At 37.1% G+C, this 130,584-nt stretch overlaps 7 protein-coding genes across 10 annotated transcripts; 2 read left to right on the forward strand and 5 right to left on the reverse strand.

Moving 5' to 3' along the window:
• Nucleotides 1-2,101: 2,101 nt before the first annotated feature.
• LOC133519826 (catalase-like) lies at nucleotides 2,102-17,145 on the reverse strand. 4 transcript variants are annotated; one of them, XM_061853944.1, is made up of 5 exons: nucleotides 17,056-17,137; nucleotides 15,383-15,455; nucleotides 8,805-8,992; nucleotides 4,063-4,248; nucleotides 2,102-3,609 (listed from the first exon to the last, which is right to left on the reverse strand). In XM_061853944.1, exons 3-5 carry the CDS (start codon nucleotides 8,928-8,930, stop codon nucleotides 2,374-2,376), a joined length of 1,548 nt encoding a protein of 515 aa, XP_061709928.1. In that variant the 5' UTR covers nucleotides 8,931-8,992; nucleotides 15,383-15,455; nucleotides 17,056-17,137; the 3' UTR covers nucleotides 2,102-2,373. The 4 variants fall into 4 exon arrangements, with proteins under 4 accessions (XP_061709928.1, XP_061709925.1, XP_061709929.1 ...); XM_061853941.1 differs by having other exon boundaries at nucleotides 8,805-8,997; XM_061853945.1 differs by lacking the exon at nucleotides 15,383-15,455 and having other exon boundaries at nucleotides 17,056-17,145.
• Nucleotides 10,570-30,542, forward strand: LOC133519815 (dnaJ homolog dnj-5). The gene is made up of 9 exons (XM_061853927.1): nucleotides 10,570-12,345; nucleotides 15,198-15,364; nucleotides 17,089-17,203; nucleotides 23,241-23,394; nucleotides 23,614-23,738; nucleotides 24,014-24,116; nucleotides 25,212-25,313; nucleotides 26,506-26,615; nucleotides 27,465-30,542. The coding sequence occupies exons 1-9, from the start codon at nucleotides 10,766-10,768 to the stop codon at nucleotides 27,598-27,600; spliced, it is 2,592 nt and encodes an 863-aa protein (XP_061709911.1). The 5' UTR covers nucleotides 10,570-10,765; the 3' UTR covers nucleotides 27,601-30,542.
• Nucleotides 30,543-31,253: 711 nt separating this feature from the next.
• Nucleotides 31,254-44,375, reverse strand: LOC133519816 (pre-rRNA-processing protein TSR1 homolog). Its single transcript, XM_061853928.1, has 13 exons — nucleotides 43,972-44,375; nucleotides 43,519-43,789; nucleotides 42,106-42,672; nucleotides 41,821-41,989; nucleotides 40,058-40,177; nucleotides 39,594-39,712; nucleotides 39,045-39,200; nucleotides 38,524-38,647; nucleotides 36,916-37,182; nucleotides 35,941-36,030; nucleotides 34,535-34,642; nucleotides 33,903-34,023; nucleotides 31,254-31,439 (listed from the first exon to the last, which is right to left on the reverse strand). The coding sequence occupies exons 1-13, from the start codon at nucleotides 44,066-44,068 to the stop codon at nucleotides 31,285-31,287; spliced, it is 2,364 nt and encodes a 787-aa protein (XP_061709912.1). The 5' UTR covers nucleotides 44,069-44,375; the 3' UTR covers nucleotides 31,254-31,284.
• A 799-nt stretch (nucleotides 44,376-45,174) lies between these two features.
• Nucleotides 45,175-58,431, forward strand: LOC133519843 (protein transport protein Sec61 subunit alpha). The gene is made up of 10 exons (XM_061853974.1): nucleotides 45,175-45,334; nucleotides 45,482-45,549; nucleotides 45,778-45,843; nucleotides 46,411-46,621; nucleotides 47,544-47,705; nucleotides 48,494-48,589; nucleotides 49,102-49,268; nucleotides 53,317-53,457; nucleotides 55,031-55,279; nucleotides 57,781-58,431. Exons 1-10 carry the CDS (start codon nucleotides 45,328-45,330, stop codon nucleotides 58,042-58,044), a joined length of 1,431 nt encoding a protein of 476 aa, XP_061709958.1. The 5' UTR covers nucleotides 45,175-45,327; the 3' UTR covers nucleotides 58,045-58,431.
• A 60-nt stretch (nucleotides 58,432-58,491) lies between these two features.
• LOC133519818 (midnolin homolog) lies at nucleotides 58,492-65,092 on the reverse strand. The gene is made up of 5 exons (XM_061853933.1): nucleotides 64,721-65,092; nucleotides 64,511-64,598; nucleotides 62,939-64,398; nucleotides 62,555-62,642; nucleotides 58,492-60,905 (listed from the first exon to the last, which is right to left on the reverse strand). Exons 1-5 carry the CDS (start codon nucleotides 64,918-64,920, stop codon nucleotides 60,591-60,593), a joined length of 2,151 nt encoding a protein of 716 aa, XP_061709917.1. The 5' UTR covers nucleotides 64,921-65,092; the 3' UTR covers nucleotides 58,492-60,590.
• Nucleotides 65,093-65,965: 873 nt separating this feature from the next.
• On the reverse strand, nucleotides 65,966-101,374 carry LOC133519819 (ATP-binding cassette sub-family D member 3). Its single transcript, XM_061853934.1, has 16 exons — nucleotides 101,150-101,374; nucleotides 100,782-101,036; nucleotides 97,008-97,077; nucleotides 96,796-96,893; nucleotides 85,468-85,648; nucleotides 84,400-84,469; nucleotides 84,183-84,277; nucleotides 82,531-82,648; nucleotides 81,690-81,787; nucleotides 77,186-77,378; nucleotides 76,474-76,603; nucleotides 75,169-75,343; nucleotides 74,961-75,025; nucleotides 74,391-74,499; nucleotides 69,281-69,385; nucleotides 65,966-67,748 (listed from the first exon to the last, which is right to left on the reverse strand). Exons 1-16 carry the CDS (start codon nucleotides 101,254-101,256, stop codon nucleotides 67,614-67,616), a joined length of 2,004 nt encoding a protein of 667 aa, XP_061709918.1. The 5' UTR covers nucleotides 101,257-101,374; the 3' UTR covers nucleotides 65,966-67,613.
• A 2,820-nt stretch (nucleotides 101,375-104,194) lies between these two features.
• Nucleotides 104,195-110,069, reverse strand: LOC133519827 (catalase-like). Its single transcript, XM_061853946.1, has 2 exons — nucleotides 107,330-110,069; nucleotides 104,195-105,660 (listed from the first exon to the last, which is right to left on the reverse strand). The coding sequence occupies exons 1-2, from the start codon at nucleotides 107,429-107,431 to the stop codon at nucleotides 104,215-104,217; spliced, it is 1,548 nt and encodes a 515-aa protein (XP_061709930.1). The 5' UTR covers nucleotides 107,432-110,069; the 3' UTR covers nucleotides 104,195-104,214.
• Between the last annotated feature and the right edge of the window lie 20,515 nt (nucleotides 110,070-130,584).

Genomic DNA, 130,584 nt, shown 5'->3' on the forward strand with positions numbered 1-130,584 from the left:
TGGCTAATATTATATTCCAAAAAATGTTTGCTTAAATTGTCACTTCGCACACTCAACTCATAGCATAAGTTTGTCAAATGATTATTTATTATTACTGATATTAAAGTAACAGGAAATCCAAGTATAAAACAAACAATTTGTAGAAATATGTTTGTATAAACTAGTGGTCTATGAGCTGTGGACTGTGGACCTCGCGATAACCTTAAATACGTTTTTGGCAAATATTTCATTTTTGGTACATGATTCATCGCTGACTGTGTACTTTTCTTTCCACAGGCAACTAATACTCATCGAGACAATTCTAACGACCCCAAACACAATTAGTTTGCGTTGTTTTATCACAGAGTTCCCATGCATGGCCAACAGCTGTCTCCATCATCAGATCAGCTCCATGTCATTATAATATTGCAATATCATCCTAATTAGCTAATTATGTACCTATGCAAAATTTCAGCTCAATCGGAAATCGCAAAAATGGTCAAAGTTAGCAGCACACTAACTAAACAGGCCAAGTTAAATAAAAGCTTGTATTAATTAAAATAATGTATGTTCTCCAATCATGGACATTAGACAGTACCTATGGCGCCATTTCTTTTAAAATAGACAGTAATTAATGAAATTTTGCCTGTATTTAAAAACCGGCCAAGTGCGAGTCGGACTCGTGCACGTAGGGTCCCGGATCATTATTTATTTATTTATCTAACCTTTATTGCACAAAAGAAAACCAAACAGCGGACTTAATGCCATGAGGCATTCTCTACCAGACAACCAACGCAGAGAGATTGTTTATAAAACGGCGAAAAAATCACGTTTGTTGTATGGGAGTCCCCTTAAATACTTATTTTATTCTGTTTTTCAGTATTTGTTGTTATAGCGGCAACAGAAATACATCTGTGAAAATTTCAACTGTCCAACTATCACGTTTCATGAGATACAACTTAGTGACAGACGGACCGACAGACAGACGGACGGACAGCGGAGTCTTAGTAATTGATATTGATATTTATTTAAATACAATTTTACGACATTACAGCTATGGGGCGCCAATGCGCTGTAAAAATAAGTAGTAATAAAATTATAAGATAAATACAAGAATAATTAATAAGTTGATGTTGATTCACAATAATGTAAAAAATATTTTAAAAGTTTATGATTTTTGCCCGCAAACAAGTCGCAGTCAGGTGCAAAAAAATAAAAAAAAATATTGAGGAGTGAAGCGGATGATTGGAGAATACTGGTATGCTAACGTGTGAAAGGTTCCATTCGCTAGGTGGCGATGGCTGCGACCACGTACTTAAGTAGTTGTCAGGAACAAAAAAGGTAGTCGTCTTCGCCATCAAGTCCAAGCAGTCACACTCCCCTCTTAATATTCGAGATGTAGCGTCTATGTCCATAAGTTCCCGTTTTACCCTTTGGGTACAGAACCCTAAAAACTGATGTTAAACAGGTACTTATTTTACAGGATTCCGGGTCCACGTTTCATTATTGGCGCCACGTCCATTATAGCTAGAGGTGTGTTTACCATGACATATTTTACAGTACATATCGTGCTACTTTACCGCACAAGTGCGATAATTAGCACATTACGAAACTTGGCGAATATGTCTTTAAATATTCGCCCTTTGGCCATATGTACTGTAAAATGTTGTACGATACATATGCAAATAGGTTATTCGCAACACTTGTCGATTTATCGCTACTCGTTTTTAATTTCCTATTTTTCTCACTTGTATCGTAATGTACTATTACAGTGGCGTAACTGTGGGGTGGAAAAGCGGGCATAATGCTACGAACCTCGCTCTGGCCAGCCTGGCCTGAGGCGGGTCTCATATAGACCGAAAGGCCGTGGGCACAGGTTCTCTTTGCCCCCATTCAATGAATTTACCGCATATTACCTCAGCTGGTTTAAATACGCCACTGACATTTTAATTTTAATATCACGATATATAACTAAATATACAGTGTGTAAATTCAATACGGACGAATAAGTATTTAAACGGTGGTTAGCATAGGACCTATGAAGTATATTGAGACATATATGTATTTAGCTTAGAAATGCATTGCAATGAAAATATTAACCATACAAAATAATTCGGCCCGCAATGTAAAGCAACCAATGATATACTAGCTTGTTAAAGTAACTGTCAACGCTTGTTGGCAGTATATAAAGCTCGCATCTCGTAAAGTCATATCATGTTATGTCTCGTATGTTTAAAGTAGATTGCTGTTCGGTAAATTTTCAAATATTAATTACGGAGTCATAATTAAATGTAACTTTAAAAACTTCTTGACGAATGATTACACGGATAAAATCTAAATCTGGTTTAATTTATCGTCCGTATTGGTTTTACACACTGTAAATAGTTACAATTTTTAATTATTATTTTTAATATTCTCCTTCGCTAAACCTCGCTCCACTCGACTCCCAAAATCTGTATTTATGATCTTAAACCACTTGATAGCTCGATCTTGAATCCTAGGTTCAGCAGGTGCAAGGCTATAAACAATGTTACTGACCAAACGTTTCCTTGCGTCTTCAGTCATCTCGTATTGGTAAAGGTGTGACGCCTGGTCGAAATTTAAGGACGTATCTTGCACTATTTGAGCAACTTCAGGTGTTTTGGGATCCACGTAAGGTACAGGACCATTGTATGTGTTGGGCCAGTAAGTTGGTCTATCAGTTATTTTCTGTGGCGCACGACCATCATTGTTGTAAGTAAAAGGTTGTCTCAAAGGACAATTAACGGCTATGTTCTGGAAATTCGCTCCCAGCCTATAATATTGAGCATCGCGATATGACAACCGACGCGCTTCAAATAATTTATCCGGAGCGCCAAGAATACCTGGGACTAGATGATTGGGACACATAGCTATTTGTTCGAATTCCGCAAAGAAATTTACAGGGTTTTTGTCAAGTACCAGACGGCCCAAGGGTTGCAGCGGATATTTGTCTAAAGGCAGCGCCTTTGTCACGTCAAAGACGTCAAAATCAGCATGTGTAACCTGCTCTAAACTCAACACCTGAACTAGAACTTGCCAGCTAGGATAGTCTCCATTTCCAATAGCATTATACAAGTCTTTTATAAAGGCGTCTGGATCAATTCCGCTTATCTTCATACCTTCTTTAGAAGTCAAGAAACGCTCTCCTTGATCAGGTAATATATGGAATCTAAGGAAATGGGATTCACCTTGTTTGTTGATTACTTGGTACGTATGGATGCTAAACCCTGGCATATGTCTGTAACCGTTTGGTATGCCACTGTCTCCAAATTTGTACATGAAGAAGTGTATTGATTCTGGTCGTAAAGTTATGTAATCCCACAGCATGTTCGCGTCGAACAAATTTGTAGAAGGATTCTTGCCTTGAGCGTTTGCGAATGTTGGGAAGAAGAGAGGGTCTTTGTAGGGAAATACAGGGATGCTCAGGCCCACCAGATCGAAGTTGCCGTCTTCCGTGTAGAACTTGACAGCGAAGCCACGCCCGTCTCTGAACGTATCCGGAGCCCCCAAGTTGGGAACTACTAAAGAAAATCTAACGGCAACCGGGGTTATTTTACCGATTTTATTTAGGAATTTCGCCTTGCAGATATTTGTTATGTCGTGGGTGACCTGAAAAGTGATAAAATAATTTGTCAGATAGTGAATAAGTATTGCTCTTCATTTCATTTACGTATTTAATTTAAGTTTGAACTTATACGATAACTATAGTACAAGCTCAAATCATAGTAGAGTTAGGTACCATCACCAGCATACTTTATCAATTTTGCGCGTCGATTCTAATGAGCACAAACTCAGTGAGGATACGCTGGTTGTGATGCTCTGATGTTTTATTATTAGTACAAAGTCATTATTGTCATCACGTTGCAATGTCACTAAAATTACTTACATAAATATGTTACGCTTTTTAGCTTTATCTTATCACTTTATAACTTGCACAACTTAACATATAAGTACCGAACTAAACATTGAGGTATAGGTAATCTTCAATACAATTTTGTACTTATCAATTTTTTATTTTATTTTATCTAACAAAAATAAATAAACAAATACCAACATACTAACCTCAAAAGTTCCAAAAGCACCAGCACCCTTGGCGTGCACTGTACGCTCCACAATTTTCCGACGGTTGAGATGCGTTATAGTCTCTATCAAGTACTCGTTGAAAATGACTCTACGATTGAGTGATACGTTGGCGTCCTTAAATTCTACGGGAGCTCCATTTGCCGTGGTCAGAATCCCTATTGGCTCCTGAAAGTATACGATAAAATAATGGACTAGTGGAAAAAAAGGAAATTTAACTGAAAAGTGGATAATAAATGCTAAATTCGCGCCATTAGCGAACAGATTTCGAATTGTTATATTCGTTGGGTATTTACAACAGAGCTCTGGGGTGTAAGTATAACTTCGAAATCATCCGGTTAGATTTAGGTAGACGTTAAACGTTCATTATCACCTTATATAATTTTAAAGATTATTTTCTATTCTTTCCACAATCTCATTCCACCGGAGCTCGTTGTGAGAAGCTTTTTAAGCACGGAAAGCACCATTGATAATTTTCATGCTCCCTATTCATTGTAATCCGTTTGCATCTTTTTTTTCCAAAGCATAAAGAGGATTAATAAGTAGTGATGTACCGACCGAATATGGATTTAACCAACACTAGCCGACTAATCAGTGCTCGGATGACCTATTTATTAGTCGCTTCTTTGATCTTGACCCGATCAGCATTATTCCATGTTGGAGACCTCCCCAGGGGCTTATTTACCATACGTACGAGTAGTGGCCAGTCAAGTATCTGGTGACCATGAGGTCTACGAGTTCCACCATTACACATAACAATATGAATAATTCCTCTGCGAATTATCTCATTCTTAGCTTACCTACTACGTTCTCGCAGGGAAACTCCAAGCACATAATTCTCCATTGCAATTTTCGCAACAAAGGCTTTTCTTAAGCGACCCATGTTTTGTGACGCTAACATGTTAATAGTATGTTCTAGTCTTTAATCGAAATAGAAACCGTAAAACCACCCAACTATAGTTCAAAGCTCCCAACTATGGTCCACAAACAAACTCAATTTTTCTCGTTCAGGTGTGTATTTTACTATATTTTTGTAGTTCTAAGGCAAAGTATGTTTATAAATGGAAGGTAAAACTAGGAGTAAACCAAAAGAAACATTGGTATAGATACTTAATTTCCTTTTGAACTTGTGGACCATAGTTGCAGTATTGGACTAGAGTTGGGTAGTTTTACGGAACAGAAATAATATTACGATTGTCATTGTAACCAAGTACGAAATTTTATAAGAATGAATGAAATTAATTAATTTAATCCAGAAAAATATTTCCATATACATTATACATTTACACATCATACAATTACAAGGACTGCGACGACCTACGTAACTGCCTATCACACAAGAATTTAATATGAAATTCAATAAAAATAAAATGTCGAAATATGTAACTTTAATACGCGATACCCTAACAAACTGATATGTCCGAGAACACACACGAGTCTTTATAGGAAAAGTTGTTATCCCATGAGCATACGTTTGTTTAACAAGCTGCCAGATACTATTAAATGCCTTACATTACAATTATTTAAGAGACGTTTATTTAAATGGCTTAATGAACAGACCTTCTATTCAATAAATGAATATCTGGATAAGTAAACTGCTACAGCTCAATTTATTTTGTATTATACGATATAATTAGTCTTTAATATTTGTTATTTTGTATGTAAATATTGCTATGTAAATACACATGAATTAATTTTGGACATTATTTAGGTGCATGTTTAGTATTAGGTAAAAACTTTAAAATTTGCATGTCACTGGGTGACAAGGTAGTTTGGCTCAGTTAACTATAAACTGCAACATCCTATGTATACCCTATCTTTCGCAAATAAATAACTTATGACTTATGAATAGGAATACATATTTTAGTATTTGTTTAAAAATAGGTATTGGAAAAAAATGGGTATATTGTTAACGACGCCAATCATGGTGCATATAAGAGAAAATTTGGAGTAGTTTTGATATTTCACCGACATCTGTAAAATTTCTACCGCTTTGAAAGTAAAATGTCCAATTCTTCCTTTATGTTTTCTATGGTATAGCTTAGGTATAGCTTTTATTCAAAGCTACTGCAATTGGTTTCAATATTATTAGCCAATTAAAGCGATGGTTTTTTGCTCCAGTCATGGGATGTATGGCGCCATTAATTTTGAAACTAACAAATATCAATGAAAAATTAATTTTAAGCAGCTCTTTGGCTCTTGTTTATGGTAAAATGTTGCCAGCGATTACTGACGGTAAATACTTATTTTACAGGATTTGTCCATAAAATCCCATTTACTGGTGCCTGTTCCATTATAGGGGTGTTTACCAACGACTAACAAATGTAGTCGGATAGGCTTTCCGGGCTAGCCTAGTCGATACATCCTTGGTTACAAGTTTCACCGCTATCTGTATGCGTATGTGTCTGCGTGACATCGTAACTCTTTGACGGATGAACCGATTTGGATGCGTTTTATTTTTGTTTTAACGCAAGTTTTTAAGAGGATACGTTAGTGGTTATTCTCCATACAAACGTTCCCGACATTTTCCATCTCTGTATTTTGGCCCTATATTAGTAATGTTTTATATGAGTTCAATATTACCAGTATCTGTGTCTGCAGGTTTCGCTTTTTTGATACTTTTGTTTTGATAAGAACTAGTTTACTTCAATCAGCGCTAAAACGGCAACATAAATGCGCCGTAAACAGACGTCTACATACAAAATTGGCAACAACTCAACGCAAAAATCAAAACGGTCACAGATAATTTATTTCTCATTTTCTCCCCAAAAATTCGTTACGATTGGTTAAGTTTTACAGGAGGAAAATGTCGAGAACGAAACCTCGATTTCTGAGATTTTTACGCAGGATTTTTCGCCTGAGCTGCAGTTGTTCTTATCGCACTAGGAGCCGTGCCCGGCAGCGCGACGGAGATATTTACCTAAAATTCTCAAATCTGAGAAAGGGCTCAACTGATATATCCTCTTAAGGCCCCGTGAGTTCGTGTTCTTCCCTCACTCTCTCTCTGAGCGTAAGTTAATCTGTAGAAATTTCAACTGGCTAACTATCAAGGTTCATGAGATACAGCCTGGTGACAGACGGACGGACGGACGGACAGCGGAGTCTCAGTAATAGGGTCCCGTTTGACCCTTTGGGTACGGAACCCTAAAAAGGAAAAGTAATCGCTGAGTTCACTCAAAAACAAAATGGCACATTTACTGTTTGCGAATTTTTAAAGTGGGTTTTAGACCTATGTTCGTCATTTTTTTTCCATTTAGCGAAAATAAAAAAAATCAGGATTTGCACTAGAGAAAATCCTCAAGATTGCTTATTAAATTCTTGGTAACTGTATTGTAATCTAAAAAAGCGGCCAAGTGCGAGTCGGACTCGCGCATGAAGGGTTCCGTACAATTTAAGACGTATTAAAAAAAATTTTCTTACTAGATCTTGTTCAACATTTTACCACTTTGGAAGTGTCTCTCGCGCAAACTATTCAGTTTAGAAAAAAATGATATTAGGAACCTAACTATCATTTTTGAAGACCTATCCATAGATACCTTACACGTATATGTTTAATGAAAAATTTTTTTTTTTAATTTTATGACGTATTAAAAAAAAACTACTCACTAGATCTCGTTCAAAACAATTTTCGGTGGAAGTTTGCATGGTAATGTATATCATATATTTTTTTTAGATTTTTCATTCTGTTATTTTAGAAGTTACAGGGGGGGGGACACACTTTTTTTCACTTTGGAAGGTTCTCTCGCGCAAACTATTCAGTTTAGAAAAAAATGATATTAGAAACATTAATATCATTTTTGAAGACCTATCCATAGATACCCCACACGTATGGGTATGATGAAAAAAATTTTTTTTTTTAATTTCATGTTGTATAAAAAAAAACTACTTACTAGATCTCGTTCAAACCAATTTTCGGTGGAAGTTTACATGGCAATGTATATCATATATTTTTTTTAGATTTTTCATTCTGTTATTTTAGAAGTTACAGGGGGGGGACACACTTTTTTTCACTTTGGAAGGTTCTCTCGCGCAAACTATTCAGTTTAGAAAAAAATGATATTAGAAACATTAATATCATTTTTGAAGACCTATCCATAGATACCCCACACGTATGGGTATGATGAAAAAAATTTTTTTTTTTAATTTCATGACGTATAAAAAAAAAACTACTTACTAGATCTCGTTCAAACCAATTTTCAGTGGAAGTTTACATGGCAATGTATATCATATATTTTTTTTAGATTTTTCATTCTGTTATTTTAGAAGTTACGGGGGGGGGGACACACATTTTACCACTTTGGAAGTGTCTCTCGCGCAAACTATTCATTTTAGAAAAAAATGATATAAGAAACCTCAATATCATTTTTGAAGACCTATCCATAGATACCCCACACGTATGGGTTTGATGAAAAAAGATTTTTTGAGTTTCAGTTCTAAGTATGGGGAACCCCCAAAATTTATTGTTTTTTTTCTATTTTTGTGTAAACATCCTAATGCGGTTCATAGAATACATCTACTTACCAAGTTTGAACAGTACAGCTCTTATAGTTTCGGAAAAAAGTGGCTGTGACAGAATCGGACAGACAGACGGACATGACGAATCTATAAGGGTTCCGTTTTTTGCCATTTGGCTACGGAACCCTAAAAAGCGGTATTTCAAAAACTCCGCTGTCTGAACCCACGGCACGGAACTTAAGAATTGTGCTTAATAATCTTAGTCTTACCCCAGTCCTCTCAGCAAACAAAACCGTCTGTTGAGAAGCAAAGTCTTCAAAATGTACAGCATTAGTAACGAGTATTACGTCCAAAAGTATCAGTCGTAAAAAGCAAAAATTTGCTCCCTTGTACATTTTTAATCTTTACAATATAGACATCAATAAAGATGAAGATTAATCAGCAACACACTTAACACCTATTCTGCAACAAAAGATATTTTTGTTAGATCCCTACTAATATTATTATTTTTATAAATACAAAAGTAGCTCTGACTGTCTGTCTGCCTGTTAAGCCGTATTCACTATTAACATTTTTGTTTAGAAACCAGGTTTATAAACAATATTTCGCTATGAGTACCATATATTTAATGAGAAACTTTGTTTAACACAGTTTATAAACAAAATTGTTTATAGTGAATAGGTACATACCAGGGGGCCTACCGCGAAAATCGAAGTTCGTCAAGTGCGGGAATTTTTCTTTGTCACTCTAATTTGGTCCTAGTGAGAGTAAAAGAGAAAGATCCCCGCAATTTGGTTTTCGCGGTAGGCCCCCAGGGTATGTACAGTCAGCGTCAAATACTTTGTAGCAACCAAAGTGGCCAAATAGTTCGGTACACCATATATTTAGTATGGTGTACCGAACTATTTGGCCACTTTGACTGCTACAAAGTATTTGACGCTGACTGTACCAGAGGGCCTACTGCGAACCACGTTCGTCGTGTTGCCTCCCTGTCACACTTACTTACATACGAATTTGTAAGTGTGACAGAGAGGCAACTCGTCGAACGTAGTTCGCGGTAGGCACTCAGGTCAGGGGGCCTACCGCGAAAATAGAAGTCCGTCAATTGCGGCCATTTTTTTCTGTCACTCTAATTACGTCTTAGTGAGAGTAAAAGAGAAAGATCCCGCAATTGGCAAATTATGATTTTCGCGGTAGATCCCCAGGGGGCCTCTGGACTTATTCACGTCCGAACCAATAGTTTGAGGTCCGGAGAAGGACATAGCATAATATAATTTTAATTCCGAAAATCATCCCTCAAGGGAGTGAAAGGAAGGTAGAATTTACTATTGAAATACTAATTCTACGCAGACCAAGTCGTGGACAGACTCTAGTAGTAAATGAGACCGCGGCCGGCAAAACATTCCACTTGTCGCTTGCCATAAAGACGAGATTTTCTTGTATCTTTATAAGAATAACCTGACAAGGCGTCCTTATAGCAAGTGACACAGGGGACGTTTTGCAGGCCGCGGTCACAATTATTTAATTAATTTACATTTAAATACTATGCTTATCAGCACAAGATTTGTATGATGGATGAAGGAATTTCATGTGTTCCTCAAGACATGAATACAACTCATAACATCAATGACGTCTGAGGATTAGGACTTAAGTACCGGAAAGTAACGCCTTTTACAAGCGTATGGCTTTTAATAATATATCATAATATAGGTACGGTACGGACGGAACCCTTCATTATGCGTGGTCAGAGACATACTGTGCTACTCAGTGCTACTCTTTGTCAGAGACGCACGACGCACTTGGTCGGTTTTGTGTTCGTCCGCCACGCTGCGTGTAACGGAACGGAACTTTATTTCGTATCGAAACTGCGATCGTAGATATAATAAAAAACGAATATAAAGTAATAAAAATATCCTTTCAAGTATTATAAAAATACGCTTATATATATTTGCCTTGTAATTAATTGTAATCTTAAAACATATAAATATTTTTTATTAAAATGTCATTTGACGGTCGAGAATCAGAACGCATCTTACAATCATTCAATGTGTCAAAATAAAAAAAAATGAAGAGCGTCAAATCGTCAATAAATATTCCACGTTATAACTAAATAATTTCTAATTCAGCTTACAGAACACTTAAAAATGCTAAATCCACCAGTATAGTGTGACAGTTTTACATTGACTCTATAAGTTTTTATAGCGCGTGTGCCAGTGAGATATAACCAAAAATGACAAGGTCGCCGAAGGATGATCCGCGATACAATGACATGCAGCACAACGCTTGGAATTACCGTACAGAAACAACTGAAAACTGTCCACCTGGTATGTTAAATGAAAGAAAACAAGTGCCGCTTTCCGCCAACACGCCTACAATGAATGATAACAGTATGTACGCTAACGGCGATTTCACGAACGATGTTTATTTGAACAAGCATCCTTACAACGTGCAGACGGGTGACACCGGGGCCAGCCAAGATGAAAACATTTTGCTTAACAACATGCCTAATGCCAACCGCGTTAACAATCAGAATTATGGAACCGCCATGATTAAATTAGCCAATGGGCAATATGTCAGGTTATTTTATGACGAAAATACTCAACAACTATACTTCCCCATGTCAGGACAGTACGAGTTATTCAACCACAATCAGGGGCTGCGTGAAATGCCTCTGCAGGCTCCTCAGCAGCCCCCAATATTTACTCCAAACCAGGAATACTCCATCAACAATAATAATGTTCAGATGCAAATACCAACCACTACCACTCACAATAATTACATACAAGAAAACGCCAACAATCAAGCTTCTACCATACCTACCTCCAACTTCTTGAAGGAAGTTTTAGGAAACTGGGAGCCTAATTCATCTGGTACATACTCTCCCTTTGGACAAAACTATCCATTGAACCATCCTGATGTGCCACCTAATGTTCTTCCAAAAAAGCCAATGGAATCTCCAATTAGTCAAATAAAGCCTGAGAATTCTCCAAAAAGAAATGAAAACAGTCCTTTAGCAGACACAAGTAACAAAAAACGCATTGTGGCTGAAGTGAAACCAATGCGTCCAACATATTCTGATGTGTTAGCTAAAAACATGAATAACACCCAACAAGACACTACTAAGGCTAAACCACAAAATAATATAGAAATTAAGACTTCCAACAACAAAAGCAGCTCCAAGCCTGATAAACCATCAAACCCAAAACATACTGATGAGAGTAAGCAAAAAGAGAAAAAACAGCAATCAAACACTATATCTTCTGGCAGCGAGTCTGGAGATATAAATAATGAAGACCTTGAAAAGCGTCAAAAACCCAGTAAAAAATCCAAGAATAAGCGTAATAATATATCTCGTAAATGGTCATCTCTTGAGGACATCACTAACGAAGAAGATATCAACTATGCTGAAGGCAGTGAAAGTCAATTTGTTTTTATTGAAAACCAAGAAAAACCCAAGAAAGACAGGAAAGTTAATGATAGGGCTAAAAATTCTGATAAGAATGCCACAGCAGAAGGTGATTTTAGAGCTGATGATGAAGAAAAGTCTCAATTTGTCTTTCAAGACAACCAGACTGACAGCGCCAAGGCTCGGAAGAAAAAAGAAGCTCGTATTAACCATAAAATGGCAAAACCGGTACAGGATAAAAAGAAAACCACCCAGGCAAAGTTTAAGAGGAACAAGCCTGGGTATTTAGGCCTGGCTCAGAACTACCTGGAGCATTGGGGAGAGGCTACCTGGAAGGCAATTGTATGGTTCTTCTACCTGCTGTCAGATATATGTAGAATGAGCACCCACTTGTTGTTTGATCTGTAAGTATTGATTTATTAAATTTTTTGCGCTTTTTATCTTACTTAGGGCATCAAACAGTAATGTGCAAGTTTTGTTTAATATCTAAAGACATGGACCATTTTTTGTCAGGGAATACAAAACACAATTGCATATTAACTATTCATATTTAACATGAAGGTTTGCATATTTTTGGTTCAAAATTCTTATTGTTGTCTTGTTTTTTTGTCCCCAAAAAATGTGAGAGTGTAGCTTTTTGTATGAGATAAAAATTAGTTGTTGATTGTTCTCATGGTAAATGTAATTTACAGCTAAAAAGACATGCAACAGCACTCAACTTTTTTTATTTATTTGATAAAATACAGAAATACAAGTGTGACAGTCCAAAACAAGGCAATGGGAAGAATTTCAACCCATTTGCTAAATATTATTTAATTTGTTTTTTTCTGTTTTATTTTATTAATCATGTTAATTTGTTAGTAGGAAACCACACTCTTTCTTAAAACACAACACAAGGTACAAATTTTAACAAGTATTCTCATGTTTTCTGCCTAAGTAAGTAAATGGCATATTAGGATGAATTTACTCCCCAGGTTTAAACTACCTATGACAGAAGAGGTGGAATCTTGAGGTGATATGTTATGGGAAGATCGCCGGAATTTATGTGATATCTTCACAAAATATCTTATGAATTTACCATTATGTAAAATTAGCATTTTACTAACCATTCATCCAGTTTCTGTACAAATTTTGAACTACGAAAATGACAGATCAGTTGGACGATTTGGAGTAAATAAACTGCCATTTCAGTATCTGAGAAATAAAAACATGGCTTAGGGCCAGTTGCACCAACCAAAATTAGCATCAGTTTAAACTCAACAGTGAACTATGAGACTTCACATACAATCAAATTTAGCTAACACTAATGGTTTGGTGCAACCAACCATTAGTCTTGTAAAACACAAGTTTCAGCCCGTGACTGTCTGCTTGGAATAATAATGATGATTGATAAAAACTATCCTATTCTCCTAAGGCCCAGCAATACAAATGAAAAATTCAAAATTTTCTCATAAAATTTTAACCTATAGTGTAGGAAATAGAGTTGATTTTGGTCTATTTGAAAATGGAATGTACAAAACAAATGCAACTCTGTTCCAATGGTAAATGATTTTAATTTCATTAAACTAAATAAGTAGGAGGCTATATCCAATTGTCCATATCATATTTCATCTAAATTGATTTAATGGTAACAGATAGACTGAGTTACTTTCGCATTTATAATATTATAAAAGGGATTAACACAAACCTCATCTATATTTCATCTGCTAACTTAAAATACGAAATATTAAAGTTTTTACTTGAATGCTTATTCTTTTGCATTATAACTAAAGTCAATGGAGAACTTCCTCTTTTTTGGAGGAACTTTAAAAAAAATCTTTTAAAATACTTAAATAAATAAATTTGAGGTGTCAATCCTCGTAAGGGCATTTATTTGTATAATGAACACGGATATTTGTTCCTGAGTCATGGGTGTTTTCTATGTTTAAACATATGTGTATACTATACCCATAATAAAAGCTTTGCGTAGTTTAGGGTCATGTCAATCTGTGTAAGATTGTCCCCAAATATGCATAAATTTATTTATAATGTGTATACTAAGTATACAAGAAGTAAGTTCTTACACAAAACGGAAAGTGAAGTTAAGCAACTGTTATTTGTTATTAGGTTACTAGATTGTTTCTTCACTCTTTGCAATGCTCAAGCAATAACCATTAATAATGTAATTAATCAATTTAGATGCAGCTGTGTTAATATAGATTCATAGCCCAATTCGATTTAGCTCTCAATTACACTAAATAACATTAGTCCCTACTCATAGTGTTGTGTTCCTGTCGGTGAGTAAGGTTGCCAGAGATCAACGGGGGAGGGTTTAGGGTCGGCAACGCGCATGTAACTCCTCTAAAGTCGCAGGCGTACATAGGCTACGGAGACTGCTTACCATCAGGCGGGCCGTATGCCGTGGCCCGTGCGTGCGTGGGCCGTGTGTATGAGATCGCTCTTTAGCGATAAGACCGCCTGTTGTCTGCCTCTATCACTAATCAATTGTTTTTCTTTAAGCTGTATCTATTACTGAGGTGTGCCAATAAAGAGTATTCTATCTATCTATCTATCTTGTTTGCCACCGACGAAGTATTAAAAAAAACATAAATGAAATCATAAAAGCAACATACCTACGAGTATGTTGATTTAGAACCAAATTATTTTGTAGCAGTGCATAAACTCCGAAGTTCTTAGCTATAGTACTTATTCAGTTTATTTTTATTTTCTGTATTTTTTTTATTAAAAACTGATCGACGATCAGCCATAGCCATATCTGATGGAAAGTGAAGACAGGGCTCTATTCACTCTTGCTTTAACGAGACCTAGGTCATATGTATTTATCAGGGAATACAGATGGTGGGAGCGCATTCCATTCTTTAGCTGTTCGTACCATAAAAGAGGAGGCAAATCGTTTCGTGCGAACAAATAGAACGCTTACCACGAATGGGTGCATTCACTCCCCACGCCTGGACGTCTGATGATGGAAAGGTTCCCCTTTCCATCCCCCTTCCATCCACCTTCCATCAACCTTCCGGTTGGGATCATGAACAACAAGACATTCAACATTTTTTTAAATTAAATACTTACGCAACTGCCCAGAAAAGGATTTTATTGTTTTTTTTTTTCAAGCTTATTCGCGCGTGATGCGTCGTTGTGAGAAATTCTTGGTTTGCGAATTCAACAACTAATTTACCGAAATTTACCACTATCGAAAAATAATCTAGATATTGTGACAATGCTTAATGATTATGTTGTTTACTTTTCATTTTCACAGTTGTACCTCGATATTCACGCAAACGTACGTGAGTTCCCAAGCGGTGTGGCGAAGCAGCAAAGAGTGGCTTTACAAGATCGCCGGCAACAAGTACCTGGTCTACATAGATAGGAAATTTGGACACACCAGATTCGGCTTTTGGAGGAAAATGAAATGGTTCAAGAAAGGTAATTGGCGTCCTGTACCTAGAACTTAGAAGATCGGGAGCATTCTACGAGTTTTCTAGTACAAACGGGTACTGCTGCTACCACCAAGTGACTGGAAAAATAACCCAATCGTTAACCATCAACCTAACTAATGGGAATTATTTTCCCAGTTGCTACCACTGGCTATAGGTGGGATGTTGTATACGTTATTATATACTCTATTTTGATTTTATATACTCTATTATAATTTAAAGCAGTTTACTGAAACATTAATCAATGTAAAATTATTTATTAAATCACTTTATATTCATACCATACTATTTATACTCTTTTTATTAGCATTGAACTCTATTTTGGTGGTAGTGGTGGTGGTGGTGGTCTGAGCGGTGACAGCTGGAAATAACCGGTATAAACGCATTTTTTTTTGTTTATGGAATCTTTTTCTGTGTTAGATGTTAAATATTTACTTGGGAATTTGGTCACAGAAAAATATACTTTTATACAATGAAACCTGGTAAATTGGGACCTGGACAAATGGGAAACCTCAATAATTGCAATCAACAATTGAAATTGTAGAATCTCTCATGTCTGCACGACCTCTATAATTGAAACAGTGCTATAAATCCGTTGTTTCAGTTTTTTATACTTTACTATTTAAAAGAGTTGTATTTATTTACTTTTGCAATTTACGTGTATGCGAAATAGCGTAGCGAGCAGGAAAATATTTTTATATTAATAACTTCCACTGTTATTAATTTCTTATGTATCTATCACGGCATTTAGGTGAAAGTGTTTTGTTGTAAGAAATGATTTGAAAATAAACTGGCTACTATGTTAATTCGTATAAAAGTGCAAGTTAAATAATCTATAGACCAGAAACCTATATAAATCTATAGACAATAAATGATTAATTAGACAGGCCTAGGCTGTTTAGATTTAGATTATGCCAAAAATTATAAAAAAAAAAAACGGAATATACTGAAATTGGTATTTAATGAATTGAGATCTCCTAAATATAAATTTGTAAAATAAACCTTAAGGGGCTCCCTGGTGCCAATGACCTTTGATCTGAATCCCTTAGTTTTCTAATGGTTTTTGTAGCATATCATATTACTAGTAACATCAACGGCTTTAAGCAATATAGTATCCCATATTTACTTCAAAGTTCATTATAGTCGAGATATTTGTTATCAAATAAAAAAAATTAGGTCAGAAAACTGGATTTGTGTCAATTAGTTTAAAATTAAAATCTCTGACCAGTTTTTAGAGGCGTCAAAGACGAACCCAAATACTTCACAGCAATCGAGTTATGAAAATATTTTTTTTAGACAATATTAAAAAAAATAAGTGTGCATTTCTAGAATTGGAAATAAAAGATTGAAGAACCCATATCCGTTTGTCTTATAATTCTATCTGTAGTCGAAATGTAAGAGTAACGGGTCAAAACTTGTCAAAATCGATGAAAAGCGCGGGGAGAGCCTTAATGTCGTCTCAATACCATATCTTGTTAATCGTCATAAAATATTAAATTTTGATAAAAATCCTAATTCTTGTTCCTTCGTCTGCGTATTCGTTAAAAATCTTTCCACTACATTTTCACCCCTTAGCGTTGTCTATATTACTGAACTGTTTTACATATTTAGAAAAAAAAACTGTTATTAACACATGCCAATCCACAATAACAATGCAATTCTGAATACTGCCTTACATACCTCTCAATATTCACACGCACCAATTTTTTGCAGACGCCGAGGTAGATAGCAACGACTCGAGCAAGCTGAACTCCAATATACCACTACCGGCGACGGGCGAGGAGGCAATGAAACGGTTGCTGGCTTGCAAGGGGAAAGATCCGTACAGGTGAGCCTTGCGATTTGGCAATGTCTTGCTACACTAGATCTCAATCGTGGTTTTGTTCTCGGAAAATTATATTTTATAGCTATACTAGAGTGTATATCGGATCAAGCAAGCTGCTCATAAATGTTATGTGGGATCGGACTGCCAGTATACATAAGTGTGCAATATACAGTTTGTACTAAAGTTAGATGAGTAAATAATTTATATAAATAGGTTATAGACAGTCATGGTTTGTCGTGGACGGCACTATCACCAGAGCCTCAAACAAGCATACAAACCAAGTAGTTGGCTTAAAAACAATATACCTAGAACTTTTGCTAGCAAAAACGAGGAATTGACAAAATGAAATATCGACATAACTGTTATCCTAGATGCCTAGATCCCAGAGGCAAAAAAATGTTTTTGCTCTCCCTTAGAAAACATCGACATACCAAATGTATGGAATACCCAATTAGGTACTTTTTTCATGATTTTGAGGTAGGTCCCATATTTTTTCACAAAATATACCTACTGTATAGTCATTTTATCCTCGCACAAAATATAGAAAAAAGAAGAGGTATTTTTAAAGTTGTCTCTGTTGTAAACTACTGTTATCAAACAGCACTTTACAACAGAGAGAGAGACAGCGCGGTGAGATCCATCCTTGCTTTCAAATATACGAAGGGTGATAGAAAAACGGCTACTTGTGATTTTTGAACATGTTTTGATACCCATAAAAACATAAATAAATTTAAAATATACTTTTTGTAAATGTGTTTTCTTTTCTCAAAAAGGTTGCAGATTTAACAAATGACATAGGTAACAAAAACTATAGTTGGTATAGGCCCTAGTGGACACAATGATATTATTTTTTTAGTGTATGATCATGTTGATCATTTTATTTATAAAATAATCCAAAACGCAATGTATCACTATTATTATTCAACTAAAGAGGACTGAATCGAGTTTAAAAAGTCGTGATCGTGAATCGCGAGTTGCTTAATGTGTAAAAATCGTGAAAGTTAATATTTACACAAATACAAATAAAGTATTTGTTCGAAACATCGATATTCTATTGATTTTCGTTTCGTTGTCTTGGGACTTAGTCAATTCGTGTAAGAATGTCCCTATAGTATTTATTTATTTATACAATGACTAGCTTGAAACGCTAGTGGCCTAGCGGTAGGAGCGTGCGACTTGCAATCCGGAGGTTGCGGGTTCAAACCCTGGCTCGTACCAATGAGTTTTTCCGGACTTATGTACGAAATATCATTTGATATTCACTAGTCGCTTTTCGGTGAAGGAAAACATCGTGCGGAAAAAAGACTAATCCCTATAAGGCCTAGTTTACCCTCTGGTTTGGAAGGTCAAATGGCACTCTCTTTCGTAAAAACTAGTGCCTACGCCAATTCTAGGGATTAGTTGCCAAGCGGACCCCAGGCTCCAATGAGCCGTGGCGTGGCAAAATGCCGGGACAACGCGAGGAAGAAGAGGACAATAACTAGCTTGCAACTTCGTCTGCGTTGAATGAATTTCGTGCCAAAAAACTATCCTATGTCCTTCGCCGGGACTCAAACTATCCATACCTAATGTCAATTCAGCAGTCCGCGAGAAGAAGCAACAGACAGACGGAGTTATTTTCGTATTAATAATATTAGTAGGGATAGAGGATGCGTGATCTAAGACGATAAATAATAAACATGCTATCAAAACCGATTTACTCGCCGATAATTTATATATTTTCATACGCACGTTAATTATTAACTGACTTAAAAAGGGGGTGGTTCTCAATTTGTCGGTGGTATCTTTTTATGTACAGTCGGCAATAGTTATTATTATTATAGCACCTTTACATACAAACTTTTATGCAATTGGGGTCACTTTCCTCTGCAGCTGACTGTACATATCGTCAGGTGACAAGCAGAACTCACTAATTACCACCACAAGTTCATACCCATAATAAACCATATCATTACTATGAGGTTGATTTTTGTAATTAGTGAACTTGCTTGTCACCTGACGATATGTTCATCGATTACTCGGAAACTATTCTACCAATTTATTTTCGAAAAACAATGGTTGAAAGAGCATGCTGTGTAAGTAGGTCCTGCGGTATCATCAACACAGGATCTGTCTGATGACGAGATCCTGGAGAAATCGAGGGTACCTACTCCTCAAATTACAGCAGCAAATACATTTGCTCATGAAAAGTACCATTTCTCGAAGTAGACTTGCTGATTAAAATTATAAAATGATTACATTTTACACTACGTAGTGTTGTTGGTCCTTTTTTAGTCACCCATTTTGTATGAACAGGTGACTTGTGTTATTTTATTGACATTAGCAATAGCAAAATAGATATAGCTTGTTGACACTTGTTCAGCATTGACATTGTGACCTTGTTGTTGTTGCAGTGCACTGAAAAAATACCTCGTACAGGTAACCAGAACCCCTAGTGTAAATTTAATCGATAGTGTGACGTGACGTACGCGTTTGCGTTAAGTGTCATTTTGTATGGGATTTAGAAACAGCGCGCCAAGCGGGACGTTTTGGAAACTCAAAATCCCATTCAAAATGAGACTTAACGCAAACGCGTACGGCACGTTTTAGGTTTAAGATTCTTTATTTCTCACTAAGAATTTGACAATTCACTTACATGAGAACTTAAAGCTATACAAATACATTTATTTTGCATGGAATTAGCGAAAGAACTAAAAATATAGAGGGTATTTAAACATACAGTAAAATAAAATCTGCCGATACACTTAAACAAAACAAGGTGATTAGTGGTGCATGGATGGTAAATGGTAAACACTCCGTCTGTTCAGATATACACAAAACATTTTGTAATTATTAGTAAGCTAAGGCCAGCGCAACTTGTTTCCGAAATTCGTAATATCTAAGCGTCGGCGGGGATCATCCCTGTACTGGTCAATATACCGCGTACGTTTCGCTATCGAATAAATTTACACTAGGGGAATACACAGCTATTTTGTATTGTTTTGTTGTATATGGAACGACAAAACCTTTTGTAAACATAATAAATGTAATGAAATGCAAGGCTCGGAAACCGGTTAAATTTCCAAACCGTTATCATGTACTTGGCGCAAAACCTATATAATACAGTAAAAGTGAAAATATGACCTTGGACGTGATACAATATTCAATCAAAATATTTCATAAATAAGGGAAGTAAATTTGGTATAATATTTTCGTTCATATTAAGTACACTAATGACAAAACTTTTAGTCGCAGGCGTCACATCCAAAAAAGGCAGGTCATATTCTTGCCGGTCCATATTGGGATACCCTCCTCCAATTGAGGGAGGACTTAAATCTTCTCGGGTCAGAGGTGTAGGGTTAGAGCCGGTGTAGCTTTATTTGCGTTCATAAGCGCATTGTAATATGCCTACTTGAATAATAAACTATCTTTATCTTTCCAATTATTCCGATAAAATAAGTTTCTAAAAAACTTATTTTCTTATTATTAACAATATCAACAGTTTACTCGTCTTATGTTCAAGTTCAACATGTCGCATGTTCATTGCATTTTATTGACGTCAGCAACAGGTATAGCTTGGTGATACTTGTACAGGTGTATACGTTTTATTTTTACAGTAACGTTTAAATACCAGTTTTCAGTTTCTTTATGTGTCAAACGGGTTGATCGACCGGCATATTGATGCATATAATTAGTAGATAATGCCTTTAGTACCTATTGCAGGTTGAAGTCAAATATTGTTTGTTGCCATGTATTGAAATGAAAAAGTGTGTATAGGTAATTCATTACATTATCTTGGAGGTTTTAACAACTGGAGTCGCCTTTAAGAGCTTAACCCTCTATCGATTTTAATTTTGTGTCACTTATTAATTTTACTATCTCTATTTTTGTCATTTTCTTATAATATTTTTTTGTTTTCTTTAAATGCATAGCTGAAATTCATTTGATTCTGTGTATCCACTACTGCTTGGATTTTTCGTTATGAGCCATAAAGATATTGAGTATAAAAACTATGTATTGTATGGGCCGACGTTTATCTCACATGGCCAGTGATCGGAACGCCCCGCTGAAACGCTTCCGACTGGGCATAAGCAGCCGTGGCCGACCTGGAAAGCCTTAAACGGATTGCGTTCCCAGGTCGGTCGCAGCAAGGAGAACATGCTGAAGTGGGGCGCCCTAGGCGGCTCAGACACCCAATTCCCATGTGGGACGACTCCCCAAACAATGAAACACATGCTGTCCTGCCCAGCGTGCCCGCATGCCTGCTCTGAGCAGGACCTCCGTGATGCGACGGAAAGGACGATAAATGTCGTAAACCTTGTGGTCCCGTACAGTTTGAAAGTCCGAAACCATCGACACGAGAAGAAGAAGAAGTGATCGGAACTATGGGAGTAAAACTAACAAAACTTATCAAGCGGACGTAAAAAGAGTGCTTATAGCCTTAAAAATATTCGAATATCAATGAAAGTAAAATTTTTTATGGCTGTAAGTACTATACTATTCCTATCCCTATGGACATGAATATTTTTAGGGCTGTAGGCACTATTTTATGTCCGCTTAACAAGTTTTGTTAAAGTTTTACTCCCATAGTTCCGATCACTGCACATGGCTAAATAGTCACGTAACGTACAAATGTACGTTACGACCAAATAACAATTCATTTGATGTGACGTGCCCCTCCCCCGCAAAAATCGGCAGACTGTTTTGTACAGAAAATTACAGACAAGGCGCCTCCCGTTGTTAAATCCTATCAATGTAGTTATCTACCACGTTTTATTTTTAGGCTCTGTTCATTAAACTCATTAAGAGGGCGCCCCCTCTGGCCTAAAGCGATACAATAAGAAGGGAACAAAAGATATGGCGCGCCGCGCGAACCTTGCGACGGAAGATGTGGCCACCACGCGGGTTTTTATCTTTTATCATAATTACTCTCAAAATATATATTTCTTTAAATTTTCTCGTCAGAACTCTCGCTAGCATAGCTATTTTATACTAAAAAAACTGCTAAGGTTGTAGTATGCAGGGTAGAACGATAATAAAAATTAAATGAATATCAGTTATTGCTTCTATCGAGCTAAATTCAACCTATTAAGAGTCTGCCCCTACAAATATAATCTAATTTCCTCGTATTTTATTACTAAATATATGTAATAAAGAAATTATGTACCGATTTATAATAGATTTGCATTTTTGAAATTTCTCAGTAATTTACAGCAAGTAGAAGTTACATCTATTAATTATTTATAAATAACTGACTTATCGATAACAGATTTATCGACGTTTCATTTTGTCAAACGCCGTTTTGTGTCACAAAAACTTCTATGCCTGATATTAAACATTTTATACACTGAATCAGAGCGTTTATCTGTAATCTACGTCTATATGAATATACTGCCTTCCGAGGTTGAAACTAACGCTATCAACAAACACCAAAGCATGAACATTCACCGATTTGCACTTTCTAGTTTTATTCCTGCACACATCAGCTACTCTGTTTAATATTTCGAAAGCCATCGGCTATCTAGTTATAGGTATAAATTCAATTTTAATTTTAAACCTCAAGGTCCGTTTTGAAAAGGCACCCATATAAGAAAGAAATAAATAAATATGATAGACCACTCTTACACAGATCGATTAAGTCCCACAGTAAGCTCAAGGTGGCTTGTGTTGTGGGTTCTATATATAATAAATGAATACGTAGAAAACGCCCATGACTCAGGAACTGTCAGGAATTTGTACTCATCATACAAATAAATTTCCTTACCGGGATTCGAACCCAGGACCATTGGCTGCATAGGCAGGGTCGTTACCCACTAGGCCAGATCGGTCGTCGAATCATATGTTATATGGGTCTCTAGATGAAAATCACTTAACCTACATAGCCACAATGTTACTTAACTCTTTATTAAGCCATGTAAGCTAGAAACAATATAACTTTTTACACTCTCTTAGTATTTTTGTCCTGGCCAGGTATCATTACGACAATTAAGCGCCAAGGTAGCTTGAACTCACCTTGGCTATTTATTGCGCTTTAAAGGTTTAATGATTTTTTTTTTTTCAGTATATTGGGCGTGAGCGTAACATGCACGGACGAGGAGATCAAGCGGTACTACCGGCGGCAGGCGTTCCTCGTGCACCCGGACAAGAACCAGCAGCCGGGCGCCGAGGAGGCCTTCAAGATACTCCAACACGCGTTCGACCTTATAGGAGAACCGGTTAGTATTATCATTATCGTAACATGCACGGACGAGGAGATTAAGCGGCACTACCGGTGGCAGGCGTTCCTTGTGCACCGTGCCTTAGAGAATAGTTCGGTCTAGCACAGTGGAGGGAATTCCGTCTTTTGGCACTTTAGTACATGTACTACACAAGCCTAGCCTAGCCCAGAATGAAGTGCCTTTATGATGTATGTTAAAATGATCATGTTGTTACAGGAACGTCGCGAAGCGTACGAAAGACGAGCGCTAGAATCGCGCCACGTAGAGGCGGCGTGGAGCGAGCTTAGTCAGTTATTAGCGCAATTGCAGGACAAGATGGAGTTTGCACACAACACCATCAGGTAAGATTGAGTTTGCACGCAAGACCATCAGGTAAGATGGAGTTTGCACACAACATCATCAGTTAATGTATGCGAGAGGCGTTAGAGTGGTCACATGGAAGCGTGGAGTGACCTCCATCAGCTGTTGGCGCAGAGCTGCAAGGACCTTCATCTTGTCTTTGCACAAGATCATCAGAACATCCGGACATACGAAAGTATTTTTACCCAAGCTGAAACGGGGATGTTCACTTCGCTTGGTCCAATGAACGCGCGTTTGAGTGAATGTTTGTCGGTAGATGCACGAACTGCGGGCGGCGGCACAAGCGCGTGCTGACGGAGCGGCCGTGCTACGCGGCGCGCTACTGCGTGCAGTGCAAGATACGCCACTCCGCTAAAGAGGTACCAGCCTAGATAGGTTATCATATACTCATAGATAGAATATAATAATAATAATTCAGCCTATATACGTCCCACTGCTTGGCACAGGCCTCCTCTCATGCGCGAGAGGGCTCGGGTTATAGTCCCCACGCTAGCCCAATGCGGATTGGGGACTTCACATACACCTTTGAATTTCTTCGCAGATGTATGCAGGTTTCCGCACGATGTTTTCCTTCACCGAAAAGCTAGTGGTAAATATCAAATGATATTTCATACATAAGTTCCAAATACGAATTGAAATTCGGACGTCATTTCCACTCGGCCACCACCGCTTCCTTCCATAGATACAGACCATAAAAATACTTCCATATTTATTTCATAACCTACTAATGAATCTGTTTTGTTGATTAATTTTCGGATACCATGCAACTTTGTTACACTTGTTGAACATAAGCTAGTATCTTTCTCTTTCGGCGTGCGGGAGCTCTTTAGCACGTTCGCAGCTACAGCTTGCCTAGACGCGGCTAAAGAGCAACTGTATAATTTAAGCGCTTCTATTTTGGAACGCCGTTTAGCTATCTGGAGTTAAAATGCCATTGCTTATACCAGCAACACTATTAAGACGATAGTGGACGACCGCTTCTCCATACACACGTAGCCCCATTTTTTCTCCCTGGATGTTAACTTTATGGAAAATATTTTAACACAATTAATTGTACATTTTTAGCTATTCATAGCTATGCCTCTTCGTTTTGACTTTTTTTAGGATGTTTTTATTATTATAGGAGTTAGCCAAATCCCATAGCCTCCTAATATGGCCAAGCCATACAAGAGTAAAATCCAAAATTTGCAACTGAAATTTGAACCTTGCACTACAGGTTCAAATTTTGGAAAACAGTTGATTTTATTTTGTTTGAAAATTGAACGAAACAAAAATGCAACTCTGTTCCAATTGAATATGATTTAAACTTGATCAAACTGAATAAGTCCTATAGGTCTTGGGCCTTGCGAGGATAGAACAAAACTAGAAATAGGGGTGACCTATACTGGCGCTATCTATGAAAAGTTGAAAACGATTGACAGTTGCGTTCCCCATTGACCGTGTACTCTGTGCAGGGCGACATCTGGGCGGAGTCGAGCATGATGGGGCTGCTCGTGATGTACTACGCGTGCATGGACGGCGCCGTCTACCAGATCACGCAGTGGGCCAGTTGCCAGGTATAACCCGTTTATTTACCCGACATCACAGTTCCTTAATGTAAAGGCCGTAGTGTATTTACTATATTGTTTTGCCAACATGACAGTTTCAAGTCACAAAGTGTAGTAAACTGAGAACAATGGATAAATTAATTATGTGTAGCTTTATTTGACGTTCATAAGCGCATTGTAATATGCCTTGAATAATAAACTATCTTTACGGTAGTTTATTTAACCATACGAAATAGTAAAATTAAAATGCAGCAATTTGTAAACATGTTAATAGATGAATTTATAAAGAGTACACATTCTCCACATTCATGATTTTCATGAACTTGCATTGAATTAAAACAATACAATATATACTTTTTTCCTTGATTCCCATTCTTTAATTGCTAGTTACTGTTTCTTTTAAGTAACAATTTTGGGATAGTCTGTTTTTGGTCGCAAATTTGGATTCTAATTTCTCGAAAGTGTTCTGTTCTTCCTCGCGTTATTCCGGCCTTTTTGCCACGGCTCATGGGAGCCTGAGGTCCGCTTGACAACTAATCCTAAGTATTGACGTAGACACTTTTACGAAAGTTTTTAAGAAAGCGACTGCCATCTGACCTTCCAACCCAGAGGGCAAACTAGGCCTTATTGAGTTAAGTCCGGTTTCCTCACGATGTTTTCCCTCACCGAAATGCGACTGGTAAATATCAAATTATATTTCGTACATAAGTTACGCTAGGCCACCAGCGCTTCTCGGAAAGGAATTTTTGGAAGTGTATTAACCGCAATATTATGTGAGTCAGTTAAGTTAATAAAGTGTAGATGACTTTTAAAGTACGTTAGTGGCGATTAATGAGTTTTATGACATAAATATTAAGGTAAAAATAGTTTTTATCTGTCCATAATATAAATATTATCCATAAATTAGACTCCAGTAATCTTAACGTTAGGGTCCTTGGAAATCAAAGACAGCCTGTGACTACAGATACGCAAGTTGCGGAAAGTTTCAAAAAAGTTAGAAAATTAAAAAAAAAAGTACAAGAGAAATAATTAAAAAAAAAACAGTCGCATGGAAAAATTATAAATATTAACGTGACCATACCACTCGTCAACGCAACGTCTTTTGCAAAATTTCTGATGATGAAACTTTCCGATAACACATCAGTACCTGTGTCCCTTTTATATCTATAATTTAATTTTTTATGGTACCCCTTTGTTGCAGAAAAAGAACTTAAAGCAGTTAAGGCCCGACTGCCACGTGGTGCAGTACCGGATCGTGCTGGGGAACAAGGCCGCCGCCGCCTCCGATCTCAACCAGAGACCTTCCACTGGGTAACCAATAATTTTTTTTAGGACGACATTGTCCTAAAGAAATCCTCATTGTACCCCGGGGTTTTGGGTGTGGGAATGTTTTACACTAGCCAATAATGGGTAAAAACTGTAAAAACAGACTATTTTAACATTTCTAAGCATATTGGAGCTTACTATTAAAATAAATTAATAAATATTATAGGAACATTCTTACACAAATTGGCTAAGTCCTGCGGTAAGCCAAGAAGGCTTGTATTGTGGGTACTCAGATAATGATATATATAATATACAAATACTTAAACACACACAACATGACTCAGGAACAAATATCTGTGCTTATCACACAAATAAATGCCCTTACCGGGATTCGAACCCAGGACCATCGGCTTCATAGGCAGGGTCACTACTCGCTAGGCCAGACCGGTCGTCAATTGGTCGTTTACCTATTTTTAATTCATATTTTGGTAATTATTTTACAGTTAACAAAGTTACAAATACAGGAGATCATTCTCGCGCCCAAAACCCCGGGGTGCGATCATCATCAGCCTATATGCTCCACTGCACAGACCTCTAACGAGACGGTTTTGATTATTGTTACCAAGCTAGCCCAATGAGAACTTTGCACATGCCGTTAAGTTAAATTGAACATACGCAGGTATTTTTAGAGATGAAACATATGTAGTGCGAGCCTAGGTTCGATAACACGAAGTCTAGTTTTTAAGCCCTACGCCTTACAAGCCTACACTACCACCGATCGAGATCTTACTACCTAAGTTTACCATGGATCCGTATGTAATTACGTTGTTTCCCTTATATTTCTTTAGAGTTTTAACTTTACATTTCTTCATTATCCTCATCGTTTGTTTCCAGACATGATCCTAACCTGGAAGAGTTTCTAAACAATCTATACAGCAAGTCAGGAGTATCTCCAAACACTACCGCTAAGCAGCCAACGCAAGAAAGTTCGGACGCTAAGAAGAGACGCAATAAAAAACCCAAAGCTTAAACGAGGCTTTCGTAACTATACCCTGCCCCATAAAGAACCTCAAAAACAATCCTCTCAACTGTCAAAACGACTGACGCGCACCAAATTTCAAAAGTAGAACAACTTTTTAAAACATCGTTATATATCGCGTCAGTCGCTTCGACAAAATGAAAAATACCTGTGAAACAATGCCTTTCATAAAATAAATATTGATTTTTTTAAACAAAATATAAAACTCGCTTGGTTTTGAAATAATGTGACACTTGAAGGATATAAGTAATAAGCATTAGAGATTGTTATGTGTAATTAAATGTCGCTAAAGTACCTACTTAGGATAGACGCGTAAGGGCAGCTACACACGTTACTCAGTTCCTAGGGAGATTGACCTATATTAGCGCGTATCGTGTGTAGATAGCCTTACTTAAATTTAATCACTAAACTTTTGAGTTAATCTAATAACTGTATAAAACCATGTGTTTGAATATTTGAACGAGATTGCTTTTACGAAGAAAATTAACCATGTAACGTTTCACTTTTCGGTTAGAACTGATCTGAGGGCCTAACGCGAACCACGCTTCTCTGTCGCACTTGTGAAATTGTACATAAGTGTGACAGGGAGACAACACATCGAACGTGGTTCGCGGTAGGCCGTCTGTACCTGTACACTTTCATATCTGATATCACAACATACCAAGCACGATCGCATTTAACTTGAACATAAAGCATAATACGAGTATCCAAGCTAGTTTCTATCGCAAGTTATGTTATATCCGTAGCACCGAGAGAATTTGAAATAGAGGTGTATTGTCAAAGTAAATTTTGGAGCGGCGTAAATTTACTGCCATTTTGATCCTTATTCTTTCACTGATATGTGTTCAATTTGTTAAATACCAAAAAGTGGCGCCATCTAATAGATCAAAGGCCAAAGGTATAGCTGCATCGATTCGAGTGATAGATGGCGCCATAAGCTCTAGGTAGTACCCGGTAAGATGGCGCCACTTTTTGATATTTAACAAATTGAACACATATCAGTGAAAGAATAAGGATCAAAGTCAAATGGCGTTCTAAATGTTTTAATTATGTGTCGAAAGATGGCAGTCAATTTCTACAAAGTTTTCTTTGACAATACACCTCTATTTTAAATTCTCTTTGCTTAGCGGGCGAAGTGTATACAGTAACGTGTAAACACTTAATTTGTTATGACAATGAGAGTGTGCGTGCAGATAATTTTGAGCACATTGGAGACAAACGCATAACATCACACGATCGTGCTAGCCAGAAAAGCTTTATTCTTTGCTTGAGCCTAGAATGGAAATAGTATACAGATTTCAATATAGCTTTTAACCTTTTAACCGCCGTAGACTGAAATGTAAGATATACAATATCCAGCTCATTTCGCCGCAGTCTGATAAATAAGACACAACTTCGTGTAACTTCGTACCGGCGGCGACGTGAGCACGCTCGTTGGATAATTCTAAGCGGTTAAAAGGTTGAAAAGCTCATCATACAAACTAATATCTGTATGATTCATTTATTATCTTAACTAATTGCATACTTTATTAATTTGATGTTTAAAAGAACAGTAAACCGTTGAAGGTAACGGGTTATCAATCAAAAACATATGAAGGAGGGTTGATCAGTGTTTAAAGTTATTTTTTTTTATTTTACGCTTTAAAGTCAAATGATGTTTTCTAGCACTGTTGTCTCATTTTGTGCGCTTGATGTATCAATTGAGTTCTCTCCAGTGATCTAAAGGTCAGTTAGTTCGTTAAATAATTGTTATCGCTCTCAATGAAACTTACTGAATAGTACAATTTTTGCATTCATAATTTTAATTATTATTTTAACAACTTAATATTCACGTTGTGTTGCATATTTTTTATTAGACACGAAAAATAACAAAGTTTTCGACAATGTTAAGTGTCCCATGTATGTAGAAATATTAAAGTTTTGACTGATGTTTATATATAACACCGCGCTCCCCATACACAAGAGAACTAGTAGGGACTGTCAGACCTTTGTATAGTTCTTATGATGCATTCACGCCGGGCGAACAATTGTTGACCAATAAAAAAGCAACTATGTTTTAGAGCGAGAGAGCAATTCTATAGTCTGTTTAACAAATCATTTCCTAACGCTCCAAGGCCCAAAGGCTGGTCCCAATGTGCCAATCCTTAACGCTCCGTAGCCTAGCGTAGTTATTTCTCTATCACTCTTCCATATTAGTGCGGCAGCGACAGTTGCGTTTCGTTCGCTACAGCGCGCAAACGATTGACATGTTGACTACGCAACTAATCTATCTATAGTTGGTGTAAGTTAAGAAGTAAATTTTGACCCTTATAATTACGAAGCTAAGACCTACCGTTTAACTTTAGTGTCATATATATAAGGGTCAATTCATAATTGTCAAAATACTTACCCAGAAAGATAAAGGACAAGGGTCTTCTTTAAATTTTATTGTATTGAAGTTTCATAGTTCACCGCCGAGTGACATTGATCAATCCGCTAAATGTGGTTTACGCTACTCGCCCTAATTCATATTGCAATATCCATTTGTGTTCAGTGGTGATTGTTAGGTTAGATGCAACATAACAAGACTGCTATTGGTTTGACACCGTTAGGCCGGTATGTAGGCACCATTACATTGAGATTACTTTAGACCGGCGATACATTGCTAGTTTGCAATTTAGACCATGAGATTAGACGATGAAACTCATGGGGATCGCTCGCTTATTCTAGTCTCATCAGTTCTGTGTGATGAAATTTGACCCATATCATGAACGAACTAAGGTTCAAGAGGGACACAGATTATTTGAACTGCTGAGACTAGAAGGCTCGATAAACGTCAATGGTTACACTGCCTTCAGAGATTACTACTGTTACGTTAGGCTAGATCGCTGTCCTAGGTTCACTGTGCGTAGATTTCGCCGCGCTTCATGTGTCAATAAAGATGTGAAAACTAACTCTTGGTTTCATTTTAATCACACAATAAATATATTTTCACCACTCCAGCTCGTAAAGGTTTTCTTTATTCTTCAAAAACGAATGAGAAAATTGCATTTAATCCACATTGTTTCCTAATATTGGCTGGTAGAATTTTACTTTTAAGTGGTGAGGCGAAAGTTTGAAGTGTTATAAATATTTAATAGCCTCATTTGGGTTTGATTTGTCTTATTTTACAGTTAGTATTTTCCTGGTGTTTACTCGGAGTAACATTTCCAGTGCCAAGCGCCCCATTTCCAATATAAAATTAACACAACTCGCGTGTTCTTGGCAGTGAATCTGTTAACCCTTGAACCGCAACGCTCAAGATTCCACTTATCAATGTTAGTACGAGGGGTTAACTTTTTAGTTAGTTAGTACAACAGGTCACTCGCGGGTCTGATTAAGACTCAAGCTAAAGCTGAATTAAGCGAAACATGTTGAGCAATTTTCAATCGACTTGAACACCTTGAACAGGACAATGTGTGTGAGTTAACGTCATTTTTTCATATTCTCACACTTTGTCATTCCTGTTGTGGTGTTCCTAGTAATTATGACGTAAGCTTTCAAGCTAACCGCAAGAAACAATGAAGTTGGCGTGTGCGTAAAACTTTTGGAAAATTAAAATTTTCACAGGTCGCATGGGTTAAATTTTTTGGGTTTTAGGTCCCTATGGACATAAAAAAAACTCATGAACATAACTGTACATTTATTTGTTTATATCTATCCCTCCATGGCATCGGTCGCTGTATCCTTATCCGTGACGATGCAATCCTCGTAGTTCCATTTCGGGAACATTCGCTTGTAGAGGTGGAGCAGCACTGTGTCTTGGGACTTCAGCTGGCCATCGAATACGCATTTCATGTGTCCGTGAGTACCTGGAAAAGGTAAATAGATATTATAAACACTGATATATATATATTTAATTTATTTACTCAAAAAAACTACTGAACTGATCTCGCTTCCCAGCCGACGCTTTAACAAGTCAGCAAACAAAATCAAAATTCAATTCTAAATTTAACCCTTCAAGGCCGATTTCGGCTGGCAAATTTAGACCCCTGGAAGTTAGGGGTTAAATCTTGTATAATGAAAGCTTAGAAGTCTTAGAACCTAGAGATACTTTAACCCTCGGACCACCAAAGACGCCACCTGACGCGCACGGTTACAGCCCAATATCAACCTTTGTACATTCCGACAAGGTTTACGTAGACGCGCCGCGCATGATAAGTACATATTGCGTTCAGCGTTTTTTTTTATCCACTCCCTAGGGTTATTCCCACTAGTTACCACCAAGTTGTTACCACTGGTAAAAGGTGGGAATTTTTTTTCCCAGTAGTTATCACCAAAATTTGGTTAGCGTTCAATACTAATAAAAATAGTGTAAATATAGTGCTTTAATCAACAATTAATTAAAAATCGAATTAATTATAAGTTAATTCGTTATTCATTTAATTTTAAGTCGATTACTGTTGCAGTAAACTGCCATAAAAGTGATAAGAAAATCGGTCTTTGACTGATTTGTTTGTTCGTTCGTATAATTGTGACGTTATTTATTGAAAGGGACTTTATTGTCGATGGTGCTTGTGCCATTATCAACGATGCGTCTATATAAATACAACTATGCGCTACGTAGTGTGGCGCTGTGGCGTAAGCGCCCTTGACAAAAGATCTAGTTTTCATAGATAACGTCAAAATTCATTCAATTTACAATTAATAAGATAAATGCTCTCATGCTCTCGAGGTTGATGGCAAAAAGGAAAAAAAAACATATAATAAATATGTATGTATGTATATACTTTATTGTACATAGAAATAAAAACACGAAAACACAGTTACAGCGTAAATGAAATACAACAAAGGCGAACTTATCCCTGTATGGGATCTCTTCCAGTTAACCTTTGAGGAAATGAGTAAAACAGAAGTAACGGTGAATGAATGACAAACACAAACAAAAGTGTACAATCACTGAAATTAATGAAATGCACGTTTTGAATACACATTGATACAAATATACATAGATATGAATTCGAACCAGAAAAGTAAAGGAAATTAAAAAAGTAGAAGTACTCAATGGAACTAGGAAGTCGTAACCAAAGTATCGGAAAGCCACAATTTTTTAAATAATAATGAATATAATGTAAAATTTTAACAAACTATATTGATTGTATTGCTATCGGCGCGTAGGACAAAAATTAACACGTAACATAACCTTATGTATGTTGTAGGACTGTTATCGCCAACTGCTGGGCGAGCTCGGTGGACGTGTTGACCGCTCAGACCATCCAGTATAAACGTGTATCTCAACGTGCGCTCTCTTTATTAATGTCTCGGTCACATTACGCTGGTCTGCGCGACAACCCGGTCCGCCCGCGCTTGCGCGTTGACAATATCATGAGTTGTTTTTTTAGAATATATTTTATGCTGTTCGTGCACTATGTAAATAATGTGTATTATGATTGCTTGTATTTCTCTATGTTAGTGAATTGTAATATTCTGTTGGAGAAATAAATTCTAATTTAAAGTATAATTTTATCCTAACGTTAATTTCTCTCTAATCATTTTTTTTTTCACTTGCCCCGGTTTTAATATTTTTGATCACTTTTAAGGCAGTTTACTGAAACAGTAATCGACTCATAATTAATTCGACTTTTAATTAATTATTGATTAAAGCACTCTATACTATTTTTATTAGTATTGAACGCTAACCAAAGTTTGGTGGTAAGTGGGATTTTTTTTCCCAGTAGTTACCAGTGGTAAAAGGTGGGAAAAAAATTCCCAGTAGTTACCACTGGTAACAACTTGGTGGTAACTAGTGGGAATAACCGGGGGAGGGGTAGTGAGAGATCAGTCGGGAGGTTAATATAAACTATAATGTTTAAATCAATACAGCCAGAAATCATTTTAAATATTAACCAACTAGTGAGTAACTAACCTTAACGGCAAGAATGTCTAAAGTCGTCGCGAGTGGTTGTACAGTCAAGGTATTAAATTTCGGCACAAACAAAGTGCCAAAAATATGTATACACGACCTTATTGCCCATACTTTAAGGCAGTATATACATATTTTTAGCACTTTGTCCATGTATATATTTAATACCTTGACTGTACCTACAGAGCCAACAACGCCTAGTGTTATGATGTACGGTACGCTGTCAATGTCACCTTCATGTAAAGTTTATAAGTAATTGGTTCCCTTGCTGCCGTTGCTGCCATGATCTTGGTGTTGGTGACATTTTTGAATAAGGCGTTAAAAGAAAAACCAAAACACTGCTATTAATAACCGACTACTGGTATCTTGGAAACTGCCTTAAGCCTATCAATGAGAATTATGTAAATCATACCTAGAGGTTCCTTAATGTGTCCAGTGCGTCCGTACTTCGTGCGCAGCTTGCACGGCTTGAAGTATGTTACGTCCTCTCTATTGAAGAACATGAATCTGATCACCGCCGATCTTTTGTTCACCTGCAAAAGAAAATAAATAAAATATAGTTAACCTATTATAACATTTTCCCGTACTTTACCTATATCATATTACAATTTTACATGTGATGATTTATGCAAATGCAAGATCATCGACGTCTAACTAATGTGAGTGAGAGATTACCCAAAAGGTAAAACGGAACCCTATTACTAAGACTCCGCTGTCCGTTCATCTCTCACCAGGCTGTATCTCATGAACCGTGATAGCTAGTTGTTGCCGCTATAACAACAAATACTAAAAAGTACAGAACCCTCGGTGGGCGAGTCCGACTCGCATTCCCCGGTTTTTCATACATGGTTTAGCCATTATTGTCTTTTGTCAATATGTCAACATTTTAATTCACATTTATTTAATATGCGGGAGAGGATTGTACAACGAAATAATTATAACATTCAAGTTCGTTTTTTACCACAAGCAAAATTATCTGTTGTATTTGATAAGGGATCCTAAACGTCAAGCGCAGTAAAGGATGGACGGGTCCCTGTTACCTACCTTGTATGGATGACCGGAGAGTACTATTCTCTTGACGATCAGCCTATCAGGATTGCAAGAAAGTAGCACTCCAGAAGCAACTAGTTGCAGCTTCGTATTCCGTTTTTCCTGAAAACACACGTATATCTTATACTATTCATTGTTTCGTATTCAAAATGTTTTTATATACAGGGGAACATTATAAGTTAAGACCTAGAGATTTTCCTAGCACGAACGCCATGTTTTTAGTGCTTGAAAAAGTAAAAACATCGACAATCCTGTCATCGATAAGTAGCCGCTTAATGTTCAACCTTTTCCATATTTCTGCTATGCAACTATGAAACCATTACATCAGTGAAAGTTAATAATCTTTTATTAAATTTATGTGGATATTTTCAAAGAGGCGAAGAAGTTTGACACCTGAAAATATGGAAAAAAGTTTACTTCGAGAATCATATATGAAAACCTATGATGATGTAATCCTGTTATCCCTCATTAGGGACATAGGGCTCGCAGAAGAATTTTCCATTTGGCGCGATCCTGGCCGGCTACTTCCAGCTCTTCCCAGCCGAGTCTAGTTGAGCCAGCTTCCTTCTCAACTGATCGCCTCCATGTGGTACGATGCCGCCCTGACCGTCTACTGCCAGTTCATTGCCAGCGGAGACACTGCTTGGACAAGTGGTTGTCCGGTCTACGGAGCGTGTGCGATCCATCGCCATTTCCTTACAAGGATTTCCTGGCCTATGGGTTTCCGGTCAGTCATCTGCCACAATCTGACGTTCGAGATAGTTCGAGGCCAGTAAATTCCTAGGATGCGCCGCAGGCACTTGTTTATAAACACCTGCAGCCGATTGGTGATGTCCTTCCTCACAAGCCATGTTTCGCAACCGTACAGCAAGACCGACTTGACTTGGAGTTGAACAATTTGACTTTCGTACGCCGAGTTATCACGGTGGACGTCCATACAGGCTTCAGCTGCGCATGAGCTGCTCGTGCCTTGTTGATGCGCGTTTCAACATCGCTGTCCGTTCCCCCTGACGGATCGACCACACTCCCCAGGTACGTAAATCGCTCCACTTGTTCGACTGCTTCACCGCTGATGTATATCGGAGCTGCGTCCAAGGTGTTAAGACGCAGGTCTTTTGTTTTCGAACAGTTTATGCGTAGACCTTCTTCTGCAGCGAATCCGGTAAGGTTAAAGTATGTTATATGTAGCTAATTAAAGTAAATAAATGGATAGTTTTGTTATTCTCGTTCATTTATTTACAAACAGGCCACATTTGTATATAACATTATTATGACAGTTATAAGATATCGATACTACAAGATATCGATGAAGGAAGTCACTATAGCGTTGCCTCGTTCAGGACGTTCAGTGCTAGGAAAATCTTCAAGTCTAATTATAAATGTAGGACTATTAAACATACCTTGAAACAGAGCACCGAAGATGGGCTGAACTGTATGGGTGCGTAGAACGTGGCGACGCATGTTGAGCCCGGTTGGAAGAATCTTTCGTACTGGAACAATTAAAGCAACAATTACAGATCACAATCAATTGATTGATTACACTTTACTATTGTTATACTTGCAAATTCTTTCTATTAAACTCAAACTCAACCCACTATTGTACACTCGAAATGGGCAATCTGTTGACACCTACCTATATTGTATATAAATGACATGTTCTACCTTTGTACACAGTTTTTGACAATAAAATTATTTTTATCTTTACACAACAAGTAAAAATGTATTTGTACCGTGGAGACTATATTGCACGTGGTGTTTGACTTATATCTACGAGATATTCTTTATTTCCTCGATTTTTTACAACTTCACAATTCATGATTCATGATTAGGGTCCACACAGAGGGAGCATACGCGCGGCAGGTGTAGATGTGCCTAGGCCGAGGCGGCGCGCGCGGTTTCCTCGCCCGAGCGCGATCTTGGCCGAGCCGCTCGGTGTCGGTTTTTCGGCATGCTCAAAGGCTCCTCAGACGTTTGCTGCGCGCGTTGTTATTTTGTTCGTACTTACGTCTTATAATTGCCACACTTAAAATCTCCTAATATTCCTTCTTTTCTTTTGAATTGCTTTAAATGGCAAAATAAAAGAAACGCAAACCACGGCAGTCGTTACATGCGGCGCTATTCTGAACAGCTGACTGAGTGACGCCATCTTGCCGAGCAAATTGGCTCGGGTGAGGCAAAAGTTACACGAGCACGCGGCCGCGCGAAGCCGGAAGTTTGCCGCGTGAGGAAATTTCCCCGCGCGGCTGCTCGCTCGATTTAGGTGCTTACTGATTTGTCAGAACCTGTAAAAGTCCTGTATCAATAGGCTTGGTTTTTATTATTTTATATAAAATGCAAATAACGAAAAAAATACAAGTACCAAGACCAATGCTCACCTTATGTTTACTGCCATTAGTGTGCTGACTGAATATCGGGTTGACGATGAACCTCCTGTAGCCCACTTGGAAGATGAGCCGCTCCTTGCTCTTGATGGGGTCGTCGCTGGCGCCCGTCCGCTTCAGCACCACGTTCATGAGCGACATCTTGTGCTCGTGGGGCAGCAGCCCGAACACGGACAGGGGTGCGCACTTGTTGGCCGAGTGGAAGGAGTTCCACAGGTCTTGGCGGACGTTCGATATGTGGATCGTTGCGTAGATGCCGTACTGGAATTTAAAAGCGCAATTTAGTTGAACCAAATTTTTAGATAGTGAGCAAGGCTACATATCAAAGTAGAAATTAATAGTTGATTTAACCAAAGGCTGAAAGCATTTAACGTGTTGTTGACGCCATCTCTGGGTGCTTTGCAAACCCATGGACTCAGATATAACGCCAAGAAAAGCGAATTTTTAAGGCTGGTGCTAAAACACACGAGACTGCCTCCAATTACTCTGTGTGACACTAACCTGAGCAGGGTCGAGCATTTTAAATATCTGGGTCTGAGGTCTGAAGACTGAGGATCTCTGTGACAACATGGGACATCGAAAGGGAGAGACGGGCGCTGTCCGTCCGCTACAACACATAGGTTTTCAGGGTGCACGAAGGAAGTCAAAGTAACCCTATTTAGCGCATATTGCCAGTGTTTCTACACCTGTAACCTATGGGTCAATTATGTGCAGAGGATGTACAGCGCTCTGCGAGTGCAATATAATGATGCCTTCACACGCAAAAAACTCAAAAATCGAGGTTTCGCTCTCGACTCCTCCAAAACGCAATCAATTTTTAAGAAATTTTGTATACTGCAAGAGGAATTAATAATCTATGCCGCTATGTTTTGATTTTTGGGATATTTGTTGTCATATTTGTTTACTGTGCCTTTTCTTACAGCCAATTCAATTGAGCCGTTTTTATGATTTTTGAGGCGCTGTATGTTTCTTCAAAATAAAATAATCCAAAAGAGCAAAACATAGCGGCACAGATATTGATCTTATTTGAAAAAATCACTGCTGTAGGTTAAAAATCCAGGGAAGAATCAGTCGAGAGCGTTTGTATGGAAAAATCGCAACTAGGAATTCCTCTTAAGGCTGTTACTAACACTTATATGGGTTATGCCTGATTGTTTAATTTAATTTAACCGATTACACTAGAGATATATTTTTCGAGTGTGATGGGTGCTTTCAAAATAAAATAAATATGCATCATATTAAATTAAACATACCTAAACAGATGCGCGCATAGTCCGCCGTAAGGTTCTCTTTAGTAAATTCCATTACGTACTAGTTTCTCCTGTATTGACGAGGCTAGTACTAGACTCACCGTATTGACGAGGCTTTCCTCATTCTCCTTGCAGACACGGCGGCGCGTGCGATCGTAGTTTTCGAATTGGAAAATGCGCGCGAAGTCCGCCGGCAGGTTCTCTTTAGTAAGTCCATTTCATTACGTACTAGTTTCTCTTGTATTGACGAGGCTTGTACAATCGGTTCCCTAACATTAGTATCCACTTTTCTATAGAACTTAGTATGGCTACTTGGTTACTTAAGTTGGGGAACCGACCGTACTAGACTCACCGTATTGACGAGGCTGTCCTCCTTCTCCTTATAGACACGGCGGCGCATGCGATCGTAGTTCTCGAACTGGAAGATGCGCGCATAGTCCGCCGGCAGGTTCTCTTTGGGATCCCACGGAGATGATCTGTGGTCATAGTCAACATATTTAATCCTATAATTAGCTCATAGCGGTCCCCGCCTATAGTCTGTATCTTTAGGTATTTAAAAAAAGGTAAACAAAATCTACCCTCAAATGGCACCTTAAGGCAGCTGAGGGTAGATAAAAACATTACATGATCAAATAATGTAGGTTTAAAGTCAGGTCGTTCAGTGACAGATCCAGGCGGTATTTGGTTGGTTAATCAATAAATATTAAAACTACCCGAAAATGTACAAATTGTTTGTTTATCTTTTTTTAAATACCTAAAGATACAGACTATAGACTAAATCATGAACTTTCGCGAATTCAGAACAATGGTTTTTACTTATGATTTATGCGAGTTTTTGAGACTACCTCTCCAGTATTTGTGTCGAGTGGTCACCTGAAGGACTCGAGGCCGCGGTAGCGCACGAAGCGCGCGCGCGCCGGCTCGAGGCGCGGCGTGTCCACCTCGTCGGGGAACTGCGCGTCCTGGCGGGCGGCCGCCAGGCGTTCAAGCAGCTCGTGTTCTTCCGCGGCGTCTATCGTCGCGTCATATCTGCTCATACAAACATTGTTACAACTAAACTATGTGCTCAAAAAACAAAGGTTCAATTTAAGCATAGGTATTTTAATGCACATATGAATGTCACAAAACTACTGCCGATCCAGCGTAATAAACTCAGCATCTTTATGTCATCTCATTTTGTTGCCAAAAAGGATTTCCATGCCTCACCTCTTGTCTCATTCTGATAAAAAGTTATAGTATTTCGATATTCTAGAGACTCTTTTGTGCGCATAGTATGCATAACGTTAGAAACGTATAAATTAGATCAGAAATATATGAACACCACATGTGTTAAAAATATGAACACAACAATGAAAAACTGTACACACTTCAATGACTGACATTTATATCCAAATGATTGCAATAGATGTAAATTACAATTACCTGTCGTCAGTAGGTCCCATCTCGGACTCGGTGACAGATTCGAAGTCGTTATCTTCATCCTCTTCCTTCTCCGAGCTGGACTCTTCACACGACATGAACTCTTCATCCTCATCTTCTTCCTATTAATTATACGTAATTTTAAATATCATAATTATGTGAACCTAAACACTGCTAATGCTGAACGAAGCCTTCCTAAGAATCTCTACTATTAAGGAATACAAAAGAGTTAAAGAGACAGAGTTACTTATCGGTCCTGAATCAAGCAACTAATGGTTGTTTTTTTTTTAATTACTTTCGCAACTTTTTAAAGTTTCATACAAAATTAGATACAGAAAACGAAGTGATGTTTGCGATTAGTAAGTACCTTTTGTTAAACATACTTTTATCGCAAAATCGTAAGTATTGAATACATTGGAATACCACGTTACCATTGTTTATCTTATTTGATATACATTATTAGTTACCTCGCTACCGCCGTCGCCGTCGCCATCGGAACCCTCGCCCTCCGCATCTGACTCCACGATCCACGCGGCCTGGTAGCTCGACCACCCCTTGGGAACTTTTTTCACCTTCTTTGTCTTTGTCTGCAAATTAAAATGTATCATAAGTATACTAGTGGCCCTGTAATACATACATACATACATAGTATACATACATACGCACTGCTCAACTGCCTGCTCGAGGCGCAGCCACAGTGCGATTTGTTTGTGAGTGCGATGGGGCGAGTGATAATGGAATGCAAGAGGATATTAGAAAGAGAGATGCCTGAGAGTACTATACCGTTATGAATTCCTGTGTCTTAGCTGCTCATGTGTTATTGCTTTATAATGTTAATGCTTTATGTTGTTAATGTATTCCAATTTGTGCCGCTTTGGCATTAGCTGTAAGGTGCAATTTGTTATTTGAAATAAATAAATAATAATAGTATGTTGAGTCGTTATCACAGTGAAGTCACAAAGGTTTTCAGCGACATAGACGCTATTGGCGCTTAAGTCCTTTATGCCAATTTCCGCATTTTGAAAAATTTCCAAAAATAGGATTGACAAGAAAAATCTCTTCTCAAACTTGCTATGAAATGATGACATGACTTACGTCAAATTAGGTCCGGAAATACTACATATCAGGTACGATGAGTGAAGATGATATATGTAAGGGAATTTCATACTGCCTTACACACCTAGGACTGTAAAGCAACCTTCTTTTGTTTTTTAACGTCATATTGTGACACAACGTCTTGGCATTCAACCATCAACAAATAATATTTTTCAGTTAGCTTGGTACGGTGATCTGTTGTGCATATTCGTTGCAAAGCAACGGCGGTGGCGCATGGCGCAGGCGCGCGGACTTGCGCGTAAGGCACCGCCACTGGTAGAGTGGCGAGCCGAGTAGTTTTGGACCCGGGTACGTCCTTAAACTACGTCCAAAAGAGAGGTATGGGCATTGTAAATGTCATCTCGCTTTGTGTGGTACCTAGGGCACAGTCAGTGGATGTCATTCCAGATCTAGAGCAGAGGCCAACTGGGGAAGTACCTCCACCTTACAGAAAACAGCAGCCAAATAACACTAGACCCTACTCATAGTGTTGTGTTCCTGCCGGTGAGTAAGGTTGCCAGAGCTCAACTAGGGGGGGGCGGGTTTAAGTTCGGCAACGCGCATGTAACTCCTCTGGAGTTGCAGGCGTACGTAGGCTACGGAGACTGCTTATCATCAGGCGGGCCGTATGCTTGTTTACCACCGACGTAGTATAAAAAAAAAGTTCACCACAAAACAAATTGACTACAATTTTTTATTTTAATTGCAAGTTTGAGAAAAGCACTATACAAATCTCGGCAAGAAAGGGGGTTGCCGGCCACGTATCTTTATCCTTCGCTACGCTCAGCCGTCTATATCTACTTGGCCTGCAACCCTACGTTTCCCGGCCTCTATAGTAATGTATTATTAATCATAGAATCTGGTCACAAAATTTCACAACCGGTTAAGAATTGCGACCTGTACAGGAGAACATCAGAACATACAAAAGCAAAATGCCCAAGTCAAACGGAGACCTTTGCTAACGCTATGGTCGAATAAGTCAGTAAATTGGCAATTTGCCACAAAAGCAATTTAGTATCACAAATACTCAAATATTTAAAAGAGATGCTATTTTGCAACTGCACATTTTCAAAATCAGCATCAATTGAGATAAGTATATTCATTAAATATAGAAAAGCTCTTAAACTAGACTTACTTCAGCATTAGCTTGTGCTATCTCCTCCTCTGTAGGCCAGGTCTGCTCCGCATCCATAGGGTCTGGCACATTCTCTGAGTCCAGGCTTTCCTGTTTAGCTGAGTCAGCCACTTGCAACACAGTAACCTTCACCACCTCCGCATCCATTGAGTCAGGTTTGGTATTTTCTCTGTTAAACAAAAATTTAAACTTAAAACTACATATAATATTTTACTACAGTAAAATAAAAATAAAAAAACATTTTAGATTTGATTTAAAATTAAAAATACATATAATAACACTTACTTGACCAAAATTAGTGGGTGAGGATCATCATGTCCATCTATTCTTGACATTTGAAAGTCTCCCAACCCAGTCACATGAACTAAACCATTTACATCCAACGGCATCCCTTTCAGATACCCGCTGACTCTCAATGTACCACTTCCTTCTGCACCTGGCACATACTCGTAAGACTCAGCAAGCATATAGGGTCTCTTCTCCCTGTGATGTAATATGTTACGTTTCTGGTTTCCAATCCTACGCAACACATTCAAACCATCTGAACTCTTGTCTAACTGTATAATTTTTTCTTCTGGCAGCCACTTTGATATTAGCTTTTGCACATTCTGCTTTTCTGTGGTGCGTTTCTTAGGGTTTACTCCTTCGATATCCATGGCTACTACCACAGGGGTGGGCATCCCTTGTGCCATGGATAGGGCTAGAACTTTTTCACCCCATTCATCAACGGGCTCATCTAGAGCTGAGCTGACATATAACACAGTGTCTGCAACTTTGAGAGTGTCAAGAAGAGCAAATTCATTGTCAGTTTCTGGACAGATAAAGGAGAAGCGTTGCTTAAAGTTCGGCAAGCTGAAACCAATGTTTTATGCTACACATGACTGGTAACATATTAGTTAAGGTAAGAACAGGTGCACAAAATTATTAGTTTCATTAACTGTGTGAAAAAATTTACTTACTAACATCACAAATATGTAACCTATTTATAGTAAGGTAATTCAATATATTTATTTATTAATAAAAATAAATATTTATTAAAAAATAAATATTTATTAAAAAATAAATATTTTTATTTTTTAATAAAAATAATTATATTGCGATATAATCGCCGAAATTCGGGAGAGCACATGGGAATGCCTACCTGACAAATCCAGACTGGTTTTGTAGAAGTACCCTCCTATTTCAATACACTACAAAAATATTTATTTTTTTTTTTGACAACCTGTCTGGCTCAATGGGTAGTCTTAGGTCCAATACACTACAAAAATAAATTATTATATATTTTTTTTAACAACCTGTCTGGCCTGGGTTCAAATTCCGGTAAGGGCATTTATTTGTGTGGTGAATATTCTTGAATCTTCATGGGTGTTCTCTATGTAAGTATTATATATATCATTGTCCAAAAACCCACAACACAAGCCTTATTGAGCTTACCATGGGGCTCAATCATCATGGGACTCATGGAAGTCAATTTGTGTAACTATGTGCTATAATATTTATTAGTTTACTTCTCAATCTCTCAGTTAAAATTTACAATGTATCTATGAGCAGACAAAGTTTAAACACAAATCTAAATTGTTTTAACGTAAAAAAAATGACATTTCCCTGAGATGTGTGAGTTGCACAGATTTTTAATTAATAATAAAGTTATATTCATTTCTTTTTACTAACTACTTATTTGATATGCCCAATATTTACCCAATATGCAGGATGCCATTTTCAGACTGTGAGATCACCGCTCCTTCAAAACATGTCCTCAATATCGCGAGCGCGGACTGAACGTCGAGTTGAGCATTCAAAGGAACCACACACACCAAAAATGGTGGGTTCCTGGTGCCTCCTAACGCACGCTTTTTAGATAACACCTCTTCGCGCTTGTTTCTACGAAGCTGAAGAGCTTGGTGACGACGCTCATCCTTTTTAAGAATATGACGGTTACGGCGGACAAATTCCTTCGCGTTTACTTTGCCTAAAAATAACAAAAAATGCGTGACTAAATAGCTACATTAAGTACACTCCGAAAATCCGGACCATCAAGAAATATAAAGATTTGTTTACAATCTTAACACGTGTGTTTTATAACTTTGACACCATTATTGTTGCTGAATTATATAAAAAAGCAACATTAAAAGTGTACACATGAAACCTAACCTTTAACGGCAGCGGCGATGCCACGCTTAGACCGATGGCGAGACTTATGAACCTTGTTGCTCTGCTTCAGAGTTCCCGAACGATGCGCTTGCTGCATTTTTGTCGTTATTTCAGTTAGTAATCTCCGGAAATCACAATTATTTACTAATAACAGCACATGGCGAAACTTGCGGAGTTAAAGGCACTTTGACAGTGAAAGTGACACTGACAGTGACATTTAACAACAGCTGTCACAGGAAAGTGAACTTTTTATCTAAGCCACATGTTAAAATGTGAGTTTTGCCACCCTTAATTTTTACATGGTTAAAACTATATACTTGAACGCCTCCAGAGACTAAAGTGCCACCACACTTTATCAGGCCTGGGCGGCTACCGCGAAAATCGAATTTCGTCAAATGCGGGCATTTGTCTCTGTCACTCTTATTACGTCTTAGTGAGAGTAAAAGAAAGAGATCCCCGCAATTAGCGAATTTCGGTTTTCGCGGTAGGCCCCCTGGAGACGCCTTGTTTGTAATTTTCTGTACAAAACATTCTACAATACAAACATCTGCCGATTTTTGCGGGGGAGGGGCACGTCAAATGTATGGCTATTTCTACGTAACGTACAAATAACCATGTCAGATAAACGTCAGTCCATACAATACATATACATATGACCATTGGCCGAGCTTGTCGACAGAGGGGTAAGCTCTTAAAGGCGTCTCCAGTTGTTAAATCCTCCAAGTTTACAATATTTGAAATGTAAAAAATGAAGATTTTTTTGAAGATTTTTGCCAAGTAGGGACAAAGTAATTTGTTCATTTCAAATATTATTAACGACGTAGCTGATATTCCGTAAAACGGAAAACTACTATGGCCCGAAATCGGGAAGGGTGGATGTAATTGGCGCTTTAATTCTATCTATCTCGTGCTTATGCACTTATGAGAACTTAACGATATTCGACATACAATTAGAAACGCCTCAAACTTTTCCTTTAAAATAATAAACGTGAAATAGAAATAAAAAAAACTTATCAATGTTTCATAAGTGAGGGTGTGAATTATAAGCAAAATGACTATTTTTACTTGTTTTAATGGTAAGATTACTTCAAATTAGAATGGTTGGTGGCATCTTGTAGCAGTCAAAACAGTCCTTTTATTTTCACTATTAGGGCAACATTACGCACGCCAACATCACAGGTCACGTGACGTGACGTTGTGGACGTGTCATTTGTAGACGGCTCGCTGGCGGCGTTGCGCACGCTCATTTTCTTGAAAGTCTAGTTGGAGTGTTACTAATGAACAAAAGTTGAATGGTTTTAGTCGAATTTACCGGTTAATATTATAGTTAGGATAGTTAAATCTCAATAATTCAAAATGGGAAGTGAGTATCGTTCATATTTCTTTAATTATACAGTGATTTTATTCCGATCTACCGACACGTATTATCTGAACATCGGATTCAAATGTGGATTTCAATTGCAAGTTATGTGTTAAATGTGTAACATATTGTGTATTTTCTCGTTTTCAGTTAAATTCCTCGAAGTCATAAAGCCGTTTTGCAGTATATTACCGGAAATCGCAAAACCGGAGAGAAAGGTAAGTTAATTGTATATATCTTGGTATTCCCCAGCTTTCTAGTTCAATTTCTCAATTAATTAATCCATTGATGCTTAATATAAGTTAAAACACTCTATAGATGGGTCTTAAAGAAAGTGAAAGTACTGTATTCGTGGCGTACCTTTGCCCCAAAAAATGTAACTGTAAATCGCTATAGGTACATACGGTTATAGAGGTGATTTCTAACTGAACTTGTGTTATTTCCAGATCCAATTTCGGGAGAAAGTACTATGGACAGCAATCACACTGTTTATTTTCTTAGTATGCTGTCAGGTAAGCCAATATATTTAATTCCATATGCTTCTCTTATAATGATAAGGATTAACCTAATTTTCAGTTCTTTGTTATCAAGCTTGAACCTCATTATTAAATGACTACAACATATTTGAAAACCCTAATCTAATAAGTGCAAAAATCCTAATCAGTTATTGACTCAATGGACATAAGTATATAATTTTCTAATTGGATAAAATAACCTACTGTCTATTGTCCTGTTTCTAATCAAACTTGTAATTCATAAATAACTACACAAGAAATTAAAGATAACAAGCATTACCAAATTATGAGACACCTCCACACATATGTACTTAAACAAAACCAGTTAGCATAGAGCACAGGGTCACTTACTCATCAAAAATATATTGTCTTTTTCATGAAAGAAGATATCTAAAAGAAACTATAATTAATTGTTTTTTAGATTCTAGCTCAATAAATTTTATTTACTTGCTGAGGTTCTGGGTTCTTTAAAATCTAATTTGTTTAATAAAAGGTTTAATCCAATACAAGAAACCATTTTGTAAGTCACAGTGTATCTGTATTTAGGAATTCCTTCCATTCTAGATCCCCCTATTCGGCATCATGTCGTCAGACAGCGCGGATCCCTTCTATTGGATCCGTGTGATCCTGGCGTCCAACAGAGGCACCCTCATGGAACTCGGCATCTCCCCCATTGTCACATCTGGTCTTATTATGCAGCTGCTTGCTGGTGCAAAGATCATTGAAGTTGGTGACACTCCAAAGGACAGAGCACTCTTCAATGGTGCCCAGAAATGTAAGTGGATTTAATATCTCTCCACCTAGATCTGATATCAGCAGCTTATCTAATAACTTTTCTTTCATCATCATTGGCAGATATGTAGTATTTGTACATATATAAATAAAAATGTTATTATTCAGGTATCAACCCATTACATTACAGTAATAGTTACATACCAAATATTCACTCACTCTTAACTAAAATTAAAGCTATAGTTAAATATTGGAATGGACTTAAGATTTATAATCTTTTCACATTACACATAGATATTTGTAAAGTACCCTTCCTAGTGAGACATCAAGGATACTTTCAAGTATTGAAACTGAAATTACTTTCAGATAGGAAACAGAATAGTACAGGCAAAATGCCAATTTTATTCACCTCAGGCACATTGCCAATATTTATATTTACACAATATTTATATAAATAAATGACTTAAGATCTCAACTGTGAATGAAAGTACACTCTCTTTAAACAAGATTGTTAAGATCCTATTTCATTTGAAACAAAGAAAACATGTTTTTTTTTTTTATTGATGATTACTAATCTAAATGATTACTAATATAATTCAAAATTATTTATTTTTAACAAATGTTTTACAGTCATAGGTGCCGAATCCTCCTTTTAAGTTAAAAACTTGTGTTAGGAGGTATTCACTCTTTCATACAAAGTTATAATTAGTGCTAAAAATAAAAATAACCTATAATATAGTATTAAGAAGTTTTCATAAAATTGTAAAGAATGGCTTGACTTTTACTTAATTAACTAATTTATCTTAATGATAATGATCTAGCTGGCCAAAAAACAATCCTACCAATTAAGTAGCACAAAAAAATGCTAATGTGTATTTGACAAAAAAAGCAAGTTCTTACTTTCTAGTGCTGTATTCTAAATGTTTTTTATCTTAAATAACTAAACAGCAAAGTAAATTCCCCAGTATTCGGCATGGTGATCACAGTCGGCCAAGCCATTGTGTACGTGATGACGGGCATGTACGGCGAGCCCAGCGAGATTGGCGCCGGCGTGTGCTTGCTCATCATCATTCAGCTGTTCGTCGCCGGTCTTATTGTGCTACTTCTGGACGAACTGCTACAGAAAGGTTAGTCGCAGATGTTTGGAGGTGTGTGGAGCCTGAATCTGCTGACATAGACATAGACTCCAGGTGTTATTAAGAAAAAAATATGGGAATTGACCAGACGAAATTCTTTAGCTATACAGTTATTTCTGTGGAAATAGCGCTGGATAGGACATGTTTTACAAAGGCCAAACAACCACCTATCCAAGCAAGGACTGACTTGGAAAAAGGCGGCAAGGTCGCCCATGTACCACCTGGAGGCACACAGTGGAAAAGGAGGCTGCATCAGCTGACCTCGGCTGGGCGGAGCTGGAGGAAGCCATGTTGGACCTTGAAAAATAGAAATCCCTTCTGAGAGCCCTATGTCCCTGATGATGGATAACAGGATACCATCATCGTCTTCTAAACCAATCTTCTTAAACTTCTAAAAGAGGAGATGCTAGTCCTTATTGGTATTAGTTCAGTTTCCTCACGATTTTTCCTTTATTGAAGAGCAACTGATAAATATCACATCATATGACATCCCTAACACCCAAAAAAGTCATTGATATGAGCCGTGGTTTGAATTCACAACCTTGATTTGGAAAACCCGCTTTAGTGGCAAGCCAGCACTGAGTACTCCATGAGAATGTATGTGCTCTTTACTTCGAATTTTTAGAGGGTCAAAACTTTTCATTTTAATTTATTATAATTAAATGTTACAACTCAAAGTCCCTTTTCCTACTTAACTGTACTATTTAAGAACATAACAGTTGAATGATCTTTGACGTTCTTGCCTACCTACAAGTAAATTTTTATTTGTTTTTCTCCAGGATATGGTCTCGGATCCGGTATTTCTCTATTCATCGCCACCAACATCTGCGAAACCATTGTCTGGAAGGCCTTCTCACCTGCTACCGTCAACACTGGTTGGTATTATATTTTGACATAATTTACTGTAAGGTTGTAATTAACATACATACAATAATAAAAATCTACATAGATCTACATTTTTTAGCTACAGTACTCATTAGGATATTTAGAGAACATTACTGCAAATGTCCTAATGGTAGTATAAGAATATACCTACTATCGAGCGAAGTTTGTTGGTCTTACAACTCTGCCCGCATGAGATACAGACACGTTTTCAATTTTCTTCTTTCTCAGGGAATTGAATCCAAAAAATTATGTATGGCCATATGATTTTTACATGGCAAATTTCATCAAAAGCGAAAAATGTGCCAGGGGGATTGATGTATCACGGAAACACAATTGAGTCTACTTAGTACGGAATTCATTGAAAATATTCAATCTGTTTCCTCGCCTTCAGGGCTGGATTAAAGTTCTGGAACAGATGATACCAGGCAAAATAATATAGCCCGTCAAGACTAGCGTCTCGATAAAGGGATCCTCTGACCATGCCATATACCATATGTCGCAGGTCGCGGCACGGAGTTCGAGGGCGCCGTGATCGCGCTGTTCCACCTGCTGGCCACGCGGCCCGACAAGGTGCGCGCGCTGCGCGAGGCCTTCTACCGCCAGAACCTGCCCAACCTCATGAACCTGCTCGCCACCGTGCTCGTCTTCGCGATAGTCATATACTTCCAGGTCAGTCTTCTACCATTACTACGTCTACACTACAGTTCGAGGGCGCCGTGATCGCGCTGTTCCACCTGCTGGCCACGCGGCCCGACAAGGTGCGCGCGCTGCGCGAGGCCTTCTACCGCCAGAACCTGCCCAACCTCATGAACCTGCTCGCCACCGTGCTCGTCTTCGCGATAGTCATATACTTCCAGGTCAGTCTTCTACCATTACTACGTCTACACTACAGTTCGAGGGCGCCGTGATCGCGCTGTTCCACCTGCTGGCCACGCGGCCCGACAAGGTGCGCGCGCTGCGCGAGGTCTTCTACCGCCAGAACCTGCCCAACCTCATGAACCTGCTCGCCACCGTGCTCGTCTTCGCGATAGTCATATACTTCCAGGTCAGTCTTCTACCATTACTACGTCTACACTACAGTTCGAGGGCGCCGTGATCGCGCTGTTCCACCTGCTGGCCACGCGGCCCGACAAGGTGCGCGCGCTGCGCGAGGCCTTCTACCGCCAGAACCTGCCCAACCTCATGAACCTGCTCGCCACCGTGCTCGTCTTCGCGATAGTCATATACTTCCAGGTCAGTCTTCTACCATTACTACGTCTACACTACAGTTCGAGGGCGCCGTGATCGCGCTGTTCCACCTGCTGGCCACGCGGCCCGACAAGGTGCGCGCGCTGCGCGAGGCCTTCTACCGCCAGAACCTGCCCAACCTCATGAACCTGCTCGCCACCGTGCTCGTCTTCGCGATAGTCATATACTTCCAGGTCAGTCTTCTACCATTACTACGTCTACACTACAGTTCGAGGGCGCCGTGATCGCGCTGTTCCACCTGCTGGCCACGCGGCCCGACAAGGTGCGCGCGCTGCGCGAGGTCTTCTACCGCCAGAACCTGCCCAACCTCATGAACCTGCTCGCCACCGTGCTCGTCTTCGCGATAGTCATATACTTCCAGGTCAGTCTTCTACCATTACTACGTCTACACTACAGTTCGAGGGCGCCGTGATCGCGCTGTTCCACCTGCTGGCCACGCGGCCCGACAAGGTGCGCGCGCTGCGCGAGGCCTTCTACCGCCAGAACCTGCCCAACCTCATGAACCTGCTCGCCACCGTGCTCGTCTTCGCGATAGTCATATACTTCCAGGTCAGTCTTCTACCATTACTACGTCTACACTACAGTTCGAGGGCGCCGTGATCGCGCTGTTCCACCTGCTGGCCACGCGGCCCGACAAGGTGCGCGCGCTGCGCGAGGCCTTCTACCGCCAGAACCTGCCCAACCTCATGAACCTGCTCGCCACCGTGCTCGTCTTCGCGATAGTCATATACTTCCAGGTCAGTCTTCTACCATTACTACGTCTACACTACAGTTCGAGGGCGCCGTGATCGCGCTGTTCCACCTGCTGGCCACGCGGCCCGACAAGGTGCGCGCGCTGCGCGAGGCCTTCTACCGCCAGAACCTGCCCAACCTCATGAACCTGCTCGCCACCGTGCTCGTCTTCGCGATAGTCATATACTTCCAGGTCAGTCTTCTACCATTACTACGTCTACACTACAGTTCGAGGGCGCCGTGATCGCGCTGTTCCACCTGCTGGCCACGCGGCCCGACAAGGTGCGCGCGCTGCGCGAGGCCTTCTACCGCCAGAACCTGCCCAACCTCATGAACCTGCTCGCCACCGTGCTCGTCTTCGCGATAGTCATATACTTCCAGGTCAGTCTTCTACCATTACTACGTCTACACTACAGTTCGAGGGCGCCGTGATCGCGCTGTTCCACCTGCTGGCCACGCGGCCCGACAAGGTGCGCGCGCTGCGCGAGGCCTTCTACCGCCAGAACCTGCCCAACCTCATGAACCTGCTCGCCACCGTGCTCGTCTTCGCGATAGTCATATACTTCCAGGTCAGTCTTCTACCATTACTACGTCTACACTACAGTTCGAGGGCGCCGTGATCGCACTGTTCCACCTGCTGGCCACGCGGCCCGACAAGGTGCGCGCGCTGCGCGAGGCCTTCTACCGCCAGAACCTGCCCAACCTCATGAACCTGCTCGCCACCGTGCTCGTCTTCGCGATAGTCATATACTTCCAGGTCAGTCTTCTACCATTACTACGTCTACACTACAGTTCGAGGGCGCCGTGATCGCGCTGTTCCACCTGCTGGCCACGCGGCCCGACAAGGTGCGCGCGCTGCGCGAGGCCTTCTACCGCCAGAACCTGCCCAACCTCATGAACCTGCTCGCCACCGTGCTCGTCTTCGCGATAGTCATATACTTCCAGGTCAGTCTTCTACCATTACTACGTCTACACTACAGTTCGAGGGCGCCGTGATCGCGCTGTTCCACCTGCTGGCCACGCGGCCCGACAAGGTGCGCGCGCTGCGCGAGGCCTTCTACCGCCAGAACCTGCCCAACCTCATGAACCTGCTCGCCACCGTGCTCGTCTTCGCGATAGTCATATACTTCCAGGTCAGTCTTCTACCATTACTACGTCTACACTACAGTTCGAGGGCGCCGTGATCGCGCTGTTCCACCTGCTGGCCACGCGGCCCGACAAGGTGCGCGCGCTGCGCGAGGCCTTCTACCGCCAGAACCTGCCCAACCTCATGAACCTGCTCGCCACCGTGCTCGTCTTCGCGATAGTCATATACTTCCAGGTCAGTCTTCTACCATTACTACGTCTACACTACAGTTCGAGGGCGCCGTGATCGCGCTGTTCCACCTGCTGGCCACGCGGCCCGACAAGGTGCGCGCGCTGCGCGAGGCCTTCTACCGCCAGAACCTGCCCAACCTCATGAACCTGCTCGCCACCGTGCTCGTCTTCGCGATAGTCATATACTTCCAGGTCAGTCTTCTACCATTACTACGTCTACACTACAGTTCGAGGGCGCCGTGATCGCACTGTTCCACCTGCTGGCCACGCGGCCCGACAAGGTGCGCGCGCTGCGCGAGGCCTTCTACCGCCAGAACCTGCCCAACCTCATGAACCTGCTCGCCACCGTGCTCGTCTTCGCGATAGTCATATACTTCCAGGTCAGTCTTCTACCATTACTACGTCTACACTACAGTTCGAGGGCGCCGTGATCGCGCTGTTCCACCTGCTGGCCACGCGGCCCGACAAGGTGCGCGCGCTGCGCGAGGCCTTCTACCGCCAGAACCTGCCCAACCTCATGAACCTGCTCGCCACCGTGCTCGTCTTCGCGATAGTCATATACTTCCAGGTCAGTCTTCTACCATTACTACGTCTACACTACAGTTCGAGGGCGCCGTGATCGCGCTGTTCCACCTGCTGGCCACGCGGCCCGACAAGGTGCGCGCGCTGCGCGAGGCCTTCTACCGCCAGAACCTGCCCAACCTCATGAACCTGCTCGCCACCGTGCTCGTCTTCGCGATAGTCATATACTTCCAGGTCAGTCTTCTACCATTACTACGTCTACACTACATTACAAACGCCACACAAAGGTTACCAGTAGAATACTAACACTAAACGTCAACAATCTCAAAAAAAAAATCTACTATGAAACTAAATTGGAAATGAACAACAAACACACCTCTAATTGACTGTAAGCCAGAAAAACTGCCTAGATGCATTTTGTGGTATATTATGTTAACATATTGACTGTAACAGTGATGGTGTATCAAATATATGCGAGGAAAGTGGAGCAAAATTTTGCTTTTTCAAATGAAACCCATTGGGAATCAAGTTGTATGGACTTCCATTACTCAAAAAATCACAGACTTGTCTGGTCATGGGATATAATAATACATTGGTTGACTGGTAGAGAATGCCTTAATGCATTAAGTCCGCCATTTGTACCTTCATGTATTGTGCAATAAAGATTAAATAAATAAATAAATAATAATAATTAGCAGTGTCGACCATCATACAAAAATCTCATGAAATATATTAAATTTTAGCATTTCATCATAGGCAAGACAAGTCTTAACACTAGAATGCATTGTAAACACCTTGCAGAATAGTTTGAAATATAAATATATGAAAAAGGCATTGCCTACTATAGAAATGCATACAAATATTTTCAAATGTATTGACATTTTAATTTCTTTCGCAGGGCTTCCGTGTAGACCTACCAATCAAGTCTGCGCGCTACCGCGGCCAGTATTCGTCGTACCCGATCAAGCTCTTCTACACCTCCAACATTCCTATCATTCTTCAGTCTGCGCTCGTTTCTAACCTCTACGTTATCTCTCAGGTGAGTTATTGGATTGCATTATCTATTAAAGTATTTTTATTGAAGAAACGTGAAATGAATTATTTTGCTTTAAGAGTTTGTATTATAAAGACCACTGCTCCCATAACGGTTCACAAAAGAATAGAAATAATTATTTTTGGAATATGTTTCCCTGAAAACTAAGACCAAGAAATAAATCATTTTTTATATGGCCGATTTAGGGTCGGTTGCACAAAGTAGTCTTCTGTCATCGTTACAGTATTCGCAAAAAAATCTGTAGGTGTGGAAAGTTCATAGTTAACTGTCGAGTGACGTCGATTAGTCTGCTGTGCTCGGTGCTACCGGCCCAAGTCCTCGGTCCTTAGTCGAGTTTAGGGTTTCCGGTTTCTCGACCTTTTTATTTCTCGAGGCACGGGAATTCTCGACCAGGATTTCTCGAGTTTCTCGGGTATCTCGAGAAATTTTGAAAGTTTCAAAAAACACCATCTGTTATTTTATTTTTTTGCTGAATTACAAATCCGACGCATAGGAGTCGTAGGTGAGATCAATAACTAGACGAATGGTACCATAAATTGCACTTAATAATCACAAATTCAAAAACAAACAAATATTTTTTATTTCATAAGTAATGGTTACGATTTTATTAAAAGCGTTTTTCGATAAAAAAAAAGACGCGTCAATATTGTTAACCTTTTTTCTAATGATAAAAGAAGGAAGCATAGTAATGAAAAGAGACGAATTCTTTAGACATCTGAGGGTAGCAGTTCAAAAGTTTCAAAACATGAAAAACTGTTGAAGCCAGGACGATAGGGGATGGATCAAGGCACTTTTTTATTTGGTTGGTTGACTAATAAATGTTTAAGCACCTGTAAATATAAAAAATAAATTAATAGTTTAAAAAACACTAGAAAAACACGCTGAAACATGATCGTGTTCGAAGTCCATTACGTGACCTTTCTCACAAGTGCAAACACGACTATGATACGATATTCCATTATGGAATGCCAGTGCCTATCTTCCGGCTTCATCATCAGACCTTGAAACCTAATCGTGGTCAAAGTTCATTACAAGACTTTTCTAACAAATCCAAACACAGCTATGATACGATGTTCCATCATGAAGTTCCAGTTCATATATTCCGGCTCCATCATCAGATCAGTTCGACAGTACCATATTATTGTATTGTTATCAGAACTACATACAGCTGCCAAATTTCATGACGCTACGATCCTTGGAAGATGGTTAAATTAGTTACCTAATATTCCATTACATAGTTACGCATACAGGTCGACCTAATAAAAGCGTGTTAAAAATTCTTACATTTATTTACCTACCTAATGAAGTACACTATACCCTGCCTGTTGTTACCTAACTTTTACGTGTTTTTTCATTTCCTGTCTATTTTTAAATGTATGGTGCACAATAAAGAATATTTACTTACTTACTTACTTACTTAGATAGACACATCACGTGTTATAAGCATGTTTTCTTTTTAAGTACTTATAACAAGAGATTTATTTCTCGAGATTTCTCGAGCAGAAATCCTAGTCGAGTTGCATATGTGCGCGACTGACATCGCAAGTCGGGTCCGCAGATGCTGGCCGTGAAGTTCAGCGGCAACTTCCTGGTGAACCTGCTGGGCGTGTGGGCGGACGTGGGCGGCGGCGGGCCGGCGCGCGCCTACCCGGTGGGCGGGCTGTGCTACTACTTCAGCCCGCCCGAGTCGCTGGCGCACATCGCGCACGACCCGCTGCACGCCGTGCTCTACATCGTCTTCATGCTGGGCTCCTGCGCCTTCTTCTCCAAGACCTGGATCGATGTCTCCGGCTCCTCGGCCAAGGATGTAAGTACACTTTACCGAATACAAAACCAGTGCTCGTTCCCAACCCTAGCGCTAGAGATTGCTTGGGCGTTGGGCGTGTACAGTCAGCGTCAAATACTTTGTAGCAGTCAAAGTGGCCAAATAGTTCGGTACACCATACTAAATATATGGTGTACCGAACTATTTGGCTACTTTGGTTGCTACAAAGTATTTGACGCTGACTGTACCTAACGGCGTCAGCGTTTGGCGTTTTAAATTTAACTAGCTGGCGGATAGGTCATCGTGATCTATTTGCAGTTATCTTATGCCTAATATATACACCGTATTTTTTTTTGATTTCCGTTTAGTAACTTTCTCAAAGACACGGGTATTTTAATTAACTCCATTTCGGAGATAAGCAATATATATTTTTTCTTATTAGGCCCTTACAAGCGTATACACTTGCTTTAGGACCTATTTACATATTTATTAGTGTTTAGTACGCGTTCATACATTTGCTACTAAACGTAAGTACTATCTCGGACGACTGATGTTCGAAATGACATTGATATGTCACAGTTTTCAATTGTTTGGCTGAAATTAATGTAATGCCCATGTTACAACAACGCTATATGCAACAATTAATTACTTTATATATATATATTTTTTTATAATAAATATACCATTTAATTTCCTTAAACGTACTTAAATACGTAATTCAATAAAAACACGGTGTATATTCGGCAAGAAGGCCGATCTAAATGACGCAGTTGTGTATTAGAGGGAGCGAGCGATATTAATCCGTAAACGCGCAATTTTATTAAAACACAGAAGTTTATTTGACAACCTGACTTCATTACCGTACCATGTTATCGATAACTTTTAATTCGTTATCTACTTTTACGCTTACGATTTTTGAAGTATGTTGAGAACAGACGATGAAATTAAAAACTGCTAAATTTAACATTTCACATATTAAAGCATAGTTCATATAGAATTGGTACGCACTAGAAGATTGTTATTTTTTTAAGTTAATAAAATAAGAAAGTTATGAATGGTGAATTTTAAATAGTAATGTATTTAGCTTTCAAATATGTATAAATTAAAAAAAAAACTCTGTTATGTTAATAATTACGAACTGTTTTCATAATGGACCCCCGTCATTTTCTGCACAACACTTTTGTCGACATTTTTGGCGTGTTGATTTCTTGTAGATCGCAATGAATTGATACCCTGGACAATTTGACTAGTCTTATTTAATTTTATTTCATGATTGCCCAATAGTATTTGATAGATTGAAATTGGGGACAATTCGAAGGATTCATCTCGCGGGGTATGTATTTGGCCTGATTCTTAGCATACCATGCCAAAACTTTTTTTGAGTAGTGGCAGCTGGCTAAATCTGGCCAACATTTCACAGGACCGTTATGGGATCTAATAAATGCCAATACTCATTTCTCTAAGCACTCTTTAATATAAAGGTCCGACTTCATTGTTGACTATGTTATAAAACTTTTCGTCTTACAGCCGCAATTATAAATTCCTTGCCATATCATATGTTTTTTTTGCGAACTTGTCAAGTTTCACGAACTTATATTTTTCGGGTAAATGACCTCTATTATTGGCCATATAAAACTTCGAACCGAGTAGTTGATTAAAATCGAGTTTTACATACGTCTTGTCGTCCAACTACAAGCAACCTTCGAATTCTGTCAATACTGGGTCGTACAATAGTCGAGCTAGTGTTTTAGCTTGTCGGATCTGTTTAACAGTCCGATTTGGCTGTTTTATTGCTCGATAGCTCTTATAGCCACCTCTGAGGTGAATCATCTTTATCTTTCTATAAGTTTCTTTGATTTTTTGGGATAAATCGTAATTAGACCGTCCTGAATTTTGTTTGAGTGACCTTGGGTCTTTTTTCCCAAAATCTTGTTATTTGTCCCAGACCTCCGATTAGTTTGTGTTTTCCTGTCAGCTGATAGAGTCTCCTTGTAACGTTTTATGACCCCACAAATACTAGCTTTTAACATCTTAAGCGACTTAGCTGTCTTTGTCCGGGATCGATACGAATTTTCGAAGTATTTGTGCACAATCAATCTCCTGTTCTCAATTTTCATGGTCGAAAACTTTAAAATGCAAAAAGCTAGGAAAAAAATATTTTGACAATTAATACTTTGAAGGTTGGTGATTGAACTGTAATTGTCAATTTTTTTCCAGCCATGGAATTATTATTTTTTAAACATTGCTAATTATGTGCCAATTCTATATGAACTATGCTTTAAAGTACACTTACACTAGTTTATTACACGGTTTAATTTTCTTCAACTTAAATTAAAATTGAGAATAATCTGACTCAATAGTAAATAAATCAATGTATTATAAACAAATTATATTTCTCTGATTTTGCACTAGATTTTAAATGTTATCTATCTTTATAATTACTCTGTACGAAAAATTATTGTCCAACACGATCTGATATTTTGTTTACAATTCCGAACGAGATTTGATATCAGAAAGTAAGGTATCTTTATACTCGTGTGCAGGTGGCCAAGCAGCTGAAGGAGCAGCAGATGGTGATGCGCGGGCACCGCGACAACTCCATGATCCACGAGCTGAACCGCTACATCCCCACGGCGGCGGCCTTCGGCGGCCTGTGCATCGGCGCGCTGTCCGTGCTGGCCGACTTCCTCGGCGCCATCGGCTCCGGCACCGGCATCCTGCTGGCCGTCACCATCATCTACCAGTACTTCGAGATCTTCGTCAAGGAGCAGGCCGAGATGGGCGGCATGAGCACGCTGCTGTTCTAGTCGCCGGCGGCGCGAGTGTGCGCGACGAGTGTGTGGGTTATGTGCTATTTATATCAAATGAACTTTATAATAAAATAATTTACGAGAAGTACAGACGTTGTTTTTGTCGAGCCTCACGTCTATTGTTGTTCTCTAGTTGGTAAGCTTTACTAGGTCGGACTTTGTAGAGTTAATTACGAGAATTATTTACTCTAAGCTCGTGTTGGATTTATTATAAAAGACTTAGTGTTAAGGATTTTGTGTCGTATTTTGTTGTGAATATATTGTTTTTTCACTGAGCAGCACGTAGAGATTCTGTTGGTCCGGTCAGATGTGATAGTTTATATCTTACAATAGTTACGTATTACCACATGACAGTTGCAGTGTATTAAAATATTTTAGAACACATTTGCTTTTTTTAATTTCACTTTAATTATCCTAAAACTAGATTCAGGCAAAATAACAGACTTGTGTATTTTGTTATGTAACTTTATTCTCCTCACTAGACATGCAAATACAAGGACAAAAACAATTCACGAATTTTCAAAACTTGTAACGAAAACGCATCCTGACTAATTTTACAATTGGTAACAATAGGGTCTGAAAACTGCATATAGTTGAAGGCTTTTTAATATATATTCTACACGAACGAGAAAAATCTCATAAATATATCATATTTGAGATCTTTGCTGAACCAGTATGGTAAGAGATTGAATACACAAAAAGGGGTGAAATAAATGGTGCCATATATTCCCTCACATGTATAATAAAGAAAACTTAATAATGGGCACACGTATGGCACAACATCATTACATCAACGCACCTTACAAACGACAGGCACTTTTCACGATGTGGATCTTTAGGATTATTGCTTCTGTATTATTCTAGGGAAAAACAATTGTGTCACCTTGGCCCCTTACCAACGTGGGACTCCTCACATTTCAAGAAAACAAGCATTCATTACACGGAAGACCAAAATTATAAATATAACTCTGTAACTTAAAATCATGTTGCTATACGAAGTAAATAGCATAATATTGTTATTCCTTTCTAAATTATCAATACTAAATAGTATATGCGACCGTTTACATAGGCAGAGTTCATATTATATTCACAGTGTTCCGTTATTACACCTAATGCATTTTCTAGGCAGTTGATCATAATAGTCCCTTACATAAAAAGATGGGCAATTGGTTATAGATTATAGGTCATAAAAGCACATTACACTATTAGAATTTCAGCGTAATAATTATGTACAAAGCTAGCTTTAGTATATGTCCTCGCATCTGCAGAGGGTCGTTACAGAGGTCTAAAGTATTGGTGTCTCGCATCCTAGCGTCTAGTCGTGCGTTCACATAAAACAAAATAAAATTATTAAGAGTATGTAAGAAAAAAACAATTTATTATGTTATAACATTTCCGTGATAGGAGAAAAAGAAAACAAAGAAAATAACTATAGCAAAAACAGTGCCGATTATTTACTATAATAATTATGGAATAAAACGCGCTCGAAATTTACTAAGTATATGAGAAATTACATAACTTAAACAAATACGAGAGGTCTACAATTTACAAAGAAATAATGTCCATTGGAACCTACCGATCCTAATGTTATTCCATACAATTAAGCTAGTACATTGTCAGTTGAACCAATAAAATAAAATATAAATCTAAAAGAAATAACAACAAAAATCAATTTTATCGTCGCACCAGGCAACTCTACGGGAGGTCCTTAACAGTTACCCTTTAACTACAACTAGTGATTTGCTATTCAATCTTGTATCATTTGTACATGCGTATAATAGCACTTATAGCGACGTTACGTCTACGTCTGAATCTAGGCGTTGGTAATTTAGAATATGATGGGTCAAACCCGCACTCGCTCCCGAACAATCAACTATCGATAACCGCGAGTGTACACTTTATCTTACCACAAACAACTAACATTTTGATCTGGTACAAGGGATTTCAGTCTATAAGGCTACTGTGTCACGTTACTAAAACGGCTCATTGTCAAAGAGCAAGTGAAAGTGTACTTGTCGTAACTTTACAAGTCTACGCTCGAGACAATCAATGATTTGCATACATTCGCATTTTGAAAATCAGCACCATTGAATCAACATTTCAAAAGCTAACTCACACCATTGTTCAGGAGTAGAACTGCAAACGAATGTTACATTTGTATGGCTGTCTTCCAATAAATATTCAAGGGTTTAGTGACGTCGTCGTTAAATTAAAACTACTATCGCTATCGTCCGCTAATAATAATTCCAACATAAAATTATTCAAAGTGAGCTATATACATATGTCGAGTTGGAAGACTCGTGCAATGAACGCGCTGTCATAACGGTTTAACAAAATGGCGGCCGTCACTAAGCACTACAAGTAGTTTGGAGTGTTAGGGCTCAAACGAACCTTCAAAACTAAAGGCGTCAATACTTAGACGTACATTTTGTAGTAGGAAAAGAACAGTAGTGTTAACGGCTTAAGCTTTGAAGGCTCGATCACGCTATCTTAGAATACTAACTACAAGTCGGAGCGGGGGACGATTAGAGCATGATCGCGTGTTAAGCAACCGTCTCTATCTCTTCAGTCATGGTCGGCTGGTCCGGCGAGGCGAGAGCCTTGGGCGGCACGCCGGAGTAAGGCAAGGTTTTCATTTTGCGCGCCTCGCGGCGCTGCTTCTTCTGCTGCATGACGAGCCGGAGCTGCTCCAGCTTGCACTTAGTCTTGGAGTTCTCTATGGCCAGCGCCTTGGCGGTGTCGCACTTGTGGCAGGGCGAGGCGCCCGAGCACTGCGCCGCGGAGCAGCCGCTCTGGCTGCAGCTGGAGCATTTCGTCTCCTCCAAGGTGCTGGTTGAACATGAGTGTTTTGGTTCCTTCTGAAATTTAAAGTAGTATTTGGATAGAATAATTATTAAAAAAATATATTTAAAACCGGGTCTATTAGGAATTTATTTTGTTACCTTTATTTCCGACTTTTGGACGCAGGTTTCACTTGTCGTGGCAGCGGATAACTGATGTCCCATTAAAATATTAAAACCAAAACAGGGACATCTCAATCTCTTTGTCTGTCTCTGTGTGCGTCTCTCTGTGTTAATATTTTACTGGGACATCAATTATCCGCTACCACGACAAGTGAAACCTGTGTCGAAACCTCGGAAATAAAGGTAACAAAGTAAATTAGCGATAGACCCGGTTTTAAATGTTTTAAAATGTGTTCAAAATGCGAAAGTATTAAATGTTATGATCAATAGTTTTGGCCTATTCCCAAGAAAAGAAACCACGTTTTCCTTATAATTATATATTAAATGTTGGGGCAAGTTCTCATAACAGTATAATTTATTACCCAGCGGGTAACGAGGCAAGAAACAGGCGTCCTAGATTGAACTCCATCAAATGTATGAACAATTGAACACCCGCGCGTCGTCCCGCTACCCGGCTTCATAAGCTTCTATTTTTCCACTTATTCTGCTCAATATACACTTTGTCCTGATAGTGTATACGAGTATACAATAAAATATATTGTGTAGCATCTTATTATACACTAGTTTAAAATTTAAATGTATTACTGTTAGAGACATTTATTTCAAAGCAACAACCTTTAATCACCGTTACATATGTAATAGACATAACGTGAAATGCTTCCAAAGTGATAAGTTCAATGGTCGGATTCAGGGTGTCCGAGAAAGATTAGGTATATTCACTTCAAGATTAGTTTATGTCGATTTCTTAAATTGCCTACAGTGCAGCAATCACAATTAGCACTAGCTGCAGAGACAAAAAGTTCAGTGAGTACTTGTCTGACGCAGCATAAACTGCAAGTCATTTATTCGAGCAAATTCAGTAGTTTATCGCATTGCGCAATCGCAATGTATTAGTGTTAAAATCTAAGTACTGTAATTATCGTGTTTTCGAGAATGGAGATACAAATTGTCACACCTACTTGGCCTATCCTACCAGGCCAATTCGAACGTAGGTACACTGATATCAAAATAAAATTTAACTGATATCATTCATATATCGTGCATTTCGCTCGTACTTGTCCGTACAAGTATGTACATGTATGGGCGTGGGCGAGACGGACCGCGAGATTACTAAATAATATGATTCAAATATCATATCATCCCAATGTCAGTGTATGTTCGAATTGGCCTGTATCTAGGAAGAGTAAAAAAAAATTTTTTTTAGATATCTATATATTAGTAAACCTAAGTAAAACAGTTCAAAACTGTCCCGTCTAATGGCAGGCAGTTTGTAACCATGGCAGTTTTGTAACAAGTGTTTAAAAATCTAATGATGAGGGTGATTCATAATCCATTATTAATTTAAAATCACTATACCTTATAAAACACCGCGTTTGTGTGGATGTTCGCGATAAACTCAAAAACTATTGAATGGATTATCTTGCGGTTTTCACCTATCAATAGATAGCGATTCTTGGGGAAGGTTTAGGTGTATAATTAGTTAACCCGTGTGAAGCCGGGGCCGGTCGCTAGTATACAGATAAAATAGACATATCAAATAATACCTGAACAAGAGCGATGGGCGGAGCGGCACACAGCAAGTCGTTCAAAATGTGAATAATTGTGGAGATGTCCCTCTTTGGTCGGCCATATCTGGAATTATTGAAAGTAGCTTGAATAAAATTACGAATCGACGCAGCTTCAGGTAAACTTTGATCATTGTTATGCACACAAAGGAATGCAGATGTTTTTTTCATATCCTTTGTACCTATCGCAAGTATCAAGTACGTGTATCCTGAATGACGTGGGAAATTATATCGATAAATGAAGGCAAAAAATAATAATTTTAAGTATGTAGGTATTATGCAGTCAATAGCAAAAGTTTTTCACAAAATACAAAGACTACCATAAAAAGCTGCGTTTTACAAAAACAAAAACCATATGCGTACCTGTCTTGTAAAGCAGGATTCAGTGTGCCAGAAAATGTTCCCGAATATATTCCTTTACCATGATGCTTCATGGATTCTATCACAGCTCCGGGGCCCACTTTTGAGCGCACTGATTCTTCAGCAGTTCTGAGATCTATTTTGTTTGTCAGTACTTCTTTAGACAGTTTCTTCAACTTTTGCGTGAGGTTCTTTGAAGCCTCTATAAGGGCTTTAGTGTCGACAGGAGGGGTGGGGGATGCTCGCTGCGGCTTCTTGGGCGCGTCAGGAGCTGTGAATGTAATTTGTTTAGAAGTAGAGGGAGTGGCTAGGTCTGCATCTTCACTCTGAGCACTTGGCTGCAATATTAGCTTCCTGGAGTTAGTTATGAAAGGCTCAGTGCGGGAGGTAGACGGCTGCGCAAGGTTACTATCTTGTCGAATTTGCATCCTTTTCTTATGTTTATTCACAACAGATTGCATGAAGGCTTTTTGTTTGTTTTGACCAATAGGATGCTTGAATTTTGACGTCTTGTGGAGTAAATATTGGAAGCGCTTATTTTTTAAAGGTTCAATGCTTTGGAAGGAAGGCAACGCACCGGAAGCAGCTGGAGTGCCGTGGCTGGTTGTGGCCAGGTTTGAGATCTCTCTATCCATCATAGACTCATCTTGATCCTCAAACAGGCCTTTGTCAACTGCACTGTTGAATAGGTTTTCCATAGGGTACTCATCAATGGTGCTTTCAGCTAAGAATGAGCTCTGGTCAGTAAAATTGTCGCTGTCATCACTGAGGGAGCTGTCAGGAGTGAGTGCCGGGCAGGGCGCGCTGGCGGAGCTGCTGGTGGAGGCGAGCATGTCATGATGTAATTTACTCTTTGACAACAAATCTATCAAGCTACTTTTTACAGAATTTGCAATTGCTGCTTCTCGGCTCTCAGAGGTAGATGCATCTATAGGACTGGACACCAAATTAGATAAAGACTTGATCGGAGACTGGTCGTTCTCTATAGATGTGTCCGACATATCTGAGAGAGTACAATTTGTAGTGTCTAAAGATTCATCCTTTGTGTCACATGTTTCTTTTTTTGAATTTTCTTCAGCTAAATACAAATCAAAGGCATTTTGAAGTATTTCCAACTCTTGCTTTTGAAGAGTGTGTGTTTGTTTTGGCTGACCTAATTTCTCCATGTCTGCTGTGTCTTCAGAGTTTGATGGTTTTTCCGGGGTGCATTGAGGGCTGGGAGTTTCCCTGGCATCTCGTTTTGTACGAACCGAGGTGCTCTTGGTGGGTGTGGACGTCCTAAGGGAGCGGCTGCCACTCGCCGCACCCGAGTTCAGGGTTGACAGCTGCAGCTGAATTAACATCATGTGGTCACCTAATCTCATGGTTAAATTAAGTGGAGATTTTCCTGTCAGGAAGTCGTTAACTTGCGTGTCGTTAAGGGACTCCAGCGCCTGCATCACGGAGTTCTCGGGTCTTTGACTCTGTGAATAGATAACGACGTTAATAGCGAATGTCTAGAGGCAGAGCAGAGTAGTAGATAAAGCGTGTATTGATTAGTGTCAGTTTGTTGTGCAACACGTGACGAGCACGTACCAGCAGGCCCGTCTCGACGCTCGGCAGCAGGATGACGCGCGACCCGTCCATAAGCCCGTTCTCCTCCAGCGTCCCTTCTCGCAATTGCCTGCGAACACAAAACTCCATATCGATACAAGTTAAAGGACGCGGATGCGTCATCGCACCGACGCAACATTATTTCCGTGATATGTTTGACAATAGAAGCTTGGCGTCTACCATAGAGCTCACCTTTCGCGATGCAACAAGCATATTCGATCCTTAGACACTTTTAACTTCTTTGAGACGAGTTTCTTGAGGTGCTCCACTGTATTTTTACCGTTCAAGCTGATTGAGAAATTACCACCAGTCGTCGTTTGTATGTTCAGCGTTATGTCCGTCGACTGTGGGGAGCCACACCCGTACACTTCTGTTCCCGTAGCGCGTTCCATATTTTACACATATAGTCCACTAGAATTTATAATTCGCTCACTATTTCAACGACGCACTACCTTACTAAGATTACACAGCTATTTTATTGCAAGATAGAAATAACAGGGTCACACGCCAGACCCCCAGATTTGATGTGGCCGTAGACAGTGTGACCAGTCGCCTTCGATATCCCGTTATTTTTTTTTTACAACAGCTGATGCGAAGCGGGCCTCCTTTACATTCCGTTATGCAGTATGAAATAAATCAATATTTGAAATTGGTTACTTTTTCTAGATATCGGTGACTAATCAAAGTAGTAAATCATATAAATTTACAAACTTCTTCTTAATATTGAAATAAAACACACGATTATTGCCTTCCAAGAAAGGAGTGTACTGCTTTATCACATATCATTTAAACGCAACATACTAGAAACGGAGAAAATACGTCATCGGCCTGCCTGACGTCATCATGACGTCACGCGACGCCTATCGAGGCTTTTTGTGGGAAATTTAAAAGAGGGTTCTCTTCCTCAAACATAAATTACTCAAGTGGATCAGGGATTTCCCTTTAGCAATACAGCATTCCAGGGCGTTTCATATTAAGTACCTTTATAGTCATCGCTCGATTGATTTAAAGGATGTTGTTTCTTTGAATATCTTATGCGCAGTTATGTTATGGAGGCGAAGCATAGGTAACAGCAGAAGTGACTAATCAGGTTTATCTGTATGTTATCATGTTTCGAAATTAAATAATACACGAGCTGAAATGTATAGGGTTAGGGATTCCCAGCGATGGTAAAACCAATGCTAGTAGTATTGTTTTTTTTTAACAAGTAATAATTAAATAATAACAGTATCTACAGAACCGTTGGTAAAGTCGGAAACATAATCTTATTTTATTTCATATCTATTTTAAAAAATGTGACCCCTAACCCTATTCTTAATTATTAAGTAAAATAAAACTTTGTAGAATATGTGGGACAGGACAGCCGCATAGCCTGCCTGCTATAGAAAACAATCGTTGGTCAGGCAATTCAGTCTAAATAAAAAAAAGAACAACATCTATCCTCAACCGTTTTATTTCAGCACCAATCAATATAAAACATAAACTTAACAGCTATCACAGTTACTTATACTCTAAATATACACAATATATAATTAGATTTAAATTTGCATTATACATTTTTTTGTATCTAAGCAATACAAGCTCTATTAAATTCATTAAGAAATTAAATCTTTATAAATAAAGGCTTTTTATTGTAGTAAAGCAGGCAAATAAAAAATCGAGGAGCAGTAGAAAGTGTAGAAACACGTAAAAAACAATCAAAAGACAAATTAAAAAAAAAAGTCATGATCACAATGTTTCATCCAATGCTAAATAAACATTAAGTGTCGAATGTCCCACTTTTCTCATAAAATTATAAGCTTAAACAATGGTTTGCTTGAATAATATGCGTTGCCATATATAATAATAGTTTACTGTGATATAGCTACAGTCAGCTGCAGAGAGGTGACCCCCCCCCCCCCACCCCTCCTCCTGCATACAATCAGTCTATGTAGGGGGATCACCTCTCTGGCAGCTGACTGTACATGTATAATATATCATTAAATAAATAAATAACAATAAAACATCACATATATGAAAGGATTTGATTTGAAATCATCAGGTAATGTGGAAACGGTAGTCCTCGACCTCCTTGAAAAATTAATTTAAAAAACTTATATTAATTTGCGACTTTTTGAGACCAATCTAACAAACGTAAAGTAAACAAACATCTCTTTTCACTATATTTAATTTTAATTTATTTCATATTTATATTAAATTTACTTATGGCATGGCCCCTCTAAAACGCCATTTGCGATACATTGCGGCATTTCGTTCTTGTAACTCTATAGTTGAGATAAAATTACAAAACTTGGTGTATTTTATCAGCCAAACAGGTGTAACAAAGTAAGGGGCACCCCCGTTGGAAGATATAAAAAAATGTTTTTTTGAACCACCCTAATAAATAAAGAAAATTGAGTTCTATTTAACTACCACATATCACTTCAATCTTATAGGAATAAAAATTAACACAGATTACATTTTCCAAATGTTTGAGTAGGCATAAATGAACATGAGGAATATTTTACTTAATATTGCACAATAATATTATGACAGCAATTATTAAAATTAAGTGTATATTTACAACAAGCGTTAAATTTGTCTGGCGTCATTGAAAAATATTTTATAACGTTGGCAACATTGATTTTAATGTATAATATTTCATAAACATTCACTATGGTCCCTATGTAAAATAGCTTTTGAACTCTCAAAAGTCGTTGTGAAATAGTGCTAAAGTTTGCAATTTATTTATTGTAACCTAAAACACGAAACACACACATAATGGACAAAACATCTTACAGAAAGATAAAAAAAGAGAACATTCACAGCTGTATGCAAACTTGTCACAATAATTACTTACAGTTCTTTACCAATTAGTAAACAACTGCGATAATATGAAAGTAAAACACTTTAATCGTAATCATACATTCAAATCAATAATTTAAATAAAAATATGTACGTATGCAGCAATATTGCAACGATTTCGCAAACTTAAGTAGTCGTGTTTAGTATTACAATCGTTTTTACAAAAACGAATTGCTATTCGCAACTAAAGCACCATTTCACTGCCAAGCCATTTCAAATCGTTTTATCATTAGAATAAAGTTCACGATCCAAATTCCTGCGTGTCACCGTCGATCTCTTCGAAGACGTAGCCACCACGGCCGTCCATCTGTAGGTAGTGGTCGTGGTGCTTCCATAGAGATTTGCGGTGAGATACCGTGAACAGAGATATACCCATCTATTAAAAAAAAAAAAATTAGAAAAGGGATACGGTGGAACATAAAGTTATAAATATACCGGGTGGGAACTGTAAGCGTAATAATAAATTAAACTATAGGCTGTACTCTTCAAACTGACCAATATTAATTCAGCTACTTTTAAAAATAACTTGTGCTTTGATTATAGCGAATTTTGTTCTGTTTAAAGCGTGAAAATCAACGTCAATTACAATGATGATAGCGTACATTGTCGGAAATAATTAATTTGTAAGAAAAATAAAATGTCTAAACACATCATAATTTAAAAAAGTTTATTAACAAAAGTATCGTCATTTGAAGAGTACAATAATATGTTTTAATTATTAAATTTGCTCGTGTTACAGGGCCAACCGTATATGTATAAAGTACGTACGTATATATAGTCGTCACATATTGGTAAATTATTATTTAGCTCCGAAAATGTTGACTACTTTCGTACGCGTCATAGCAATAGCGGATGAGGGAAATTCTCAAAGCATGTGTTGTGCGATTAGCTAAGATATTTCCACGCCAACTATAAACTTATCTCGACGACTAACGGGGTTATCTGATATCAAATAACTATCTGAATGAAGCCCATTTGAATACCTAGTTGAGGTAATTTACCACTTATCGTTATCCAAGGAATTTCCCTTTTTGCAAATAGTTACAGAAGTTTATTGTGTTATTATGAACCAAATACCTACGTATAAAGGAGTGATGATCTTTCTTTAATGTTAATAATGTTTTCGTAAAGTTGGCACTGCACATCAGGAAATATTAACTCCCTCCTCAATTATTAATAATTTTTATTTAGTTTAAAAAGGCAAAGGCAAAGTCTAATAAATGTTGTAGATTTTTATATCCAAGATAAGAGGTAAACCAGGGATCGGAACCGGTTTTTTGGAAAAACTTTGAAATAAACATATATTTCGGTTTATTTTATACTCCAAATATAGGACTCGGTTGTGTTTTTAGATATTTAACGACTTCGTATTATTAGATTGCCCAATTAGAAATGAAATAATTAACAAAGAACGAAAAAATACCGTTTTCGTTCCCATACAAAAAATACCTTGCTCCAGGGTCTAAAAATTTAAATAGGGTGTTTGTTCTATGTTCATGACACTTGTTTTGTGGTTATGATATCATGATATGAGGTAAATTAAAAGTGGTATTCCCACTATTGGTTCCACGTATTTATTAAATAAAAGTATGTTTATTTGATATGGATATTTTGAGGAAAATTTGTATCGGTTTATGTGGAAAAACTACAGAGTTAACCGGAAAGTGGACTTTACGGGAAAGGGATAATTTTTAATGAGAAAATGATATTAGGACTTGTGACGAAAACCCACAGACTTTCCTGGTAGATCAACTGCAGAGAATGGATAAAGACCGAGCTATTAAGAAACTGGTAACCACCCGCTTGGCCGGTAAGAGACAATATTCCCTACACTCTCCCATCCGGAATCACCTAGTTGGTGACACTGGTACATATGCATATGGTGCTGGTGTAGCATCGGTGTCTTACCTCTCTGCAGTACTGGTACATCTGACCCTCGACGTCTACAGACACGGCGCTGGTGCACTCATCCAAGATGGCGAACTGCGGTTCGTGGTAGAACAGACGGGCCATCTATAACAAATGCACATAATGCTTATGCATGTAGATACTTTACAAGATGGGTTAAATTACAATTATGACACAATAAATACAATATACAAAAGCGAAAAAATCCCTATAAGGGATCTCTTGCAATAAAAATATTCTCGAATTGGAATAAAAATAACAAATGCCTCAGGAAATTCGTACCCACTTAGCGTAATGCTTGTTTTCATTCAGTATATCTTGTATTTATATTTTCTCAAAATTGCTCAATATGTAAGTACAATATATATGTACTGTAAATGTGTTATTTTTATTCCAATTCGAAGATTTGAAAATTATGATTTAGAAGATGTGAGATATAGGTAATACGTTTTCATCTAAAAATGTATGAATCGTAGGTATGTAGTTAAACTTCAAATGGGTGAATCAACTTTTTTTGTTTTGTTATCCTGTCCCGTTGTCCAAGGGACAACAGTGGCACAGTTTGTTTGAAGAGACGTTGTATGCCGTTCTATTAACATTCTTAGTAGGGGGCCCATTATGGACATTGGTTATAACGACCACAAAAACGCAAGTTTAATACATTTAAGTACCATAAAATCAGTATTTAAATGAACTTTTGTCCCCTGGACAACTAATCGTAACCATGGCAACGAGTGACGCTAAAAAGTTGATTCTCCCAAATACATACCTACCCACAGAATTTGCTTGGAATATACGTTGACATGATAAATGTATTTAGTAAGTACATATTTAATTTTATCATTAACTAATAGTATTGCAAATCTTAAAAAATATATATAGCTGATATGTGTCAGCATATTCGAGTGATAAAATGTGTCGTAAGAGTCGTAACTATTTTACGTACGTAATTAATCGCTGAAAAAGTAACCTCCCTGCATATGAACTTTAAACAGATGTGCAAACCTATGGGCACAATCTTTATTCTTAAATTTGAGCACAAGTACAACTTGTGCGTAACTCCTGATGTGATAACGAAGACGAAATAACAACACTGTATTTTGTCATTCATCTCTCTCGTTTTGTAGTAAAATGCGATCGAGAGTGCCTGTTGTTTAGTTGAAGAGTCAATAACATAATAGGAGTACTACCCATCCTGTTTCCACTTGAACGTAAACAAGAGGGGTAATAAACCATTGAGTTTAAGTCATTGTGTTAGAGAAAGGATCAGTTTAAGATGGTATTTCTATTGTATGCACTAATCACTTAATCCTATTGTTGTAAGGTTGTAAAGTAACTAATAATTGTTTTAAGTAAAGGCCGACCAGAAATATATGATCAATGTTAAGAGTGTGCTGTTATTCTCATGTATAAAGTGACAGTTCAGTTTAAAGCATAGTTCATATAGAATTGGCACATAATTAGCAATGTTTAAAAAATAATAATTCCATGGCGGGAAAAAATTGTCAATTACAGTTCAATCACCAACCTTCAAAGTATTAATTGTCAAAATATTTTTTTCCTAGCTTTTTGCATTTTAAAGTTTTCGACCATGAAAATTGAGAACAGCAGATTGATTGTGCACAAATACTTCGAAAATTCTTATCGATCCCGGACAAAGACAGCTAAGTCGCTTAAGATGTTAAAAGCTAGTATTTGTGGGGTCATAAAACGTTACAAGGAGACTCTATCAGCTGACAGGAAAACACAAACTAATCGGAGGTCTGGGACAAATAACAAGATTTTGGGAAAAAAGACCTAAGGTCACTCAAACAAAATTCAGAACGGTCTAATTACGATTTATCCCAAAAAATCAAAGAAACTTCTAGAAAGATAAAGATGATTCACCTCAGAGGTGGCTATAAGAGCTATCGAGCAATAAAACAGCCAAATCGGACTGTTAAACAGATCCGACAAGCTAAAACACTAGCTCGACTATTGTACGACCCAGTATTGACAGAATTCGAAGGTTGCTTGTAGTTGGACGACAAGACGTATGTAAAACTCGATTTTAATCAACTACTCGGTTCGAAGTTTTATATGGCCAATAATAGAGGTCATTTACCCGAAAAATATAAGTTCGTGAAACTTGACAAGTTCGCAAAAAAACATATGATATGGCAAGGAATTTATAATTGCGGCTGTAAGACGAAAAGTTTTATAACATAGTCAACAATGAAGTCGGACCTTTATATTAAAGAGTGCTTAGAGAAATGAGTATTGGCATTTATTAGATCCCATAACGGTCCTGTGAAATGTTGGCCAGATTTAGCCAGCTGCCATTACTCAAAAAAAGTTTTGGCATGGTATGCTAATAATCAGGCCAATTACATACCCCGCGAGATGAATCCTTCGAATTGTCCCCAATTTCAATCTATCAAATACTATTGGGCAATCATGAAATAAAATTAAATAAGACTAGTCAAATTGTCCAGGGTATCAATTCATTGCGATCTACAAGAAATCAACACGCCAAAAATGTCGACAAAAGTGTTGTGCAGAAAATGACGGGGGTCTATTATGAAAACAGTTCGTAATTATTAACATAACAGATATTTTTTTTTAATTTATACATATTTGAAAGCTGAATACATTACTATTTAAAATTCACCATTCATAACTTTCTTATTTTATTAACTTAAAAAAATAACAATCTTCTAGTGCGTACCAATTCTATATGAACTATGCTTTAGTATGAAAAATTTAGTTCCAATGAAATTCCGCAATAAGGCGCGTGATCATATATTACTGGTCAGGCTTTATAAAAGACTGTTAAAGAATTTAATGCTTTTACGGGTACCTGAAGTAAAATAACTGGTCAAATCAGTCAAATGGACCTTTGGCAGATTTTATCGATTTCAATTGTGAATAAAGCGAGCGAGACAAATCATGTTGATGATTTTAAAAACAAAAGGACACGCCTAGTCATTGTTTCAGTGGTTTTCAAGGACATGAGGATGAAAAGTGAATGAATGGCGATTATGCTAAAAACTTTTTAGTGCCTATTGTCATGTAGTAGTAACATCTTACATACAAAACAAGGAAAATTGATTGATCATAAGAGATAATAATTTACTTAAGGGGAAGGTCATTAAGTAATACCTACTGTATACGACAATATTACCTACAATGGCCACAATCCACATGAGATCTGAACATATGGAAGACTTGAGCTACACGAATAAGAGGATAGCTCTATAGTTCTATGTCCAACAGGTACATAAAAAGGGTTCTTAAAATTCAAGGACCGAAGTAACAAAAGGGGCCGTAGTCGAGATTTGTTAAAATAGGCTCGAGAATTTTAAGACCTAATTATGTACCGTTGTAATTATGTACCGTTGTAGACAAGTCGGAGTCGGTGAAAAATAGTCTGACCAAGCTAATAGGCTACATGCATGAAATAGTACAACATTACGATACAAGTGGGAAAAGTAAGAAATGTGCGAATTACCTTTTCGCACGTGTATTGTAAAACGTTTTCCAGTACATAATTATGGCCCTTTAAATTTTCGACATACGCACGTATAGTTTCCCCCTTTCATGAAACATACTTCAAACCGTGATGAGTGGCGGAAAAAAGGGGAGGCCTTTGCCCAGCAGTGGGACACAAAATAGGCTTAAAAAAAACGCACGTATAGTGCGAGTTACCGCACTAGCGCGGTAAAGTAGCACCATATATTATGTACTGTAAAGATTTTTTTAATTTTTTTTTACTCCTCTACTGTTGTCTGTCATTCATACATTCATGAACACTAATATAAGAACATACATAATAGGTTTGAAGAAAAGTCTACTATATTCTCTATTCCTCTCAACAGCATTTTAAAATCGCTAAAACGTTACTGCTATTAATGGCTACCAACCTAATAAAGTTAATACAGTTACAAACTAAGTGTATTGCTGCCAACTTGCAAAATATTAATTAGGTTGTATAGTAGAAACAATTGCTTCATATCATAAGTCAGAAACACGTATTTGACAGCAACATCCATAGACTACGAAGACCGCTTAGCGTTGCTTGTTAGTCTCCATAGGCTACTGTGGCCGAAATTGAGAAAAAAAGTGTCCAAAATTTAATTTAGCAAGGTGCAAGTAACAGCCGGCCTAAAGTAGCCAAGGTGACAATCGCTACGACAACGAAACGCTTTGTCTCTCTATTACTCTTCCATACTAGTGAGACAATGACAGTTGCGTTCCGATTGCTACAGAGCGTAAGTAATTGACATATTGGCTACGAGAAGGTGTTGCTGACCACCCGGGCCGTGGCGGACGGTGGCATGATTATACTAGTTTAAAGTATATAGTAGTATTATTTTTGTTGACTGGTAGAAAAAGTATTGTATCTAACGTTGTATAAGTAGGTCAAAAAAGGCGAGTGGCATTGTAAAGGAATACGCCACGAGCATTTTTTGAACAAACTTCTTTTACAACGGTTGCATAAAATACTATTCAAAACAACACAAAATGAATCCAAAAATGGGTAATCCGCAGCTTTTTGTTACAACATTTAAAAAAAACGCAAAATTTAAAAAATAAATTTATTGCCGTATGTATGCCACATTATGTATGTCCCATCCCTACACTTACGCGTAACTGAGCGCCATATTTGGAACGACCAATCGCAACGCCGTTAGCACCCGTCCCGCCCTGCACCTCTTCCTGACAGTTTGGTGACTTGCGTTGCGAACAAAATTACCAATAGGCTTTTATAGGCGATTTACTGTGAATGAGAATGATGACTAAAGGCGAGGGGCCTCATTAAAACTTATGGTGCAATATATCCCGTAAATGTCGCCAAAGGAGTACAGCAGACACAAATGGGTTAGCCAGCCTTGCCCAATTTTTCGAAAATCGACAATCATTTTGACTATTTTGCGTGAAAAACGAGGTAGCGCCATTCTAACCACCTCAGCTCCTCCACGAAACCTAGCAATGTCATCAGGTTGCTAACTGTCTCCTAGTGTGCGCGGAGTACCTAGGCTGCTCCTGTATACTTCTACCTGTTTACAGTGTAGGAGAATATGTTTTGGCAAAATGAGTACAGCAGACGCAAATTGGTTCAAAAACTTACAGCTATTCTCTGTTTCTCGCCACCGGAGAGCACGTCCATCCAGTCCTCCACGGCGTCCCAGCCGCCCTCACGGCTCGTCAGGTACGCCAGCTGCACGATCTCCAGGAACCTGACATTTTACGTAAACGTGAACAAAATTACTTGGTAAAACGTACACCCGGGAGGATTGCACTAAAACGGTTGTAACCGTCGAACTTTTATTGTAAGCGAAGTTTCGTATAGTTCTCTGATGAATTACGTTCGTTCTTCCATCGATTGCGGTGGAGCGACATCATCTGTTTACGTTTCTTCCTTGTTACATGTGTTCCAGTAAATTCTAATACCGATCCTATTGGCGTTTTTAATTAATGACGTGTCAATCCGATATTATATGCTATTTTAAACGGACTGCCAAATTGTGACGACGTGAAAAAGTTAGGTCATGTCGGGTTAAACTTTTTGCATGTTTTATCTAACTATTTATTATATAAATAATTGTATCACATTTATTATAATACATAAATAAAGTGACTTTTGTTATACAATTCAAGTCAAAGGTAGAGTAATGTAATAGACCATGGAATTACCCACCTGTTCAGCTGCGCGTCCGTGCGGCCGCGGCGGACCATCTCATCGCGGGTTTGAGGGTAGATCACCTGGACAAAATGAACGTTGTGTGTATAAGACGACCGATGACCAACACATTGCAAGAAGAATTTCTCTCGTAAAAAATCAGTGCATTACAGTCACAACTTTAAGACATGTTACTCGTAATTTTGTTAGTCAATAGCAACTTTACCTGGTCTCTAAGGGTCCCGAGGGTCATGTAAGGCCGTTGTGGCACGTAGAACAGCTTGCCCTTGGGCGGCTTCGTGAGTGTGCCCCCGAAGATGGGCCACAGTTCGCCCAACATGCGGAACATGGACGACTTGCCGCATCCATTGGGTCCGCATACCAGCACGTTTATTCCGGACCTAACACATTAATTGAAAACTACATCTACGAAAGAACTGTCAGCTAAAGTCGAATGGGTGAATAATGATAATGTGTTTGGGTACTAAAGAGATATAACTTAAATCTAAAATTCGAAAAACACAACTAATTTACGGGGTGAATATTTAGGTTATACTGAGCAATTTTTACTGTGGGACCATCCCCGAAATCGCGAATAAAAAATTGTCTGTTTCATACATTTGGCTGTCTGACCTTGACATTTTTTAATGGGAGCGTAATTTTTGGTTTCGCGATTTCGGGATTGCTCCCGTACTAAAAGTTGCTCAATATGAATAAGTAGTAATAGTAGTAGTAAATTATTGCAGATGACTAAATAAACATCCTGTAACTTTACTCTTTGTTCTAAACTTTTAAAATGACGAATCCTCTAGCTGCCCGCCATACAAGAAAAAAATTCAATCAAATTTGAATTCATGGTATGTATCGCACGTGTACGAACCACCACTCTTTACTGAACAACGGTGTGCCTTGCGTCTTTGCAATAAGATTAATTGTCAGTTGAGCGTGGACAATAGTATACATATATAAAATCGCACCTTTTAGCATAGCTATATATAACTGAAGTAAGTAAATTATAGTCTAATTGAGCAAACTACATAATATATCTGCTTTTTCGAGTGTGACCTCACTAGTGCGTACATCTGTGTGTAGAGCACTGTTGAGAGCGTGCGACTTTCAAGCCGAGGTTGCAGCTAAAACCCCGGCTCGTACCAAAGAGTTTTTCGAAACTTATTTAAGATATATCATTAGGCGGGTCCACACAGAGCGAGCAGCCTCGCGAGCAAATTTCCTCGCGCGGCAAACGACGGGCCTGGCGCGGCCGCGTGCTCGTGTAACTTTTGCCTCGCGCGCCAAACGTGCGCCTCAGCCGAAACCGGACTAATTCCAATAAGGCCTAGTTTCCCCTTTGGTCCAACCAACTCAGAGGTCAGACAACAGATGGCAGTCACTATCATAAAAAACAGCTCCTACGCCTATTCTTGGGATTCATTGATAAATGGACCCCAGACACCTATGAGCCGTGGCAAAAAGCGAGGAAGTTGATGATAAGTACAAATGTGGGACTTTGTGTATTGCAAACGTCACTCACTTGACTTCGAATGAGAGCTCCTTGATGAGCACGTCACCGTTGGGCGTGACGAGCGGCACGCGGTCGAAGCGGATGATCTTGTCCTGGTAGATGATGCGGCCCGCGCCTGGCGCCATCAGCATCGGTATTACTAGACAAAAACATCATCGTTAGTTATCGTCATTTGCTACGCATGAACAAAGATTAAATAATTAATAGAAAACTTTGAAGGTTTGAAGCTTGTTTTTCCAATAGACCCATGAGTGTGTTCTGACACACTCAGCGTCTATATATATTAGGTCATACTTAGGCTTCCCATAAGCTGGATTACGGGATAGTGTTTAGGTTTCCGTATCGTATCCATGTTCACGCTGCGTTTTCTGTTGCTACAACATTTTAGCATTTAGCAGCATACAATTTTCTTTAGGACCCAAAAAACGTCACAAACGGGGGAATTTGTAAGGTAAATTTTATTATTTTCTCCAGTTCATCATATTTGTGCGTTTTCCACGCAATAGCCGAAGAGCACAAAGCGGCCAATGGTGCTACTATCTTTACTAAATATCACTGACACTTACCACCGTTCCCATTCTCCATCTGCCAGCCACACCATGGTTCTGGTGTACTTCCCCTGGTTCACGTCAGACAGAACAGTTCGCAGCTGCGTCACTCTTGACGTGAGACCGGTCAGTTTGCCTAGTGGTATAGCAGAACATGTTTACTGGACACTTACCACCGTTTCCGTTCCCCACCTGCCCCACCATGGTTCTGGTGTACTTCCCCTGGTTCACGTCAGACAGAACCGTTCGCAGCTGCGTCACTCTTGACGTGAGACCAGCCAGTTTGCTCAGCTCTCTTCCAGAGAGGACGAGGCGGCCGATAGCTTCCGCCATCTTTACCAGCATGCGTCCATATGTGTAGTAGTGCTGCAAATCAAGAATTGCTAATTGACTAATTGACGCATTGACGTTGGTCGTTGAGGGTCAAACACATAGAGATAAAAAAAAGATCTTCCGAAAGTTAACTGAAGGATACTGCATTTCTTTTTATAAATTGTATCGATAGAGCCCCCACGATGTAGTTTTGAGCTGTGGCATAATTTATTAGTTTAACCATAGGTTTAATAATAATATGAATAAATATCTAACCTTAACTTTCCGGGACATAAAAGACAAATTAGAACCTAAATCCTATGTTAATACTCGTATTAGCCTAAAAAAAGGAATAAGTTATATCCTATTGTAATACTGTATCGAATTAAATAGTTGGCGCTATAGGGCGTTATCACTTAGTATAAACCTAGTGACTGCACAAAATGGGGGGTCTTATAGCACAGTATTGTAAATACATTATCCTTTTCGCGGTCTTACATTCCTTTGTCTATCAAATATCAAATATCAACTATAACTAAACAGAGCTTGCTACTTGACATTGTTGCTTGTTGATATTAGTATTAGTCATCTAAGGAGAAGATATCTATTTTACACAGAGATTACTAAGTATGTAACGGTGCATGCTGCATACCGTAAATTCCATTACGTTCATAATGTAAACAATGTTGAATATACCACTAGCGCCCAAGTCCACTTTTGGAAACGCCTTATTTTCTTATAAGCAGTTTTTCAGAAATTATCAGGTAAACGTTATTCCCCGTTTTTATCCCTATTCATTCCGCCATACTCATACAGAACGGTTGACAGTATCGCATTATGAAAAGAGGTCACAACACGACTAAAAGCCTAGGGTAGAAAAAAACACTCAACGCCATTCTAAATTTACATAACTATCACCCACGACAGTATTCCATTTATTCATTAAATATTATATTATTGTATTGTGCAATAAAGATTTTATACTCTCATGTATTGTGTAATAAATTGGCGGATTTAATGCTTTAAGGCATTTTCTGCCAGTGAACCATTGAGATAAACCAGAAAGATTAAGTAGGTGCAGGGTATTTTGAAATAATCGAAAATGTAACCAAGACATACGATAAATACTAACCTATATAGACTTACACATGCATAATAAAATAAAAATGCTATTTATTAAGGTATAAACCCATTACATACCAATTTAAAAATTATAGTTACGACCACAATTATTATTAATTACTATATATTATATTACACTAAACTAAGCTAAGATTAAAAAGGTGTAAGTGAAACCTTACTCCTACAATAGCATGTTTCGTACACAGTCTTAACAATGCTGTTCGCCGATTCGCTCACTCTCCCGACAAACGACCAATGCCTTTTACGCATTATAGCGTAACAGTCATCTACTCTGGTCTCGGCGAACATACCAGACGCACTACATCGCCACGGTAGCCGTAACATTGCACGAAACGCGTTGTTGTACTGTACTCGCAGTCTATTGTACGAACGTTTCGTGAAAAGGTACCACAGGTGACTAGTGTAGAACGCCTGACAGTACGCCTTGAACAAAGTTATTTTGGCTTGGTCGGAACAGTGAGCAAACCGGCGTGCCAACATGTTGCTTCTTATTGCAATGGCCCGTCGCTGCCTTTCGAGATCGTCATCGTCTTTTAATCTGTCTGTCAAAACATGTCCCAGATACTTAAAACTATTTACAAATCTTAATTCAGTCCTATTAAGCCTAACAGGTGGAACGACATCTGGACCCTTATCATATTTGAAAACCATTAATTCAGATTTTTTTACATTATATTTTAGCCCGTGCATTTCAGCATAACGCTCACATATCGAAACTAGTATCCCGAGGGCCTGTAATAGAAGGGTCCGAATCAGCACTATTTGTCCCCCATCCCATCTAATGCTATTTGTCTGGTTCACATACCAGTACCCCAACAGATTGGCTACCCTACTCGGTACACCTGCTTTTGATACTTTATCCCATAGTAGACTATAGTCAATAGTATCAAAAGCGCGGCTCAGATCTAGAAAACAGCCGTAAACCGACGTCTTTTTATTAAGATATCGACTTACGACGCTTTTAAGACAGAATATAGCCATATCTGTTGAGAGACCCGGACGGAACCCAAACTGTGCGTCATTTAAACGTATGTGTTTGGTAAGTAGGTATCGGATTTATTAGTTTTTCAAGTACTTTTGATAACACAGTAGCTAACGAGATGGGTCTGTAGTTAGTTGGGTCACTGAGATCACCAGTCCTGTTTTTAACTATGGGCACCACCCTCGTAATCATACATTCATACAACACAAATTAAATAATTGCGCCATCTTTAGATGTAATAATGGGCCCCCATACAAAATATGTTCAATACTTAGACCATCGAGGCCCGGTGACTTTCCGCGTTTCATTTTTCTAATACAATGCCATATCATATCTTGCGTAATTAATAACTCGGAACTGTTCGACGGGTTACCACGGTCCCTCGTACTCGTATTATCTAACAAGTGAGATCGCGACGAGTGTTGAAGTGAGTTATCGACTTCAAATTGTTTGATAAACATATTAACTATATCTTTTTCATTTTGGATCCCATTTATTGACAAAGGTCTAGTTTGTTTATTTATAACTTAGTTTGTTAGTATCTTTCCAGAACTCAGAGAAGTTTCCTACGGACCTATGGGATGCTTATAGAGTCCATTTTAATTATTTCTTGATTCCGTTGCCACCAAGTTAATTTATTCTTAAATAAATAACGTTTGCTGGACATATTATCATAAACCGGACTTGAAGAAGGCGAACCGTGCAACAACCATACTTTATGCGCTTCGCGTGCGTTATTATACAGTGGTAGTACATGATAATTCCATCCGGTAATTTTATTGGTTTGTTTACGTTTCTTATTGATGGACGTTTGCCTAGCAGCTGTTTGAATGGACCGTATTATCTCCTGATAAAATGTACTAATTACTAAATAAAGTATCTCGTTGTTGCAAATTTCGCTACAATTATCAATGTGCACGTTAACATTTCTTAAACAATTAGTACATCATTTGGTATACCTTTCTATTTGCTCATTATGTACATCGGTTTCCCCATATTATGTTATTTACTACATTATTGTTACTAGGATTCGTCTTTGATACTATGAGATTTAAGTCACATTCAATGAGTAACGGATAATGGTCAGACCAATACACATCGTATCGGACCCTGGCATTAGTACACAGCCTATATGCAGATTCCGTGACCACACAATGGTCTAGCCAGCTTTTAGAGTCGCAGGACTTCACGCAGGACGTCACTTTTAAAAGTAAATGTGTCACTTGACTCACCGACCAGTTCAATGTCCGCACAGATCCATTTCTGGTCGTTACAGTAGGTTATTAGTTCCTTACCGAATGAAGCACGCACGTCAGCATTAAAATCACCAAGTACCAACACTCATAACCATTGTCTTCGATTATAGCACTTAAAAACGCCTAGGCACTCTGTAAATAACGGTAAGTTATCCGCACAATCGGTCTGCATGTACACCGACATAATTAAAATACTCCGATTTCCTGGTAATTCCGCCCTTATAGCAGCGATTCGTTTTGACCCGGTTCCGATTATCACAACCTTAGTAAACAAACTTTTTCTCCACAATACAGCTACTCCCCGATACGGTCTACCCTTCAGCGGCCAGGCAGATGTATCTATTGCTGATATTCCATGGTAATTAAAGTCCTTGTTAATCTGGCTCAAAAAATCAAGGTCATCTGTTAGAATCCATAATTCTTGAAGCGCGATTATGTCATTTTCTTTACTTAACTCCTGCACATCAGGTAGCGAACGTTTGATGCCCTTACAATTAAATGATAAGAGAGAGAGAGAGAGAGAGATGAAGGAAGTTTGTCCACAATTATTATCATTTTTGAGTTTATTTATTCACTATTAATTTTTGAAACAAGGTTTAACACAATAAGCCACTATTGAAAACCTCTAGGGTTTAGGTAATAGTTGGCGAGATCGCGCGGACCGATCCGCGTTTGCTTAATACTATTATTACATACTTAGTTACATTTTCCTGTCGAAGCTGTTATTGTATCTATCGTTTATCAAATGACTGCGCAACATTCCATTTTGTTGTCATAACAGTTTCAATTTTCAATCATGCGAAAACATTTTCACTTACGTACTTCATTCCCAGACCATCAATTAATTTAGTGTTACCATCACGTTCCGCGATTGTTGAGCTATTTACGGTACTAGCTAAATTGGTTGATCAATACTTACGCTGTGGGATGTCCAGTTTAGCTAGAACCCTAAATGGGTCAACAATCACGGAGCGAGACTTTTACCTTAAACCTGTCGTTGTCGGTTCCCGTGGTGAGCAGGTTGTGGTCCGTCACGAAGAAAGGTCGCGACACCGCGTAGAATCCCACCGTGATCGCGACATCTACAGACATTTAATAATCTGATAGTAGAATACATATACCTGCAATGCATGCAGGTCTTTCAATGACGCAATATTTAACAGTGAAAATAGCAAACAAATGTGCCGTTTCTGCCACGGTGTTACGAAAGCATCCGTTACAAATAACAGCAATCTTAATCCATATAGTATCCTATTATTACATTTCGATTTGAACAAGTCAAAGCCATGGAAATTGCTTAAACCCATATATTCACTAGAAAAGAGCTGATGATCTTCAAACTCCACAAGATATTATCACTAAATAGCCAATGACACTCGATCAAGTAAACGTTAACATAGCTAAAAAATATATATAGGTTTATCTGTTTGGACCCCTCTTTTTGTGTCCTATTTGAAAACAGGTCGACAGAACTATGAAAATTAGGATCATATTTAGCTTCGTTCAGTTATTGATAGAGAACGGAGTTTTCGTGGCACATTTGAATTGTCGTAGTGACTTTTTAAATGTAGAGGTAAACAACAGGCGGTTTTATCGCTAAAGAGCGATCTATTGATATTATATAAAAACTACTCAAAAATTATCTGAAAGAGATCGTTCTTTAGTAATAAGACCGCTTGTTATTTACCTTTACTTTTAATCTTCTTTAATAATGTTGTGTTCTATATTGTATCGATATATATTGTATAACGCAAGTCGATAAATGAGAAGTCACTATGACAATTCAAAAGTGCCACGAACACTGGACTTATTGAGTTTTACTCACACTTGGCAATTATATTGTCTATGAAGCCCATGCCAACGCGGAAATTGAGGAAGTTCCGCAGGTGTCGCGTCAGCTTGTAGAAGCTCGCCAGAACTGTCAGCTGCTCGCGGTGGTTGCCCTGCAAACATACATATCTTATAAATACACAATAACACACTTGTCGTTAATTCGGCTTCTTTTTCGTCCGTCAAAACGATCAGCCACAAGAGTGTGCAGAATGAAGAATCGTGCAATATATTGGGCCCACTTCACCACACTCTTTCGGAACAGACTATGGAATTTATATAGGTATGAAACACAGACATTGGACGTCACGGGTCAAGTTACCTACTCTTTGGTCCACGTTTTTCCAAATTTTAAATACAGTCAACATCCCTATTCTACGACACGTGCAGGTGCGGTCAAGGAGTGATTTCTGTGCAGCTTCGTGCCTAGACAAATGTTTTTTACACTACGTCGGTGGCAAACAAGCATCCGGCCCGCTTGATGGGATGAGGTTTCCTTTATTAGCAGCTAATAGGCACGTAGATAAAATACTAACAACGGCAGATTGAATCTATCTACATTTACGAGGCGAATTTCTGACTAAACCAACCGAATTTAATTTTAACATAAGCTAAGCGTGCACGGCAGTGGAAATCTGGCTTTTACATAAATAAACCCCCAAACAGAAACAAATCTTTAGTGTCTAATGTGCCTATATCGATTCCTTGGTTTGAAACAGTACATAATTGCCCATAAATATTCTCTTGAACGAATAAATACTATCTTTGGTACTAGTACATCCTCATTATGTTAAGTCAAACATGTTTTGCATATGACAAATTAATTAATAAACATACAACAATGGAAAACTAGTTTTGTAATAATGTTGACAATGTCAAACATATGCAGAAATATTATGTATTAAAATAAAATGTTTATAAAAATACTAACAAAGAAACATTCAAGGTCGAGAAGGTTAGTGTACGATACACATTCGCGTACTATTTCATTTACTCGGAACAAAATTATTGAACAATTGAAAAAAAATTAAAGAATATTTCTAAAACTGGCAATTCGAGTAATCAGAAAAATGATTTTTTTTTAAACGAAAAATATTTTTTATTGGAAAAGGTTTCTCACAGGAAACGTTGAGTCTGATGATAGAATCCTGGAGAAGACGAGGGAATTTTAAATATTATAAGCACACCTATAAATATTGTGATTTAGTTATTATTTAATACTAAATCATGTATTTGCTCTCAAAGAGAATCATTCACGAATTCCACTTCATCTGCAGACGAATACCATAAAATGATGGTATTGTATACGCTACGCAGCGTTCACGATTAACATGTTGACAACGCGGGCTGGTGCACCAATTCGCTTACACGAAACTTAACAGAACGAAACATTATAGCACAGTTAATAATAAAATATAAGATTATTGAATAGATTAAATTAGTTATACTGAAGTCATTATTTAAATCATCACTATAAAAATAAAAGTCATACATTGCGTTCAAATACTGGCTTAGGGACACTACAAGGTTTTTTGCCAAAACCATCAACACTATCCGCAAATACGTCAATCTACGGGGTATCAATGGATATGACATTGAAGAGAGTGCGCTCAGGCCCTGGCAACATCTGTTCTTGTTGAACATTACCTGATAGAAAGCGATTTCTTCCGAATTCGTGATAAGCCTGGAGTTTACGTATCTAAATTCGCCTTCTAATTTTTGTTCTTGGACGGTGAGACGGGCTGCAAAAGAAAATAAAACCTTTCACAATATTGGTTGAGAGCTTACAATTAAACACAAGTTTTCTATAATACGATGTGGTTATTAATATAATCCAGTCTTTTTATATGTATATTTAACTGACCTGTAGGCTTTCTGAGGTACGTCAGGAACACTCCTGACACCAGTAGGTACGCCATCATTATTCCAGGAGTCTGAAAAAAAAGTTTAATGATTTTCGTTACCAGTGTATCATTCAATTTTCGGCCACAATAGGCTAAGAAGCGTTGATGGCCTAGCGGTAAGAGCGTGAGGCTTTCAATCCGGAGGGCGCGGGTTCAAATCCCGGCTCGTACCAATGAGTTTTTCGGAACTTATGTACGAAATATCATGTGATATTTACCAGTCGCTTTTCGGTGAAGGAAAACAGCGTCAGGAAACCAGACTAATCCCAATAAGGCCTAGTTTACCCCCTCTGGGTTGGAAGGTCAGATGGCTTTCGTAAAAACTAGTGCCTACGCCAATTCTGGGGATTAGTTGTCAAGCGGACTGCAGGCTCCCATGAGCCATGGCAATAATGCCGGGACAACGCGAGGAAGAAGAATAGGCTCGAGCATGACTTTAGACAGTCTACAGAGCGAGAACTAGCATGTATCGCGTAGTAGGGAGGGACAGCATTATTCGTTACCTTCCACTATCATTCTTACATAGTAGTATGAGTACTATGTACTAGAATTAAGTAACAGGTGTTATAGAAATCAATAATGACCTGTTACTTGATTCAAAATTCATCGATATAATATCACTACATAATACGATACAATACGATATATATAAGTACTTATAATACGATATAATAGTACATTCACAAGTTCAAGAGACAGTTTTGTCAATATCTGTGGTTTTCAAGCCCACTTAATAACAAATAGTAGACTGTTAACCAAGGGATTAAACGCACTCATTTCTGTCGAGGTAATCCGAGACTGAAATGGTGCCTTTCACCGAGTTAAATACTCTAAATTTCATTTCTAATTCGAGAAAGTAAAATACACAAGTATTTAAATAAAAACATGACCAAATATTAAGTTTTAAAGTATTTTTTGAGGATACTTTCAAAGTAAAATGCTCTAGAGCAGAAACGTATAACGTTCTGCACACTTCATAGAACAACAATTACCCACCTTCAGATCATGAGAAATGAAAAGATTCTTACACTGACGCCCAGATTAACGGTGAGCCTGTACAGATAGATGCCAATGTCCAGGATCGGCTTACTGATGTTGCTGTACAGGTCCACGACGGTCTCGCAGAACTTGTCTATGTCCGTGGTGAGCAGTTGGTCCGCGTTCGATATCCGGTTGTCCAGGTTCGTCACTTGGTAGTATGTGAAACCCCTGAAACGGGAAATATGTAGGTTATTATTGTTGTTAGTTAATTAGCTTGATTTCTTCGCTCCCCTTCCGACGGCCTATTGAAGAGTGGCGTACTTGAAGAGATGAGATGAGAAGAGAAGAGAGATGTTCAGCTCAGCAATGGGCGATAAAAGTCTGATATGAAACGCCTTCTTGAGTTCAATGAAATAGAAAATGTTTTATGTTGGAATAGTCTTTATTTAGTTTTATTTTAAATCAATTTAAATTAAATATCCTTGATTGAGAATCAGCTATATTTATTATTTAGACTTGACCGCAGTGGCGGGGCAAGACCAAAATTTTATGTGGGCAACTTAATAACAAATAGTAGACTGTTAACCAAGGGATTAAACGCACTCATTTCTGTCGAGGTAATCCGAGACTGAAATGGTGCCTTTCACCGAGTTAAATACTCTAAATTTCATTTCTAATTCGAGAAAGTAAAATACACAAGTATTTAAATAAAAACATGACCAAATATTAAGTTTTAAAGTATTTTTTGAGGATACTTTCAAAGTAAAATGCTCTAGAGCAGAAACGTATAACGTTCTGCACACTTCATAGAACAACAATTACCCACCTTCAGATCATGAGAAATGAAAAGATTCTTACACTGACGCCCAGATTAACGGTGAGCCTGTACAGATAGATGCCAATGTCCAGGATATTTATTATTTAGACTTGACCGCAGTGGCGGGGCAAGACCAAAATTTTATGTGGGCAAGGTACATTTAGCGAGGCCCTCTGGTGGCGTAAGAAATAACGAACATTTTTACGTGTGTCCGAGATATAAGTATTTACACCGTGTCCAATAAGTTCGAATACAGTTATGATCCTTAATAAAATAAATTTACGCGTAGTTTATGTTATGAAAATTATATTAAATGAAAGCCACATTTATATACAATATTTACAACAAATGTTTTGGAATAACTCCACCTTTAACTTTTTTTACAAGTTTCAAACGTTTCTCAAAAGAGTCACAAGCGGCACGCACCGCATCCATCGGCATATCGTCCCATATTTGCATGATAACCTTTTTAAAATGGCTCAGGTTTGCGACTTTATAATTATTTAGTTTCGAGAGCATGTATGACCATACGAAATAATCTAGTACGTTTAAATCTGGAGAACTTGGTGGCCATTCAGTTTTCGGCAAAAAATCGGTCAAATTAGCCTTGCACCCAGGGACCGGACCCGCTTACCCTAACCCGTTCAAAAACCCGGGTTATTGTAAAGCTGTGTTCCAAAAACCGCTTCATTTCGGTAAGCTTTTGATTGGCTTACCGGTTAAGAAACTAATCCTTTTATTTGAATTAATTCAGGTTAGCGCTTACCGATATTAAAAACCCGGGAAAGGGTTACCGCTTCAAGCGCTGATTAAATACGAACAAGCTGTTTTAACTTTTACGTGAACTGCATATGGTCTATTAACGTAGCGCCCGACGCGAAACACGGCGGTTCAATTCCCTACGTGCACGTGCGAGTGCGCGGCGCGGCGCGGCGGCAGTCGGTATTTGTCAAAGGCTTTGTAATTTGCCGACCTAATATTGCTAATTCAAACAAAAGTGTACGTTAAGTCAAGTAGCGCACAACGTAGATTTCAAAACACATGCTAAAGTTTAAGGCAAATTACCTAATATGGTAAGGCGTTGCATTGATTTTGGTATATTTTTGTTTAGTACCTATTACTCCTATTATAGTCACTTTCGTTATCGTTAGCTGTCTGTGCACATCTCCTGTATCAGTGGAACTCATCAATGGCTTCTAATAATTTTATCGAGTTCGGGCTCATTTTAAAGGTCTTGACGAGTTCTTTACGATACACATGGTGAAGAGGGTCTGATGGTGGAATCGGAAGGTGTCGATGGAACTCATCGATAACTACTAATAATGCTATCGAGTTAGGGCTCATTTTAAAGGTCTTGACGAGTTCTTTACGATACACATGGTGGCGAGGGTCTGATGGTGGAATCGGAAGGTGTTGACGGAACTCATCGATAACTAGTAATGCTATCGAGTTTGGGCTCATTTTAAATATCTTGACGAGTTCTTTACGATACACATGGTGGCGAGGGTCTGATGGTGGAATCGGAAGGTGTCAGTGGAACTCATCGATAACTACTAGTAATGCTATCTAGTTTGGGCTCATTTTAAAGGTCTTGACGAGTTCTTTACGATACACATGGTGGCGAGGGTCTGATGGTGGAATCGGAAGGTGTTGATGGAACTCATCGATAACTACTAGTAATGCTATCGAGTTTGGGCTCATTTTAAATATCTTGACGAGTTCTTTACGATACACATGGTGGCGAGGGTCTGATGGTGGAATCGGAACGTGTTGATGGAACTCATCGATAACTACAAGTAATGCTATCGAGTTTGGGCTCATTTTAAAGGTCTTCACGAGTTCTTTACGATACACATGGTGGCGAGGGTCTGATGGTGGAATCGGAAGGTGTTGATGGAACTCATCGATAACTACTAGTAATGCTATTGAGTTTGGGCTCATTTAAAATGTCTTGAAGAGTTCTTTACGATACACATGGTGACGAAGGTCTGATAGTGAAATCGGAAGTTGTCAATGGAACTCATCGATGACTTCCCATAATGCTATCGAGTTTAAGCTCATTTTAAATGTCATGACGAGTTTTTTACGATACACATGGTTGAGGTTCATCATTTTTGAAAACCACATTCCCTAAAACCTATAAAACGACATCCATGACAACTTTTATGACAAGTTGCATGGCCGCCATCTTGGATTCCAAAATAGTCATGACTTTCGAAATCCGCACTCCCTAAAACCTATAAAACGACATCCATGACGACTTTTATGACAAATTGCATGGTCGCCATCTTGGATTCCAAAATAGTCATGATTTTCGAAATCCGCACTCCGTAAAACCTATACAACGACATCCATGACTATTTTTCTGACATATTTCATGGTCGGCATCATGAATTCCAAAATGATCATCTTTTTCGAAATCCGCACTCTCTAAAACCTATAAAACGACATCCATGACGACTTTTATGACAAATTGCATGGTCGCCATCTTGGATTCCAAAATAGTCATGATTTTCGAAATCCGCACTCCGTAAAACCTATACAACGACATCCATGACTATTTTTCTGACATATTTCATGGTCGGCATCATGAATTCCAAAATGATCATCTTTTTCGAAATCCGCACTCTCTAAAACCTATAAAACGACATCCATGACGACTTTTATGACAAATTGCATGGCCACCATCTTGGATTCCAAAATAGTCATGATTTTCGAAATGCGCACTCCCTAAAACCTATAAAACGACATCCATGACGATTTTTATGACGTAGTACATGGTCACCATCTTGGACTCCATCCATGACGACTTTTATGACAAATTGCATGGCCGCCACCTTGGATTCCAAAATAGTCATGATTTTCGAAATCTGCACTCACTAAAACTTATATAACGACATCCATGACGATTTTTATGTCATTGTACATGGTCACCATCTTGGACTCCAAAATGGTCATCTTTTTCGGAATCTGCACTCCCTAAAACGTATGAAACGACATCCATGACGACTTTTATGACAAATTGCATGGCCGCCATCTTGGACTCCAAAATGGTCATCATTTTCGAAATCCGCACTCCCTAAAACGTATAAAACGACATCCATGACGACTTTTATGAAAAATTGCATGGCTGCCATCTTGGATTCCAAAATAGTCATGATTTTCGAAATCCGCACTCCCTAAAACCTATAAAACGACATCCATGACGATTTTTATGACATAATACATGGTCACCATCTTGGACTCCATCCATGACGACTTTTATGACAAATTGCATGGCCGCCATCTTGGATTCAAAAATAGTCATGATTTTCGAAATCTGCACTCCCTAAAACCTATATAACGACATCCATGACGATTTTTATGACATAGTACATGGTCACCATCTTGGACTCCAACATGGTCATCTTTTTCTAAATCTGCACTCCCATAAACCTAAAAACCGATTTACATGACGACTTTTATGACTTACTGCATGGCCGCCATCTTGTATTCCAAAATCGTCATCATTTTCGAAATCGGAACTCCCTAAAACCTAAAAATGATGATTTTTATGACAAAGTGTGTGGCCGCCATCTTACTAAAACCGGATACAAATAAGCATCTATATAGTAAGTCAACATTAACGAAAAGTACTTTTAAAGTACATATGGTGCTACTTTACCGCACTAGTGCGAAAATTAGCATATTACGTTACTGTGTCGAACATTTAAAGGGCCATATGTACTGTAAAACGTTGTACGATACATGTGCGAATAGGTAATTCGCAACTCGTGTCGATTTAAAACACTCCCTTCGGTCGTGTTTTAATTCATCGCCACTCGTTTCGAATTTCCTATTTTTCGCACTTGTATCGTAATGTACTATTACGTCGGTAGTTACAATATAACTATCGAATCAATTACGTAATGCCCATCTCTGCCGCGGTGCCGCAGCGGTTGGGGAAAGGCGCGGGAGAGGGGTACGGCTTACCCTAAACCGAAAGGTTACCGGTTAGTACACGCAAAACACAAACCGAATCAGCTCCTGTAAGCGGTAACCACTTGTTACGATTAGGTTAATCTGAATAATACGGGTTAATCATTATTGTTGGGTAACCGGTTGAACGGGTTACCCAAACGATTAGCTTATCATATGAAGGGGTTACCCATTCGAACGGGTAAGCCAAATGAACGGGTTTTCCGGTCCCTGCAGTTGCACCAAGCTTGAACAGCGTTTGCCGTATGCGACGGAGCTCCGTCTTGTTGGAAAACATAATAATCGTCTGCAAACATATTTTTTAAATTTGGGGCAACATTTTTCTCCAAAACCTCCGATTTATAGTATGCCGCATTGATTTTGACGCCTTTATCAATAAAAACTAGAGGCAGTTTGCCCCTCTTACAAAGAGCACCCCAAACCATCACTGATGGTGAGCTCTGGAACCTAGGCACATTCTTTTCATACTCTGGAATGTCTTCTATCCGTGCTGCCCACAACCGGTCGTTCTGGGCGTTATGAGGCTGCTCTAACACAAAGAGTTTCTCGTCTGAGAAAACAAATTCGTCACCTGCGTGCCAAGAAAGTATGGTGCTACATCTTTCTACTCTCTTTTTCTTGGTTGCATCTGAAATGCCATGTACTTTTCGTTTTTTATAAGCATGACATCCAAGATCTTTTTTCAATATATTATGTACAGATCCCCTGGAAATTTTCAGATCAGCAGCTAATTTTCTAATAGATCGGTGTTTTTTCCGCCGAATTCGCTCTCTTATAGCCTTTACCACTTTTTCAGTTCTAGCTGAGCGGGGCCGACCGGATCTTTTCCTGTCCTCTGTAGAAGAGATCTCTTTATACCTTTTTATAGTAGTATAAACCAGATTCCGTTTAATTCCATGCGGTTGTAACGCCTTGAATATAGCACATGGCCTGTCGCCTTTAAGGAATTTTCTAATAATTTCATCACGAACGTACTTCATCGTGTATTCAAGCCAAACTAAAAATACGTGACTCATGAAATTATAGTACTATGTTTATGTCAATATACTTTTTAAATTAAAATAAGAATTTTATATCCAGCGATCCGTATGTCTATACAGCAAGTGCTAAAAGTTTGTATTCGAACTTATTGGACACGGTGTATTTGAGGCGCGAGGCCCCTCGGACTGCGAGGCCGTAGGCGGTGGCCCACGTCGCCCACGCCTAACGCCGCCTCTGCTTGACGGGGTTACAGATCTCGTTTGTATGGTTAGTCCCGTGCTCGAAGGGTGATAAACGTAAAATTCGTTGTTCTTATAAAATTAAAACATTGTAAACATATGTTAAACACTTGGGGTTGGGGTGACAAGCCGAATAGAACTTAATTATGGCTTGGTTTGTAGATGATCTCGTTCGTCAGTTTTAGGGGCTTAGACTTCGTCCCTGACGGGTAACTATACCAACCACCTCGAAAAGAAATTATACATAGGTGCAAAACATTGCCGCCATACGCCAAAAGAAATTTTCGAACAAATAAGCTGTAATAGCACGGTATAATTCGTTTCAATCGTGTTAGTTAAAAATGTTAAAGTGGAAATTTACTGACATTTTAAGGATTCATAGTACCTGGGCGACCGAGCTTTGCTCGATTATAACTATTTATTGTAATATGGTGATGTATAGGTGATAATCTACATAAACTTAAAAAGTAAAATGTGAACTGACAATTATTATTATTTACAATCGATTTCTGTGTAGATCAGGTGTTTGATTTCAGTGATCCTAAAAACTGATATGATTTTTTTATATCTCAATAAAATAAAAACTCGAAAGCATAAATCTTATTCACGTAACCAGTATACGCGGGATACACCGTATACGCGGGAGCAACAACGGGATCCTGAAAATGATAGCCGAGCGGTTAGATTCTGGTATTTTGGGACGATTTATCGAATTGCATGTTCACAAACGTGCAGTTCGGTAAATCGGCCAAGATAATCAGCAATCTAAAGTTACCTAATTTAATTTATGTAATTTATTGTGCGGAAGGTAACATAACATAGGTTGTAAGTTGATACACAGTTGACTAACAAATATGGACTGTATTAATTGTCTGAGAATAAATAATTTTTATTTTATTTATTTAGTATAGGTCAAGGTTAGACACATTTATGAGAAATGTGTGGATATATATATATATATATATTATATAAGAAAATATATAAGACATACGCTACCTACTCTATTTTTAGAAATACACCCCCGGCGAAGGGAGGTAAAATGACCGAATTGGACGCGGTCGTACTGTTGTGCACATGTACATTCACACTTCACGTTAAAGCAAGTGCTGCCATCTAGCGTTCTCGTACGTTTTCTTGTGCATAGTAGGATTAGTAGGTTTTGCCATCTTGGACACATTGGAAACATAAACTTCGCATTTACACCTCGCGTCAAAAATCTGTCGTCTCCTGTGCTGCCCCCTACAGTTTATGTACGCTCCCTATAGGAAACAGTATATTAGAACGCTCATTTGTTTCTTGCATAGAAAATGCATGGCGTAGTAGGTACTTTATAGTTAAAAAAAACCGGCCAAGAGCATGTCGGGCCACGCTCAGTGTAGGGTTCCGTAGTTACTCTCCCGTCACAATAAGCTAAACTGGAGCTTAAAGTGTAGTAAATGGTACCTTTCACCCGAGTTAAACAAATAGGCAAATTTGCATAATCAGTACCTAATTAAAGTAAGTCTTTTTACTATGAAGGGAAAACTTTTTGCGATAACTCAAAAACAGCTAAACTGATCATGTCCGCTATAGTTTTCATTTAATGTATTTCTTAAGCTCTACTTCCACGATTTTTTTCATATTTTTTGGACCTATGGTTCAAAAGTTAGAGGGGGGGGGACACATTTTTTTTTTCTTTCGGAGCGATTATCTCCGAATATATTCACTTTATCAAAAAATGTTTCTTGAAAACCCCTATTAGTTTTGAAAGACCTTTCCAACGATACCCCACACTCTAGGGTTGAAGCGAAAAAAAAAATTCATCCCCACTTTACGTGTAGGGGAGGTACCCAAAAAAAAATTAAATTTTTAGATTTTATTGTACGACTTTGTCGGCTTTATTGATTTATATATCCATGCCAAATTTCAGCTTTCTAGCACTAACGACCACGGAGCAAAGCCTCGGACAGACAGACAGACAGACAGACAGACAGACAGACAGACAGACAGACAGACGGACATGGCGAAACTATAAGGGTTCCGTTTTATGCCATTTGGCTACGGAACCCTAAAAACCATAGTGTGTTATATTTTCATTAAACATAGGACGAAAAATACAACACAATTCACGTACTTAAATTTATTTGCATATCGTTAAACTTGACACCAACCAAATGAGTTCCTAATTAAGTTATTTAAAAATACTTTAATTGTTCTCTCCATGACAGGTTAGGTCACAAAAACCTGTTTGCGGAATCACGGTTCTGCTTCGCAGTCCGCACGTACACATAGACCTTATACTTATGATACGACTGATGAGACAAAGATTATGCAATGCTTTGATTTCAATCAAACTCTTAAAATGACATGAAAATGTTCAACACGAAACTTAAGTACCTATGAAGTAAATCCATGATTATGACAAGATATTAGTAAAGCTAATGTCAGGTAAAGTTTTCGGCTTGGGCTAGTAACTCTAGCAAAAATTTCACCGTCAGAGATTCATTCAAAGTTTGCGTAGGAACGTGTTTTATTATGACCTTCAAGTCCCGTGTCGTTGTAAAATTCATGGACCGTATTTAGCTATTTTTATATATTTTATATGTTTAAATATTTATATATTCAAATTTATATTATTATATAGGTAGGTAGCCTTTTTTATATATCCAAATTTAAAAAGGCATTGCTAACATTGACTTATTATCGTGACATATGATTGCATAAATAATGTATTGTTAGAACTTGCACGTCTATTAATTCAGTTAGACTATGCTATGCTAGAGTTCTCGCATCAAAATCACCTACCTACTAGTAGGTAAGAATAAATCATTGAACTCTTCCGTGCACGTGTGCGCATAGACAACTGTTATTTGCACTTCATTTTTTCTAATCTGCAATAACACTCACTTCTATGTGCCAGCTAGTGTATACCTAACGTAGGATAACATGGATACAAAAGTATTCCAGTTAATATTCTAAAATTGCGATAATATCCGATTTTTCGCAAGTATAATAAATTGAAATCTTCGTACGTTTCTTCCGCACGATTTAGCGTCACTATACGATAATAAGAACAAATAATAGATGATCAAACGAACTTCTCAAACCAAACCACATTGCTTTTGTACTTTTAAATAGACCGATCGCTCAAAAAGTTTATAAAAGGAATTTAAATCCAGCCGATTTGATTTGGTAACACAAATGCATGTAAATAACGTGAGTCAAAGTATAACGAAACGACCCCTGATCCTGCGTTTACGCTTGTAATTAAATTGAACATAAACATGATTCACCTACAACAGCTTTAAAGGACCTTAAATGAAGGTAATATAATTTAAAATAGCTAGAGAACATTGTAACTTGATGAACAACTTGGTTATACGCCGCAATAATACATATTAGTTTTGTTATGGATTCCAAGCGACTCCGCAGGTGTTTATTGGCTTGATCGTCTGCGGAGATAAATATGAAAAATAAATATAAAAGTTATGATTAACGGAAAAACTATTTCCTAACGTTACGGTCTTAAACATATGACTGTTAGTCGTCGATATATTGAACGAGACGGGATTTTTATTTTTGGACTTCCCCAGATTTGTTCATTGTTTTTCTTTATGTCAGTGAAATTATTTTTTGCCAAAAAAGTTTTTTTATGCAAGCTTTCGATACAAGCTGTTCTTTTCGTTCAACAGTCCACTAAGGGCGTTACTACGCCAATCGATCGATAATCGGTCGACGGCATCGATCATTAGATCAGATCGATGGTACCAGAATATTGCACTGTCACCCGATTCATATAAGTATGTGAAATTTCAGTTCAATCGAAAAGTGGGAAGTGGATCTAATTTATCTTGCAGATGTGATTAGATTACAGACAAACCGAAAATGGGACAGGTGAAACTAAATAAAAGCTTGTAAAAACTTCAAGAGCCTGGCGAATCTTTAAGCGTTCGCACGCATCTAGTGGTTTAGCCTTTGTATTTGGCATCTAATTCGCATCAGCGGTTCAAGCGTTAAGGTACAGTAGGTTCAGAAAACGGATTTAAAAAAGTCGTAGCACTTTTTTGGATCACAATACGGCTGTCATACATTTAATAAGCAATCTTGAGGCCTTTTTCGAGGACCTGTATCGGTTCGAATCCCGAGTTAGACTTTCGTTCGATAGAAAAAAATCAGAAACATAGGTTTATTAGGTCTAAAATGCACTTAATTTTTTTTAAACAAATTATGCACAAATCCTAAAAATATAAAATTTGTAATCGGCAATATCATGTTTGAAGGAACGTATCGATTACTTTTTTATTTCTTTCATCGTGCAAAATATAAAATTAAAAAAACATGATATCCGCGCTTCCGGGCACGCACTTCCATCTCGTTCACGATTACGCTCAGTGAGATTGAGAAAAGAACATGAACTTACTGCACCTTAAGATAGACTGACAGGCAGACGGAGTTGTTTTCGCATTATATGAATAATATTGGTAGCAATTTATTTCGTATATTCTTCAAATGTTGAAGAGCTCTACTAAAAACGTTTTTATTGAAATTCGGAATGATCGGGATGAAAAATCGAGCATAAAATCGCTAAATACGCGAGGAAAACATAAACTTTGTCTACGCGAACATATAACTGTAGGTACTAAGAAAATATTTATTTTCAGAACTGAAATGTCTGAACAATTATTTTTATTACCTACTTATATAATAACTAGTAATAACGCAAGTATGAGATACCGTAATCGCAGGTCACTCAAGTTTAAGAGGAAACATTAGTGGTCATTTCTCCATCTCCATACAAACGTTCTCGACATTTTCCTCGCTGGATTTTGGCCCTAGGTCTATATTTATTTATATGAGTTCAATATGACCAGTACCTGTATGTTTTGCTTTTTTGATATCTTGACTTGTTTTTATAAGAATTAGGTTATTTAAAAAAAAAAACGCTAAAAACGGCCAAATAAATGCGCCGTAATCAGACGCTTAGCATACAAAATCGGTAATAATAAACGCAAAAATCAAAAAGGTCGGAAACAGATAATTTCTTTCTCATTTCGTTCCCAAAATTTCGTACACTTGGTTAAGTTTTGGAGGCGGAAAATGTCGAGAACGAAGCCTCTATTTCTGAGATGTTTTCGCCTAAGCTGCAGTTGTCCTTATCGCACTAATTTTAGGAGCTACCCTCGTCAGCGCAACGGAGATATTTACCGAAAATTCTCAAATCTGAGAAGAGACTAAGCTGGCATTTTACTTTTTAAACCCTGCCATTTTGGCTGTGTGGCATTTACAGCGTTACAGTGGCACAAAGGGCAAAGTACAAAGATTACATACATACTGATATCGATTGCAAACATTACGAGATAAAATGCGATTCAAGTACTTACTTCATGTATTGCTGGTACAGATATAGTGAAAGGTTTGTCCGTATTCTTAATTTACATTCTCCTATACTCCATTTCAATACATTGTTGACTAATGATATCTGCAATAAAAAATACACTGTAATTAAGGAAATTTCAGTATTAAATAGCTTTTTTGGCTATCCTTTTAAATATCCATTGATTGAGTCCTTAGTAGCCTAATAATTAACACTTACCATGGGCATTGCGGCAAAGAACTGCAGCAATCTGATTTTGAACTCCCGTTTGTTCATTGTGATAATAGACCTGCAAAACAAAATTTAGAGTAAAAGATATCCTTTATCTCCTGGCAGTGTTCTGGAAAGAGGCTATATTCATCATATCACATTCATCGCGTTGTCCCGGCTTTTTGCCACGGCTCACGCGAGCCTTGGGTCCGCTTGGCAACTAATCGTGAGAATAGGCACTAGTTTTTACGAAAGCAACTGCCATCTGACGTTCCAACCCCGAGGGTAAACTAGGCCTTATTGGGATTAGTCCGGTTTCCTCACGATGTTTCGCCGAAAAGCGACTGGTAAATATCATATTATATTTCGTGGATAAGTTCCGAAAAACGCTCCTTGGTACGAGTCGGGGTTTGAACCCGCGACCTCCGGATTGAAAGTCTCTTACCGCTACCAGCGGTGGTGGCCTCGCGTTAAGAGCGCTGGTGGCTATAACTATTTGAAAAAAAAACTTACAAAACTAGTCTATATATATATAAGAAAGGGAATAAAGTCCTGTAGGTTAGATAATATAGTTCATGTCACCCACGATGACGCGCAGATTTGTCAAGCCTAACCTTTAATAACATCACATTATGAGTCAAGGTACGCGTCTTCGTGAATGACACGATCAACATATAAAAAGGTACCTACTGTCAGCTGTCAGGTTCCACACAACAACAAAAAAACAAACCCTTTATTTGGTTTATTTTTTGTTTACATCCAAATAACACTTAAAAAACAGGTAAAAACTATGTTTATTTTTTTTTTGCTTCTTTTGGTCTTAAAAGTAATGGTTAACATTTTTGGGGTACTGTCCCTTCCTCTTTCATGGGGCAAAAGAATGAATGTTGTGTGTTGAATGACAATTATTTATTGTTTACTTCAAACAATAAATAATTGTCATACTACTTAGTCAGGTCATAATTTATGCCACAAAGATTTTTACTGATAAAAAAGTTATAGGTAGAGATTCCTTATTATTCGTATAATATGGGTTGAAAGCTTATTTAATGCTGCATTACTTACAATATAATTTAACGTACTTTCTATTCTACGTAATATTCGGAAAAAAGATATGAAAAAACATTTAATAAAAAATACGCTACCTACCTGTTTACAAGGTGATTTTGATTCCTATTGATTTATTTTTCTTTACATAAAATAAAAACTGGGTCTTTTATCTCTTTAAAAATATATAATTCATGTGTATTAAACTGCCAAAATTGCAACTGTCTATGTTTTTCCAAACCTACTCGTTGGATGGTAAAAAAAAGGAGGTAGGTCTAACGACAATCCTAAAGTAAACAAATATTAAATAAAATCGCGATCTAATTTTTTACTAGCCGGGTCCACACAGAGCGAGCATAAGCGCGAGGCAATTTCCTCACGCACAAACCGGCCAGTGTAGACGTGCCTCGGCCGAGGCGGTGCGTGCGTTTTTCTCGCCCGAGCGCGCCGCCTTGGCCGAGGCACGTCTACACTGGCCGGTTTGTGCGTGAGGAAATTGCCTCGCACGTACGTGCTTGCTCGCTCGCTCTGTGTGGACCCGCCTATTTATTTATTAAATAAACTAATTATATTATGTTTTGATCAGTATAAAACAAGCTTTCAAATCATGGCTAACTTATTTTATTCAAAGCTTTGTATTATATTTTATCAGTCAAAACTTTTGTGACAGAACTTATGACCTAAGTACATACATACAGTATGTCCCCAGCCATTGGACAAAGCCAAAATGTACATATGCATTAGGGTATTTAGAACCAGTATACAATGTATCATAACAACCGGTGTAGTGGTTTCGAAGAAATTAACAAATTACCATTTTTTACTTTGGAGCAGCCTGTATGTGTTAGTAGATCCTAAAGTAATATCCTCAAAGAATAGTATGGAAACTTCTTCGACCTTTTTATCTTTTTTATTGATGACACGAATAAGCTTCTGATTTTTGAAAAATGTCATCATTATCAAATATTTCAAACAAATTGTCAAAAACACTGCCAAAGATTAACACAGTGTGTTTATTTTTGTTGTCGATTATTGCAAATAACTTTTGTTCGAAAACTGTACCTATTTTTTTATCTTTTGTTCTAATTAATAAAATATTAACGTCAGAGCATTCCTGAGAAGTAACCCTACGTGGGATTTCAGGTTTGTCCAATGGCTAAGGACACCCTGTATATAAAAAAAACAATGTAACAGGTGATGTAACAAATATAACATATTTTTAATGTAATGTTTTTAGATAGTTTGGGGCAAAAATTACAGAAATGAAAAAATAAATCAGCATTTGAAATAAAACCTGTTGAATATATTTAACTACAGATAATATAACTTGAAATTGACGTAAATTGCTGATAGGATAGGCTGATAAAATTATGAAAGAATTCATTCATAAAGTCTCCATGAACTTTTACAGCTGATGGTACTTAGTAATGAAGATAAATTTGTTTGTTTGCGCTAGTTGTAAGTTCTACTGAATCGAAATATACCATATCTGCAATGTCATTCCTCATTGTTTTATTCATGTAACTGACCTGTGCTCTGATAGCCAAGTTTGGAATAATTAACTTGTAGAAAGACAATGTAATACAAAATCTGGGATTTTGTTAAAGTTACAGTTATGCCTCTTTTTAATATGCCTTCTATTTATATTATAGTTAAAAAAAACATGGTGATGCACCATGTTTTTCACCATGTTTTTTTTAAACTTCGTTTACTTCAGGGTATGGTTTAGTACATTTAAGGAAACTAAATGCCAAACATAATTCTCAATTATTTTTTTCATAGTAAGTTATTAAATGCTGCATATATATAGCATTGTTGCAACACAGGCATCCTATTTAACTCAACCAAATAATTGAAAACTATGACATATCAACATTATTTCGAACATCAATGGTCTGAGAAAGTTGTGTTTAGTAGCAAAAGTATTAACTCATACTGAACACCAATTGTTACGTAAACATACCCTAAAATGTACACACTCATATCAATTAAAAATAATTTATTGATTATCTCCAAAATGGAGATAATCAATAAAGACACCAGGTCTTTAAGAAAATAACTTAATTTAAGCCTGCAATTAATTAATGCTTGAAATGAATGGAGATAAAATAAAACATGGTGTATTTTACATAAACATATCTTCCTCCTATTTCTATAAATTCTGTAAAGGAAGAAAGAAATAAGTAGCTATATATTTGAATAATTTTATAATCTGTTTGCTTGAAATTAGTAAATTGCTATTGTAGTTCTTTATAATAATATCATGGTTGTGTATTTTATAAAGTAGCTGCACTGTTAATTAAAATAGTGTTTTAAAAATTATATTGTCAATTTATAACCATTTCTTTCTCAGAGTTGTGGTAAAACAAAAGTCTTATCTCAATCCAATGCCTAGAAGCTAATTTTATTCACTTACATAGATAAAAAATAATTAGTGATATAATTGCTAACATCAGTACACAATTGACTGGCATTGCAAGCTGATAAATAAATATTGAAAGCTGATAATTGGAATATTTGGTGATTTCCTGATTTCCTTTACAGCTATAAACAGTAGCTTTTGGTTCATGTATTTTAGTGTCCATATTTTTTATATTTTGAGCTAACTAGACTGGCAAGCTAACACCTGAAATTTCCTATGATAAATACAGTAATTATTATTTTGTAAGAAAAAAAAATACATTACTTTAACGTCACACCATAGTACTTACTGTATTGCTTATCTTTTTTACTTACCCCTCTATTAGAGTAGTATGCTGGATCAACCACAGATCGCACATGGACCTCGCTATCAGGGACAAAGCGATTAGTGTCATGAAACCACTTTCCTTCGACCAAAACCCTGGCACCATAATCTTCCATAATGCCTTCAGTTCAGCAAAAAACCTGGCATCCACTTGAGCTTTAGGTGACTTTTTATGTCTCTCCTTTATCATATATTGAATCTGTTCTTCAGGCGATAAACGGCCTGGTCTAACTCGTTTACTTTGGCTGCAAAATACGACATTTGTTTAATTCTCTTTATTCGCACATCACTACACTTTTAATTATCTTGTCAACAATAATGGAAAACCACTTACTTAACATCACTTTGTCAATCTCACCTTGATTGGAGCGAGTTTTTAATCGCCCATGCTCCGATTGCCGCGGAGGCTGCGAGGGCAATTTTAACATCGGTCCTACTTGTGATTTTACTGAAATTCGGCGCCATGTTTAATAGAAAAATGTAACACGCTAATTTCTAACAAGTAGCATCTATGTTTAATAAACTTTCATTAAGTACGCAGCACTACAATTAAGTGCGCATCGCACGTCAATGAACATTGTCAAGTCAAACTCGAAACTTGACTTGACGTCACGTCAACCTGACCCAAGTGACGTTAAGTCATTCTTGCCGTAAAGAAAAATGTTTTGCACACGGCGCGGGTCAATATTTTTGAACGTGTTATGTTATGGACGTTATGGTAGTCGACTGGGGGACTGCCTTCCACGAAAAACTAAAATATTTTGTTATCCGCCTCTCTATCGCTCTTGATTATTAGAGCGATAGAGAGGCAATTAAAGAAATTTCAATTTTCGTTTAAGCATGCGGTGGTATTAGTATTATGCGAACCAGCGTTAAATGCGATGCGTTTGTCGCATAAAACAACAGTGCGCTTAATAGCATACTTGCTTTGATCCTTATTCTATCACTAATATGTATTAAATCTCAAAAAGTGGCGCCATCTACTGGAGCATAGACCAAAGGTTTGGTGCCATTCGCTCGAAAATTCCGTAAATTTGCAAACAATAATAGAGCTTTATCTGCTACTTCTACTAAAAGTTTAGTAAGAGCTGGTAAGGTAAGAGCATCTGACACCTCGTTCGGTCATCTCCCCCAAAGAATATAATACTCACTAGGAGAAAAACGATAACTCCATACAAAAAAATGTCCCTTTCAAAAGTTCGTTTATACTAGTGACGCTCTCTTTGTATCTCAGTACTAAAATTGACAACCGGTTTAGCCTGGCGGGTTTTGGTAGGTAGTGATCCAGTTTTGGCTAGTGGTTCTGGGTTCGAATCCCGGCGACGGAATTTCTTTTTGTACTTTTTCATTTTTGTTGGGGTGAGGTTTTTAAATTAGCATTTCACAAATAAAAAAATTTTTGTTACATATTAATCAAAATCATAGGCATTTTTTGTCCTAAGAAATAATGATATCTATATTTTGAAGTTTTTTCAATATAAAAGGTAAACAGTTTATTATCAAGTTATAAATATTTTTATTCCTATATATTAGGATCAAAAAGGCTTAATCCGTTCGAAAAACATACAATATGCAGGAAGAAAGTCAATTTCTATACACATTTATGTATCGGACGGGGCTTAACTGTGACACTTCCATAAAATATCTACATACCTATACTTGGTCTTCTTCTTTTAAAATATGGCTTCCATCAAATCTATGAAAGCAAACCTTGTCAGTAGCAAAAGGCGGCAAATTTGAAAAATCGCGGGTTAGCATCACCGTTTTCGAATAATTCCAAAATCGCGTGTAATCTGTGTTTTATCTGTGGAATGTCGATAGTGAAATGACATAGACATACAATGAAATGACAACCATCATGTTTGTTTACATTCTGAATCGTTGCTATTTCAAGAGAAATTTCTGCTGTCACCATTAAATACCAATATATTAAATAAGCTTGTGCGTGGACTTAAGCAAAGTCACGGTGCCTACAATATACAATCACGCTCGTTGATCGTAAATATTTGTAAAATTTGAGCTTATGAAAATTACATGTTTTGGTTCGATGTACATTGCTGCTTTTCTTAGCGCAATATTTACCAACACGATTCTGCTTTTTGAGTGTTGCCCTACTTCACTTTGCTGTACATTGCTACTGACATACTTTGCTTGACAGACTTTACAGAAGTTTAACTTGAATTATAGGTTAGACCTATTTATTTTGTTTATCTAAGCCTGCGTTAAACCTTAATTTTTAATTGCGTGGAATTCTGACGTCGCCTGGTGATGTCAGGCAAAAAAATTGTCCTTACATTTATGGTGAGAATTACAAGCCAAAATAAGACATCGGAAATACATTGGGTCCTGATTATTTTCAATTTCAATCATCATAATACTTTATTCGTGGAATCAATGATAGTTTAATTTTAAAGTGCACTATTTCGACAAGAGAAAATATCAGGTATTTTTTGGGGTAAAAAAAATATCGTTACTGGGATCATTCTAATGACTTTCATATATCGTAAACCTTTGGACTAAAATTATAATTATATCTCGTTTGCAACAAAAAATAATGTTCAAGTAAATTGGTATATACCGTGGCAGCTTCAGCTATCCTCCGTACGAACCCTCTTTTTAGCATATCTGTCCACTGCGATATAATTATAATAAGTGTCTATGTCACGTGCTTTAACTTATTGTCATTCTTTGTATTTTCCTAAAATCAAATAATATAATTGATTGAGTTTTATCAAACGTTTTGATGTAATCCGCCGTTCGCGCGACGGAGGCAGCGGCAAGCGGCGTCCAACTCCATAGGTGGGAACAAAGATCGGGTCGCTGTGTTCCACTCCAACCTATGGCCGGCGCTCGCCGCTGCTGCCGTCGCACGATGCCGTGACCGAGCCGTGAGTGTGTTCTCCTAACATCTATCTATCCTCCATTTCAAACAAATTGCATAATTGTTTAAGTCATGACTCATGTTATTCGTCGGCTTTCTACAGTTTGAACGTGCGAATGTGTTTGAAATTACGTTTAAGGGAACTGCCCACTTTGAAATTTTTCAGTCAACTAAGAGTTCATGCAAGAAATATTTACTTCATTTAAAAATAATTGATAATAATATGTACAGTAAAAAAAAATGTTCTCTATCCCTGAAACGTCAAATTATGACAGCTGTCAGAATTCCACGCTATTAAGAACGAAGGTTCAAGTTTCGTAATATACCAGCAGTATACATTTGCAATAAGTTACACACTTCACTCATATGATATGATACTTCATTAAATCTACTTCATTAGATACTTCATCAGTATCTCTTATCTCTACAAGTTACAATACAAACTAAATAATAGTTTCGAAACCACCACCTATATACAATAAACATTTGGTTTAAAAAAAATAGCATAAACAATCAATACAATTTCTTACGTATTGTTGCAGTTAGTAATCGTAGTCTTCATAATAATATTGAGTTCTATTAGCCAGTAAGCCTTTCTGAATTCTTCCACCTAAATCTGGATGTATTACTGTAAATAATTTCACCGCCCGATCTTGTAAATTTTTCGCGGCTCCACCCAAGCTAAATAGTATATTTGCAACCAATCTACTTCGCTCGTCTTTTGTCATCTCTTGGGTGTACAGTTCAGTCGCTTGGTCAAAATTGTTTGGTAGGTCTTGGTATATTTCTATCAACTGCGGCCTTTTCGGGTCCTTATACGGTTGAGGACCGTTAAATGTATTAGGGAAGTAGTTAGGAATATCACGATCATTTTCCTTGAGTGGAGGTCTCCCATCTCGGTTATAAGCAAGTGCTTGAGTTTGAATAGGACAATTCACAGGTATCTTATTAAAGTTAGCCCCCAAGCGATAATATTGAGCGTCCCTGTAAGCCATTCTTCTAGCTTCAAATACTTTATCGGGGGCACCAAGTATTCCCGGCACCAGATTTGTGGGACTGAACGCTAATTGTTCTATTTCAGCGAAGTAATTAATGGGATTTTTGTTCAAAACAAATCTACCCACTGGTTTCAAGGGATAGTCGTCTAAAGGAAGAGCTTTGGTGACATCAAAAACATCAAAACCAGCTTTCTTGACGTCTTCAAGTGTTAAAACTTGAATGCTGACTTTCCAACTGGGAGGATTACCATTGGCGATCGCATTATATAAATCCCTAGTAGCATAATCAGGGTCTTGTGCTGCAATTCTGCTAGCTTCTTCTGAACGTAAATTTTTAATACCCGCATCAGGTACAAAGTGCCATCTAACGAATGTGGACTCTCCGTGCTTATTGACAACTTGGTATGTGTGTATGCCGAAGCCCGGCATGTGTCGGTACCCATCAGGGATGCCACGGTCCCCAAAAACGAGTAAAAACATATACAAGCCTTCCGGTCTTAGAGTCAAGTAGTCCCAAAGCATGTTAACATCCATTAGATTGGTGGCTGGATTACGTTTCTGAGTTCGTACGAAAGCAGTAAATAATAAAGGATCCTTATAAACATAGATCGGCGTGTTAAATCCAGCGATGTCGAAATTGCCGTCTTCTGTGTAAAATTTAATGGCAAATCCTCTAGCATCTCTCGATGTGTCTATTCCTCCTCGTTCTACGACAACTGGAGAAAATCTGACTGCTACGGGAGTTTTCTTTCCTATCTGACTAAACATTTTGGCTTTACAGATATCGGTGATGTCATGGCTGACCTCGAAGTATCCAAAGGCGCCTCCGGCCTTGGCGTGGACTAGGCGTTCTGGGATCCTCTCGCGCACTAGATGGGTGAGAGAGTCCATGAAGTATTCGTTGAAGAGCAATGGTGAGTTTAATGTATTTGTGGCTTCTTTGTATTCTATAGGCGCTCCCGAGCTCGCAGTCATTACACCTACGGGTTTCTGTAAATTAACCAAGTTTTAGAAAGAAAGAGAATACATTAACGCCACAACACATTACATTTGGGAGAAGAAGACATACAGAGATAAAAAAAACATTGGACGCTACAATAGGATCACCGCTCAGCATAATGCCGCGGCAATCCGTGGCACTGGTTTTCAGTGGAAACCTGACTTACTTAAGTTAAGACTATGATAGTGGCGGCACATACCTGCGCCAACGACACAGAAAAACAGACATGAAAAAAGGACCATAATAAATGTATACATACTAAAAACTTCCCAAAAGCATTTTTGCTATTAACGTTATTAAAATTGAAAACATGCTAATATAATTATAAAATTAGATGTAAGAACAAATTGTAACTTAATAATAAAAAACTACCTACAAAAATAATTGATAAATTCAATATTAATTTTAAATATTAACTGCCGTCGATAGTAATGAACGGTCGACAATAATAAATGAAAGTGTAAAAAGTACTTAAAAATGCCGCCGCACCAACCCAAGGAATTTTATGTGAGTACTAAAACAGTAGCGCAACATTTGAATTTTTTTCAATAAACAAAGCGTTATTTTTGCCATCAAACTCTTAAAGCGTGTGTTACTTATATTGCAGGGATATTTTAATTTGAAATAAAAGTTAGTATTTATAACCTAAGTACTTATAAGAATACGAATTACCTTATAAAATAACTAAAACATTTTCTTTTAAGGAAATAAGTCGAAATCCATAGGTTCTAAAAACACAACGGTTAAACAGTGTCTTTAAGATATTTAATAGGTAATACCTAATCAAATGTCATGAGATGTCACAGGGGAACACATAAAGTATGGAGTGTGGAATTAAGAGGAGTGACATCTTTTATGATAGAACTGTTGCAAAAGTGTCCAGCTGTCAGCTATAAATAATAGTTTCAAATCTTTCCAGAGTAGCGCTAGAGTAGCTAAGAACCTAGGCGTTATTGACGGAGTGAAGTGCGCTGTTTATGATTAGATTTTTTTGTTCAAGTATTCTAGTTTTTTGATGACACTTTTTGGTACATGGAGATTTATTTCCTTACCTCCACCTTCCGTAACATTAAGTTCGTCTAATAATTAGGTAATTGGATTTTTAACACCTAGAAATTCTACTTTTTAATTTTAGTGGAATCTTCTTTTTATTGTAGGTACAATAAACGTAAGTGTCGATTTTCCCTCATTAACCTAATTAAATAATTACTACCATTATAATCTGAGCATGTGAATGAGCAAGTGCTCTCTGGAGTCTCTAGCTGGGATTAAGTCAAATATCACAGTTATTTGTAATATGCATGTGACACGTGGATTTCATTTATGAATTGAATTTCCTTCTTTCCCTATATCCTCCCTTTTTTAATGGTTATGAGTTGTGGCTATTTGAATGACGGTAATGTAAATTATAAGGACCAATAGCATGTTTTTTACTGTTAGTTTTAGCAGTAAAAAAAATTCCTATGTATGAATGCATCCATCCAAATAGTACGATAACCATACCACTTACCAGCAGCAAGACACAAGTTTTTTTTATTTATAAATATAAGTATAGCAGACTAAGAATTTATAAAAACGCATGCAAATTCCGTTAATGGTAAATAAAATGGCGTGGTGTTAATTGTAGCATTTTAAGTAGTCATAATTATGTAAACTCACCCCCGTTTTCTGCTTAAACATAATAATCTGTTGTGATGCGACATCTTGTTGCACTTTGGCTTCTGCCGCCGCAAGTACCGCTAAGACTATCACTTTTAACATTATACTCTTATTTAATATTAACGATAAAAATTTACGTCTAATCTACATTACACTCGAATAACGTTTAGTCTGCTAACTGACTTGGAACTAGTGGAGCAATGCCGCAACCTTGCAGTCTTGACAATATGAAAGTTAACAAAAAACATAATGCATAAGCCAAAACTTTCAGGTTTGCCCAATCACTTGCCGAGTGAAAGACAGTTTCAATAGTTTCAGTTTTGTTCGGATTGCAAACTCATTTGATTCTGTCCATTGTATTCTTATTAGAAAACCAGTACGGGGAGAGTGTTTGTTAATATTTATGGGCTAATAATATATTTAGGTAGGATGATTTAATTTACAAACTTACAAATGAGTTTTAAGATTCTTATACCACAAAGAATATAAATTATAGTCATAATAGTAAGGAACTTTATGTCATAATCGTTTTACGGTGAAATCAATTTAAAAGGAAGTGTTAAAAAGTGCCTACTGACTAAAGAATATGTTTTTCAAGTGTATTTGTATGTATTGCTTTTGCCACGTCCAAAGTCTATTCAAGCCCAAGACTACTCGACAAGTTCAAAACGGTGAAAAATAGAGATACTCGTACTCCTCCTAAAAATACCACATTGGATTCGGAATGATGTATTGAATTCGAAGCGTTTATTAGCACACAAAAAATTTCAGAAGTTATAGACAATTTAAAGGTGGAAAAAGAAGATACTTATTTCGTTTTCCACCAATATCTTTAAAAAAATAATAATTAATAAATCGAAATAATATATTATTAAAGAGGTGGTAATTTCCAGAAAAAACGTCCTTACTTGCAGAACTATATTTCCATTGAACGCTGAATATTCCTCCGCACCTCATTTTCGGATTATGCGCACGGGGAGAAAAAGCGAGTATACGTATTGTACGTAACATTAAAATTTTAATATTATTTTAAAGATTCTAAATATTCTATAACTATAACTTAAACATAAAGCACTCTTTGATATGTTAAAGTTTGATGTGTTTACTACTGTTAGAAATTTACTTAAAAGTTATTTTTTCAACAAGTTAGGAAATTGTTAACTAACAAAATTTGCTTGAACTTTCTTCATTATTGTAAGGCTTAAATAAATATTTTAACTTTTTTTCGCTCTGTTTCCCTCTCATATACATGCTAAATTAAATAAAATCACTTATAAAAATTCTGAAATAATGGATAGGTACTTTTGTTACTATTAATTTTAAGCATAGTATTTAATAACTAACACATAAAGTATGTATGTAAGAAGGACTCCACGAAGCGAAATATTTTTACGTCGATTATTGTAACATTTTTTTTTACAGTAGAGAGGAAAGTTCGAGAAAAAAATGTTGATTAATAATTGCCTAACTTTGACTTTATGATAAAGTTCTAAGAGTAAACCATTCTTTGACGTTTAAAATACACCAGTAATTTTTCATATTTTTGCGTATCCCGAAAATTTGGCGCGGAGGGCTGTGTTTATCGTTGTTTGTAATATTTTCACATGGCATAACACGATTGGCATAACGCCATTTCGCATGCAAGTGTCATTATAATAATGCTTCATTTCGCCTAAAAAGCTGTGTGACTAAGGCGCAAAACATTCATTGGCCGTATACAAAAATGACTAATGTCGGATTTTTATAACTACAAACTTCCTAATTTTCAATGCGTCTTAACAGATGCTTCTACTAATGTTGAAAATAATAACATTGAAATTACTTATATAATTTATGTTATCATTTTAGGCTGTATAAAACGACCTCAGTCAAGGGGGGCCTAGTCAAGATGACAATCGATAAAAACGAAGCAAAATGCTATCATTTTTACACATTGTTAACGCTTATCTTAGCTATCCGTATGTTTTTTGCAAACGATTGGGTTTGTTTTATTTATTTATTTAATCTTTATTGCACAATACATGTAGGTACAAATGGCGGACTTAATGCCTTAAGGCATTCTCTACCAGTCAGTTGTTTTGGGATTGATTAAGTTAGAACTGCGACTCCCACAAAGATGAAATGTTACCAAAAACGCAGGTTAGGCTAGGTTAGAACTGTGACCCGTACAAAGACAAAGTCTTGTCCTAAAAGCGGGAAGCAGCCGAAGCAGGTTAGGTTAAGTGAGAACTGCGATCCCCACGAAGATGGACTGTTGTCAGAAAAAGCAGGTTAGGTTAGGCTTGATATTATGCATTAAACTATTGCATGTTAAAATTAATATTGGGCTAGTTACGCATTAGTAGTATAAGTTTGAAGATATTCCAATGTAGACTATACGGGTTATGCATATAGAAGGATTCAACATAAGAGCTTATGGCATTTAACTTGTAGGATAAAATCTCTTAGACAAGTGTGTGCGCATAAACAATTACGATATTCGAATTAAGGCTATACGGGTTATTAATTAATTTATTTAAACTTTCTTGCACGATATAAAATTGTACAAATGGCGGATTTAATGCTATAAGGCATTCTCTACCAGTCAAGCATGGGGTTATGACGATAGAAGAATTCCTCATAAGTATCTTATGACATTTAAGCTGTAGGACGAAAATCTCTTAGGCAAGAAAAATGTACATATGCTCATAAAAATTAGTATAATCAATTTATTCGGATCAATAGTTACGAGTATGCCAAACGTTGTTATGCCAATAGTTGTTATGCGAAGTGAAAATAGCCAAGAAATGCGTTCCAATATAGACTCATTTTAGATATGTATTTTGTTACTTCGTGATTACTGTCTATCGTTACTGAATCTTGTTAACTGGGTTCGTTGTTTTTTCTCAATGAATAGTATTTTATAGTAAAAAGTTAATTTGGTACGGATTATTAGTTTCGCACCAATTAGCGTAACCTCCAACCATTACCAAGGTGCCGTGCCGTTCTATAAATGCGTTGCAAAATAAGACTGTGTATCCTTTTTACTCCATTAATATTTGTATCTCCTTGGATTTCACGGGCCTATAAATAGCGGTCTTTTGATAGGCTTGCGTGGGGATATAGATTCAACACTTAGAAGCCCCTTGGGGCACTTGGAGAGTTTTAATGTCATGTAGAACGCTTGCAGGAACCCGTTCACAGGCGCAACAATGGATACCCATGAACCATGGCAATGGCATTGGAACTATTGTAGAAAAAGTGGACACTGAACAGTATAACGGTCTATGTATTGAAGTTTGGGTGAATAATGAGACTGGGTTATTGCAAACACGTCTGGACAGCCTACCATAACAATGTTTTCACTACTTATCGAGGCAGGCGGTGACTTGCCGCCCACTAGTTGGGCCCCTGAAACTGCCGTCGTGAAGACGACCAGGAGCAACATGTCTCAGGGGTGTCGAAAGTTGTACGCCGCTTTCTACTCAGTGGCTAATAACAGCCACTGTTCCTTATGCATGCTCTCTACTCCCGTTTTATGCATGTTTCACATCATATAGCTCTAGCGACTCCTCTCTGTACGGCCAATAGAGGCAAGTCAAAAGGTGAGAGTCCACTCCGACCGACGAAGACACGCCGGAGACGGAGACCCTGACTAACTCGGCGATCGGCCGATCGGCAGTACTTGGGTCAGTGGGGTCGTTACTCCCCAACAGCTCGCCACAGGTTGCCCCGCGGTTCCATTAATATTACTATTATTTGGAGCCTGTCGTGTCCCACTGCTGGGCAAAGGCCTTCTCCACATTTCCTAGCTGATTTACATTCTGTGCTGTGTCTAGCCACTCGCTCAAGAAGGAGTCCAATTCATCCAGTTCATTTACAATTTTAATTGTTAGAAAAATACTTCTACTTTTATTAAAGACTATAAATACAAACCCTGCAATATAAGTGAAATTAGATTTGGATTAGATAGATTAGAATATGGGCCTTGGTAATCGCTAACATATCCATTGAAATTAACGCGCTTAAGAAACTTAATCAACGTATTTTTACTTAAATTTTACATACCTAATATGAAAATATATGGAAAAGTCATTGTGTGATACCACTGACGAGATTCTTTTCCACATGAACCTGCCCTTTTTTGATGCCTGTACATTTATAATAGCATTGCAGCCTTTTGGAAACACACCCTGGCAAACGTTATTGCTTAGGAGTAATACATTTTTAATAGCACATTATCCGTTAAGAGACCGTACCTACGTGTACAGTCAGTACGGTCAAAAGATTTAATTTGTGATCAATTTACCAATTTCGTACCTTGTCACAGTGACAAACAACATGAAAGTCGCTAGGGACCTCATACTATTGTAACTGTGACAAAAAAACGTTATAAACATTAGGTTTCCATCTTGATACATTTATTTTCCATTGGGTTTAATAGAACAGTAGTCGTTACGCCGCATTTCTATACGCGTATTTCTTTATAGAAATTTTTTATGCCGCAGAAACGTGGACCCTATAAAATGAGAGGCAAAAGATAGACGCTCTGGAGATGTGGTGCTCGAGAAGAATGGCTAGGGTGTCATGGACAGAATTCCGAACCAACGAGTCTTGAAAATGAAAATGATAAATATTTATTGCGCCAATAAATGTTACATAGTATAGTAAAAGGTTGGGACTTCCTATTAAGTATATTATACCTGTATCAGGAAGTCCCGCTTGTACGATAACCGTACTACGGAAACCACAGGAATCGTAAATAATCACCACACTTTATATTTAAAGTACTTGATAATTTATTCAGCAACACTTAGAAGCTATTTTTATCAGCGACCAGTAAGTAATCAATTTATTTGCATTGAACAAAGACAACCAATGTTGCCAACAAGATAAAACATTTCTATATTGATCTTTATTTTACATTAACCTTTGCTTGTAAATATTTCTAAGCTATTTATATAAATTAAGTTTAATATTTAATTAGATTAAAATACATATCCAACTAAACATATAATCATAATCTATGAACATTAAAAGCAGTTAATCACTAAACTCAAATGATTTCAATTATACCCTCAACTGTCAATCATGAAATACAATGTTTACATTGTTTACCCACCATTCGCTAACACGCTCCTCCCTAGGGTAACATAACAGAAAACTGAAAACTTAAGCTAATACAATTTTATCTACATTTGTGTGTGTGTGTGTGTGTGTGTGTGTGTGTGTGTGTGTGTGTGTGTGTGTGTGTGTGTGTGTGTGTGTGTGTGTGTGTGTGTGTGTATGTGTGTGTATGTGTATGGGTATATGGGTGTATTTGTGATTTTGTGAGTGTTGGTGATAATGATGTACATTCCGGAACCTATAACAATAGGTACTGTAAGGCATAATTTCTTAGGTATACATAACTGTATGCTAGCAAGTAAATTGATTTTCTTATTTTATAATAAACCAGCGATATTAAACTGTTACTTTAAAGTTAAGTAATACAAACTTAATATATTAGAGCCTCTGTCTCCTCATAGTTAAGTATTTTAAGCCACTCAGTTAATCTTTTTTTACATATGTATAGTTGTAAACTATATATATTTAAGAGCAATTCCTAGCTGAGCAACTTTTCAAATCTCGAATTTTTGAAGCTATGTTTCTGTCGCGCTGCGGTGGGCGGGAGCGGGAGCTATCTAAGTGTGAGTGCGCGCACACAGACGCGAGACTCGAACGCTCGCTCATTGCGCGCCGTTCCGTCGACATCGCCCGCGAGCCGGACGGAATTTATCCTGCGCTGCCCGACCGACGCAAGTTGTTTTTGTTGTTATCACATAATATTGTTTTTCATTTTTATATTATACTGTATCTATTAATTACTATATAGGTAAGAGAAAAAAAAGAATGATGTCCCTGCTTCGGTCGTCGTCGTACAGTCAAGTGCAAAAATATGTATCGAAAGAATCGTCTCATAAATATGGTACTACGCTCTTATTACACTGGAATAAGATGCAACGGGACATATTTTTGAGTAAGATGTGTACACCCATATTTTTACACTTGACTGTACCTATCCGTATCAGTAAGTTGGGAGTGATCATGGTGTGTTGTGAAATTTTGTAAGTAGGTATAAATATATGTTTAAACTACAATCTATTTAACTTATAGTACGATGGGGCTAAACTTGATGACAATGACAATCTGGGTAATGCCGGACAATTTTGGGACCAATTGAGAGAACTCGTGAAAAAATGTTTTTTCGAGATCTCAGCACGTGACAGATTCTTGAAGTAAGGAGCGAATCGTTAAATAATAACCGTAGATTCGGCCTGAATTTTGGTAATCTTCAATATAGAACGGTTAGGGTACGAGTGTTTTGCCATCAAGGGAGAACATCGAATGGTGAAAAAAAGTTGCTTCTAATGGAAAGAGAATAAGGTATCACAAAGAAATAGGTCCGGTGTCTACCCTTATCCATTGTATATAAATTACATTACAGCCACCAATAATTACAAACTTAAAAGTTGTCAACGAAAGTGTTTTTTTTCGTATTTTTGTATCCGATCTTAACCCTGATACAAAAATTGGTAAAATTGTGGCTCTCAAACTTTGATACCTATGTCATAACTCATAAGGTAATTTGATAAGGAAACAATGTGCTAAGAAACCTCTTATTGTAAGGTTTACACGAAGTAATAAAATAAGAAAAGCCACTAAAATAATTGATAGGTTTCGAAGTTTTGACAATTTAAGATCTCGTGAACTGTACAGGTTTAGTGAAAGTGTAAATGTATTGTTTATTGAAAGGAATGTACTGGAATATATTAAGTACTTAAGTAGGAGGGACAAAAATCAAAATAAAAAATAATCGTGCCCAATCATTTTTAATGAAGGTCGCCAAAAAAATAAGAATCAAACTTAGAAATCAAAAAGACTAAGTAGTTCTTTAAAAAGGTCAAGGTCACTGCGAGCCCATCTTGAAGTATGGAAAATAAGTAAAATTGCGATTTTATTGGTTTAATTTTGCAATTATGTATATAATATAACTCATAACTCATAACATCTTTATTGCTCATATATTACATTGAATACAGACCCTGTAAGGGCATAGCAATTTATTCTTATACTATAAGTACTTATACTTAAAAGAAATATAGTTGATATATAATCTTTTTTTTTATAAAATGTAAGGATCGTATGTAAAGAGTAAAGTAAATATATAGGAAAAGAGAGCCCTCTTGAAGCATTTTAAGGAAACTAATTTCGAAGCCCTATCTCTATTTTGTATCCGAAACTAGCTATGTATGTATGCGTGCACATCTACATATGCATCCGTATGTGTAGGTACTTTATTGCGAAAAATTGCTCATTTGCTATCTATTTTACTCGATTTTGTTATAAAATTCAACATGTATCATCATCCCTATACAATATAAATATTATAAATACTCTTTATTACACACCTCAATAAAAGAAAACAATACAAAAGAAAACAGAAACATAAGCACAGGTAAACAACATGCGGTCTTATCGCTAAAAAGCGATCTCTTCCAGGCAACCTTTGGGTTGCGGAAATTAAAAAAATTACATTGTCAGTAAGTAAGTGTACATACACATACAACTGGATGGTACTGGATGTGATAATTAAGTAGGTCAGTAGGTAATTTGAAGAAAATTTAAAGTTTGACAATCACTGCTGTTTTAAATAGGTAAAGATGGGATTGTTTCTTTCCGATCTTTACCTGGATGGGTCACGATCGGATATCGGTCTACAGCAGTGCTAGGTCTGTTAACACAATTACAAAAACAAACACAGTTTCATCACAATACGCAAAATAAATTACAGGGCGAATTCAAATTCGCGAAATTTACCTTGCTCTCTGTGATTGCGCATAGCACAAACTCCCTGAGCAACGCGGGGACACTGGCAGTCGAGGCGCAATGAAATGGTGTCTTACACAATGTTGCCACCATTAAAAAATAAAGCCAAATTAGGGAGAAATGAATGTCCTACGTTCTTCACCCGCATCCGGTATTTACCCAACATACCTTAATCGTTGAACCGCCGCATTTCAAAATGGCCCTGTTTTAAATTATACAATACGACTGCGATACTTATAAGCAGGGATCGGAACCGGTTTTTTGCAAAAACATCGAAATAACCATATATTTCGGTTTATTTTATACTCGAAATGTAGGACTCAGTTGTGTTTTTAGATAACGACTTCGTATTATTAGATTGCCCGATTAGTAATGAAATAATTAACAAAGAACGAAAAAATACCGTTTTCGTTCCCATACAAAAAATACCGGTTTCCGATCCCTGCTTATAAGTATATAAATTCCCTCGTCAATGTAATTGCATTAAATTTGCCATCTAGTGGCAAACATCAAAGTAGTTATCTTTTACTTGTGACGCACAAGTGTGCGCAATGTAAAATACAAAGTATATTTCTTAAAAAAATTACCTTGTTTATTGTGATTATACGTAGTAAAAGAACATGTGATTATTAAATTATAATACGAAAAGTGGACAAATCGCAAAATGCTGTCGTTTTATTTAAAATAATGATATAATTAGACCGGTTCCGAAAGTACCGGGAAATCCTGGTTCTTTAAAACAGTACCGGTTCTGCAATCCCTAATAAGGATGTTATGCCCATCACTATTTCTTCTGTGTACGTATATTTAGAAACTGTCTCCGCCTCCAATTCGTGCGATAAGGACAACTGCAGCCTGGACTGAAATCCACATGCAAAAAACTCAAAAATCGAGGTTTCGCTCTCGACTGTTTCCTCCTCCAAAACGCAATCAATCTTTATGAAATTTTGGAAACTGCAAGAGGAAGAAATAATCTATGCCGCTATGTTTTGATTTTTTGGATATTTTTTGTCATATTTGTATACTGTGCCTTTTTTTACAGCCAATTCAATTGAGCCGTTTTTGCGATTTTCGAGGCGCTGTATCTTTCTTCAAAATAAAATAATCCAAAAAAGCAAAACATAGCGGCACAGATATTGATGATATTGATCTTATTTGAAAAAATCACTGCTCTAGGTTAAAAATCCAGGGAGGAATCAGTCGAGAGCGTTTGTATGGAAAAATCGCAACTAGGAATTCCTCTTAATACTTTGTGTACACATATGCAGATTGCGCTGCAAATTGTCTCTTAGCAAATACAGATTTTGTAGTTGAAAGGGGAGCAACATTATGTTTTCTTCTACGATTTAGCAGCTTCGAGTTAAATGGTAGTCTCGTTGTTAAACTTAATACATACAGTTTCCTCATTGATAATAAGTCACTTAAGTGGTAGAGGTCTTTCGTTGGGAACTGTATGGCTTAAAGTACATAACCTTTAGCAGACAACGTTGCTCCCTTTCAACCTCCAGAAATTCTCGTCTTTACTCCAGGAACTTGGCATCAAGCAGCGTCTGTCATCCCTTGTGCAATCTCGCATCCTCACCTGCTTTGGCCATGTATGCCGCCCGGCAGATGCGGCTATTGAGCGACATGTGGTCCAGGGGAGAATGTATGGTACCAGGCCACGAACAAAACCACTAATGAGCTGGATGGACCAGGTCTGAAGAACTGGTTTGAAGAGCTTACTTTGGGCGAAATTAATACAAAAGGGAGAAAAAAATGTACCTATGTAATAAAATTTTCGGTTGATTTATGAAAATGCCATACGTTTTCGTAACTCAGTGGATTTTTTTTAGGACATATGCACTCTCATTAGAATAGGAAAATCTATATTATCTATCCATCTAATATTATCGAAACCTGACGACAAAAAAAAATCGACTACAAAATAAAAATCGTTCCACTTATAGCATTTTTTATTATTTTCATCTAAAAATGAGCTATTTGGTGAAAGGGAAGTCTCAAGACCAGAGAGGAACTCCTCCATGGAAATTATTTCAAGTCTTGGAGCAAATTGTAGAAATAGAAATAAATATTTTATTCGTTGCAAAACTATACAGATAAAAAGAGGAACAAAAAGAAACTTATACATAACATTTAAACGTATAAAATTACATTATATGACATAGCCACGCCCGCCCGCCGGGGGCCATAAACGAGTGAAGCACGGAAAGTAGGTACACAACATTTAAAAAAGGAATAATAAACAATAGCAATCAAACAAAGAAATTGGAAATAAAAAAATAACATCACAGTTAAATTATATGTAAATAAAAAAATAAGAATAGAAGAAATTATAGCGTAAATGTTGTTACATGCACTATTTCAATGTTTTTTTGAAGTCGGTTTTTTTTTTATTAAACATTATATTTTTTACCCAACTGCTGTAGTTTATTGTATAGCATAGTATGTGGATCCCACATGGTATTCCAGTTAAATGCTCAACAAATTTACTGGTGATTTTACATTTTATCTACTACGTACCTTTAAATTAAATACCTAATTAATACTGCCTAGGTACCCAGATAACGATGTAGGCACCTAGACTAGTAGGCTGTAGGCACTACATGGTTATCAAATATAAATATAAATAAATATATATAGTTTAAAGAAATATAGGGGACCATAATAAATCAATATACCGTTGCTCTGTTTCACAGAGAGTTAGAGAGTGTGTACTTGTTGTAGGAGGCCCATTCATTTTTTTCGTTCTCATTCTCATTACGATGCCATTGAACTCATGTGAATAAGTGACGACCAAAATCAGGCTGTAGGAGTTTACAGACTTTAAACAACATACCAGGAACTTACTGAGTATAATCTTTCTCCATGGGTCAAATAAAAGGTTTTCATATCGAATTTTGTTTTTATTGTATTCTGTTTGATTTAGTTTCACTTCTTTTCAATTTCAATAAATTTATTTATTCTTAATCATCATTAATTTATTGTGTATAGTACTAATCATATATTTTAAGATATACATTTTTTACTAACAATAATTGATCTCAGTTGGTCTCTCAATAAATGAAATTGAATTGAATTGAATATCAAACTAACATAAACAGCTGTTTTCTAAGAGACCGATTTTCATTAGTTTGAGAAAAAGGTAAAAGTATTTTTAAACCTTTTACTTATCCCTATACCTATACACATATATAGTCGTTACGTTACGCCCTTATAAATTCCCTCCTACCAGGAAAATTAGTGATACGAGCGTACAGAGTGATTTACCATCCTATAATACCTATTTTGGGGAAAGAGATGACACAAGTGGCAACAAGTAACGACATTAAACATTGTTTGCTTATGCTTATAACAAAACCGGTAGGTAAATGGAAGAAAGGATATCGTCATCGAATGCCTTTTGTTATGGATTTTTCCATTTGAATAGCAAGTTTCATAGCAACTACCAATACCATACCAGTAATGTTTATGAATCTGATAACGAAAAACGAGGAAAAATACATAGCGTATCCATTTTAATTAGGTTTGAAAATGGATTTGACATGCTTGATTATTTTGCTTATTTCCGCACTTAATCAAATTTTAATTTTTATCTTCAGGTTCGTTATTTTTAAGTAATTATAGATGTTAGAAAGTAATCTAGATGATGACTTTCTAACTCCCAGGATTTAAAATAAGTATTGTTGTATTTGCCACCGTAAAGCCCGCGATTTCACTAGTTAAATTAAAACTAGTTATTCGAAACACCTTGGTGAAAACTAGTTTTAATTAACTGTTTTTTAGCCAAAACTAGTTTTTGCTAATTAGGTACCTATTCTTAATTAATTACAGTTAAAATAAGTTTTAATTATTTAAAACGCGTTTTCACTAAAAACTGTTTTTACTGTAACATATTATTGATATCTGTTATTAGAATTCCATGATATGCCCTACCTGAAGATTTTTAATTTTTGGTCATATACTTAATAGTCGTATATATTACAAGCTATTATAAAATAAGTCGAGTTTTTACTTCAGACCGTGTGAATGTGTTGGACAAACCAGCTGTTATCGTGACAGAAAAAAACACGTCGTTGCGTTGACGTCATACATTGCATTGTACACAATAAACCTGAGGGTAACACAAGCCAGCTGCGAAAATACAAACCCATTTTATTTATTTTGCAATTACTTCTATACATTTCATATTTCTATTGGTAGGGATGCTCATTACAGAATATTTTTGTAATAATTTTACACTGACCTGACCTTAATATGTATTTCAAACAGGAACACAAGAAAGATTTATTAAACAATAGACATTACTATCTCCCTTGATCTCCAGAGACTTTCCTTTACAATAAGTATCTAGTGTCAGTAGACTCCGACCACGCTAATCGTCCATGCCAAAATTTCACACTTAACTGTATTAAACTGCTCAGGTTGGTCCTACCTATCTATTGTAACGCCTTTTAAATTTCTCCACGGAGACCCGCCCGCAGGGATCGGAAACCGGTATTTTTTGTATGGGAACGAAAACGGTATTATTCGTTCTTTGTTAATGATTTCATTTCTTTCTAATAATACGAAGTCGTTATTTAAAAATACAACTGAGTCCTACATTTAGAGTATAAAATAAACCGAAATATAGATATAGTTATTTCGATTTTTTTTTGTAAAAAATCGGTTCCGATCCCGTTCCATGAGGTAAGAGGATCTTTAATAGTTATTTCTTTTACTAGGGGGCAAAGATACCCGAGCAATCGAAAGATTCCAAAATTCGAATGTTGAGCAATCGAATGTTGAGCTTTGCGAGGGTTTCAAGGCACGAGGGTTAAACAGACTTTGCCTCTGAGTGAAACACAAAAATTTTCACCACTAACGCGAGGAAAATATAATCTATGAAATACTAATCAAATCAATTGTAAATGCTCGTAATAAAAAAAAATCATATAAACTCATCATTTTAAATTCAATTCTAGCAGCTAACACAAGAAAAAAACTCAAAATTTGTATCTGATTACTTTGCCCCACATAAAATGCAACTTTCTTATTAGTTTTGGAACATTCAAGATGACCTTTACGTGGTGTGGTGAAAAAATATTTTCACTCATTGTGTAAAAATACATCTAAGATGTCGTATTACACACACACTACAAGCCCGTGATGGGAGAAAAAAAATATCTATTATAGATGTCTCAAAGCAACGTTCTGATTCTGGGGTAATTTCTATAATAGCAATGGCAGCTGCCGTTACAAATAATAATTCAGTAAACCAAGGGTGGGCATTCGAGCTATTCAAAGGCAAGGTATACCCCGCGTGCTTTTAAAATAAATGCATAGGTACCTATTCTTACAAAATCCCAGCGTTGGTAAAAATTCTAAAAGCATCCCTTTATAACTATATAAATATTCACCATTAATGCTACTGCGTAGTGCGCACGTATGCAAGCTTGTATAGGATTATTATTACGAACGTGCGAACATGTATTTAGACCTTTTTGTATATTATACTCTCATGTCTTCTAAATTGGTACGACTCCTACCGAGGCTACCAAAAGGCGTTGATAGTAATGACAAAATAAAGAAGTAATTTTATTGATAACTTTTGTAGGTACGCAGCCTCAGTCCGTAGTAAAGAACAGAAGGCAGAATATGTGCGATACGTCACGTAGGCATTACCTATCCAAAAAAAAAACAAATTAAACCGTGAAACGCAAAAGGGTGCTTATAATAATCCACCAACAAGCAATTTCATTCTTATGTAACCTTTAATTAGACATGTCCACATTTACAGTCAGCAAAACTATTAGATTAGCATCCCTGCAAATTATTTGTATGCAGTGGTGTTAAATCCTCCTTGGCGGCCTTGACGCTCAATAGTTTTGTTAGGAAAAAATTATCCAATTGGCTACTTGACAGTTTTTTGTAAATAATGACAATCGATCTTGATTTTCCTGAGGATCAAATGTCTGTATAGGACTCATGGCATTTAAGCAACACAAAGGTCTGATGCTCGCACTCGACGATTGAAACACCTCTAACAAAATGATAACATGATGTGACGTCACATCACATAAGTCTGTCCTAAATGTATGGAAGATCAAGGAAATTGCCATTTTGACCCTGAAATATTGCGTTTATGTGTATAGTTGTCATGCAATTTATTTTTCAATAAAATGTTTGTAATCGAATGGTACCATTTTCTTTTCTGTTTTCGTAAGACAAAAAATTTTTTTTTTTTTTAAGACTTCGGAGCCTTGTTTTTTTTTTATAATCTCAATATCATTTTTTTAATTCCATTTTCTATCTATTTAACTAAATTTTGTTATAATATTCAACATCTGTCAAGTACCCAATTGCAATATTTTGTGCGTACGTTGTCGAATATTTAGTTTATTTGAATTCAATCTAATTATCAGACAGTTGCACTCTGTCTATGATACATTTAGAGACTATAGCGCAAGTTGACATAAACCAAAACAATTAAAATCTTATTCCAAAATTATTTATTTGTCTTTTTTTGTGTTTTTATAGAATGGTGTTCTTTAAGTAAAATAAACTGTTTTTTTTTTTAACTTCAGTACCGCTCTTTGTTATACTATAACCTACACCCGCTATAAGACGCAGAAACTGTTCGCAAAATTTCTGTCTAAAAATGTTAATTGAATTGTTAGTTTGCCCTCATGATGTTAACGAACGCTGACTCAAAAGTTTTCTCGGCGTCGGCACTCGACAGTACGCGCAGAAAAGAAGAGCCTCCATAAAAGGCCTCTCAGCCTCTGTACAGTCACGTCTGAAAATATCGGTACAAAAAATGTGCCAAAAATATGTATACACTACCTTAATATATGGGCAATAAAGTCGTGTATACATATTTTTCGCACTTTTTTCGTATCGATATTTTCAGACGTGACCGTACTAAACATAATGAAAGACATTAAGACATTAAGATGACGATGGCCCGCTTTAAATTGCGATCAACTAAAGAATTGTACTTCTGAAAGAGGTTTGGGCATCTAATACCTAAACTACGATTATAAGACCATTACCTACACAAATTTATTGCAAATAAAATGTCTTCATATTCATAGAATGTAATATAAGCTATAGGTAATGGGCGACCGGAAAACGAATTTCATTACTTTAATTATATTACGTTACGTTTCGTTAAACGGGATGTAATCGCGTAGGTGCGCTACATATTAATTTAATTTTAGACTTAAATGAACATAAATATATATTTGAATGTAGATTGATGGTTGATGGGTAGGTTCCATTAATATATTTTAAAAATACCATTATTACAAAAATCATGGTTTATATGCCAAATTGCAACAATTTGAATAATTAATGAGGTCACGCCTTTTTTAGGCTGTGATTCCATCCATGGCTCTTCTAATTGTAGTTTTATGTTGTAGCGTCATATAAATGACGTAATGGTAGAATGCGTCAGATCAAAACATAATACACAACATTATGCAATTAACTAACCTTGGATTTTATGATTTATTATTTTTTTATAAATTTATTAAACGTAAAAATTACCTATAAAAAAAACTTAAGATATTCACCATTGATAATATTGGAATTACTTCGTAAAGCGACAAGATTTTAAGTGTGTTTTACTTTGCGAGGGTATTTATGGTGACATCGGTTACGTTGTAAGGTAGAACACATAATATTATGAAATTTCGAGTTGAATTTCACAACAATATAAAATTAAAATAGTTATTCACGTTAAAAGCGCTGGTGGCCTAGCGGTAAGAGCGTGCGACTTGCAATCCGGAGGTCGCGGGTTCAAACCCCGGCTCGTACCAATGAGTTTTTCGGAACTTATGTACGAAATATCATTTGATATTTACCAGTCGCTTTTCGGTGAAGGAAAACATCGTGAGGAAACCGGACTAATCCTAACAAGGCCTAGTTTACCCTCTGGGTTGGAAGGGCAGATGGCAGTCGCTTTCGTAAAAATTAGTGCCTACGCCAAATCTTGGGATTAGTTGTCAAGCGGACCCCAGGCTCCCATGAGCCGTGGCAAAATGCCGGGACAACGCGAGGAAGAAGAAGATTCACGATACAAGTGCGGCAAAATATGATATTCGCAACGAGTGGTGATAAGTTAAAATACGAACGAAGTGAGTATTTTAAATCGACACGAGTTGCGAATAACCTATTCGCACGTGTATTGTACAACGTTTTACAATAGGTACATATGGGTCTTTCAATTTTCGATTTAGGTACGGAAGGTGCAAAGTACCTACTGTAAAATAGTTAACTTTTCATTTACATTATTATATATCTGTCAAGAATTTTTACTCCTCTTATATAGGTAGGTACTTAAGTACTTATAGTTTCATTCAATTATGACTATTTTGATTAAATAATTAAGAAACAAGACACTTTAGTCAAAAAGACCAAACTTTTTTTGCCGTAACAATCTCTTTAAAATATTTAATTATTTATGTTATACTAACGAACAATATACCTCTTACTTTGGAAACTATCTTTACCAGTATTGTTATATTAGAATATGGTTATTGTATCGCCAACCGGTACTTTTTGCGCACAGTTTTTTCAAGCTTACATGACCCGCAAGGGAGACGCCGGTACATTTTTTGTTTACATGCGCGTTTATTGATAATTTTCGAACGACTTTGGTAGTTACCAAGAAGGTAATTATTTATATATACCTACACGACTAAATTAAGCCATTAAATATGTTATACATACAAAGGAATGTCATCATTTGTTTATGAAAGTATTTTTACTAACTTATTCATTATGGGCATAGTACAAAATATTCTCATTTAATCAGGGTTAAAAAATTCCACTGCAGTTTCTAGACAATATTGATTGCTGCAGAAGATAACTTCCAGAATGGTCCACATCTAGTATGCCTTTGTCTCGTTTCCTTGTATAGCACTACACTCTTCAAATCCCAGATTTTACGCAGGCGCAAAAGATATTTCTAGAACATTTAGTTTATCTCTGTCTAACAAATCGTAAAATTATTAAGGATGAATGAGACGGGTGGATAATAACTGCAATTAGTACGCTGCTAAATTTAGAATCTGAGTCCATTTGTTTGTGTACAGTATTGGACCGACTTCTGAATTTGGTCGTGTTTACTGCATCGAGAACGTTCCACGTCGTTACCGGTAGTGTATAAATAGATGTGAGGGCCGTCCGCCCCGCCAGACACAATAAAGTACCCTGGTAGAGAAGTCGTACCGTCTAGGAGTAATAACAGTAGAATAAGTAGGCTAATAGTAAGCAAATTATTATTATTTCAATAACATTGGAAAATGGATATAAGCAGTAGAAGAGTCAGGGAGGAATTTGGTATCCGACATCGTGCCGTCATCGCCCGGTATTTAACTATATTATTGGATAAGGAGGGCCTTACGCAAGGATAAGAAAAATAAGGTACGTGTTTAAACAAAAGTATTATATAAAATAGTTATTTTCAAACATCCGTTAACATTACGTAAACATTAAGTTTTTTCAAGCTAACATGAAGTTGTTGCTAATTGCGCAGTTTCAGTTAGTGCGCAGTAAATTGCAAGGTCCGACCTTGAATTTTGTTTAGGCCAGTTTTTAGTTTCCTGTAATAATTTATGTAGGTATATCTACATAAGATTAGATTGCGTTGTTTGTTGTGCTATGGTCGATAAGAAACAATTTGATTACTTATTAGTAATACCTACACCGTCTCGAGTTTGTAATTGGAAATTACTATGTACCTACTGCGTTATGATTTTAGGGTAATTGGTTACATTTGTTAGTGTTCATGCGATAAAATTGTTTCAAGAGCGACTAGATATACTTACCTATTCACTTAAAAAATACAGCTACGACCATTGCACATTAAATAAGATAACGATCGTTAAGTTTATAACTAACTTAAAATAGTATTATTTTACATGTATGAAGAGAAATAAATTGAAGTAGGTAATATTCTTCTCAACTGAGTAATTAAATAGGAAGGATAATTGAAATCAAGTGAGTAAGGCATTATAATTGGGTTTATTATGAAACTAGGTACTTAAATATAATTTGGTATTTTACAAATAAAGTAGGAAGAAAATTTCAAATAAGCAAATTTAATGTTAATTGTAACATTAATTTGTTTACTACACACATCTGATTAATTTAATGATTAGGTAGGTAGATAGAAAACATGTACTTAATGAAAACAGGACCAATTATAACAATAAAATAAATTAGTAGGAAAGAAAATAATAATACATAATTAATTGATTCATCATATAAAAAAATAGAGCGTTGACAGAAAGTCAGAACCAGAGCACTGTATCAAAACTGGTTTAATCCTTGGGCATATACGTAAAATTAAACAAGTGGGTAGAAAAATCGAAGATAGGGAATAAAAGAGAATTCGATTCATCATAGGGGATTGACGTGTACATTTCTTCTATTCATCCTGTTACCTGTTACCCTATGTTGGGGTGTAGGGCTCGAATCATTCGTGTACTTACGTACTACAAAACAAAAATATGAAGGAAATTTATCAAGTAAATGGAAAGAAATAAAAATTCAGTGACAGTTTTTTTATTACCTTAAGGCAACTAAGTGTCATACAAGATAAACAAGTACAGAAATCAAATAAAACAATAATTTCATACGAAAGGATCTACATATTTTTCAAATTAAATTAACAGGTAAAAAACGGTCGTAATATATTGTGGAAAAGAATTTGTTTTATGCCTTAGCACGAAACCAATAGAGTAAATCTCTTTAAGATTCACATATATCATAATTTTAAAAGTTGAAAGAATTAATGAAATTTGAAGCTAATTTTAATAGGCAAGTGTTTTCTGAAAAATAGTTGTATCTTAAAGCTATAATTCTCATGAAAGAAAAGAAATGGAAAATAGCATCTCATATAACTCGAATGAAAATTCATTGAATCATAAAGGATCTACGTATCGTACAAACAAAATAAATATGTAGTTAAGAATCAACATTGAGAGTAAAAGGTAATTGGTTTGATCCTAAGGTCTTCGCGTATATTACAATTTAATCTAGAAGGAATTTAATGAAATTAGTGGGTAGTCGCTCAAAACCAGCTAATAGTTTCATAAAAATTGTTTTTATTATGTTATGGATTTATTAATATCAAAAATGAAGTATAGATAAAAAGTCAGATTAATGTGCTTCATAATTTTAAAAATTAAAGCAATTAATGGAATTTTAAGCAAGTTAACCAAAGTGCTTTCGTAAAAATTGGTTTGATTTTTAGTATGTAGTTTGATGTATAATGGTCCAAGGCACTTAAAAAATTCAGTCCAGTAGGGAAAAAATGAAAATCCTTTTTAGCCGAATATAAAAAGAGAAGTGAAATGAATAATCGTGATATGAAATCGAATGAATAGGTAAAGAAGTCGAAAATAGAGGATAAACGATAATTGATTTCATCCTAGGGAATTTACGTTTGTTTTGTCTTAGAGGATCATATAGATAAAAAAAGGTGAAAACATAAACAATGTCAAAAGTCAAATGAAATTTGGTTTGATTCTAAGTGATCAACGCATCTTACAAATTAATTTATGTAGGAAAATCGAAGTTTATAAGGTGTGTAATGAAAATTGGATCCATCCTAAGGGATGACGATTTTTTGATAAGATATGAAAAGGAAAGAAGCTATGTATATGATATTAAGGAATATCATACAAAAGGAGGTACCGGCGGAGTTAGTGTGAATCGAATATTGATTACAGGTTTAGACAATTTATGAAGAAGAAATAGTAAGGAACGAAAATAAAAATTCAGCGAAGTCAAATGTTTGATTTGATCACAATTTATCTCCATATGTCCATAATCATACAAATGAAATAACTAGGAAGTAAAATCAAAGCTCGGTGTATGCGGAATAAAACTTGTTTTCTGATTAAGGGAGTAGGTATTTTGTAAATTTAATCACTATAATGAAATTCAAGGACGAAGGGAAGTACACTGAGTGTGAAATAAATGTTGAAGTTTAATAATTTTATTTTACGGTCGTAAGCCTCCTAAATCAAATAAGTGCAAGACTGATTAAAGGTCCAGTGTGTGTTAAATATGTGATAGAAGAAAACAGCAAACTATGGGAAGAGGAATTGACATTATTTTCATTGGAAGGCTATGTATCATAAAAATGAAATAAATTGAAATTGGTTTTATCCTAATGGTCCAAGGCACTTAAAAAATTAAAAAAACGGAAGGAGAATTCAGTCCGGTATGGATACAATGAAAATCCTTTTTAGCCGAAGGCAAATATGGTGGTACGAAGAAAAATAAAGGTTATGAAACAAGAAATGAACATTGGTTTTTACACGTTTTTATTTTAAGGGTTGGTATGATAAAAATTAAGTAAATAGGATGGAAAATGGAGTCTGGAGTCTTGTAGGTGTTAATGAAAATTATTTGTTAGCCAAAGACATTTAGATGTGGTACCTAGGAGAAAAAAACAAATTATGGGAAGACAAATGATCACTAAGGATAAATCCCTATATATCATTTAAAATACAATAACAAGGAAGAAATATAGAATCTCATATTTTTTATGCTAAAGAACCACGGAATTTTATCAATAAAATATAGTGGGTGTATTAGCGGGGAAATAGAAACACAAATGACTGATTTTTATTCTAAGTGTCATAAAAATGAAATTAATAATAATAATAAATATCAAGGCATATTATAACTTAAATAAGTGGAATGGAGACATTATTATTAATCTGAAGGGATTTAGGTGTGGTAGGAGGAGAAATATAAATTATTGAAAGACAAATAATAATTATTTTAATCCTAAAGGATCCACATGATATAAAAAAAAAAACAAGTATGGCATAGAAAATCAAAATTTAGAATATGAGATTCTAATTGGTTTTATCCTAAAGGATCAAAGAATTTGATTAATTATTTATATGGAAAGGAAATATCTTTATATTTCCTTTCCATATAAATAATCCCATGCAAATTTAGGTGCAAGAATACAGCTCATGGGAAGGAAAATGGATATAGCGTTCACCCTGTGAGAGCTATATAACATAAAACTTATATAAGTAGAAAGGAAAGTTGAAACTTCCTAAAAGTGTGGAATGAAAATGTTATAAATTAAATAAATGGAAGGGAAATGTTAAGTCTAGCCGGTGAAGAACGTAACATATTTATATCTGAAAAGATTTAGGTGCGGTAGAAGAAAAAATACAAATTATTGATAGACATAAGAACCTTGTTTTTTCGTCCTAACGTATGTATCATAATAATGAAATAAATAGGGAATAAAATCTAAAATGTTTGGTGTGAAATTTGAATTGGTTTTATTCTAAAGAATCGAGGAATTTTATAAATTATAGAAATGGAAGGGAACCAGAGGCTGTAAAATGAAATATGTTTTTATCCGAAGGCATTTAGGTATGATAAGAGGCAAAATATAAAATGGCAAATGAATATTATTTTCATTTTGAGGGAATTCGTAATCGATGTATCATAAAAATGAAATAATAGAAAGAAAAACTCAAAGTTCATCGATTACAATCTAAATTGATTTTATTCTAAAAGATCATGGCGTTTTATTATAAATTAAATAAATGGAAGGATATGTTAAGTCCAGTAGCTGGAAATTGAAAATTGTTTTATCTGAAAAATCTAAGTGTGGTAAGAGGAAAAATACAAATTATAAGAAGATCAATGAACAATGCTTTTTATCATAACGATCTAAATGGGCGCCGTTCAATTTGAATACAATCTTTTAGCATAATTTCATTTAACTACTATTGAAAGTCATAATAAACATTATGTATCAAAACAAAACACGTAAAGTTGTTAGTCATACTAATTAAATGACAGAATGCTGTATAATCATAAAAATATTCTTCATAACAATCCTTAGGAATAATTTTAATTGTTATAACATACATTTCGTATAATAAGTAAAATGTAGTACTAAATTTTAAAGAATGATCAGGCGAAATAATGTTCTATGATATACTTGGTGTCAATAACTATTAAAGTATACAACAATCTACCTATTTAACTTCAAGGCTGGTCGCCGTTAGGTACGACAACGAGCGAAGCGAGGAGGAGTGTTAGGTAGAACTGCGATCATATGGGCAGAACCATATGTCTCAGAAATTGTGTTTTGCTTGTCCATTTGCACTAAGCGTTTATATGCCTTCAATATTATGATGTTGGTTTTCATAAATAAGAAACCTTCTGTATATAAAATAGTATACAAAGTGAACATTATACTGGTTTCCTGTTATGGAAATACATTATTATGCTACTAAACTATTATTCCTTTCGAAATTATGCAATCCATTTTTTTTTATACCACATCATCATTTCTGCATTTCAAAATTATGCAAAATGAAATTTCGCAAAATGTTTTTATTAAAAACATTACACATCCGATCTAAACATCATGAGAATGAAAAAAAAAATCGATGGAAAAATCATTTTATGAATTAAATAAACGGAAGGGAAATAGTCAGTCTACAGGGTATAAAATGAAAGTTATTTTTTTATCCGAGGGGATTTAGGTGTGGTAGGAGAAAAATATGAATTATGGGATAGTAAATCAAAATTATTTTTATACTAAGGGTTATATTTATATAGCATATATACATTATATGACACTTTTTATCATAAGGGTCTATGATACAAATGAAATACATTAAAAGGAAAATGTTAAGTCTAGTAGTTTTTTATAACATTATTTTTTAGCCGAGGACATTTAGGTGTGGTACCTAGGAGAAAAATATATGATGAGAAGACAAATGATCATTAATTTTATTCTAAAAGATATGTATATCATATAAATAAAACAACTAGGAAGAAATATCGAATGTATAGTGTATAATATAAACTTATTTTTTCCCTAAAGAATCACGGTATTTTATAAATTAAATAAAGTGAAGTGTTCTTTCATGTAGGTACAAAAACAAAATAGTTTTTAGACGAAAGCATATAAGTGGAAGAGAAATGTTTAGAGACCAGTGGGTGACTGGGTGTATAATTATTTTATATTCAAACCGGATTTAGGTGTGGTAGGAGGAAAAGTATAAATTATGGAAAGACGAAGGATCATAATTTTATTATAAGTATTAAACGAAGGCAAAAAGGGTGGTAGGAAGGAAAATATAAGTTATGAAACAATAAATGAACATTTGTTTTTACACTTTTTTATATTAATCTTCGCTGTATGACAAAAAAGAAGTGTATATAAGAAAGAAAATGTGAAGTCTAGTAGGTGTTAATGACAAATTATTTGTTAGCCGATGACATTTAGGTAAGGTACCTTGGAGAAAAAAACAAATTAAATATGGGAAGACAAATGATTATTATCTTTATTCTAATATGAATTCATAGAGTAAATTATATTAATTTTTTTTATAGGCATTTTATAAATTAAATAGAGT

The sequence above is a fragment of the Cydia pomonella genome, chromosome 7, assembly GCF_033807575.1.
Source record: "Cydia pomonella isolate Wapato2018A chromosome 7, ilCydPomo1, whole genome shotgun sequence".
Taxonomy (NCBI): domain Eukaryota; kingdom Metazoa; phylum Arthropoda; class Insecta; order Lepidoptera; family Tortricidae; genus Cydia; species Cydia pomonella.

What these genes read in the sequence shown, in the direction of transcription:
- LOC133519819 (XM_061853934.1), bottom strand. Translation starts at nt 101,256, where the DNA reads ATGGCGCCGAATTTCAGTAAAATCACAAGTAGGACCGATGTTAAAATT. An exon ending in CATACTACTCTAATAGAGGG is followed by an intron (nt 97,078 to 100,781) that starts GTAAGTAAAAAA and finishes TTTGTTTTGCAG; the next exon opens with GTCTATTATCACAATGAACA. An exon ending in CCGACAACGACAGGTTTAAG is followed by an intron (nt 77,379 to 81,689) that starts GTAAAAGTCTCG and finishes CTTGATTTGCAG; the next exon opens with CACTACTACACATATGGACG.
- LOC133519843 (XM_061853974.1), top strand. An exon ending in CTTCAATGGTGCCCAGAAAT is followed by an intron (nt 46,622 to 47,543) that starts GTAAGTGGATTT and finishes TAAATTCCCCAG; the next exon opens with TATTCGGCATGGTGATCACA. An exon ending in CCGGCTCCTCGGCCAAGGAT is followed by an intron (nt 55,280 to 57,780) that starts GTAAGTACACTT and finishes ACTCGTGTGCAG; the next exon opens with GTGGCCAAGCAGCTGAAGGA.
- LOC133519816 (XM_061853928.1), bottom strand. Translation starts at nt 44,068, where the DNA reads ATGCAGCAAGCGCATCGTTCGGGAACTCTGAAGCAGAGCAACAAGGTT. An exon ending in TAGCACAAGCTAATGCTGAA is followed by an intron (nt 40,178 to 41,820) that starts GTAAGTCTAGTT and finishes TTTAATTTGCAG; the next exon opens with ACAAAGACAAAGAAGGTGAA. An exon ending in AGGACAGCCTCGTCAATACG is followed by an intron (nt 37,183 to 38,523) that starts GTGAGTCTAGTA and finishes TTTAAATTCCAG; the next exon opens with TACGGCATCTACGCAACGAT.
- LOC133519815 (XM_061853927.1), top strand. Translation starts at nt 10,766, where the DNA reads ATGACAAGGTCGCCGAAGGATGATCCGCGATACAATGACATGCAGCAC. An exon ending in ACCCACTTGTTGTTTGATCT is followed by an intron (nt 12,346 to 15,197) that starts GTAAGTATTGAT and finishes TCATTTTCACAG; the next exon opens with TTGTACCTCGATATTCACGC. An exon ending in CGCAGTGGGCCAGTTGCCAG is followed by an intron (nt 25,314 to 26,505) that starts GTATAACCCGTT and finishes CCTTTGTTGCAG; the next exon opens with AAAAAGAACTTAAAGCAGTT.
- LOC133519826 (XM_061853945.1), bottom strand. Translation starts at nt 8,930, where the DNA reads ATGTACAAGGGAGCAAATTTTTGCTTTTTACGACTGATACTTTTGGAC. An exon ending in TGTTTGCTGAGAGGACTGGG is followed by an intron (nt 4,249 to 8,804) that starts GTAAGACTAAGA and finishes GTATACTTTCAG; the next exon opens with GAGCCAATAGGGATTCTGAC. An exon ending in GTGCTTTTGGAACTTTTGAG is followed by an intron (nt 3,610 to 4,062) that starts GTTAGTATGTTG and finishes ATCACTTTTCAG; the next exon opens with GTCACCCACGACATAACAAA.
- LOC133519818 (XM_061853933.1), bottom strand. Translation starts at nt 64,920, where the DNA reads ATGGAACGCGCTACGGGAACAGAAGTGTACGGGTGTGGCTCCCCACAG. An exon ending in TGCTTGTTGCATCGCGAAAG is followed by an intron (nt 64,599 to 64,720) that starts GTGAGCTCTATG and finishes TTGTGTTCGCAG; the next exon opens with GCAATTGCGAGAAGGGACGC. An exon ending in AATCCTGCTTTACAAGACAG is followed by an intron (nt 62,643 to 62,938) that starts GTACGCATATGG and finishes CAATAATTCCAG; the next exon opens with ATATGGCCGACCAAAGAGGG.
- LOC133519827 (XM_061853946.1), bottom strand. Translation starts at nt 107,431, where the DNA reads ATGTTAAAAGTGATAGTCTTAGCGGTACTTGCGGCGGCAGAAGCCAAA. An exon ending in TGTTTAAGCAGAAAACGGGG is followed by an intron (nt 105,661 to 107,329) that starts GTGAGTTTACAT and finishes GTTAATTTACAG; the next exon opens with AAACCCGTAGGTGTAATGAC.